This window comes from Cyclopterus lumpus, chromosome 22, assembly GCF_009769545.1.
Source record: "Cyclopterus lumpus isolate fCycLum1 chromosome 22, fCycLum1.pri, whole genome shotgun sequence".
NCBI classification, from domain to species: domain Eukaryota; kingdom Metazoa; phylum Chordata; class Actinopteri; order Perciformes; family Cyclopteridae; genus Cyclopterus; species Cyclopterus lumpus.
The window spans coordinates 11,070,885-11,192,780 of NC_046987.1; the positions used below are offsets into that span (position 1 = coordinate 11,070,885).

Below are 121,896 nucleotides of genomic sequence, written 5' to 3' on the forward strand. Positions count from 1 at the left end.
GAGGCAACATGTGTCAAGGTCTTTAAACAAAAAGCAACAGAGTATAGCAAGGGTACTTTCTTCACATTTTGTAGGTACCTATAGGAGTCCATGAGCCCACCATAGCCCATCTTGTGGAGCCATTACACTCTGTCTTGTTGTCCACCAAGCAAATGAGACTAGAGCAGAATGGAAAGAGTGTGACAAATTGTCAAGCGGTCCAGGGGCTCAGGACAGGTGTAAGGGAGGGAGAGGGGAGGTTCCTTTTGGCAGGGTACATCTATTAAGTTTAACAGTTACACTTCATTGCACACTAACCCACACCACGACCTCCACCATATCTGACTCCACTTCACCATTAGCATTCATCAAGCTGTAAAGAGGAAGTGATGGAGGTCTGCAGCTGGAGGTGGTGTCATGTCTGGCAAGGAGAGCCATCACTTGTCCGGCTGAGCCCCCTAACAAGGGTGGAGATGCATTACATCAAATTAAGGGTTGATGAGGCAAGCTCAATGAGTCGTAACCACTTATCGGTTTAACTATACGCCACGGTGAAACATCTTTATGGATACGGCCCAAAACTTCTGATTGTCCTTTTCAGCGAGCACAGTGCTTTGAGTTTAAAGTATGTTTCATGTTACCTCATTTGAATAGTTCGACAAAGCTGCAAAATACAGTTTGATTTGTTAGGTTTGATTACATCCAAGACTGTCTTGATGTGAAGTAATTTGACCATATCTTATTACCAATACCTGCAGTCATATTTCATGAAAGTTTGACTGTTATAATGATGGTTGAACGTGATATTTTTTTCACCACAATAATCGTATCTTTAAAGTCTGTCGTCATCACATGCCTACTTGAGAAAAAGCAAGTACAGAAATAGTCTATGAAGCAGATTACACATGGTTAGTTCCAGCTGAGAACAGACATGAACTGTGCAGCATTTACCACGTCCCTTACATGTACATGGATGTCTGTGTGAAGGACATGGACGTCTAGATCGGTTTAATGACTCAATGTTCTTGTAAACCAGTATCCAAAGGGTAAAAGCATAAATCCAGCGTTTTTTTATTAGATTCGGCAACGAACCACATTGAAGCTGACAATACATCCAATAGGAAACTCCGTCTAGTCTAACAGCCCTGCCTTGTACTGCGATAGGACAAGTTATTAAAATCATAAATAGAAAGGTTCTAATGAAATATCAATTAGACCGTCAGAGAAGGCCAATGCTACGTTTATGAGGACAGAGCTCATTAAGAGGACTGCTGGCAACGACATGAGATCACTTTGTAATTCTCCACTGATAATCCAATTAGTCCACAATGGATTTCTACTGGTTGAGAAATCTTTGTTATTGGAGTAAAGTTTCACTGCATAGGGGATGTATAAATCTCAGAAGCTCCTTAAAGATCAATTATGATGTGCTAATGGAGGCCGGAATCATGATTAGTACATCATAATCATATATTTTTAGTGACTAACATCAGCCCGTCCTCAGTCATGTGGATCTTTCTGATGGACTTTCATTTAGTCTAAAGCTGACTCCAGCTTCTAGTTACAATCCTGTTGCGCATGTTTATTCTTTCATGAATGATTTGATAGTGTTGACTCTATGATGATATTTTCAGCACTTGGCATGGCAGACAATAAGAAAACATCTATTTTTAATCAGCAGTGGGTTTTTTCCCCCCTCGCTCACTGACCTTCAGTCCGCGAAAATTCAAATCAATAATTCAGTGCGCTCTGCATTTCCCTTCCCCTTTGCTCCACACACATACAGTAAGGGCAGATGTGCACACACACATGATGGCTTCACCGCAGTATGATATATGGATTGTGATTGCTGCTTGTGGGGAATGTGTTTTCCTACTGACAACTGACGTGTACCTTTGCCTACATTTTGTTTTCGATTACATTTCTTTTCCTTTCTATGTTTTTCTCTTCCTTATCTCCCTCAGCTGTGGTTCTGGCCAAGCAGTGGCTTTATGCGTACAAATCCCATTTCCCTCATTTTCCAAAGCTGGGATCAAAAAGTTGATCTACTTGAATTTGGGAACATGTTTTGCATGGATGGGCAACATCTGTGTTTTATTTATATTATAAACCTTTGCCATTGGATAACATAACTTTAGAATTCACCGATGCATCATATACACACACTTGAAATGTGTTCATAAATTATACATGCAGTCGGGCTGATCCAGTTTTATATTGCACAACCCTTGCCCGTGTCGGTTTCCTGTTTAATTTCACACCTGACGGTCTCAGACCTGAACACAAGCGGTGCAGTCTACCTCCGCTTTCTATTAATCTATCGCAGGCAGCGCGATTACACACTGTCAATCCAACCTGATGCATCCACGATCTACAGCGACAGGATCCATCACTGCAACAATTTAGCCTGAGATTTAGTCTGAAAATAGGGGAGAACGTTTGAGTTTTGGTAGTAAATATCGTTTGTTCTTTTCACATGTTGACTTGTTGACAATAATCTCTCTACTCTACGGATAATAAACTTCAATCATGCAGTAACGTGAACACTGTCTGTAGATTTAAAGCCTCTTGTTTGGAACACTACTTGCAGGTTTTGTACGAACATTACATCGACACCCTACAACAAAAAATCAAGTTCACCACTTCACCATTGTCTTCTATAATCTTGATTAAAAATGTTGAATGAATTTCTCCCATTGTGGTACACACATGCTATTATGAAGAACACAGAGAAAGAAAGCTCATTAATGACATACGTTGTATCGTGCTGTCACCTTGATACAAAGTGCAGAGTGGCAGTTTGTTTCTCTGAGGTGAAAATCTACTGACTGCTCCTGTGTGTCTCTGCTCTTGTATTGAATTCCATGTTAATGCATTGTTGTAGTTGCATATAAACTTGTTACATTTGATATGATCCAGGCTTTTTTTTGCTTTTGCATTTATTGAGAATGCAAATTCACATTTGCGTGGGAAAAAAAAAACATCTTGGGAAATGCACAGCACCAAATGGAGAAGGGGATATTCATATTTAAAAGCTGCATGCTGAAATGGATGATCTGAATAATAATATTCACAAAGAGTTACACAACCACATTCACACACCCAGTTTGTATCAGGAGGCCAAATTTGTTTTGTCTAATTTCTGGTGGAGGATGAGCTTTCTGTTTGTGGAGGTGATCTCTGTTTCATGTCATTAAGAGACAGAAACCTTTGGTGGTGAGTTCACCTGACTTTCTTCAACAGCTGCACCATCAGAAGTCAACTTCTCGAAGACTCGTATCTTACCATTGAATGTCCTAATGATGACGCTTTACAGCTCTGTTTGTATTCATTCAATCAGACAATACAGCAGCAGCTGTTGCAGACACACCAGGCAGAGACCAGGCAGTGTACCGTTCTAGTTAACACGTGTTTTAGGTATTTTATAAGTTGTGTAAAAACTTGTAGCATCTCCAGTATTTGATTGTTTGGATTTGTTGATGAGCTGTGAACTCATCTAAATGTATTTTTAAAAGTGTATTGTTGTTTATTACAAAATAAATGATGAGAAGCTTAAACACTTAACAGATGAGTAGGTCTAGGTGACTTGGGAGCCCTCTGCGTTTCTATTACTTCTCTCAGATGAAGGACCTACTTTTAGTGCTAAAATGCTTTGTGAATTACTCTTAGTCTCGATTTTAGGACTCTTGGTTTATGGTCTGACAGTTTCTTAACTCAACCAGTTAGGCGCTACTGTTAACACATGTTGTGAATACTGCTCTGTGTCTTTGAAATTGGATTCGACAGCTATTTCTTTTTCTTTCTTTTTTTTTTTTTACAATCTCTTGTCAAATAAAAATCTGGGGAAGGATCTTGAACCCTGTGGGTTCATAAGACTTGAATACGACACCTGCCTCCTTTGGCCTTTTAAAGGTCTCTGAAAATAAATTGCACCTCCGAAGAAATTTACAATGCAGGTCATGATTCTAAAGTTTATAGTTAACTGCTCGTGAAAAGCATACAAAATACAGGTTGTACGTTATTTTAAAGATGTCTATTCCTAAAGGGGTAAATAAGCAGCTTTTTAATCAAATTAGTTTAAAGGCAATGTTCATTCATGGTTTATTTTAATATAGTCAGCGCCATAAGTATGGGACTTGACACAATCGTTCTTATTGTCTTCTTTACAGATTTGAAATGATGCAGTCAATATGTGGTTGAAGTGTAGACTTTCAGCTTTAATTCAAAGGATATAAGATATATCGCATTAACCGTTTAGGAATTACAGCCATTTTTACACTAAAAAGAAGGAATGTACTGGCAGGCGCACCAACACCAAAATGCCTGGAAGACCACTGAAGACATGTAAAGTAGAATTAATTCCTTGGTGAAGAAAAACCCTTCATAACATGAATACTGAGGTCAAGAATACTCTGGAGGAGGGAGCCGTGTCTTTGTCAAAGTCTACAATCAAGAGATGCCTTCATAAATTTAAATACAGAAGGTTTACAAACCACCGGGAACACTGAAGAACAGGAAGGCCAGATTAGACTTTGCCAGAAAACATCTGAATAAGCCTGATCAGTTTTAGATGAAGGTTCTTTGGATGATGAAACCAAGATTAACTTAAACCAGAATGATGGAAAGAGAAAATTGAAGAGAAGGAAAGGAACGGCGCCTGATCCAAAACAATCATCTGGTTTACATGGTGGAGGCAGTGCTACGGCATGGGCTTGTATGGCTGCCAATGGACCTGGGCCACTGGTGTTCATTGATGATGTCACAGCTGATAGAAGTAGCAGGATGAGTTTCGAGGTGTTTAGGGCTTTACCATCTGCTCAGAGTCAGTCACCTGATCTCATCCCAAGTATGCTTAGGCTTGCTTTTCATTTACTTCAGATAAAACTGAAGGCAGAGAGACCCACCACCCGACAAAGCTAAAAGTTACCAGTAATCCAGTAAGAAAAAAAGACCAGAATCTGAAATATTTATTGATGCCATAAGGTATAAAACGAAATGGCTAAAAACCACAACAGAGACAAACCAGTAAGATTACTACAGCTACTGACTGCTAAAGCTAAAGTTTACAAAAGAAGAATATGTGTAATCATTGATTTAAATTGTGTAAAATAGAAAATGTTAAGAACCCAGAAGAAATCATTTCTAGTCGTTCAGGAGGTTAGCCAATCACCAAGCACATTTATTTCCAGGTTCACTGCAATACACGTCTACAGTAAGCAAACTCCTGAATAAAATAGTGCGGACAATGTTATCTGAAATTGAACTCAGGTTTTGTGCATGAGAGTTCCTACTATCATCAGGTAGAGATGGGATTGACCCTGGGAGATAAATGGAGCTGCGTAATTATGTGTCTTTATCAGGTCCAGGCAGCCCCGGTGCTGGAAAAAGTCATCTGGGCTGTGTCCTTGTCATCTCTCCATGAATGCCACGCTGGCCATGAAGCACAATACCAGCGTGGCCCCATGGCACTGCGACAGGAAAGGTGCCTTTTCGTCTCTTTTCCTCGTATCAAATCACTGATGCTTGCAAGATGGCACAATTTAATGTTACTACAGTACAGGCGACACTGGCTTTCTTTACATCAATAAAACGAGCAGCCTTTTATGGCTTGTTGTACTACTACGCATGTTTTATTACACACAAAAAGGTATTTCACTTGCAGGAAATACATTTAGGGTCTTCACATGGTAGAGACCTTTTTAAAACAGTGATGGGAGTATTTTTTTTTTCACTCCGAGAGCTGCATTCAAGCACTCAGATGTAAACATAGACATCTAACTGTTACCCCTGCATCTTAATGGAGCCCCTGTCTGCCCTAACTGGTAATGGGTTAAATCAGCTGAAATACCACTCACTTCTAGTGCGCAGTCACACACACACACACACACACACACACACAGGAAGAAGCCATCATGTTTGATGCATGTGATGTGAGCTGACAGTGAAACACTTAGGGTTCACAGGAATATTTAGGCCAACAAGCTGCTCTTGCTGTCGGTGGGGCGGAGCCACAGTAGCAACAGAATGCTCCTTCTACGCTTTGTTAGGGCACTGTCCTGAGAAGTAAAACAACTGACTGGTTTGTTCCCAGAGTACAGCAGATTGAGGCGCTGCAACAAATGACATCATCGAGATCCCTGTGTGGTTGGGCACACACGCACACAGTTTTAGAAAGATTAAATCAATAATAGAAAAGAACAGCAAATGATGTGGAAGAGACCCTACAGTATAGCTTTGCTTAGTATTTTCAGTGTTCAAGTAGATGTAAGCTGAGAGCTGATTCACAGTGTACTGTGCATTGCATTGTGAATAGCACTTCTATTTGTTCACCTCTAATCTGTTTTGCTACAGATACATTTAGCCTCCTTTTTTCTTTGGCTTATCTGTACCTGAGTAGAGGTGACCAGCTACTTTTTTGAGCTTCAAAAACCCACTCCCTTTTTACTGTGTAAAGATGAAAACCGTTTTATTTTCCATCAAATGCTTCAAATCTCATGGGGGTTTCTCTTCTGCAAAATAGCACTCAAATTTCCAATAGATCTGGAAAAAAACATAACCATTTTCCTGGATAGATTAGCTTTGTAATAACCCTGCTTTATCCGTGAGTATCAGTTGAGTGCAAAGACACCATTGAGATCAACATAAGCATGATTAGGCTATGAGCAGCTAGTCTTTTTCATAACTCGTTTGAGGGGCCTCATTCCAGTCCAGCTTGTCTTTGAGATAATGTCCTATTTAATTAGAAATTGGAGATATCGCATTGTTTTTTAATGAGAGGAGCACTTTACTAGAGCGTATGAGGCATCAGAGAATCATACACAAGAAGGATAATGGCTGCATGTGAGGGCTTGAGGGATTCAGAGGAGATTTTACTCTTTATTCCCTTTTCTCTATTCTCAGAATGCTTTCCTCCAATATATCTTAACATGTAGAGAGGGAGCACTTCAGGTGTAAAGTCCCTGATTCACTTATTACCATATCTATTTGGATTTTTTTTTTTTGTCTTTACTTTACGCATGTGCACACACCCACACACAATAGTACTGTATTTCACCCTTGTATAATCTCTTTTGTTCTGTGATTTCTGTCTGGGGCACATCAGCAGGGTGGTATGCAAATGCTGTGTTTGCTTGGGGAGAACATGGAAGAGAGCGTTGAGCCATGAAAGCTGTGTGGGTCAGGTTTTTAGCAGGCCTCTTAATGCTGTTGCCAGCTCAGTGGCACGCTCAGAGGCTTTGACCTTTTACCGTGTCACTGTCATGGAGTGAAGGCATGCAGAAATATATGCCTCCCTCAGACCAGGGGGTCACTGAGAGCGCCAAAAATCACCTAACTGTTTTAATTTCTTTTGTTTCCAGCCCCGAGTGCAGCCGTTGAATATGACGTTCAAAGAGCTGAAGTTATATTGGGATGTGAAGGTTGGTAAATCCATAGGTTGTATCAAATATGGATGTAGTCTTAGTCACCCATTGTTTTTTTGAGGAGTTGTTGTGAAGCTCAAAGTGGGTGGCTCGACCCATCGCCATCTTGGCAGTGATGACGCAGCATAACAAGCAGAAAGGTGGATTGTTGTTGGAGCTGAGGCCGCAGAGGAGACAGCTGGCAGCTAGCATCAACCTGTCACTCAAAGCAGCCACATCCTTAATTATGCTTAGCTTTCCGCCTTAATATAATTGAAACGAGTGAGACCGAAACATTTTTTTTGTACAAGGCTGTAAAGTTAGGCTTTTAACATGGAGAGGTCTAAGGGGATTGACTTGCTTTGGGGGCCAGCTTCAAGTGGCCCTTTGAGGAAATGCATTTTGGAACATTGGTGCTGCTTCATTCATCAGCACAGGAGGTTGCCTCTTAGGTAAATGCTCCTCTGTCTGCTGATGCATCTCAGTTAAATAGGCCAGTTAATGACCTGTCAGCTCACAAAGGTTAATGTATGATGTATCAGTGGAGCAAAGGGCAATTTATAATAGATATACCTTCTTAGGGAAAAGGCATGCACATTTATATTTTAAATATGTTATTAGCAGAACAAGTCAAGTGGAAAATATTTGAGAAGCTTAGTATTTTTTAAGATGTAGCCAGGATTTAAAAAAATATCGAGGCTTATGTGTAACATCTTGAGATGTTCTGCCTTCACAGTTCACAGGGACAAATCTTGAGACAATCAAAAGTTTACTCTTTTCATTCATGTTCCCACAATCCAAAAACAGTGCATTATTTGAGGTTTCACGGCTTTCTTTCCTAGTTGTCCTCAATCATTAAATCTATTTTCAAACGTGAACAGTTGTTTTTACTCTGTAGTTTATGTACAAACTAAACAGTCAAGGCATAATATTTTGTATTAGGTGGATTTTTGGGATCGACGCAGGCTAGCTGTTTCTCTCTGAACCCATCTTTATGCTCAGCTCAGCTTTAGGCTCAGCTGGAGCCTAAAATGGAACAAATAATTATGAAGGGTATCAATCTTAATCATTTAACTCTTGGCAAGACATGACACTTTTCCTTTTTAAAATATTATCAATGTAGTCAAAAATGAACACACTCTTGGCTTTTAAAAACACATGATGTGCCAATATTTAGCAATTCATGTAAACTTTATTTCAGTGAGCTGAATCCTGACATTCTTAGTGCAGAAATACATAGAACATGGCCTTTGTATCCTCAGTAGTTCTTTCCTCAGAGTGCCAAATGTGAGCTGTGTATTGAGAATTAAAGCTTAGTGGGTATATCCTTGAAAACATATAATATTCCCACCGTGGTGTGGGAGGTTTCTCACATATGATTAGTACTTGGAGGTGTGAGATATTGATGCTGTCAACGTTCTGAATTCTGTCAGGATGTCAAAATGCTTGCCGCTAATAGGAACTGTGCTATCATCACCGTAGCAACCCACAGGCTCTAAAACGTCAATGACAGCATTGTGACTTGAATAAGAAATGTCCCTGTGAGGTGTGTGTGGCTTGGGCCATCAAACTGTGATCACTTGTAGTTGCAGGCAGAAGATAGATAAACCAGGGCAGCAGCCGCTGATAACGCGCTGACAGATACTCAGCTTTGCCCCACACCACATTCCTGTGATTTGTTCCCTCTGACACCGTTGTCACTACTTCATGGGGGAATAAAATATAATTGACATCTATCCTGGACGGAGAAAAAAAACTAATGATATTTATGTTAAAAACGAGACTATTACTTTAACCGTGGAAGACACTTAAGGAGAAACTCATAATTGAGTCCGGACAATTACATTTTTGATTTGATTTGCATTGTAGAGGTATTCGCATTGGAAACATCTTAAACAAGTTATTATCTTTTCAATAAAAAAAATGAGATTTTTGGACTCAACAAGATGGTTTACAATGTTAAGCATCCAGGAGCTCTGGATGCAGCCAACAGATGTTTTAGTGTCAGATGTCCTTGTCTCCTCTGGCCCTGCCTCCTCTCAGTGAAGGCCTTCTCCACTGGCTGACACCGTTGGCTCTGTTGAGATTAGATTTGAATTTATGAAGATTGCCTCACCTGGAGCACCGCTGTAATCTATGCCACTGTAGTAATTCACGTTTAGGCCCTCATTTCCAAAGCGGTCAAGAAGACTCATATTTCATCATGACAATGTAATCACAGTTCCACATTAAAAAGTCATTATTGTTTAAAATCGTGAGCCTGACTGAGAAAACACTGACTATACTATAGCTGTCGTTGCCATTCACACGGATGTTTACCCAAGAACAGAGGGCAGCGTGATTTAAATGCACACTTACAACCTTATTGATCACAAGGGGGTTTGAACACACACACCACACACACACCACACACACACACACACACACCACACACACACGCACACACACACACAGTAATATCATTGTCCGTTGGATCCACTTGTGCTGATTAGCAGGTAATCTCAGTATAAAGCTTTGATCCCTGCAGATTAGCAGAAGGATAAGTACACAACATGTTGGTTCTGATAGCTTAGGCAGGCTATAATCCGGCTCTGCTCTATTGCCCAAGTGGTCTTAGATGGGAAATTTTTCATGTATTTTTCTCTATTTAGCTGCAATAAACCCCAGCTTTGCTTAATGCTAGAGGTCAGGCTATGGGGATGTATGTAATAATGGATCCGATTAGGAATTGTTATCCTGAAAACCAAAACATGTTACTTATTCAAACACGCTTCTAAAGAATATTTTGCAAAAGGTTGAGACACCTGCTTATTAATGGTCCTTGTTTTCCAGTTAATAACTCTCAACAGATTGGCCTGAATCTCATTTAATAACATGCTGAAGTTGCATTGACAGGAAAGAGGGAGTCATTTCTGCATTATTAGCCAGGGTAACTCCTCAGGCAATGCGTTGTTCAGTTGACTGCTCAGCGCACAAGATCAGCTTTGATCCTGGCCCCCGTAGGTCCTTGTCTCTTGCTTTCTTTCAGCAACAAGGTAAAGTTAAAGAACTAAGAAAGTGTAGGCTCATCTTATGTGATCTTGATATTATCTTTCATCCGTTTGTCATGTCTTGGAGGCAGTAACGTATAGAGATTGTGTCTTTGTGCATGTAAAATTAATTGTGTTTCACTAACTGGTACGCAAGAAAATTGGTTGAAATCAGTGGTTGTCGTTCTTTTTCTTTCTTTGTTCACTTAAAGTGTATTGTACCTGGCCTTATCAGGATGCATTGGTGAACCATTATTGACCTCCCTCTTGGCCCAGACTTTAATCAGCATGCTTTCAGTAAGGGTCAATAAGTTCTTTTCATGTCTCACCCTTTTTCATAAATCAATACGGTGCTTGATGTGTTGTTCTGCTACCACCTCCCCATCCCTACACCAAGACAATACCAACATTGGCTGTATTCAGCTTTTACTTGTTCCTGTCAAAATGTTGCATACAAGTGGTGACATCTTCTTTCTTCTGGCCCCTGTGAAGGTTTTCTTCCAAATAAAATATTAAACACTGGCCAAATAGATTAAAATTGCATCAGAACTTTATTACAAAAAATTCTCTCAATGGATATTCTTGTACAAGGGCATTTCTTCAATGACAAACCTACTGTGTTAAGTCATCCCGCAGAGACTTTACTCAATTCAAATCCATTTAAATATAAAACCATATCTTCAGTATTACCGTTATATTATGTCTGCAATAGAAGGGCAATGTGGTTTCTATGAAATGCATATCCAACCCCAGATCAGTGGGGATTGCAGAGCCTTTGTTAGTGCTGAAGCTTTGTTTTCCTCTAGATTTATGATCGTTGTGGGGAGTTGGCAGGAGCTTGTGTGATTACTGCTTACACACTGATTTATACCTCACTTTTAATTATCTGAGGGGGTCTGCAGCTTGCTGATGCCAATACACCACTTCTTTTGGGACCAGGAGAGGGAAAAAGAGACGTCTCTTGTTTCAGTCCTTCCCATTCTCCTAAACAGGGATCCACTGCACTTCTGGCAGCATCCCAGTGCTCCCCAAAGCAGAGCAGACAGATGTCTCTGACATTCATACACAGTGTGGGATCTGAAAGGAGGCTTTATGGAAATATGAAGCCGCTGTCCACTGGACATGTAACTCTAACTAACTCTCCCCAATGGCCGATAAATTATATGGTTGTGAGACTCACACAAATCACTTCCCTAAGCCCAGCTTCTCTACTTACTCTCTACTTTCTCTTTTTTATGGATTCCTCCACTGTGAAATTACCATGGCCAGGTCTCATTTCAGCAACAAGCGACTGACTCATTTAATATTCTGTTTTCATACCTGCCGTGTAGGATTTCACAAATTTATTAGCATCTTTACTGTGCTCTTAATTTTGAAAGCTAATTGCATAAGAACACAACAAGTGAAAGGTAAAGTCCTTTCAAAAACTATTCCCATGAAGCATTGCTTCATTGTCATGTAATTTCAACGTACAGTAAGTTTTGTTTATTACAATGACTGGAAAGACACCAGGTCCATTAAACGTTTGGTAACAAGATGTTCGTTTAAGAAAACCTATGTAGTCATGATTAAAGATCCGTCTTTAATTTCATTAAATACCCTCCAGATTAAATCCACATGGAAAAGGATTATGGGAAGTACTACTGTACTTCACACTTGTTGTAGTTAGACCCTAAAGCAAATTAAAGCCTCATTAGTTCAGTAATTTAAGTAGAATAATTAATGGATATTTAAAGATAAATCCTGGTTTAAAATGGATAATGCACATGGTGATTCCGCTATTTTCTTCTTTCCATTTTTCAATCCCCAATCACATCGTTTCTTCAAAAGTCTGTAAAGCGCCAAATCCATAACAACTGATGTGGAGTAATTTGGCTTAAAAGCACAGGAATTACAAAACTAACCAATGCAAAGAGCCAACCTACCTGATAGCTGTCCATTTCAGTGTAATTTCTGAAAAAGAATATGGAACTTCCTACGATAGCCATACTGAATACTAAACGGCAAACGCCACATAATGAAAACCGATGCTTTGGAGCAACATATCTGTTATAATCATGAGGATTATAATTGAACAGCCCAAATGCTGCTCACAGAGGGACATGTCTTGGATTTAAGGAGGTTTAATTTCGAGCAGGACTGTTTTGTCTTTCCTAATTATTTTTAATGTTCGTCATTAAGCTGTCCCTTGGGGGGGGGAGTGATCCAGTCCTCTGTCTGTTTGGACCTCATATCAGCAGCCAGGCTGACTCCCCATTAATCCTCCTATTGTTCCATAAACCTGCTCTGTGCCTTCCTCTCCAATGACCGACACAAGAGAGGCGGCAGTGAGAGGGCATTAATGAGCTGGAGTTCAAGAGATACAACAAACAATGTAATACTTATCATTCCTCTCGATGCCATTATCCACAATTTAAATGTCTGCGGATCTGCAAGAGCACTTGATAAACTAAATATCCTAAAACTTAAAAAATATTCCCTCATATATGTCACGAATATATGAAAAATAGTAATACAATGGAAGTGTCTCAACGCGTCATGCAGACTTTGTCATTAGTTTTAAGAAAAAAAGTTTTCAGGCTTAGCATTAAATTAAAGGATTTGTAAAGATAAATTATTTTACGATTTCCCATGTCTGAGAGTCACTTTTCAATACTGACTGCTGCTGTCTGAGCCCTGGGGATATGCAGATGACGGCAGACGCAGTGAGTCGTGGATCTTCCATCGTCACGCGCATCATTCTCATCTTCTCGTGTTGTCTCTCCATCCCATTTCTTTTGTTCCCTGGTCGTTTCCCCTGTCTGTCTCCTCGCTTCAATTAACTTCAAACCTATTCAAAATGTTATAGCTGAAAATCAATGATGGGCATATCACCTGATTAGATCAGTGTGTGCAGGCCGCTGTTGTGTGAGCAGATGTGGTGTCCGAGGGACTCCTTTGCAGCTCCTCCACACGGGGGTCGTAATGAGATTAGTGAAGCCTGCAGGACCTCACGCTGGAGATGTGGTTATCTGATTAGGGGAAAAGGACACTGTAACTTTTAGAGGCCTGTGACTGTGAAAACTCTCAACTCCGCCACACTGAAGCTTCTCCCCATAAGAAAACACAACCTAAGCAGAAATCTTTGTCATTTTGACCCTGGGTTTACAGTTTAACATCCTGGTTTCCCTGTTCCTCCCTGTCCACACCCACTAAGAGAGACTAGGTGTGTGTGTGTGTGTGTGTGTGTGTGTGTGTGTGTGGGGGGGGGGATTGGTGGTGTCACATTGATGGATTAGTCCGCTCATTGCTAGCTCCAGCGATTAGGTCAGCAGCCCAAGAGACAGCAACACGTCTTCTGTGAAATGCTGATGCTAGACTTACTTACCGATTAGAAGTCACTGCATCACTGCCAAGCGGCCACCGCCTCAGCGAGCTGCAGTGAATAACACAGCGGTTCCCCTCGGAGAGAAGGGCAACAGACTACCATTTATTTGGTAAAATCTGCCCTCTCTGAGGAAGGCCTAAGGCTCACCTAGCCTCTCTGTTCAAAACCCACATCCTCTAAACACATGCTCGCCTCCTTTCTTTTCTCCTTCTGTAAGTGAGAGTGCACACACACACACACACACCCACACACGCACACATATTAACGCTCAGTTCTCGCTTTCACAATAATGCTATTCCCCTCTCCCCAGCAGCCCACTTTCATTTGTTCAGTAGTGAATTCTCTGGCTGTTAAACTGAAGGATTGACTGTAGTGCTTGTCAAGCTTTTATCTTTTGCCCTGATTCATTTTCATTTCCACTATGAAAGGGAGGACAGAGCGGCATCCAGTGCCATTATTTTGTCTGAGACAAGCCGATCTCGCTACAGAATCCAAAGACGTATCATCTTGTGTGAGCCATCCCATTGTTTCTCAAAGACATTGCAGCATTACTGTACTAAGAGAGATGATTGCTGTAGAATTTTATGGACTATTACAGTGAGAGCGATGGACCTGGTGACCACAAAGTAATGACGTCAATCTGCCCCTCACCACTGGGTTTTACATAACAAATATGTGATTACAAAAGGAAAACTGTTTATGTGTTATTACCGCTTCAGAAATTGAACAATTTCTTCCCCCCCCCACCCCCCCCCCCCCCCATAATAACCTAATTTTCTAGAAAAGCACAATTTTGCAAGTTAAGTAGCTGGTCTCCTTTAGTTTAAAGGACAGACATTTTCTGCTGACCATGTTATGTTTTTGCTGTTTGCAGCATGTTCTTAATCCAGAGATGTCCATTAAGCTCTTTATTATGAGCAACATCTGTTGCCTAGGAGTAGTAGATCTTTGCAGATCCTTCTGCTGTTTCCATAACATGAAAATGATCAAACTATAGATCAGATTTGATTATTCTGGACATTAAATGAACGTAATTGTGTGAAAAGGATTTGTTTCTCTGCATATTTAAAAGTCAAGTCGAGCATCCTCATATTGATGTGTCCATAAAGTAACTCCACAGTAGCATACATGAACTCTCCCGGACATAAAAGGATGTGAATGAGGGGAACTCCTGCTCTTGTAAAATCTCAGCCATGGAAAGCACCAGCACCTCAGCATCATGAAGATAAGAAGATAGGTGTTTTCTATGCTCTCCAGTCCATGTGCCACCGTGTTGGCTTTTGTCTGACAACACACACACACACTTCTTTGGATGGATGCCTTTTATGGCTCACGTCACAGAGATACACACTTCTATTTCGTCTGATTGTTGTTGCCTGCTGGGCAGTTATCACGCTATTGTCACTGTTAGATTGGTGGAACTAATGGATCTGATAGAAGTGTGTTTGTCGAGCCCAATGCATTTGAATACAATACTGTTATGTGTAGGTTTATGTGGCTTTGATGTAGAGCTGCATGCACTTCGATTTTGGTTTATAATAGTTTATGATCAATTCTATAGCTGTTGTATATAAAAACCTTGTATGACGTTAGTAGATGGATGTGATCAAGACTGCCACCTTCCAAGTTTAAAAGAAGTCTGCCCTCTTCAGGTCTGCAAAATGTAAACTTACCAGTGTACTGTACAGATGATCAGATTCTGAATGTCAGAAAATCCAATTAACCCAACAGGTGTGGCAGGTGCAGCATTGAGTGTACTCCTCCACTACCACTGCACCCCCCTTGACTTTTTTTCTTTTTTCCAAAGCCCTGAAGGTGTGTGTGTGTGTGTGTGTGTGTGTGTGTGTGTGTGTGTGTGTGTGTGTGTGTGTGTGTGTGTGTGTGTGTGTGTGTGTGTGTGTGTGTGTGTGTGTGTGTGTGTGTGTGTGTGTGTGTGTGTGTGTGTGTGTGTGTGTGTGTGTGTGTGTGTGTGTGTGTGTGTGTGTGTGTGTGTGTGTGTGTGTGTGTGTGTGTGTGTGTGTGTGTGTGTGTGTGTGTGTGTGTGTGTGTGTGTGTGTGTGTGTGTGTGTGTGTGTGTGTGTGTGTGTGTGTGTGTGTGTGTGTGTGTGTGTGTGTGTGTGTGTGTGTGTGTGTGTGTGTGTGTGTGTGTGGAGACAATTCCTATCCAGGACAGGATTCTCTGGGGCACTTCCAGGAAATTACAGCTTGCTCTCATATCATTCGATCATCTCCGAGCCTGTTGAGCTTCCTCACTGACAGTTACTCCACCAACGTATGGCACCGAAATGTTACAGCAGTCCAGTTTTTTTTTTTAAAAGCCATTTCATTTTTCACTCTTGTCTTGGACTTGCGGTAATGGGCTCCTCTCACTCCACAAGGTTCCATCTGTAATACACATTCAACCCAGTACTCGCTCACCTCAAACAGCGGATGCAATTATGACGGCCCTCATGCCCTACTCAACTGCACTGCCAGACTGCTTTTAGCAGGCAGAGCCCGGCGCTGGGCTCCATGTGCACCGTGTAGTTATTCCTCCCCAATCCCTTTAGGATTGTATTTAAAAGCTGACATCATTGTAAGCCAGAAGGCAAAAATTGACCCCTTTTAATGGTTCTCAAATCACAAAGGCAGCCTCACACATAGAAACCTTTTGTACAATAGCTCTAGGATTTCTTACAAGCACGTGAAGCAAAACTGAAAATGTATATTCTTTCATTGACAGGCATCTGCACAGAATGAGAGCAGTATTCATTCAGGATTATACACAGACTCCCTCTGTTTAGTCCAGGGCCACATACTGTCTGTCAGTGAGCTGTGTGATTCTGACAGCTACACTATCTTTACGTACATTACAGCTGGATGGTTTCAGGAGGATAGAAACTGGGGATCAGGAATAGAGTCTTACTGTAGATTGCTCTCCATCGATGGTTTTCATAAGTGTTTGTGCTGAGGTTTCCCTCCTATTGGGTCCATTCTCCTCTGACAAGAAGTTAATCAGGCAACAGGCATGGTGAACCCACATATATTGTCTGGTTAACAGGAAGGGACTTGAAAGATGTATGTTAGGCTTTAGGGATTCCCCACTGTGGTACACCAACATCACAAGACAAAGGATAAATCAAAGAAAATTGTGCACACGGTGCTTCCATGCCAATAAATATTGTGTTAAAAGCCACAGCTAGCCCCTTCAGAGGATCAGTGCATGGCTTTAAGTAGCTATTGAAAGGGTTTTCCACAAGAGACTGCATCCAACATCCTGATATAAAATTGCTTTCTTTAACTCTTGTTGTATTAAAACCTGAAGATGTTTAGCTATAGCAGCGTGGCTCAATGGATGACATCGTCCATTTTTCTTGCAGTCTGTGGGTCCAATTTATTTTATCCACTTTATTTCAAATGTGATGACATTTGTTGTTTTTAGCAAAATGTGTATTACAGGAAGGATTGTCATGAAATTTGGTTCAGACATCCACGTCCCGTAGGTTGAATTGTAATAACTGTAATGATCCACTGTTCTTTAGTTAGTTCTTGTTAGTTCTTGTTTTTGATTTTAGTGGATATTTTAAAATGTTTCACAAATGTATCTCAATTCAGTAATACGTATAAATTGGTATAGTGATAGATTACCTCCATCTTTTGTATCCATAATACATATAATAAAAACAGTGATTTAATTTTAAAACATTTAGATACATATACAGTTGGTTTTATACATGAGAGGAAATGTCAATCAAAAGGCAGATGTAAATCTGTTTTAAACCTGGAGATTAAGCTGTGCCTGGATGCACAAGGTTAACCTACATTGTTGATTTTTTTCGGGAAGTAGCAGGAAAGGAAAGTATGCCCTGCCTTGCTTAGAAACACAATACGTCATCCAAAATCAAAAAGGAGACGGAAGTTAATGTTTACATTTTTTATGTAAATGCATGCTTCTCTACAGTAGACAATACCAAAAATATAGTCTGGACAGGTCTTTTGTTGGTTTTGTTTATTTGCTTTGTGGGTACAACCCTCTCTCATGATTTGGCAGCGAAGCATTTAAATTATTACAGAAAGCAGTATGTCTATGGGATACTTCCTTCAGTAATAAAAACCAATATTGCAAGATAATTATCATGGATTTTACAATATGCCCACTGCATTTCTCCTGGAGGGGAAACTGTCAAGCATTTGGAGATGGATTTTGCTTTTTATTAGCTCACAGTAAAACACTGCCTCACTATCTTAGATGTAATACAATAGCCTAGCTTTATAGTCAAGGGAACCTGCAATAAAAAATAAAATAAACGCATCAGTGGTTGCATATGTAGTGGGCAACATAATGCATATTATACATTATGTACTTGTGTTGTTTTATGTACGATATTTGACTTCATATGTAATTAATGTCCAGATGGGCCCACAGTGTAGATGCTGCTATTTCATACTGTAAAAACAGTCTCTGTTGCAACTGAAGTTTCAGCCACATAGGACAGAGCTCTACAATGTGTTTTTGTACCAGAATTTCTGCCCATTTCTCAAAGTAGTTCTTCACAGTTTCATCTTAAAAATATTGGATATGATATATATATAACTGTCATTCTTAAAGATTAAGGCATGTTTGTTTTATCAACTAGAGAGCGATGGGGATGATGGGAGCGAACGAAGGATCGATATGTCATGGTTCCTGAGCTGAGCTGAAATTTAATTATTGGTATGTGTCATGGCTGCATTCAACTGATATGAGGGAATGGCTTACCTTTTTGTCATCCAGAATATCCCTAAAGGATGACAAAACAATGACAGGGCAGTATTTAAACCTTTATTGCAGACGCAAATCCACTACCAGCTCTTTGTAGCCATCCGTGTATTTACTGCTTGGAAGCTAATTCTGCAGTTTTAGTACATTTTACTTCAGCATCGTGTGACAGAAAAGCAGCAGTACATCCTGAGAATCACACGAGCAGCAGGTTAGTCTCTCCGACTGTCTTTTTGCAACCTGTCAGAATGAGCCATGGCAGAGCAGGTGGGCTTGTCCCACCACGGAGATGTATGCACCAGGAAGCTGTAAATCCTCCACCGCCTTGCATTGGTTTACGCCTCCTGTTTCGCACGCCAAACAAACTACTAGATTTCCCATGAGAGTTCCCGACCCACACACAACGTCCTCAGTGCACATGCTTTACAGCCAGATGAAAACCGTTAAAACACCATTTTTAAAAAGGTGTATAATATTTGTTTTTGTGCGGAGTAGTACAAGGTTTAGATTCAGCTCAATTATTAGGCCAATATGAGAGCATGTGCTAAAGATTGAAATGCCGATCATGTCTGTCATTCTTTTTAATAAATGCTCTGATTTATTTCACAGACAAGCAATTGTGCTCAAATTTTATTTTAACTTATCTTCTGATTCAGGCATCAAACACTAGGGCAGGTGGAGAAGGAGTAGGAGCTACCATAGTGTCAAACCAGTAATGCTGATATAACATGGGGCAGTGTATGCACAATGGGGCTTTTCCAATGACACATATAATGTGGAGCAGGTGGATTTTCTACTTTTGTACTTTAGGATCATCTTTCAGATTTGTTTTACTTGAATAGAATTGTTTCTTTGATGTCAATAATAACAATAATGTACACTTTTATTAATCCCACAGTGGGGAAATTCTTCTCTGCATTTGACCCATCCTTAGTTCAAAAGGAGCAGTGGGATGCAGTGAAGCGGCCGGGGAGCAACTGGGGGTTCAGTGTCTTGCTCAAGGACACTTCGACATGCAAATATAGGGAAGGGGGATCAAACCGGCTACCTTGTAGTTGCGGGACGACCACTCTCCCCATGAGCTACAGCCGACCCCCAAGGACATTATAAAGAGTATGTACACTGAGATTTCCAGCTCTTTCTCTCTTAAAGGGAAACCAAATTATGTCAAAGCTGTCATCCCAGATGGATTCTGTTAATTAAGTGTACTGAAATGTCAGCACATTTATTTTAACACAAACACTTGATTGGAGGTGGTTTAACCGGGGCGACATCTTGCCTAAACCTTGTGTGCGTGTGCGTGTGCACCTAATATTTTAGTTTTATGTCTCAGGATGTTTTATTTACACGGTGCCTCACAGACAAGTGGACATATTTCACCAGTGAAGGACGTGACCCTGGTTGTTTATTTCCCATGATGAAATTGTCCACAGGTTGATGACTCCGTAAATAAACAGTTCATGGAGCAGTAGCTCTTGGCTTCCGGTGACCAATGTACTCTTTAATGTGTAATCATCGTAGGGTCGATGTGGCTATACAGGTGTCCCGCAGCTTTTCTATTGGAACAATTCAGAGACTTAAGAACAACACATGCATCCTCTTAGGGACAGCATTGGTCTCAGGGTGTCATTTCTACGACTAGGAATACTATGTTGTAGAAGTGCGACACCTCCCCCACCACTTTCCTTGTCATTTCTGTTTAAAATGGTCTCAAATTAAAAAAAACGGCCAAACTGAAAAATGAAGTACAGGGAGCTTCTCTGCATGATTTTGTTTTTTTGTTTTTTGTGGAAAAATAATAGAGGGGACAATATTTAATTATATCATTCTAAAAAAGATACTACAATTGGACAGCTATCAAAGCAAAGGCAGCAAAGGACAGTATTCCTTTTGCAAAAATAGATTTACTGGTGAAGTATATAATCATAAGCATTTATTTTGCTTCGTATTGTTTGTTGTCTTTTGCTAAAAAATGTAAATACACCCTTAATTTCAGCCTGTTTTCTATCGATAAAACTAAATGCAATTATTGGGTTAGTGCACTGATAATATAGGAATTTAGTCCACTTTTTATTAAGATCATTATACATTTTCTCTTAGAGCCTGTGTTACGTGTCAGTGTTGTGGGTTTTCCCTTCAGGTGCAAATCAGTTGCCACCTGTACAGGCCAATCTGGCTGCACCTGGGTTCCAGAAGGCCAGCTGGCCAATCAGCTGAGTGGGCCCCGTTATAAAAGGGAGGAAGCCGGAAGAGTTCAGGGGTGTCTTTTTGTTGGATGTATGCACTGACACTGCTAGAGGTGCAGGTTTGTGGTGGCATTTGAAACCGTTACTACTACTTTTGACCTCTTTCATTTATTCTTTGACTGCCATGTGTTCGTCCCCCCACGTATCCCCTAGACCGAGAAGGGGACGTAACACCTGCTTATGGAAGGAATGAAGATGAGCGTCATTATAATGTGTTATCTGCAGTTATTTTCAATATAAATGTGGGCTATGTAAAGAAAATTGAAAACAAATCTCTCTTCACTGGCAACTTTTCCTTCTTTTGGTTCTTCGTACAACATGGCAGTTTTACATGATCCCGACGCGCCAAAACAGACAAACATCTTCTCTCGCATCAAAAATCCAACAATCTCCTTTCCATGGGGGAAACATCATTGAGGCCTCCCAAACCCAATTACACCCAGTAAGCAGACCTGCTCATACAAAATTGGATCTAATTTACTGACAATTACTGGACATCATGTGGCAGGAGTTGTCTGTTAACACCAGAACAGCTGAAACCAGGGCAACAACACAGAAACAGGAAGTTGCTGCAGTAGCTTGCATTAATGATTTTTCTTCTTGTTTTTCCTTTTGATTTAGAAAATCTATTTCTTCACAATGACCTCAAGCCATTATCCTCTGAAAATGTTGGGTTCAAGAGTACTATAGTACTGTATATGGTCATTTAGTTCCTGAGGTGCATTTAGTAAAATTACTTATTGTAATCCAATCTCATTGTGCCGTCTTAATTAAGCTATGCATGTTCTATAAGTCACCATTGATGTAGTTTTCTACCCGAGCCACCTCGCCGTGCTTTGTCAGCACAATTTACTGCTTATGGATCCACTGCATGAACAATCTATAAAGTCCTCCCTCCTCATCACGCCCACGCAGCTGTTAGAAACTGTGTTGCAGAGGGAGAAATTAAAGGGCCAAGCAAACAGGAATCTATAAACATATTATGTCCTGTTGTTAATGGAAATGTCATCAGCAGAAATTCACCAGCTCTATTGAGCGATGAGCCAATTTCCCTGACTCTTTCTAAACCACTCGCATGTAAAACGATAGGAATTTGCCAGGATTAAGTGTGTACAGTATCATCAGTTCACCACAAAACATCAAACTACCAAACTTTCCAACCAATTAAATTTAAAAGCCTCTTATCCGGGTTTTAAAAGGACCATAATAAAAAGGGATTAAAGAGTAGAAGTGGAGAGCTTGTCTTGGAGGCTGAATAATGACACATAAACATTTACTGTGTGTGTCCAGTACCTGCCGATCACTGCCCTTCTCATACCTATTGAGTTATCATAGAGTGAGGTGTGTTCCTCTGAAGCCCGTCTCAGTGGTTGATTGACCGTGACACCGACTGCCGAGGCAGCATCACAAACTCATGGTCACTCTATGGGTCACTGAATAGGGAAAGAGACCACGCTTGACCTTTTTAATTTCATCATCGGCATCCCTTCAAACCTGTTTCAGGTCCAATTCCATGGCTGGTTCAGATGAGTTGTATTCACTGCATACTGTAGACAGAAGTTAGAGAGTTCTCTCTGACCATAATTATAGAAAATATGCTAAACAAAGAGTGACGGCCGGGCTAAACTCATCTTCTCTGGAAAGAAAAGAGGCATTGAAACTATCAGCATCCAAGATATGCATTCTGTGTTGGTCTCAGAGGGACACATCGTGCATGCCTGTCTGGATGGATTTATAAAGGCTCAATACAAGTCTGTTTCACAGAGCAAAAGACCTCTCACAGGCCTGTCCAGTGCTTTTCTTCAGGTTTCACTCAATGGAAAATATTGAGCACAGAGGTTACTGTTACAGAGAACTGGAACGACAATGTGGAAGAATATTCAGAAAAGTAGAACGAAGTTGTGTAATTTCTTCTTCTACACGTGTGAGAGGTTTCATATATGAAGTCACACAGGGGGAAAAGATCACATTTAAATTTTCTCCGCGTTACTTTGAAAAGCAGGAGTTGATATCACAGGGATGTTTTGCCTGATGGTTTTGCTCGACTGACTATGCTACTCTGATCAACAGTAATATACAACAAAGTACCAGCATGTAATAAGAGCAAAGATGAAATGGGATCTGCAAAGAGCTTTAGTTTATCAGATTAGGAGCATGCAGTCCCTGCGCTGTTTTAGGAGCTCTCACCCAAAGACAAAGTGGGTTGCAAATGCTAAAACAAATGTTAACAGATTCAGTTTCAACAAATCGACATTTCAAAGGTAGCAGTTCTATGAGGCTGTGCTGTGTTTTGAGCCAAATTCTCAAATAAATCAATATTCTAAAATTGTTCACATTACCAATGCTAACATGCTGATGTTTAGTAGGTACAATATGTTCAATGTTTACCGTGTAAGTGTTAAGCACTACGGTTGAGGCCAGTAGGAATGTCAACAATCCATCTAATAGCTGTTGAGACATTTCCCTAAAAAACTACTTTGTCGTTGAGAGGAAAAAAAAGAGGATCACATCAGTAGATCCACGCAGCTAGCCTTTTAGAAATGAAAGAAATTAACTTCAGGAAGCTAATGCATGGGTTTTGAGGCTTTGTTTGTGCTGCAAGTGAAAATATAATCATTATCAGGAATTTGACTTAAACATACATTTAATCAAATTGGTGTTTAAGACACAGGGATTTCCATTATAAACACTCCCAGTGGTTTGTTTACAGTTGCTTTGACAGTTAATTTCATTGCAATCGACCTGCAGTATAATGTGCATTTCTTGATTTAGCAATTCCAAAATTGTGTCTATCTGCTCTTATTTTGGAAAACGGCATTAGTGGGATGTTATGAACATGAAGTTTTCATTGCTGACACTGCAGCATCACACATATACTGTAGATGGCTGTTATGTGGTTCTTTGTGGCTCAATTTAGACTCCTAGTGGTGAAAACTGCAAACAGCCTTCCCTTCCAGCTGACTTTCTCCCTCTCACATCAGATTCAGCTTGAGACACTTGTCTTTTCCTGTGACTGGCAGCTGAAGATATGTTTGTATCCAGCTCATAAATCACTGGGCTTTGGTGGTGTTATGAAAACCTCCCATATCTCATCATTATGTTTCCACTCAGACACCTTGAACAGGAGAAAGCAGCCAAATGTAACCACTTTGATGGAGTGTCCCACACCTGCATGATTGTGCAGGAAGAGGGGGAAACACGGGTGAGGAAAAATGATGAAATGATGATCAGCAACAGGGCCGGTGAGGGTGCAGATGTCTTGTTGACAGGTGGCATATGCCTATTTGAATTCATCACAAGCATTAACCTTGTGACCTATTGCTCAACTAGAAAAACCCTGAGGCTGATGCCAGTTGGCATGGCAACCCCCTGTGAGTTGACGCTGTGTGGACAAGACATTCACATCCTAAAAGTGTGCACTGTGAGCTGGACATTTGGTACGATATAGCTGATACAACTGTTTCCTTAGCTGATCTGCTGCGATTAGCACTTAACTTGTATTTTTGCATTAATGTGTCACTTATTTATTAGTTCAAATTCAACATTGACTATGGTGCTCTAAATGGATTTTTGCAGTCTGGCATATAGTGTGAACAAGGCCTGCCAGAGATCCTGTGACTACGCATTATGATATCCCTGTTGGTGAGCAAGCAGCTGTGTCATTGTTCCTATCTTACACTCTGACATCATGTCGCATCAGCATGTGAGGGGGCTGACAACACAGCAGCAATAGAAGAGAGAAGAATAGAAAGAGAGCTTTTGAGGAGACATACAGTATAAATAAATGTGACGGTTTGGGGAGTTTAAGAGGACGAGTATACGAGTAGGTGACAGTCTCAAACAGAAAGCAGTCACAGACATTTAAATTTAACAGTCAGAAGTAAACGATGTTGTCTCTCAGTTAAACCTCCCACACAGAAAAGAAACCCTGACTTCCTTTTTGCAGTCAGATGGCTTTGATGTCATAGCATAAGCAAAGAGGGCTATGAGACGCCAGTGATTGATGTTTTTAGGATTCAAAACATCAACCACTTCTCTCAGGTGATTACAGTCGTACCTCTACTCACATTAACAGACAATTGTTCAGTTGGTTTCTTGTGATGGGTTGTTGTCACGCATTAGTAAAGGCTCATTAATGCCTCCTTATGTGCAGTAGTGTATATTTCATGAAGTTCTGTACTTGAGCATCATTTTGAAGTACTTGTACTTTACATGAGAATTTCCATTTCATGTTAATTTATACTTCTACTTTACTACATTTCAGAGGGATAAACAACATGTATTTATTGAAAAGCTGTGGTTACCACTTGGTTTTGCTACTTTTCCTTAAAGGAGACACAGATGCTCATTGTCAGGTTCATACATGTTTACATGCATTAATGTTAAAAAAACAGTTTCTCATTCCGTCAGTATGAATATTTCTGTATTCATCCTCTATCTGAATGGCTTGTTGAATCACGGTTCATGATGTAGGCCACACAAAGATGACTTTGGGTTTCTTATTCCACAGTGTGTTGGCTGGTCAGCACTCCAGATACCCAACATTAGTTTTTCATGATACAACCTTTTTAAGTCATATATTTCTTCCTCCACTGCTTATATCAGTAGCAGCATCATAGTCTTACTACTGCAATATTCATCCTTTGCTACATATTCTCTTTTTAATTCTGTTTTAGTCTGCTACAAGCATTTGTGATAATGAACCATATAACAAAAGAATGACTCACACCAGTGATGTCTGTGATTAAAATGTTTGAAGATGAGACTTTTCTTTAAATACGGAGATGCACTGTATCCCTGTTTCGCAAAGCTTTGTTGGAAAGGAAATCCACAAGTTGTCCACTAGGGTGTGCAAGAGGGGAGCAAAAGAAAATGAGCCCAGCAAAGGTGCTGTATGATGCATTCCCTTTCATCAACAGTTCTTAATTAATTGATTTTAACATACTGTGATGAATCATTATACACCCAGTTAAGATACTGTCTTCTTTAAGTAAATAAAGCTCTTGATTCACAGTGTTAGTCAAACTGAGTGTAGTTTATACTGTGTGTGACCCTTTGACAATAAATCAGTAATGAGGATTCAAGTTATAATGCCCCCAAAGCTGTAATTGTACAAAGATCTATGATTCATACTAGTATTTTCTGCTCATAACTAAAGCACTGATGGTATGAGAGCTGACCAAAAAGAAATCATGAGTGCAAGATGATGTATAGATGTGTCACAATCTTAGCTGGGGGATTTGCGTTACTGTTTACCTGAACACTGTTTGTCAGTAAAAGTCACTGGGTCAGATAATTGAGTAAAAAGAGACAGATGGTGGCAGCATTTACTGCTGATTACATGGAGGTCATAAACTGCCTTTCAGTAGCTGGTGGTCTCAGGTCCAAGCCTATTAAACTGCCAGAGCCTGCATCTTAGAGGGATGTGGAGTGGAGGGGTTTAAACCGTTGGCCAAGACTGGAGACTCCAACATCCAGAGTACAGGCACAGAATATGTATATCATCGCAAGGATACAGGGTTTCATGTCTGTAACAATGGTGCTTTTTTTTCAACTTTTCGACTCAGAAGACTCAGTTGTGAAGGCTCTATGGTGCCTTAAATCCAAAAGAGTACTTGATCTTACATCATTGGAGTTGGCATACTGTAGCGAGGGACGTAGCTGCTGTCACTCAAACAAAGTAAAATATTCCATACCAGAGGCCTCTAGGCTCTGGAACAATGTCATAGAGTGGCTGCATGTGCACAATGTAGGAAATATAAATAGTATATGCTGATGTAGGGCCATGCGCAGTGTTGTGAAATGACACAAGGACACAAGAGATGCAATGGTCCTCTGCAAACCTGCTGGACAATGCAAAATGCATTATTCTGACAAATGGTTTATGAAATCATCTAAGATTAAGGACCTTATGGTAATTTAGAAGAGGAACGTGCAAATGTCCACAGTCAGAGATGTTCAGAACAAAATAGAATGCCACATTTTATTTATTTTATTTTAACCCTCCAGCTGAATATGTACTCATTGTAGTTTTATATTATACAAAGCATTAATACAAATTTAATATTTTGAGGTTGACTGCATTGCAATAACCTGATGACGATTTATATCTATATATGTCAGTTTCATTCTTCTCTGCACCCTGTTGCAGGGCCTGCTCACCATTCATTTGCATTAATCTGGGTTATTGGCTTCCCTGGTATTGGGTGGTGTGGAGAGTGTTTACTGATCACACTGATGTATTTGTCCACCAACTCCGTAAGACAGACAATCAATATTCCAATTACAGGTAGGTTTCCATTCTTGCGCTGTAGAGTAGCGAACATCAGTCAATATCTTTGTCAAAATGACTGTCGGTACATGTTCGAAAAGGTGTTTGGAGCACGATGTGAGCGAATGGCCTACAGCCTTGTGGTGCCACTAAATCAAATTAGCCAATCTTCCAAGAAACTATTTTATATTAACGTGTTAGAAAAACAGAGGTCGGTTGGAAAAATGTAAATCTTCACTACTGCTGAACAGTTCTCCAATCTATGATATGCAAAGTTGTAGCCAATGTATAATACTACAGGCACTTCCCAAACAGTATTAAAATAGTGTAAAATATGATATAAAATAGCTATAAATCTGAATTTGATGCAATTCAAAATTCAGTCATGTTGTAAGTCTGTGGCATATGATATAGACACTGGACAGCATTGACATTGATCTGCATGACTGGAAGTATTGTGAATGTATATGAATGCCTACATGCACAAGTGTATAGTTTTAGATTTTACATCCCCCCAAAAAAAATTGCATTTTTAGAAAGTGTTACAGGAGTAACACTGTTAAAGTCTTGAAATGGTCACCTTGTGACAGATTTCAAATCTGCTACTTAAGAATGAAGTTCTCCATCCATTTACATTTGAAGTACCAGGAACATTTTAAACGTTTAAAAATATGTGTGGATTAATTCACAGATATCCTAAAAATAATCCCATGATACATGATACTCCTATTACACAAAAGAGTATCTGCTTTGAAATATAGACAACTAATGAAGAAACTAATGTATGGACAGTGTACCACCAGTACATATGACCAAATGCATTTTGCTGCACATTTAGATGGTTTCCTCCTGCTTGTTTGCCTAATGTATTTCATTTAATGTAGTCTTTGTTTTGTGTGTCTGATGCATGTTTAAAATGAATACATACATTTAAAAATAAGGATTTCCAAAAATTCTGTACCTTCGATTTCTCTCAATGTAACTAGAACTTAACCGCTAAGCATAACGAGTACAGTGACTTCTTGAAATACGTATTGCTGTATTGTTATTGTATCAAAAATTATGCTTCATAACGCTGTTTCAGCTTGAAAGCCTGGCTGGGTCTCCTGTTGCATGGTTGTTGTCAAATGTTGTTAACGTGCAACAAGATCATCCTGTGCCGCCTCCTCTCAGCTGATGTGCTTCTGTTCAGACTGGCCTGTAATGAGGAGATGGAGCCCACTTATTTTCAATTAGGACTGAACCCTGAGTCTCAGCCAGTGGCCTTCTAACTCAATCACATCAAAAGCTTTGCTTACTTTCTCGCTGCATTCCACTTCAACTCTATTGACGGCACAGTAAAGTGAACACAATCACCTGTCTGTGTTCCTCGGTACTCCAGTCGGAAGGGATGAAGCAACCCTGAATCAGCATAATCAAGTCCCGCCGCTGCTCAAGAGGCTGTTAGTCCAAAATGAGCCCTGTTCACAGTTCCCTGTGTCTGACCTGCCAGTGCAGGTTTAATGCTCTCTGGTCCCCCCCGTCCCCCGTCCCCCCCCATTGCTATTCACAACCATTAAAATCCCATCTAGCTTAGCTAGGTGCATCGGACACTAATGGAGACTGACTCTGCCCATTTGCTTTGTGTTTCCCCCATGCATTTCCTCCAGCTATACGCTTGAGTCCAAATGGAGCGATGGTGGGGAGGAGTGCTGCTCTCAAAGTCGAGACGCATTCATGATCCTCTGGATCATCCGTTGATCATGTGCTGTGGTCGTATCTCTTCTTCTCCTTCCCCCCTCTCTCTCTCTCTCTCTCGCTCTCTCTCCAGGCAAAGATTGGCCACACATTAATGTTGATTAGCAGAGTGTGAAGGGAAGTGACCACACATCCAGAGGAGGCACTCCTTGTGAATAAATATGTGTCGTCCTTGTTTGGATAGTGAGTGCATTCTCTCTCATACAGTACAGTGGCTGTTCCTAATGACCCGGTGTTTACATCAGCTCTCTGGTGTGCTTTAGGGAATGTAGAAAAGCTTGCTTTGTCTAAAGGGAATGTGAAACACCCTCCTCACACAGCATGTATTCTAGTTTGCTTGTTGTTGCAAACTTCTTATGCACTTCTCATTTATAAAACATAAGTGGGGTAGTAAGACTTAAAATGGCTCTCTACCACACTGTACTGTTTATATACATAATGCACTGCTCTGAATGCACAGTATTTGGTTTTCATCATCAACACCTACAGCGTTGCAGTTTCCGATTTCAAGGACTGGAGAGAGATCCAGTGTGTTAAACACACGCTGGCAGAGCTACTGTACATGAGCAGAGCAGGGATTGGTCAACAGCTCTGCCACTCAAACAGCAAATACTCCCCGACTTCCTCTGTCCTACTTTCCCGGTGCAACCTGGGAGGAGGGAGGGGAATGGATCTTTTCTATGTGAGTCGCCGGAGCTCCCTCAGCCTGCTCTTTACCACCTGTCCTTGACTTACAGTGCTCAGACGAGACTGAGTGGAAGCTGTGGTGTTCACTCCGCCGTCTGGCTCCGCTCTGTCTGTGTTTATGTGAACAGCTGCATTTTTTTAAATCTTTCACTGTGTGTGTGGCTGTTTCTTTCTACCTGTGGTGCTTCAGTGGAGGGGCGAAAAAAGGAACGTCGGCCGGTGGAGCTCAGATGGGAGGCAGCGCTGGGTCTGTCTAGGACTGGGGATGCTGAACAGGGGGAGGGAGGGCCTGTTTGAGCTGGGGCAGCAGCTCCAGCAGCAGGGGGAGTATCAGGCCGCTCTCCACTGCTTCCTCAGCTGCCTGTTGGGACTGACCCATGTACAGAGCTTCACCTATTTGCCCAACTGCCTACACCAGGTGAGCCATATGCCTGAAGACTTGGCACACACACACATACATACACCATATAACATTTAATTGTCGTTCATCCACATACCAATGTGCATGTTTATTACATGCATCCACAATAATCTGTTGTATCATGTATTTGCACAGCTGTGTTGACACATTTGCATCACTTATCCTTCAGAACATCATACATTACCACAAGCCACATTCAACCTTGGTATCACCAACACCAATGTCAAATTGTATAGCACAGTCCATCATGTGTCCCCGTGTTGACACTGTAAGGCAATTTCATTTTGAGTAGGACTGATAGTGTGCCTGCTGCTAAATGAGGTATCGAAAGCATCACTGTTGTCACATTGTTAAAAATACTGTAGTATCCAGTTCATGCCTGACCCATTGTGTGTGGGCTATGTTTTGTTATTTCTGAGGTCACATGCTGTGTAGCCAGGCCAAAGTCTTAGCAGATTACATACTGGGGTCCTTTTCAAGGCTCTCCTTCAAAAGCAAGGAAACTATTTTAATTCTGGTTAGTAACTGAAGGAATGTCCCTGATGTCAAAAGCCTCTTCAGCAGAACTTTGGAACGTGTGGGACGAAGTTAACCTGACGGATGGTGCTGTGAGGAGAGGAGAATTACTTAGTATGACACACACACAACCGGGAATGATGTTGGTAATTGACTATTTCGTTATTAACCATGTCCCTTGTCTGTGATTTACAGATTGCAGAACTCTTCATCACTGAAAAGAATTGTATCCTTTACTAATTCAGGGAAAGCTTCCCAACCCACCTCAAATCCAACACTTTAACTTCTACCGTCCCTTCAGAATTGTAATTGTTAGCTCGCAGGCTAACTATAGCACTAGCATTCTCTTTCCGTGAGGTGAATATGATAATCTGTGGTTGAAGGCACGGTAAATTCCAGCACAATGAAGGACGTAGACCCTTTATAGAAACCAGTGTAAACTGAGTGCGTGGGCAGAGTGAGTGGATGTCTGTGGGCGAGTTCGTAACACATTTGTCCGAGAATGCCATACATGTTGTATGCAGTCTCTTAAGTGTCTGTCTCTTAAGAGGATTTGCACGCTCTTATCTCTGCACAACAGAGTGGAAGAGCACTAATTAACCTGTATCTGCACTGACAAGCCTGTCCATCGCCACTTCACCGCTTCTATAAACTATAGGAGTGTAGGACACAGAGATAATGGAGAGGATATATTACCTCTGTGGCTCTTCTCACCGTTACTGAGACACACCAACACTTAACTTGCCAGCTCAGGTTATCTAGCTCAGCAAGGCTGTACCCCTTACTGTCCATTTTCCAAAATAGGTAGATTTGCTGAGCTTCACTTCATCATTAGCCATCAGCAGGCCACTTCTCGCCATGTAAAGGTATCTAGTCAAGGGGGGCATTTACCATGACAGGGTTAAATCTTTTGACATACAGAACTTAATTACATAACATCATCAATATTAATGGTGTCATGTCAAACTGTGTCCTTTTATGTATAGTTACTTACCTTGGAACATTATTTTACTTTCACTGTGAGAACATGTAATTACATATCACATTGTTTAGTAGGTCAGCAAAAGAGATTCAATTCAAAATGTTAAAGTGTTTTAAGTATTCATAATTGAATCGCAAACATTATATTTGTAATAACAAAATGCAGTAAGAATTGCATCTGATGGTGCCTTAATTAATAATATAATAGAAAGTATGAGGACATTTTCCATAAGATGAGAAGAAAAAAAGAGTTGCTTCAATTCGTTCACATGAGCATTATGGCAGCTGAAAGTAGGGATGTTGTGATGTTTGCAATGGTCCTCCAGGGAGGAAGGTGAAGGGTCAATGTGCTCAAACTGGAGGAGGATATGGGAATTTTGGGGTTTCACACAAATGCTTATGACAACGGAATTTGCTGTTTCTCCTCACATTTTTTCAGTGGGGTCAAACCACAACTTGGAAACAAAGCTGAATATACATAGTCGAGGCGTGATGTATCGTTATCAGAGCTGGCAGTATCGACAAGTGACCTTTGTCCAAAACCAAAAGCTCTTTTGGCTGCTGAGTGTTTACTGATACGCATTTCGTGGAAAGCGTGCCTACCCAGACAATTTGACTTTAAACTTAAATAAACAGGGATACGAGATATAAATCTGGGCATATCCTATATTTACATTTTTAAAGTGGATATGCACTACATAAAGAGTAGTATTACATAGTCACAGTAGTGAAACATGTAGTCATATTTGATGACATGATTTATAATTCTACTAGCTAGAGTTCATAGTGTACTTTATTTGAGTGTACCCACAGCAGAGTTGTGCTCCACCACACAGACGTGCAGCACAACTCTGCTGTGGGTACACTGTAAGTTATTGTCGAGTTTGGAGAGCAGTCCAATTACGTGTGTGTGTGTGTGTGTGTGTGTGTGTGTGTGTGTGTGTGTGTGTGTGTGTGTGTGTGTGTGTGTGTGTGTGTGTGTGTGTGTGTGTGTGTGTGTGTGTGTGTGTGTGTGTGTGTGTGTGTGTGTGTGTGTGTGTGTGTGTGTGTGTGTGTGTGTGTGTGTGTGTGTGTGTGTGTGTGTGTGTGTCACATTCCCTGGAGAGGATTGTGTGAGATTCTTGTTGTGGTTCAGCCAGGCTAAAAATAGCAGGCAGAAGTAGTAGACTGACCTTTAATGATGCTATTGCATTGCCCTAATCCTCCCTCCCAGATGGTCCACCACACACTCACCTTATTGCCTGCTGCCAGGTGACTCCCAGAGGTATAATGCATATTTTATAATATGTCCAAAACACTTTATTATTAAAAGTGCTGGGTTTTCCTAACAGGACCTGCTATGTCATCTTTTATTGTATTCTACAGCAAATTATTCAGATAGTACATCCACTAATAGCTTTTCAACATCCAGCCCTCACCATTCATTATTTTTCTGGTTGCTCCTCAGAAGTAGTATCTTTTATCTTTCCGTTTACTAACTGTCCTTTACTTTTGTTGAGGAGCAAATGTACATGGGATTTTAACTGCACAGTGTCTAATCTTTTCTGCTGGATCTGTGGCTCGCCTGCAGTACTGACATTATTGTCAAAGTGACAACATGATGGAAACCAGCTGGTGTGGTTTTCAGTTCCATGCTTAACTGAAAACGTGTTGTCCATCTTTCCAACCTCATTAGAAAAGTTGGAGATATTTAGTTGTATGTGAGATATCTTAAAGAATAATTGGCAAATAAAGTGTAAAGCCTAAAATGTAATTTATATTGTTATTCACATTGGAGATCTGGTGTTAAGTAGGACGTTTAGGCAGCCGGGGCTGTGTTTATTTAAAGCATTCTTCTTCCCATTGGTCTATTCACCTGACAAGCATCAGTGGTGTCATTTTACAGTGGAACGGACTCTCAGTACCAATGCTTCCGACAAAATGAAGAGGCTCTATTTTTAGGATGCTTTTTATAGAGAGTTGTTTCATGGAAACAAAAGTGGCATTCAGCTCAATCAAAAGGATTCTGTACATGACACAAAAGGCACGAAAATAGGGAAATTAAAATGATTTGATAGAAATGTGGTGTAATCAGATGAACTACAGTACAAATGCTGAACAAACACCAAAAACTGTAGCTAACAGCTCATAAGCAATAACACCGACATCAGTAGTTGAAATCTGTATTTGCAAAACCCCGACCTCAAGATCAACAATCCCCTTTGGATTACTACACATTCTGTTTGCCTGGTGGGGTTATTCAAGAGAGGGGGGACAAAAACAAAAAGCAAGGCTGTTTTTGACTTCAATAACTTCGCTCGGCTTCTGCCAATCAGCTCGTAGCTCCGTCACTACGAGCTAAACACTCTACAAAGTCACGACTGTTTGCTGTGCTGGTTCCTCATTCCATCGCAAAAAACACATCTTTTTTTACTATAGGTAGCGCCGTAGTAGCACTTTAGTAGCACTTAAATATCTCTTACTGATAGCACTTTGTAGTTTAACTTTATTGAAGAAATTGTACTTTCTCAATTCTTGTTGTTCTGAGTTTGTACTCATGGTTGAATGCACTTATTGTAAGTCGCTTTGGATAAAAGCGTCAGCTAAATGAAATGTAATGTAATGACTAATCCTGTTGACAACTAAGACTGCTCCTTCACCTATAAACAGATGAGAAGGCCCTCCAGTTCATCCAGGCTGAGAAAATGTTCTATGAGGTGGCATTGATCGAGCTCACAACTCTTCATGGGAGCACAGGCAAGTACTTTTGACATTAAGATACGGATGAATACTTCTGGGAATATACTGTAAGTGCATTAACAGTATGCATGAACTGTGCATATATTATGCAGCCTTGGATACGCCATATACTTTGACTTTGAATGTCTTTTGGTAATACTGTATTTGGCTAATTATAGGTCATGTAGAGATGGTGTTCATTTTATTTCATTCTAATTCATTACTAAGCTACATATGGAGTATTTTAGTCAGTGACAATCAGATTGGCTGAAAGTTAGTTTTACAGGTGTTGAGCTCAAATTGTATCTTCAGAGGAATTTCCTAAAAAAAGGGGCTCTAGTTGAACTCTGTCATAAAAATTCACAATGTATTTATTTTTTTAATTCATAGTTGTCTTATATACTGAACTATAAATGTAATGTAATAGATGTACTAAGTCGCCATGGTTACACATTATCATATTCTACATTTTCTCTATTTCCCTTTTAACAATCACAAATTCCTAACTTTAAGGAAATCATTACAAAACAATAGACCTGTTAAATGTTTTTTGTTTCTTGGCTCGCATCACTGGGAATGGTGCGTGATGCAAAGTAGTATAGAATCAATTACATTTTGTATCTAATCTTGAGGCTGTTAGCAAAGCACCAGATGCACTGAAGCTGACAGTCTGAGTTTGTAGTGGGCAGCTCTCCAAAGTTATGTATCTGTAACCTGCATCTACAAACTAATTACTATTACACAATGTGTTTCTGTCACACCTGAAAAACCTAATCTGTTCACTGATTATGCCAATATGAAATGAAATCCCATTTTACCCAAGTTCATCTTTGTTTACTATATGCTTGGTGGAGCTTTAATTGGGCATTCACAGCGAGGTTGCTCATTCATCACCTGCTGCTGCTCCAGACGTCTGCCTCTTCCTCTTCCTCTTCCTCTGTGTCTGCTGATGCAGCAGTGCAGTGTAGCGTGGGCACAGTGTACAGACATGGTAGAAGACAAATGGCCACACTTTGCTCTTTCTCATTAGGAGCTGTGTGTCGCCATAGAATACTGAAGCCCCTGATTCAGCACTCACTTGGATTGAATGCTAGACTTCTCCAGCGGCAGAGCTGGCACTATAGCTGCAGCTTAGACGCTCTCATTCTCAAGTGTACCCTTCTCAGTATTTCCCCACCGACAGCTCACATCATTTTAATTGTGTGGTTTATTGTAACGCATACAAAAGACTTAGTAACTTGCAATGATTTAGTTGGATTACAAGTCAAACTAACGACCACCTCCATTATTGTATGTGTATTTGGTGTGTAGAGTACACACTGTATGTTTGTGGTGTGTCACCATGTGCCTGCGTGGGTCTCAGTGTTACAGTGTGGGCGTGGTGAGTGTGTTGTTTGACTCCCTTATCCTCTCTCCTGCCCTTATCTCTGCTCCTCAGTTGACTCCACTGTGCTGTTCAGGTTCAGGCAGTAGTGCCAGACAGGCTGATAGACAGATACCTAGGCTTGTTGGGCTTTATTGTTCAACCTCTGTGCTGTGGTAGAGACGTAAAGCGATCAGAGGACAGTGAGGACAGTGAGGACAGTGAGGACAGTGAGGACAGTGAGGACAGTGAGGACAGTGAGTGAGTGAGTGAGTGAGTGAGTGAGTGAGTGAGTGAGTGAGTGAGTGAGTGAGTGAGTGAGTGAGTGAGTGAGTGAGTGAGTGAGTGAGTGAGTGAGTGAGTGAGTGAGTGAGAGAGAGAGAACTGTCTGTGATTCCATGCCCTGTGTTTGTGTAACAGGGCCTCAGGAGGAGGCGACGCTGGGCTCTGGAGGATGGACAACCCCAGAGGAGCTTTCGGAGCAAGCCTCCCAGGCACAGCAACTCGAACGGCTGGCCCAGCTCTGCATCATGAGCAAACAGTAGGTAAAACTGTGTCCTGCAGTCGCTTCTGTTGTGGTGGAATTAATGAGACGTTTTGTGTTGTGGGAGTGTAGGGGCTCAGTGGGCTCATCAGTAGTGAATTTATATATAACGTGTATATATATCATTTCACAGAGCTGAAGTGAAAATATGTGCTGATTCAGTTGTAACAAAGCAAACAATATATTTGCATTTGTTTCTGTTATCAGTTTTAATACGACAGAAGCTTCATCTTGGACTGAAATAATCTTGAGATAAATCATTTACTACAAGATCACAGAACTGAATATTTGGCTTACTAGGGTAAAAATAGTGACAGTTTGAAAAAAACACTTTAAGTATCATTTTATTTGTCATGTTTATAAATGTTTTCAAAGTTAAACTTCTGCTTCAAGTCTTTAATTTCTCTGTAGATATGGAGAAAAGAGACACTACACTTATCGTGAGTGTTAGAGAAGGAACACCTTAACTGGATCTGGTGTCTCCTGTTGCAGTGGTACTTTGTAAGGCTGTAGCATGCACCTATTTTCTGTGCCTCTGTTGTCATTGTTGGGATAAGGCCATTTAACCTGATTGCCAGAGAGGGTGACAGATAATGGAAGGTTTGCTCAACTGAGGGCTGGTCACAGTGCTTTATTAATGCAAGGCGCCTACAGCAGTTACACTTCAATGAGATTGTACTGATTGTGCTTTGGTTTCTGGCTAAATAAGAACAGGATGCAATTTTATTCCACTCTTTGATCTTTTCTTGCAGACCTTCCCTGTTAGGACTATAAAAAGTACAAAATGTGGAACAAACAAAATAAAACCCACAAATTAGCTTTGGTTTCTCGAAGGGGGGGATAGTCTTGATGCCTCAAAGTTCTTACTACCTTAACATAAGCCTCAGTCCTAGTCTTTCCTTCATTTCGACAGGAAGTTGTAATACTTCCTGAATCTTTCGAAAGTCCTTTGGGCCCGGCGAAGGGCTTTTCTGTCTCTGCCGATCAGATGTCCCCTAAAAAGTAAGTTCTAAAGCAGTGCAAACTGACACCTGTCCATTACTAATTGAAAGGAAGTGTGGATTTGGAACAGCAAAGCTGACATATGTCACACTAAACAGAGCTTGCTCTACATCTATAGGCACATGTGAGGGTGATGAATGTCTTTGGCTGACTTTCCAGGGCCGATATGAGCAGAACAGCTGGCAGATTCTCAATGTCCCACATCATGTTCATCTAGCTTAGCACTAAGCAGAAGAGTAGTGGAAAGGCACAAGTCAGTAAACCAACCTGAAAGCGCCATGCCTTCTGTCATTCACCCTGGAGAATAGAAAAGGGGCCGTCAGTGCTGGCAGAAATAGCTTTCCACTTCCTCCATAATGCACCTGAGCATGCTCCCAATGTCTAATCACAGCGAACGCGTTTAGATTTCTCATGCTGCTAAAACAGATACGCTGACCTGGCAATGCAGCACGGGCCACTACATTAGATTAAGGTCAGGCGCTGCTGTTGTTGTCTTGTGTTTGGATGGAAAAAGAAAGTATTGTATTTGTTTAACGATGCCATTTTCCTTTTTCTTTCAGACCACATCTTGCTTTAGAATACAGCGGTAAGGTATGTACTTCATTCTCTTTGCTTTCTTTCTAGATGTTTGAACAAATGAATAAATAAAAGTGTTTATGGCACTCTTGTTTCCATTTAAAATCTCCGCCCTCTGTTAATTAATCTTTCAGGCTGCAAAGATCCACCAGAGGGCCTTTGGTAATGACCACCCCATCACAGCCAGAAGCCTGGAGCTTATGGCTACTGTCTATGCTGAGATCGGCAAGACTGAATATTCAGGTGAACCCCCACCCGGGATGATTGACGCAGTGTTGCACAGTAAACACTGATGTCATCCTGACTGATCAGCAAACATTGTTGTATATGATGGAACATTTAGTCTGACGCATGAAGGTGGAGACCTCACTGTCTCATGAGACTGTCTCACCAGAACAGTGATGTTGATCTTGAGAACAAGTTATCTCCTCTCTGCTTTGGAGACACACAGCACAGTGAGGATGTGTTTTAAAGCCATCCACTTACCCTTTAAAGTTTAAAGCATGTCAAGCCGTGACCATGTTAAGTTAATAAAGACTTGCAGTTATGTCGGACACGAGTGCTTTTATGCAAAGAGACAAAGAAAAGCAGCTCTGTGACAGTTTGAGGGCACAGTTGTGTTGTACAGTATGTATGCTTGGCTTGCATTAAGAGGGAGCAACACTCTGAACGCTGCGTTTTTGGGAAGACTGCTGTGATGTAAAAAGCAATGTTCACAAACCAGCCTTGTTGTCGAGTCAGCTTTCGGAGGCAACGGTGCTGAACTGGGCCGGCTACAGAAAGACACGAGTTTGCAGCATATAAAGACACAGATTTACAACTCTCCTCGTTGTTCACCTCAGATGGTGTTAAACATTTCTGGTGAACTGGTGAGAGTGCAGGGTCAGAGAGGGGTTGTATCTGTTGTTGCGGATCATAACACGCAGTCTCTGCGACCTTTTGTTTTGTGTTGTACACAGAAATCAGGCCCTCAGTAAGATGCTTCAACAGATGCATGTTTAACTGGTCACATTTATTATTTATCTTGTCTCTTAGACAAACTATTTGTGTTTGTTTATGAGTTTAATTGGTACGTCAAATAGAGTATGTCGTGTAGCAGTATGTTGTGCACTTTTCCCCACTAATACCTTGCATATAGTCTCTTGTGCATATAGTCTCTTGTGAAATAGGTTAAACTGTCCCTAAATAGGTGACCCATGTTTTTTATTTGATTGACTTTGGTTAAAAATCAAAACAACTGGAAAGTGAGGCATATTTGACCATCTTTTACTATCTGTTAATATAGAGTATGTAGTCCAAAGGATTGCTACAAGCAGCATATTCCTGTTGAAGTAACAAGGTAATATCTAAATAAGAAATGCTTGTTAAAATAATGGCTAACCCATTTTCTCTACAGTTTTATAATTATTAAACATGTTTTCTCACAGATTGAACAACCTTTACTCTTGTTTGTTGTACAAAGAAAGTGTACACCTACTGTGTACATCTGCTGGGCTGTGTCTCTCTCTGTCAATCAATTGTTCTCCATAGAGACCCAAAACAGTAATACATTGACTTATTAGTTGTTTAAGTCAGACAATGAGTGATTCCAGTGTTGACAGACAAAACATTAACAGTAGTTCATAAACTTTCACACAATATAAATGAAACAACAACCAGACTGACCTCATTTTACCTCCTTTTTTAACCTTTATTGGAAGTAGTTTTTGTGGAGATCAAGGAAAGTTAAACTTGGTGAGTCTGACCAGAACTTCTTTTTTTTTTTCTTTGAGCGCAAACATATTGTCAAGGGAAATGTGATCTAGATGTTGTTGACTTCCTGTTTGTAAGCTGTACTCGCCCTGGCTCTGACCGTTAACACTGGTGTCGTTTCTGAGAACCATTTGCATGTTTACTTTTGTATGTTCAACCTCGCCTCGTTCCAGGCTGTGTGAAGCTGCACTAGGTCACTACTCATGTATATGGTTCTCTTACTAGACTCCCTGGGTCAGTGTGTATCTGCACTGTCCAAACGCTTTGCTGCTGCAGAGTCCATCCGAGACACCGTCAGCTGTATTCCTCATTCCCACCGGGAGAAACACTCAGAGGTCCGCCACAGAAAGGACACCCACCACCAACAGGAGGAGGCACTGGATCCTAAGGTAGTGACAACAACACCTGCACTTATCTTGAGCAATGTTGCTCTGATAGAAGCAGTTTGTTTGTAGGAGATGTGGTTATTTCATCCTCAGCTGTATCTGATGCAGGTAACCAATGGCAAAGTCCCCTCCTCCATTCTAAAGAGACCCAGTCCCAACTCCGGGTCAGACACAGAACCAAACCACAGACGGAAAGGCAAGCGGAGGGTTCGATTCAGGGAGCCAGAGACCACAGTACATGGTGAGAAAACAGACAAGTAAAGTGTGTCACATGTCCAGCCTGCTCAGGCACAGATGTGTTTGTGCATCCGGAGAGAACTTGCCGTACAGGATCCTGAATGAGGGAATGCATTCATTCAACAAGATGAATGTAATTTGTATTGTTTATAGAAAAAGAAAAAGAAACGCTCAATGTGTGCCATCCCAGATTGCATATGTAACCGCAGTGTATGCCCTGCCCTTAGCAATAAAGAGAGCGGACAAAATGCATTACAGCATCCTGACATTGCATCGTAAACTATTGTCCTTTGGAGATTCTTTACTATTTAAAAATAATGTAATGCTGTGGGACTTCCAAACATCAAGTCATTTACTCTTTGTAATTAATTCTGTATGCAAATGAGGCTCCATGGAGTCTGTTCCAGAGAGATAGTAGAGTCTACGAGGGCTCAGCGGCTGGTTGGTAGCTGCTGTACATCAGAGGTTGACTGATTTAAAAAGTGATTTAGGTTAATTGTGAGGTCAAAGTTTTTTTTTTTTTTTTTTATGGATTTCACTGTCACTCCCTTTTTAACAATGATTGAAACACAGAGCACCAGTTTGTGTGACAAGGCCTCGACTACACTGTGTATAGTCACATTCAATTTTCCATTAAAAAAAACATGCCTTTACTTTGTTAGGTCAACAGGAAAGAGAACTATCTGTGCATGTGACAATTCAAATGCTCATTTACAAATCAAAATTGTGAAAGAAAAAAAACAACTGGTTTTGGTGTTCTGTTTGTAGCCTATGAGACGACAGCGTCCCGCCCCCACCTCGCCCTGTTCACCTGCCTCTTCCTGCTGATGTCATTCCTGGGTGTGGCCATGTACTGCACAGACCAACGGCGCCCACAGCGAGTGTGTGAGGAGCTGGAGGACGGTCTGTCTGTCTACCTGCTGCATATGAAACGGCTTGTGTGGGGCTGCTGGATATGGCTGACCATGCAGTGACTGAGACCCGCCACAGGTGGAGACATGGGGCCTCCTTTAATTTTTTCAGAGCCCTGTTTTTTTCCTGTCTCTGAAGGAGCCTACAAGAGCCTACAAACACCTCGGCCTTTTGGCAAGGCTCTGTCTGTGCTGTTCAACCACTCGCAGTGAAAAAGGGAACATGTTTATTCCCAGAAAAATGTAGCTTCCATGGCTTTATGTACAAATGTGCTAAGGTGGTGGGTACGCCACTCCTTATTTCATGTGCGATTTTGCATTTCTGCAATGTTGATGCTCACATATACCGCTCAGTGAGTCCCAACAACCATGTCACTGTCTAATGTATGTGAGTGACTGTTTTCATGGAATGTATTGAAACATGGAATGTTTCAATACTGAAACATGGAATGTTTTCGTTTTTGGAATGTATTGAAACATGGAATGTTTCAATACATGATTTGTGTACATCAGATATTACACAGAACTGAATGTGTATAAATGGTTCAATATATAATAAGGACTATCAAAATGTTCTGCCTTGTAATTGCACATAAATGAATGTAGAGAAGTTTGGAAACAGCTTTGATTGGATAACTGTTGGATAATTATCTGTGAGATAGAAAACACAGGGCTGCATCACTTCACAGCACCAGGTTGAATGTCTAGCAGATGAAAAACACCTCTTTCTTTCCAGACCGTCTGGTCCCCTGTACAATCGACTGTCTCCAGCTGATTCCTAGCTCCACTGAGGAAAAAATCTACAGCACAATGTTATGAATTTTCTCACCTTATCTAATATCGAAGAGAATATACTCGTACTGAATGAATACTAATGCTTTTGACAGTGTTCCTCTTTATAACCGCTTGAATCTCACAAAATATCCTTGATCCTAAATGTTATTTATTCTTCTATACTGTATATCTGCATCTACGAAAATATCCAACTTCAAACTATTTCCGTTTTTTTTTATTACTTTTTGTTACCTGTTATATTTCTATTTAAAAACTATAATATTCAGGTTTTAACCGTGATGACAAAGGCTCATCAAGCTTTGGACAAAAATAATATGTATCATTTGTATCAAGTTCATTGCCATTAATATGAGGCCAAACAGAAATATGACCATTGATGATGATTCTGTATATTATTTTGCGAGTCCCTTTATCAAATGAAGCAACAACAAAAAAGATAGAAATCACACAAATGGATTATAGGAATCATTGGGCACAGATCCCAAAGACCTCTCATTATTAGCAATAACACACATGACATGGTTTCCAGTAAAACATCTTTATATAACAGGTTTCAGGGAAATTGTTGGATTAGAGGTTTTGCGTTTGAATGTCAAAGCAATATCAGGCTAATACACCTGTGTAGAAGAAAGAAACACTCTCTGCTCTGTATTGTCAAACTAAATTGTCATTAGCAATAAAACAATACCCAGTGAACTCATGTCCTGCATATACACATTTATCTTAGAAGCTGCATTTCCCGGCTGTCCAAACGTTTATGGTCACTTTGTAAGAAGTGCCTTTATGGAAGGTTTTCTTAGTTCCTACCGTGTTATGATTTCAGTTGTTTTGAATAAAACTGTCATTGCCTATCAAGGTCAAGGAGCTGATTTGCTATCTTCCTGTAATCTCTGGCCATATGCGAGTGTGTGATGTGAATGTAACAAGGAGAGGTGCGTGCAGGGACATTTGTGCGTCTACTCACAGTAATACCGTATATTGGTTGTCGCCTATAAAGTGTGAAGAGAAGCCTGAGTTACTATGTGGCAAAAAATAGGATTTTTTAAAACATTTTTATCTCACACAGATTGCTAAAAGCATTTTTAGAGCATCTGCCCGATACATGAATGTTCTGAACTATAATTTGTCATTTTCATAAAACACTCTTTGTAACTGCTGATAAAAGTATGACATGCACTGCAACAGCCTTTTTTTTTTCTTTTTTACTTTGCAGCAGCATGCAAATAAGTGCACATCAGTAAGAAAGCCTTCTTTAGGAACACATTTAATGGTGTATAAAACTAAATAACATTCCTTTACATCTAAAAGCCATCACCCTATTAATTTGTCATGCATTATGTCCATGCAGAAGTTTCACAAAGATAACAGGATCCGTCAGCCAATCTGTCCACGCTATTAATGCTGTGCTTAATAGAAATTCATGAGCTGAGAAAAACTGGGTGTCCATTTCCCTTAAATGGCTTTAGTGTGTGTGTGTGTGTGTGTGTGTGTGTGTGTGTGTGTGTGTGAGGTTTGCACACAGTGGATGAATAAACTAGATTGTGCAAGGATTAACAACCACTGGGAGATTTGTTTGAGGACTTGCATTTGGAGAACATATCTAAAACCTTCTGTTTGATTGGATCCATGATCATTGGGAGCAAAAGCTAACTTGATTGTCTACAGAGGCAAACGTTGGTGTTTCTCATGGTAGGAGAGAGAGGACTGGTTGAGTGAGTGTGTGTCCTCTAGATTCTAGATCAGGCCTGCCTTGAGGTCAGAGTGGCGTCGTGAGGAGCGGCCAAGTAGAAGATCCTTCTCGTGGATCAGGCTGTCCAGCAGGTCCTCTTGTCTGTAGTTGTGATAGACCTTCAGGAAGGCCATCACTGCAATGCCAAGCCAGGTGAGCCATGCAGCCCACAGGCCAAACTGAAGGACGGAAGGCAATTATTGTACATATGATTGAGATTCAAGATTATGTCTGTCTTGAACAATATGAACCATAGTCTTACCTGAGCGATAGCAAACTGGTCGTAGAAAGCAGAGTTGTCCAGGCCGAGTTCTAGATCAGTGTCCTGCAGGTCCTCGCAGCTAACATGTGACACATAAACTGGTATGAAGAAACACCACTGTACTGTGATTAAAAATGTCAGAAAAGTTTGAGTGGTGCTCTCTCACCTGCTAGGCATTGTCCCGCCCTCTGTGACAGAGTCACACCACATGTTGAAGCCCACGCTGACGATGGTGCTGGACAGGAAGACTGTGAACACCACCAAGGAGCTGATCAGCAGGTTGAGGAAGGCGTTGAAGAGGGAGCTGCAGACCGGGAACACGGAAACGGAAAAGGATAACAACTGTGAAATCTCTGCATATTTAATAAATGTGAACTGTAAATCTTTAACACACTTATCGCACAGTAGGATTTAATTAAATACATTTTTTACATGAAAAATAGTGACAGGTTGTAAATACTGTGCATGTGAGTGACATTTATGATTTCGGTGTTTCAAAGGCAAGTGCATCCCCTCCATCTTTGTAATAGAGGACAACAGTGACGTTGTTATTCCATTCTAAGTGTTTTCTCTTCATAGTATATATATATATATATATATATATATATATATATATATATATATATATATATATAGCATGCCTCTTCCAGAGCAGCGCACATTTAAGGGCGTCGAGGAGACGCACGCAGCATTGACTTTAAGAGTGCAGGTGTCCTGCGCGGTCTGAACAGTGTGTCGCGAGCTCAGGGAGACGGTCACTCACTCGTCGTGTCCTTTGCACAGGAAGAAGAGCAGCCTCCACGCCTGGACCGCGGACAGGATGAGCGACGATATCCCGACAAAAGTGATGAAGCTGCAGGAGGACTCGGAGCCCCACTCCTCCACGATGAACCGCTGCTTCGACACCGTGATGTTCTCGTTTTGCCACATTCCGCGCGTGAACAGCAGGCATTTCCCTCGGAAATCCTCCGTGTTTTCTGACAGAGGCACCACGGCGATGAAGCCGAATACGAAGGCTAAAAAATAAAGGATGCACTGGCCGAAAATTAAATTATCGAGGGCCATTTTTGCGTCTCCCTCTTCGGCTCTGTGTCCTGGAACAACTGCGGCTGCGCAGTGGAGGCATCGATGAGCCGAGGCTCAGCATCCGATGTTATGCTGCAAATTAATGAGCAGCCTTAGGCCTTCGGGGCTCTCCATCTTATCTCCACCCAGGCCGTGGATGTCTTCACTGGTGTTCCCATTTGCAACAGTTTAAGCATTTAACTGTTCATTGTGACATTTAACCCCATAAGGACAATTCATTTGAACCATACAGCATTTCATGTTCTGTTTCAGCATGTTCAATCTCTTCATTAAAGCTTTAAGATGTTCACAATAAGAGGGATAGTCAAACATTTCACTCATGTTTGTTTTGTGCCTTATTTATTTCCCAAAATTGCTTGCCTTATTTGCTTTTTTTTAGAAACCTTGTAATCTGCACTATTTATAAATAAGGCTCTGTAGATTTTAACAAAGTCGGGCTTCACAGCCTGAGTTTGTAGAGAGGTTAATGTTAAAAGGTGTTACCTCCGGCTAGATAAGCCAGTGCACTCACAAATGAGAGTAATGGTTTGTTTATACATGGTGGGCTCCTTAAGGACGGGCAGGTAGCTGTCACAGCCATCTGACACGCTTCACTGAGCCCATCTGGTGAGTGTCTTTCAACCCCAGTGCCGCTCACAGTGGGCAAGGCATCTGCATGCTCAGACGATCCTTGCCTTTATGTACTTTACAGATGCAGGATGTTGCAAAATGTTTGGATAAAAAGACCACCGTCTAATTCTCTAAAAAACGTTGTGACACTGATTAGAATATTTAAAACCTTATTTTTAGAGGGAAAACGTGAAACGACAAAGTGAACAGCTTCTTTCGAGGCTGGCATTGAGTCATTTTGTGTCCAAAAATATTAATCTTGCAGCAGTTTCCTGTGAAATATCCAATGCAACACAAAGACAAGTATTTATACTGGAGCATTCCAGACATAAGACGGCCATTTGTATCCATCATACCAACTGCAGCATTTTGCATCCACTCCCTTGCACATGATTTATGTGTAATTTTGCTGCATCGCAGCACTCTGATTCCCATGATGTTATCAGCTCTCAGGTTAGTTTGAGTTGCTGTGTGGTTGCTTTTGTGTGTGTGTTGTCTTGGTTTGCTTTAGCATCATTGGGCTTTTTTTCTTTGCCAGATTTTTATTATCTGGCATATGACAAATTGTCCAGATGACTACTTCCTGTAATAAATGACTTTGCAGTTAAGTCCTTTCTTTTGATATATTATCACTCGAGTATTGTACTGCTTGCAGCTTTTTAACATGTTTTCTAATAGAAAAATCTAAGCACAGAACAGCAAAAAGTAGGAAAAAATGAGGAGGGGACTATAACTCTGCTGCCATGCTCATGTTGTCTCTGGCTAGACAAGATGAGCAGACATCATCTGGTATCAGAGCTGCTGTCACACCTGCAAGGTCACAATAACTCCATAAAGGCACTCCTGTCCTACACAAACAGGATATTACATGCACATCCTCATGCACAGAACTCCAAACCACACTTTTAAATAATACAGCATGTGTGGGCTTCGGAACGAGGCACCCAGTGGAGACCCAGTGCAGAAGTGTGTCAAGCTGAAATATGTGTTAAGTTATTCACCCCCAGAACAAGCCACGGGGGGAGGGAGGGATGGAAGGAGGAGAATGCTAACCCGAATGTAGTCTCTTGGTACTGTGCAAATATGGGGAGCGATGGGCAGCGGAAAGCATTGGGAGGTCATCCATTTTTCATGAGATCCAATGGCAGCAAAGCAAACATCCTTTTTTCAAGAGGAAAAAAACTGAAGAATCGTATGTGCAGAATAATTTTCAAGGACACCACTGCTTTTATAATGCAGTGCATTTATGTTTGAAATGGACCTACACGCATCATTTTGACCAGATAATACACATACACAATACAAACCAAACTATCTATTTTACTGGACTTTTAATTTGCAATATATTTAATAATTTAAGTTTATCAATAATTCCTGAGAAATTCATTATTTCTGACACGTGGTATGACAGTGGAAGACAAAGGGTGTGGCGGGACAATATCACTGTCGTATGTCAGTGAGTTTATTTGGGTGTGAGTTAATCCTTACAATATTGCTTTAGGTTAATATATCAAATTCAATATATTTCTGAATCAAAAGAAAAGACTTGGAGAATATATTACAACCGGTTCAGTTCCCCACTGTCCTGTGTCATAGATGTGCTACATCTTTATGCTCTCTTCCCTCGTTTTCCTTTTCTTAATAGTGTTCTTCCACTTCTTATGGCACCATGTGAACCCGTCCCCAAACTAGTCCAACCTGCAGGCTCCTCTTTGTCTGTCTGTAACACGAAACAACAGCAAAAAACAGACACAATTACATCCTCATATCCTGGGCAGTGATGTGGAGGGCCTGATGAAATATCCTGAACCCATTAATCTTTCCCCAGGGGGGCGCAGGAGACTGGGAGCACTGATTAAATGCTCCTAATAGAAGCCATTCGTCTCCCCTCGAATCTTGAATGTTTCAACACGCAACATCACCCAACACTACGTGGCCCTGCCTCTCTCTCTCTCTCTGAAAATATTTGTTTATTTCATACATTTCATTTTGTGACATCTTTTTAAGCAAGCATGATCTCTTTGTGATTTGCTTCGACGATTCAATTCACTTGTTTTCACCATTGTAAATATATCATTGAAAACTGTTCAACAACAATCATCAGAAACAGTCACGCTTGAGGTCATATGGGACGAGGTACAAATAAGTGGTTTGCACTAATAACTTAATATCCTGCTTTTCTTATCTTTGGCCACTCTGGCATTAAAAACATGAGGCAAGTGAGGAATTGCCTTCAACTAATTTTCACACAGTCATTAATATCTCTATCTGACAATTAAGCAAATCCTAAACAGCGTCATTTATGGCCTGGATGGACGATTAGATAACACTAACAGCACTTTTTTCAAAACAACCCCCTGGAAACAGACTCGGAGACTGCAAGTTAATGGATGTAATGCATTCACTATAAACGTGCACTATACATCCAAAATAGATTGGCCGTGATAGACACACACTGCTTGTACAGTATAAGGTTACTTAGGCCTGAAGTATAATAATCATAAATTAACATGGCCTAATTATGTTTCACCTGCCAAGCTCCATATGGTCCATAATTCTGAAGTAAATAATTAGGTGACTGCATCCCAATCAAACAATTATCCAATAAAACCTCAGTAAAACAATTGGTCATATCCATGCGATGACATAATAGTGCTAAGGAGTGTAATGTCCAGGTTGATGCCCAACACAATATAAAAAGGTGACCTCACCTAAGGTGTTGTATTTCTTACACATTAATAATAAGGTGTTGTATTTCTTACACATTAATAATAGCTACATTCTGGGGAATGTCATGCACATGTGACTCTTTGTACTTCAAGATACAATACAATTGAATCATATCTCCAGAAACACTGCCTTCATGTTTGGAAAATGACATCATTGTAGGCGGATGTCTTAAAAGCAATGGTGTTTATGCTGGAGGACAGGAGAAAGAGGGATGAAGTAGTAAAGAGGGCACCTGCTGGGTTGTGATGGAGCAAAATCTCCAGGGACAAAAAATGAGATCATCCAAAGATGAGGAAGCTGTTAAGCTTCTCTGGAACAATAGTGCCCCCCACTGGCCAGACTGGCTGTTATCTCCTTATGTTGACTATTCCACAGCTTCAATGTACATGATGTATCAATTGAAAATAAAGTACCTGTTTGCCATCTCTGCTGTCTCCTTTTTGCTTTGCAGTGAAGTCGCTAAAGTTGACCGCACTGTAGATATATGGTACAAGAGAATGCCTTTTATCATCTGTGAACAGAAACAAAACATAAATAAGAAATTGTTAACAATGTCAGAATATCTATCTATTAAAATCTCACCAGTTGTAATGATCTACTGCTGGAAACATCACTGACACTACAAACAAGGAAACAGCCTGACACTATCTTTTTTAATTGTATGCAACATTGCTCCACTGTTATGTCTTTAACCCTTGTCCCAGTTACAAGGTTGGGACACCGGCATGGGGCAATAGGCCGTAGAGCCCTAAGGCCCCGCGGTGATCAGTACAATTCAGCAGATGGAGGGAGGTCTGCTTGCAGTGGTAGACAGTACACCCCCCATAGAAAGTGTGGGGGAGGGGGTAGAAGGGATAGTTTCATGGATGACTGACTGCTGCAGCAAGGTTAAGGGAACCAATCACTGACACTTGACTTCCTCGCCAGTCTCCCCCTCCAGGCAGCAAAGACCCCACCCGCCTTTGGTACATGTGCTGGTGTCCTGCACCCTGTGGAGAACAGCAGCACCTCTGACATACATTTATGTCCAGCCCTAATACAAACACAAATTATTCATTTTTGGACCCATGCTAGCAGTGGCATAAATTGGGTTTTCGAATTAGAATATTGCTAATGACCTTTTGCAATGTTTTGGGAGCTCTAATGATAGCACACATTTCCTTATCTTCCAGGACACTGCATGGTTGCATAGGTTTGAATATATATATATTTTTTTTACAAATATAATAGAATAACTGTATCCCGGTTGTATGCCTCCAGTCAAATGACAGTTTTCATCCTTGTCGGTCCCAAATGTAATTACTTAATAATTTTATCCTATTAGACTTTTGTTCTCATATATAGCAAATTCATTCTTGAATTATGGCCCAAAAAGTGTATTGTGAGGTGACGGTGACGAATTTGCGAATCACTTCATCCTGTAAGCCAAGGGGAAGTTTCTGCCAAAATTTGAAGAAATTCCATCAAGGCGTTACTGAGATTATCATGTTCATGAGAATGGGACCGATGTGAGGTCACAGAGGTTTGACCTTAAACCACCAAAATCTAATCAGTTCTTCCTTGAGTCCAGTTAGACACGTTTGCCACATTTGAAGACATTCCCTCCAGGCGTATTGGATGTAGGGACGGACAACGCAAACATATAATGTCTCTGGCCACAGCTGTTGTCGGTATGAAGGTATAAAAATAAAAAGTGAATGTCACGAAAAAGTCACAAAACTAAGCCATACAAATTTCATAAAAAGGTCATAGTATAGGGTGCCATACCAATTGTAATGTTATAGTATGCAATAAAAGTTCAGTTTAGTATTTCAAAGGTCAGTTTAGTATTTCACAACATTGGATGTCATAAAATATCCTTAAATATTGTTATAGTATAATAAGCAATGACAATTGTCATAGTGTAGTATGTTTTAGGAATGTCATAGAATGCTATATACCCTTAGTCATAGCATATTATGCCATAATAATGGCATTAAAGAGGAATATTATAGTACAACATAAAAATATCATAACATATGTGAAAAAGTGTTTAAAGTGGCATAACATATCATGTAAAAGAAATGCCATGAAAAAGTCGCTCTAGAATGCCATTCAAATGTCACAGTATAGTATGTCATTAAAATGTCAAGAGTATGGAAAGCCATAACAAATCATAATATATTATGTGAAAATTAAGTTGTAAAAAGTCAGGATAGTATTTTGAAAAAAAGCATACAATATAATATAGCCTCATAGAATATGATGCCATAATGTCATAAAAAAGTCATAGAATAGTATGCCGTTAAAATGTCATAATATAGTATGTCAAAAAAGTCATAGTTACATTTGTTAAAAAGTCATGAAGAAAATAAAATGATAGTATGTAGAATAGGATGTCAACAAGTAATATAATAAAAGTAACTTTCATTTAAGAAAGTCTTAAAAAAGTAATATATGGGTCAAGAAAAATCCTAAATGTCCTTTTTGATCTAATTGAAAAGTAGGATTTGAAAAAAGTAATAAACAAAGTTATATTATACTATGTTGAAAAGTACAGTTTGTCAAAAAGTCATGAATGTGATAGCATACCTATTTAAAAAAAAGACATTATTATTAAAAGACATTAAAAAGTAATTATCTCAAAAAAAGTTAGGTATAGTATGTTGAAAACATTCTGTGTTGTATAGCTTGTGGGATGAAGTTAAGTTAGTTGAACCTATATAATATGACGAAAAAGTTAAGTTAGTTGATCCTATAGCATTTTATACAAATGTTTAACAATGTCAGTCATAGTATATATATAGTATGCCAGAAAAAAAGTGATGAAAGTATATCATAAACATGTCTTGAAACAGGGATGTAGTAAATATACATTTGTAGTTACAAGCAATTCAAATATATACAGAAGGGTAAATCGTTGGAAAAAGTAAGTATATTTCAATCAGGAGAGACTTCAATTAGAGTGAAACAATTTATTACACGTGCATGTTAAGATGAATAGTGAAGAGTCTTTGGCAATTATACTCTATTGTGACGTAGTCGGCTAAAGGGGTAGTGGTGCTGAAATGTTCTATCCTGGGAGTCACTGGTGGTGCTGGTGAAGATACGATGGGATGAGGAGCAGGACTGGGCACTAGATATGATGGAGACTGGAGATGAATGAAATGAGAACTCACAGCAGCAGAGAGGATATCAGTTTTCAAATTGGACAGCAATGGTGTGATTGTCTTGGGGTGATCGAGGCAAAATATGGTGGGTTAGTTCCAGTGTGAACGCCCACAATCATCTTCTGAGGGTTAGCGTTAGAAGAGAGAAAGAGGCCGAGAGAACAGATGAATGGAAGTGGAATTAAAAGGTTATGGTATAGTATTTCATAAAGATGTCATAATACAGTATGTCATAGTATAGTATGTCAAAGAAACTCTTAAAAGGGCATAGTATAATTATTTTTTTAAGTATTTTGAAAAAGTCCTAAAATTATATATATCATAGTATGTTGAAAGAAGTTATAGTTTAGTTTGCTAAATGAAATCATAAAAAAGTCATAGTATGCCAAATAAAGTCATAGAAAGAAGTATTGTATATAAAAGAAGTGTTATTGGCAGATGCAAGACAGATACTCCTGGAGGTGAAGATGGAGGAACGAGAGCTTTGCTGAGGAATGACTCACGGTCCACAATTACCAAGGCTTTAAAATAGATATTAAAAATGCCCCAGAAAAGTCAGTATATTAAGCCATTAAAATGACAGAACAACTTGTAGTAAAAAAATCGTATACCATAAATATGTGGAAAAAAATGTTTAGTATAGTATGGTCAACAAAAATGCATTGCATAGTATGCCATAAAAAAGTAATTGCATAGCATGCCATAAAAATGTCAAAATAAAATTGCAACTTATAGTATGGCATAGTCATAGTGTATCATAAAGAAGTCATAGCATATAGTCACAGTGTATGCTATAATTGTTATGGCATACTAGACTATGACAATTCTTTTTTCATACCATACGTATGGCGTTGTTATGGATGAGGTACTGTTGCAGCTGAACGTCCAAAATAAGAACCATTGTTTACAACGCTGCTAGTGCTTAACTAGAAGAACCAATACTACAAAATGGGCGCGGCATAATAAGGTAAATAGTAAAAGAATATTGTAAAACGGTGACAGTATAGAATGGCACAAAAAATGTCAAAACATTTCATAGTGTAGTACGATAAAAAAAAGTGTTATAAAAATGTAATAAAACTTCATAGCACAGTATTGCAGTAAAAAGTGTGTCATACGTCATCAAAATGTCAGTGTAGTATGTCATTTAGTAAAAATAGTCATAACATAGGAAAGACATGCAGACAACCTAAAAACATGACCTCTGCTGTCGCCAGCGCGGACGCGTTGAAACATCACAAAGCTTCACCTGACGTGATCGTTGCTCCCGGCTCTGGAGCAGGTCGAAGGCCGGGGGAAGCTCTGCAGGTCTCCAGCTCCTGTTTCCACCGTGTGGCCATTTTGCAATGATGGAGCAAGGTGCTCTGAACACAGGGTTCATCCATCTTTAGTCGGGCTTCAGGGGAGTTTTCATTGGTGGGGCCAGAAGGAGCCGAGGGGGTCATGATGTGTCCGGTTAGGCGTCTAGGGGTCAGAGAGCTGCCAGAGATCTGAAGCTGTGTGGGGAAGATAGAGCTGTGCACGGTGGTGAGAAGGGACACGTCTTGCTGACCGGCCCCTGCTGAGACCTTTGAGCTACTGGCAACAGGATCCTCTGACAGAGGGCTCAGATGAAGGTCCTGAGTGGTTTCAGACAGGGCACCGGAGAGGCCTTCACTGAAACTAGAACTGAAAATATGTGAGGGGATGCAGTCGGGTTGTTCTTCTTGGTCGAGTGACAATGCAGAGCTCCTCATATCAGTTACATCTGGGGGACCATGAACAATGTCTTCTCCTTTACAGCAGGGCATTTTCTCTGCAGATAAAAGTTCATGCGGTGACGTGAACATTCAGAAACCCACAATTCAGCGTGATATAATTAGAGTTTATAAATAGTTGAGGTGTTATCTTATGACAGCCTCTTAATGTGAATGGTTTACAAATCAAAGCAAACACAAAGCTTACCCTCTGCAGAAAGCACCAGCTCTCCCACAATGTCTTTGTTCAAGTTGCAAACTAAAATAGGGTCTGTGGCGCCATCTAGTGTCATTGTCTGCTCAGGGCAATCAGGCAAGGCGTCAATGGATGAAGGCATTCTGCTCCCTTCTTCTACCTCCTCCTCTTCCCCACATGGGTTCTCTCCATCAGTGAGGAGAGAGGAGATCCTCTGCAGAGTCCATGTATGTTCATACCCATAAGGATGGTCCTGTCTCAACAGAGGCAAGCAGGAGGCTGAGGTGAAGGAGGAGACAGGCTCAGAGCTCAGATCCCGAGAAGAAGAAATGTGCTCTGGTGGCTCAGGTTGCTGCTAGAACAACAACAGATGTAAATGACAAGGATCATTATTTCTAAAAATAAATGATCTATTCTGTTGTCGCCATTTTTCATAGGGACACTGACAATGCATACATTTATATGGACAGGCTTTTCCTCTCCTGGTTCATCTGCATGTGGCGTGTGCTCCGTTTCTTCTACCCTGTCTATCGGGGAGGGGCTAGGCGTGAGATGACGGAGAGCCTGGGATGATAGAAACATCCCTCTGCTATTCAATTTTCTCGCTCTGTACTCTGGCCACACCACCTCACTGTAATAAAGAACAGAGAGAACATATCTGTTGAGGAACATATTTTAACATTATTCAATCTCTGTTGCGAGTGCTTTGTTTGTATGCATGTAGGCTATCTGATGTCTTTTATGTACCACATGTTGTGGTGTATAATGTGTTTATGGGAGGCTCTGTACAGACTGCAGAAATACATTTATTTGAAAAAAGACAATTAAGAATCTATCTGTTGTCCACATGCCATCTACACACACAGTACCTTATCTTAGGATGTGGCTTTCTCACTTCTATGGCAGCCTTTCTGAGTAGCTGAACCAGTTCCTCTGGGGACAGTGGGTGGACTCTGTGAGTCTGATACAGTTTGGCAGACAGCGGGCAGGGTGGTCTTCCTGCTGACAGGTCTTATACAATGAAATTAAAATTAATACATATAACACACTTTAATTTGTTCTGAAACCATTTGACATCCTATTAATTTAATCTAGCCTACCTTTCTTCATCAGTGCCAACTGTGACCTTGTAGTCACATTTTCAATATCTCCTTCACCCTGATACTTTATTTTTAGGGGAAAGAAAGTCATTTTGCAGGTCAACATCTTCGGTGCATATGTTTTTGCTGTATTGCAAGATATTCACTTACATTGTATCCTACAGGGAGGCACTTTAAAGCCTCTGCACACAGACCAAATCCATTACACGCCTGGAGGAAGTACATGACCATGGTGTCACTTTGTGCATGGCTTCTCTTCAGCAGAGCCCAGGCTTCAGATACACAACTGGAGACCAGAGACATGGTCAACAACACACAATTAGACAATTAGTGATGATTTAACACATGATGAGCCAGCCATTAGTGTACCAGAGTGTACCTGTTTTGAAGTAGAACATCTGTACAGAGCTTAGCATCCTCAAGGCTCTCTAATGAGAGTCTGGTCCAGTGGAGGTACCTTAACGCAAACTGAGGCTGTTTCCTTGTTAGCAAACAGTGGATGATGCAACGATGCTGCCAGGAGAGACAGGGAGCAGCAGCCCTGGGGCTCAGCAATAACTCCATGGAGCCCTGGGTAGGATGTGACATGCAAAGAGCAGCATTAAAAGGTTGTTGTTTTCTAACTGGCATTTAAAATGTTTAATTAAAAAACATGTTACACTTCTACTACTTGTTGTTATCGATAAATAACGTGGCAATTGTTAAATCCTTCATGAAAACTTTCAAAAAATTCATCACTGAGTGGCAGTGGAGCATTATTACATTAATCATACGTGCTACTAGTGGCCCATTAGTGTCACCTGCAGACCATTATGGCTGCTGGAACAAGGACACTAATGTCATCAGCAGGATGGTTAACTGGCTCGTGTCGCACGTATTCATTTTAACGACTTCATCAAAGAAAGCAGCTGTCACTCACTTTTAGTGTATTAGATCAAGTTTGCTTCTTGGTTGTTTACCTCGATGTGTCCATGATCAAGCATCCAGAAGGCTCGGATTTGTTGGGAAAAGCGGGAAGAAAGACTGAAAGCGTGGCAGAAAGATTGGAGGAGGTCGTCTTTGCACTGCAGGAAGTTCGCCATATCCAGAACAAAGTACATGAGCTGTGATCCATAAAGGTTAAGAACTAATAACCGGACAATAGAAGAAATGGGATGTACAGTGTGTTCCACAGAATTTGCTGGTATTGTACTTTGATGGATACAAGTGCTTGAACTGATATGTTGTTAATATTAGGCACCAACACAAGCTTGAGCAGGGCCTGCAGGTTAGGAGGAGGGTAGCACCGGTCTGTGCCGTCTTCAGACGTCCAAATGCACCCATGTTGTCTGTCCAGCTGAGTCACCATACCCTGTATCAAAGACCTACATATTTCCATTTCTCCCTCCTTCAATCTAGTCAAATGTAAGAAAATGGAAAAACAGAGACAAAATAAAGAGAGAAACTTTGGCGGGAGGAAAATAAACCCAATGGCTCGGAATTCCTCCATTAAGTCAAATCTTCCGTGTTACCCAGGTGTCCTCAGACAAGCTTTCCGATGGCTGTGATCCATTTCCTTCCACATCTGAGAGATGCGTTTCACCTCGTGAACCTCTGACAACACAGCAGAGAACAGGAAATCAAGTTAGGTGTCATAGCAGCTCATCACATCAATATAATGTGCGCTGGGTCATTATATCTGTACCAGGGTACTTGGGCAGAAGTCCCATGATGCCCCCCCACTGAACGAGCCTCCCCAGCCAGATGTGTTGCTTTAGGGCCCTGTGCTCTCGGTTCCAGCAGCCACGTCTGATGTCTGAGGAGCCAAAGGTGTCCCTGCAGACCACACATGGGACCCCCATAACTAAAGAAAAACCCAAAAGACAAATTGGACCTCTGGCAGTTTGTAGTTGAGTCAAACGTTTAGGAAAACAACTGCCACGTCAAATATCAACCAATCCATCATGCTGGTCCAGCTGTATGCATTGTGTGTACCGTGCCAGAGGCGGGCTGAACCAGGCTGCCGTCTTGCCCACCGGGCCAGAATGAACAAGTTCCTCAGTCTCTGGAGCAGCATGTGCACCCTGTTGAAAGAGCCACAGTCCAGAAACATCCACAGGCCCTGGCAGCAGCTGAAACCTGGGAGAAGACACAATGTGTGTGTGTGTGTGTGTGTGTGTGTATATATATATAAATATGTAAGAAAATGTAAGAAAAGATCCTTAGTGTGTGTGCTTTGAAATTCAAACATAATTGATAAAGGAACATGTTCTTACACAGTGTTAATAACTCCTTTTTAGCAAACTCTGATGTCCTCTGTACCCAGCACATGAAAGTCATTAGGATTTCCTCCACATCAGCCTCCCCTGAAGCAATGGAGATTAAATGTTAATGAAACACACTGAATGAGTAAAAGGGGGGATTTGCAAATAGTGTACAGAATTCTAATTTCATGGTAGCACCTTCAGCTGTAAGCTCCCGCAGCGAGCGGATGATGGCTCCTATGTTGTTGCTGGCTAACGCCTCGGACCACTGGCCCTCTGAATCCAGCATGATGCCCTAAGAAAAGAGTTCACATGATGGGGGGGTAGAGGGGACCAAAAAAACAATGCAGATACCTAAAGACACCATAACATAGAATGGTCTTATGTGCTTGAATAACTTCTGCACTTAAGACTGGGAAACCTCTCTTAGTAACATGTTTACATAATTAGATCTATTGCGCAAGAACAGATTAAATTGTCATTATTTTGAGAAGCCTCCATAGAGGAAATTGTAACAATTTGTTGGATTCTCAATACTTACGTGGTTTGGTTGTCCGGTAGCTCCTTTAAGCTTCCCTCTTGGTCAGCACAGCGGTCAGTCCTTTATGTTCTGTCTGCCTTGTGGATTAGCAGACTGGCCCGGTGGCTACGCTAACGTTCTCCTCTTACACAAGCTACTTTGGTACATGTTAATCCACTAATCTCACTCTCAGTTAACATTTCATTGGCTGATTTGCAGTCTGTCTGTGAGGGAGTGTGTGTTAAAATTAAAATTGGAAACAGACTAGGTAAGATCAGCAAGAACAATAGGATAGCAGGGAGGTGGAAATGGACTTCTTAAAAGGACAGAGGGAGGAAAGGTACTCGGCTCTCTACAGTTTAAAGACATGTGGCACTGTTGGCCACACCCTCAATCTAATAGCAAAGGGGTTTTTTTGCTCACCGTCTTGCAAAGGCTAAACACCTGCTATGACATCATTCATTGTGGACAAAAAACACAGAATACCTGGAATGTAGAGCTGCAATAAATTAAACATCTGAAGACATTGACTTCAGCTGGGATTAAAAAATATATAGCGGTCGTTTTTCTGACATTTTAAAGACAAAACAATTCATTAAGAAAATGATTGGCAGATTACTTAATAATGAAAATCATTGTTTTCTGCATCAGCAGAGAAGTACAGCGGCAGTTTTTCCTTCCATTTTTCCGTCAGTGCGTATAAACCCTTCATGACCTTTACGTACTTCTCTTGCTCGTGCGTGTGTGAGGGCAGCACATGTTGACATATTGTTAGTTAAAAATAATTCATTTAGACTTCTTTCCGTGAACATAAATTAATTTGTATATGTGCCGAATTAACTATAAAATATCCCTTTTCAGAATGTGCAGAAGGACATCTACTCTTTTCCCTATACTATGAAAACACAATGGCCATCAACCATTACTTTCACAGTGCTGGGACAATCAGACTTGCGTAGGTGGCAGAAGGTGGGTCCAAATCCCTCTCGGACCCAGAGGGTTGATTAATGATTAAGGGGGATTAGGATGAGGTTCAGTACTTTGCTACTCGTCTCACTGTTGTGGCTGCCTTCATACTATCTGTATGTAACAACCACTCGCCTCGCTCAGGGATACATGTGAGCACGTCTGAAGGAAAACAAACTGAAAATGAGAGGAGAATAATGACAAATGTTCAGGGCGGCCGCTGACCTGTATAAGGTAGGTACAGTGGACTTCTTAGAGTCTGTTTCATTATGCCAGTTATGTATTCAATTGTATCCTGAGGAGCTTTGTCCAGAAACACATGCCAGGATAACTGGACTTAAAAGAAAAATATGTTTTATTAAACCAAATGACTCAGTTTCTCAGTTTTGCTCAAACATTACGCAAACTAGAAGCAATCTACATTTGCTTCCAGTTTGCGTATACAAATTATCAAATGTCACTGTTTTACGGTCAAAGAAATTGTGCTGTTGTGTGAGGATATATATTTGTTATACTCTCACAGATCTGCTGCATCTACAGTATAACCATAATGCAGCGTCCACAAGATATCGATCATGACTACCAGGCTAAGCTGCTTATGACAGGACCTTCACAGAAGTGTACAACCAATCCCCCTCCCTTGGTCCCCCGCAACCCACTGGAGGATAACCAGTTCCTCTCCCCTGCTCTACCGGTGTCCCACCATTAATCCCCCTTCGACTTAAAAGAAAGCGTCCAGGAGAGATACACGATGGCGGTCTTGAGACTGAAGTTCACCAAGAACGAGAGAGACAAGCTGGCTCAAGTGCTGTGGATCCTGAACTGGATCTCAGTGTTGACTGGGATCCTCCTGTTCAGCCTGGGGCTCTTCCTCAAGGTGGAGATCAACAAGCGAGGAGAGCTGATGGCTGAGAGGGACATCCAGTACGTGCCCAACATGCTGATTGCTGTGGGCCTCATCGCCTGTGCCATAAACTTCCTGGGTGGAAAGATCTGCTACGACTGCGTGGACACCAATAAGTTCTTACGCTGGAAGCTGATCATGCTGCCCTACATAATATGCACCTTCTTCTTCACCTTCTGCGTGCTGGTAGGGGCTCTGATGTGTTACAGCATGCGTGGGGAGCTAGAGGAGTCTCTGAACCTGGGGCTGACGGAGGCCATCAGGTTCTATAAGGACACAGACACACCAGGACGATGCTTCCTGAAGCGAACGGTGGACATGCTGCAGATGGAGTTCCACTGCTGTGGGAACAATGGCTATAAAGACTGGTTTCAGATACAGTGGATCAGCAACCGTTACCTGGATATGTCCCAAAAAGAAGTGGTGGAGTAAGTGCAAACAAGGAATGAGGACACTGATTTAAGTATACTCACACATGAAGTAAAAAAAAAGGACAGTATAAAGAAATCCCTCCCCTTAATATCTCAACGTGTGAAGGTATGACTCATCCTTGATAACTAAAAGAGGCAGAAGATTACAAAAAATATACATATTCTAATATAGTTGAAACCATAACATATATATATATATATAGAATAATAGGTGTCACAATAAAACCGGAATTAAATGTCCAAATGTATGCCGAATAGAACAAAATTATGAATATTCCAGCAATCTCTGTATTAGGAAAAATAACTTTATTTTAAATGTTCTGTTTTGATGGAGTCTAAAGTTAAGGAGGAGCAACTATCGGTGGAGATACATGGACTAATACACTTAAAGATCTATGTGTGTTACGTCCCAACATTAGGTATTTCACTGACAAATGAAGCCCTGAAACACATCGTGACCCACAGTAAAACCATAATTTTGTGACCATTACTTGCATAAATAAATTAGTAAAGGGTATAGGACACGTCACTGCTCTTCTAAAAAGTCAAATACCCTCTTTTCAGCAAAAGGAAATCCATCCATCCATCCATTTTCAATACCGCTTATCCTCATTAGGGTCACGGGGGCGCTGGAGCCTATCCCAGCTGACATCCCCTCCCAATAATTAGAGCACACACCCAAACAATGTCCAATGTTTCACACACGGACCCTGAGCTTCTTTTTCCTGCTTTTCTAGCCGACTCAGGAGTAACGTGGAGGGGAAGTACCTGATGAGCGGAGTCCCCTTCAGCTGCTGCAACCTCAACTCCCCGCGGCCCTGCATCCAGCAGCACGTCACCAACAACTCGGCTCACTTCAACTACGAGCACCAGACGGAGGCGCTCAACCTGTGGATGAGAGGCTGTCGCGAGGCGCTGCTGGAGTACTACACCCACATCATGCAGTCCATCGGCCTCACCGTCCTCCTCACCTGGCTGTTTGAGGTCAGCAGAGACACGTCGACCACAACGTAGAGGACAACTCCACTTAGTGTGGGATGCAATAACGGTGACGTCACGACGGCAGTGAGCTCATGTTGATGCTCTCCGTCGTGTAATAACACGCGCCATTAAAACTGCGGGCGAGTTGCATTGTTGGTAATGAACGCGTCGGATTGCGTACTATTCACTGGTCCCTGGTTTGGCTGCACAACTGTTTTTTGCAACACACTTAAAGTATGACGATGACATGTTCTTTATAACATACGATACTATAACTTGTTTTACACAATATGTATGGCATAAAATAGCATTGTACCATATTTTTAAAGTTTTTTTATTTCATACTTTACTATGACTTTTTTTTATTATGACACACTATACTAATACATTTTGTGAATTAAATAGTATGACTTTTAATGGCATACACTATGATGTTAATGACATTTTTGTGACAATATTGTGAAATCTTTTTACTTGAAGTGGACGCTTGTGTTGTCCTTTACTCAAGTTACATCATCAGGGTAAAGAACAGAAGTACAAATACGATGCAACAAGTCATCATTGTGTGTGATGTGTTCACTAAAACGTATCTGTGTGTCTTGTTTTAGCTGTCCGTGTTGACAGGGGTTCGTTACCTCCAGACCTCTCTGGAAAACGTGCTGAGACAGGGCGACCTCAACTCTGAGTCTGACGGCTGGCTGCTAGAAAACAGCTTTATGGAAACTGCCCGCACCAACCTGAACATCATCAAGTGCCTCGGCAAGGGCAACCAGATAGACACAGCCAACAATGGAGACCCCAACATTAACGTTCCCTCCACCTCTAAAGCACACTATGGGCCAGACAATGTGCCACTGAAGGAGATACCTGAAGCCAGTTGACCTCTCTCAGGCCTCAATGAACAGCATCCCTGCAAGCCTAATAAGTAAGGGCCTTTTCCCAGATACTTGAAAAGAGTTGTTCATTACTTGTTTTTCTTTATCCATAGGAGTCAGAAATTACAAATAAGAAATACCTATACTAAAAGGTGTGTGTGGAAACTGAGGTATATTGTGGATAATATCACATATAATACAATTTCTAGTATGATGGGGTAGATCTTTTCCAAAATGCAGACACCGCCTTGACTTTTACAACCATTATTGCATCAAACACTTTCCATACACATTTTTTTGATGATGCAAATATCCAAACACCCACTACAAATATACATTGTGTTTTGTACATCCGTACTGTAATCTGTTGTTTACAAATTATATCTTGTTGCCTGTGTGTCATGGCTTTGCCCCAAACTGTTTCATAGTGAAAATGAACTGTTTGTTTGATGAACACAATTAAGTTATTTACATCAGAAGTTTATGCCCACATTGCTTTGCACGGTTTTCTCAAAGTGCGAAAAATAGAAAAATGCAGTCAAGAGTTTAAACTATTAAACTTACTATAGCAAGAATGTAGGATATTTGAATTGAAATCCACAAATCTTGCTGCAGAGTGCTTTGGCCTCAAGTTAAATCGGTCGTACTGTATACGACCTGGAAGAGCTTGAGTTTTACATTAGTTGTTTCAATGGATGCTTTCTGCACATATTACCAGACTTCAGGAAACAAAGTAGTATCAATGTGATAAATAAATACATATGTTAAGTATATCAATGCTTTCAGATTAGTTAAAATGTTAAACATAACCAGACAAAAATCTAATAGATTACTCATTCATTTATAGAACGTTTAAGCCATCAAGACAATGACTCATGTGCCTCAGCAATGCCACCATGGTCTTATGAAAACACCTCAGCTGTGTTCGCCAGGATGACCTCCCAAAACCTGGCAATAAACCTTCTCTAGATGGTTGGCTTTTAGTTTGTGATGGTTTTTCAAACTAGGCTACTATGTATCACGTCGTTTCAATGATGATCATATTGGCTGGAGGCTGGACGTTGTCTGTGGGTCAAAGGAGCTCCGCTTTGTCCTAACTTTCTTTTTAGAAATTATAGAGCATATGGCAGCTGAGAATTTACAGTTTACGGCATTTTGGGAAAATACATAAACTTGGAGGTTGTTAAACGAAAATGTGTGGGTTAATTCAGTTGCAATTTATTAAGAGACATTAATAAGTTAAAATGCAGACTCAAACTTGCAAAATAAGATAATCCTAGTATCTATACCATAACCTCACTTGATGGATGATGAAATATTGATGATGGAAAATAGATCATTACTGTATTCTATGGGTGAGCAATGAGGTCATTAGAATGAATCATTATTATAGACACGACTGTACTCGGGTGGATTCAGGGCACAGGAGCAGTTCATCTGTATATAGGCTCATGTCTTTATTTCTTTAGCCTGGAAGTAATGTAGCACTGTCAAACACCACAAAGAGGAGGACATGTTATAGTCACACATTCCTGAAAAGGAGACATAACCCAAAAAAAGAATTCATATACTACTGTAGATTATTTTCAATAAAACGTAAATTTCCCTTTTAAATAGAATATTGAAAGTTTTTTATTTATTTCATTGGTTTTAAGTGGATTACCTCCAAATGGTGAAATATGTCTAATCTGTCTAGCAAAGGTTCCCTTGTTAAATTTGATGAATTATAAACATACATTGGATATCTGATGATCAAAAACACTTTGGCCCAATAGGTTTTTTTTAGTTACAGGGCATATCATAAATGCCTTATAGTATGGTAGCGATGTTTTATATAATTCACTAACTTTCTTAAGGTCAGTGAGGATTTCTAACCATAAATGTCAAAAAGTGGCTGATCATTATAGAATCAAGATTACTGCTTATCCTAAAAAGTATTTATATCAGGAAATCAAAAAGCAGGTTACTTTATACTTTTCTCAGACTACTAAGTTTGTTTTAATACAACTTTGAAAATAATGTATCTTCTATAAATGTTGTATCCATTACATACATGTCTATATGCGAGTAAAGGTGAAAGTATATGGTCTCCATTATTTGAACTGTCTAAATAGTTAATGGGCAAAAACCAAAATGTGAGAAATCTCCAACTATGCGTAATTTGAAAATGAATGTACCCCTCCAAAACAGCATAATAACTTATGACAAATCATAATTTATAAATCCAAAAGAGAATGCAGAAAGTTCACAGCATTACTGGAAGAAATACAAAATATAAAGTGATAACTAAAACATGTTGTGTATCTGATGTTTGTCATCATTTGAATGAGCCTCTTTGCGAATAACATTTTAGCAGAAACTCCTCACAGCAGACAATCAAATTAAAACAAGGCGACTTGGGTTAACTTATTATTCATAACCCTCCACTAATCTTCCTCTTTTGAGTGTCCCACCTCTTGTGTTTCATCAGGGAGGGATTGGCTGTGAAGGCCTCCTTTGATAGGAGGGTTGTGTGTGTGTGTGTGTGTGTGTGTGTGTGTGTGTGTGTCTGCCTAAGGAGCACTGGAGCAGATGGCGCTCTATGGCTGTGCTCTTTACTTCCCGTCCACCACAGCTGGAGCAATCATCACAACATCTGCCACTCAAAAGCAAACATAACGTTGACCACCTCTAGACTGCGGGCGATTTCTTCCAGGATGCAATGCTGCTGCCACAGCTGGTTCAGCTTCCTGTAGCGCTCTGGGCAAATGTGCAATGGATTGCCCCTTCTGTAAATTAAAAAGACAAAGACGGATTTATTCAAGGTTTGTCCACGAAACAAACAATACATATGATAGAATAAAATTAACTACTTCATGGCCATGGGCTGCATACGGAAGCAGTAATGATTCAAATAATTAGTAGTTTTTCTTTCCAGTGACAGCTTCGTTGAATGACAGTAAACTCCCCAAGACATATTGGGAGACTTTTGAAAAGAAGGACAGGGTTACTAAAATGTAACTTAATATAATGTGCGATGTAATCTCGATACCAATCTGGAAATAAAATATACCGACCAATTTCCAACAAGGACACATGATGTCACTCAAGAAAGGCACTAGGCCTAGCAATATTTTCCATATCCATGTTTGGGACACAATGAGTCTCCGAACTATAATAACTGTGCAACACTCACTGTCTGTAGGTGGTGGCGGTGTTTAAAGTAGCTATGACTTATTTGCCTGCAATGCGATATCTACATTTGAAATTCTAGGCAGAAGATTTTCTTTCAGTTGCGCACTTGGAAGAGAAGCTATGATCCTTACCCAAGGTGGGGATCAGTCTCCCCATAATCGTCCAGGTAAGGAGCAGGGTATGTGCTTCCTCGAGTCCTACTGGCCATCAGTACAATTTCACACTCTCTTATCCTGTAAACATAAAAAGATTATTAACAACAACTTAATTTATGCAGTTCAAGTAAGACAAAATACAATTCAAAGTCAAAATGCTCCAAGGCCTAGAATTCACCCACCTGAGGAACATGCCCACTCCAGCACCACAGGTAGCAGCGTGGGCAGTGCAAGCTCCCACATCTTCTCCATCCAGCTGGCTGAGACAGCAGGAGCTCTGAGAGCACAACATGGCCCCACAAAACAGGCACAAGGTTGGATGCTTCCGGTCATCATCTGTAGAGTTGGGACACCTGAGGAAAAGTAAAGCGGAACAGTGTTGTGAACATCTCTAACAGATTTTCCGCTGAAAGGACTTTAATTGACTACTTACTGAAAATGGCTAGCTTGATTGAGGAGAGCACTGTAATCCTCAGGAAGATCAATCAAACGATTCCTTCTCCTAGGGTATCTGTAGAACAAGTGTGTTGATCAATAATTAGGAGCTGGTTTATTACAAAATAAAAAAGTGGGACTGAAGTAATACAGAGACCAAAGTCTACCTGACGGTCGGATTTTTGCCTTTCAGGGCTTTAGTTACAGCTGGACTCCCACACCACCTAAGGAATAAAAAGCAGTGTCATATAACTGTCAAAATTAAGAAGAAAGAAAAGAAAAATCCCTGATCAAATACTTGGACCTTGCCTCAATGTTTATCACTTACCTTTTCAGCAGTGGAGTAACAGCTTCTCTGTGCTCCTGGAAGAGCTGGAACACATTGGAGGGCAGTGCCAAGTAGCTGCATAGCGCCTCCATCTGTCCTTGAGAGGTAACTGCAAGAGACCAACAGTGTTAAGCTTGAATTCATTAAACCATCTTATGTAGTTATAATGATATAATACTTCACCTACCAGCAGTGCTAAATAGCTCCTCTGGAGGTTGCACTCCTGTAAGGCAATTAAAAAAGAGAGCAGCACAGCGCAGGAAAGGTTCAATTCCTCTCTTCACTCTTTCTGCCACAGAGATGCCGGATACATCTGGAATCAGCCTGATGAGCAAACCACAGAACCATCTGTCAAACAAGCTGAAGACAGTTCACATTGCCGTGTACACATTACACAGCAATGTGTATTATTCTCATGTATTTTGCCTTTTAAATAATAGGACCATGAGAAACATGTGTACCTTTCCGTGTGTTGCGACACTGTAGTGTATAGCTCTGCTGCTGCTCTCGACTCCTCTGTCTCCTCTCCAGCTACTGCAGGAAAATCTATATAGAAATGACACCATGATTTAATCATCCCATATAATGTACAGCTTTCTGCGGTCCTTCAGTAAGTGAACCAGGATGTATGGTGTTGTGGTTTGTACCTGTAGAGGAAAGGAGGACCTGCAGCATCTGAGCCATGGTGACCAGGTGAAGGATGTGCAGGTGGTTGTAGGCAGAGCTGACAGCAGACGGCTGCAAGTCTACAGCCTCCTCCTGATATAGTGCAGGTATAGACAACACCAACCCCACCTGACAAAAACACACAACACGTACACCATTTAGAAGAAAAAATAGCTTGTATATAAATGCAAGTAAAAGCTTCACATTGGCAAACACTTAAATAAGAATTGAATCAAAACATAACATTTTCAAGAAGTTTAATTTTGAGAGCATCATTAATCATCAATAGTTATATTTAACAACAAGAGTCCATCATTCTCAACAGAGATGTTCTCTTTAGAGGAAACCTACCAGAAGATGGAAGAAGTCAACCTCTGGAAGAGAAGGGGTGTTCTTTCTGCCTATGACCGGTAGCAACACTAGGGAAAGACATTTCAGTTAAGACCACAAGACAAAAACTGTACAATTATATCCAATCAATAAATGTATGTACTCTTAAATTACCACATACCCCCCAGCATGTCGTTAAAGTGCCTCTGAATGACTGCCTGGGAGCTCTTAATTCTCTGAGCTGCTGAAAACTGAACAATTGCCTTCAGGCCTGCAAGCTAAGAACAGAGAAACATTTGAAAATGAGATGTTAAACCAGGTTAAAGGTTAAACCCAAACCATTATACATTACATGCATGATGTGACAGCTGTTAACTTCTTATGTGGCATCCAACCTGTCTGTTTTGTAAGGACCCGAAGAGTGACTTGCCCCCTTCCTGCAATATGTTTTCTGTGAAGACATGCAAACATATTGTGAGAATCACAAAAACATGAAAAGGGGTAGATTGACACAATAAGCCTTCAAACGCCAACTGTACCTATGGCCTGAATAGTGAAGGCACATGTGTTCCAAGCCATAAGGGGCACACGTGGGCACTGCTCATTGGGTGCCGTCTGCAGTCCCACCCTGTGAACTGTGGTGGCACAAACAACCAGCATCTCGACTATGCTGTCGGAGAACTTCCTCCTGAAAACAACCAGCCGCAGAGAATTCAAATTGCTGTATTATGGGAAACATAGAGACTTGAGAAGCAGTGAAGGAGAAGCTGACAGTTTCACTCACGGTTCTTGTACTCCATAGCTAAGAATGGATCTAAAGTCTGGCTGGCCCTCTCCACACAGCCCTGTGTCCCCATCAACACTAGTGCTCTCTGTGTTGCAATCTGCACAAGAGAGAAAATCACCATTTATCTTATGTCACAAATGTCAAGAATTAGGCATAATGACATTGCATGCTAATTGTAAGTAACTATTGAAGCAAAAGAGCTGATATCCAAATGAGGTAAGCCACCATCAGATGCTAATCTCTGCATGGACCTATTTTCTGTTTCGAAGACGGAACGCTGCTAAATAAAACTCTCTGTAGCTGCTTTACAGTAAAAGCATGTCATCAAATAAAGCTAATTATAGCTTTTTATTATGAAGCAACTGCATTGTTGAGTTCACATCAAAAAGCATGCACATGTGAGTCGACCAGGTTCAATGATGCTCCACATCTATATTTGGACACGTTTTCCATTGTTTCAATTATACAGAACTAGAGACATATAACATACCACCGCAATGCCACCTGCCTTTTCCTGCGACACAGTGCTGTTCACAGCTCGGCAATCATTGTATGTCGAGTGTCTTCTTACCATTATCCTGAGCGACTGACTTGAGTCCTTTAATCCTGGCAGAGATTATCTGGATCCAGCGAGGCAGGGTCAAATGCTGTCCAATTATCTCTGCATTTTCACTGTATACAGGAAGGAATATTCTAATAACTTCTATATATTTGTACAACCAATGATCCATTGCAGAGTGGCCTGAAGACGGTGAACTGGACTTACTAGTTAAACATTAACCTTTCAAACGGGATGAGAGGGACAACAGTGTTGCACAAAGACTTGCACAGGGGACACAAGTACTCTCCATTCTCCAGGTCGATGATCAGCTCAGCATGGAGCCGGTTCCTGGTCATATTCTGAACAGCTTCAAAATATCTGAAAAACACAATGAACATCACCTTAATGTCAACTTTACCTGCAAGTGGACCACACCCACCCACATCGAGGGAGAACTGACAGAACAATAACTACCAAACGTGTTCTTGTAATAACTCACTTTTGCCAACATGTGGCATGCATGACATGTCCACAACTGCCAGTGTGGGTTCCAACTGCCAGTTCAGGAGGCATGAAGAGAGGATATGATGTCCCAGTCCCTTTAAAGGATAAATGCAATACACATACAAGTCAGATTTTCCCCCATCAAATTACAGTTGTTAACGATTTAAGGATTAGTGAATGGAGACTGACCATCTGCTCTATTGGTTGGTATCCTCCCTCTGCACTGTGTCAGCACTGTGGACCTCTGGACACACGCAGTCAGTACCATGGCTGGAGCCTGGGCCGCAACTTCCTGTTCTTCCTGGCAAAGAATGCAGGTGAGCACCTCCCTCTCGGCTGGAGAGGACCCTCGATGGGGCCCGATGGCTACACACAGCTCCCTGTGCTCCATGGCACAGCTGGAAAAATAACCATAACCCAAACAAGAATTAGCCAAATCATTTTGGATTTGATCTTGATCGCAAGCCAGCTAAACACACTCATGGAGAGTTGATTTTATGAATAGTCACCTCTCAGTAGTCACAACAGGCTCTCCCCCCTGTGTCCCAGTCTCTGGCATGTTGTCATACAGCATCTTGTTTGACTCAATGAAGTTTTTCTGCATTGTAGACATCTGGGCCATAATCTTCTGCCGGTGGAGTTTGGCTGCCTCTGCCTTCCTTTTGCGCTCAGCTTTCTCTTTGTCTTGAACACTCTGGAACAACAACAAGTCAGTAACACTTCTCAATACAATTCCCTTTTTGTTATTTCTTATAATTTCATGACAGACAGCTGTATTGTGTCCATTGGCCCCATCCTTTAAGAAAAGCAAATGAATGATGAGTCGTCAGTGGGATGCTGTAATTTAGGGAGGTTGTGCCACGTAAAGACAGAGGTCTGGTGAGCACAAGGTGCCTTATAGTTCAAATTGTATATTTGATAAATTTTTTGTTACATATCTTGAATTGAAGACAACATTTCTATTGTTTGAGACATGAGGCTCTCTTGAATGTGTCATTTCATCTGCACCCATTAAACTCCCACATCTTATCATTAACACTGCCCGAACCCTCTTTGTAAAAACCCAGCTCTCACATTAATTGTGGCAGTATGAAACTTAATCTACAAGTACTCATCCAAAACAGCACAAGCAAAACCCAGTGTAGAATAGATTGTATAGGTAAATACTTTCTAATTATCATTTATTGATCTTTTACCTCTTCTGGCTTGGTTGTATCCACACTCATGGATGCTGTTGGACTGGACTTCTCTCTAAGGCACTTGACAATCTCAAACATCTAGCAGAAAAACATTTATATTAGATGGTGTAGTTAACTGGAAAATAAATGCATCGCACACACATATTCACATTTGTTCTCTTTTGTTGTAGTTGATAATGTATTGTTATTGTGGATATAATATATTGTATACTTTATAATCAATATTACATAGTCATATATTATGTATATACAATATTGTAAAATTGTTATGTTATATAGGTGGAGGCTTGAAATGAGCCTAGTGGGTTTTCTGCCTCTTCCTGCACTGATATCTTTTTTTGTTTGTGAATTCTTTAAATTGTGCAAAATAAACTTGTTCTACCTGTAGAACCCATTTAACCATGTCTTTTTGAGCTTCGAGGGAAGGAACAGCCTTAATCTTGGACAACAAGAGGAAGACTGACTTGCCGTGTTCTGAACCAATTCCTGGAAGAACAAAACAGACATTTATGTCACAAAATCCACAAAAACAAAACAGTTTATAGCTTTGAGAATTATGATAAATAGGTTTCACTCACTGCGGGCCTTGAGGCTGAAATCAAAGGCCACTTCCTCCATAGTGCTCTCCTCAAGCTGTGTTTTCTCTTCAAGCAATGCCTGACCTATCAAGTGCAGGGCCTGTGTGGTAAATGCATGTGTTTTGTTACTTCCAGTGGTTTGAGTAATGAAAAGGCAAAAGTCTAAAAAGGTAGACACTGAAGGAAAAAAATACCCTCTGGATCATGGCTTCTGTCCAATGAGTCGCCCGATCCTCTGCAGCTCTCTGCAGGGTGTGTCTCAGGATGTGGATGATAATGTCACAGCTGAGCAGACGCACTATGCTGGAGAAAGCTGGGCAGAAGGCTGGGGGCACCGGAGGACAAAGAGCTGAGAACAAAACAAAAAACATGGGAATGTTAGTAGAGCCGATTCATTAGCAGATGATTCAGTGCAGATTGTTACATTGATCACCTTTATCATGACCCTCATGAGTCCTCCTCTTCTTCTGAGACTCTTCTGCCTGCAAAGAGTAAAAGATAAGAATGAAAGGAGGACTATTCAACAAACATGTGTCACGTGAATGGAAAACTGGTGTTGAGACAATGCATTACCTTGCTATGCTGGGATCTTGAATAATGGTAGAAGAAAGGGTTGAAGTCTACCAGACGCTCTTTTTTTACTCCATACAATCCATGTCCTGAAACTCCTGGTTTTCTAAAAACAGAAGTAGAATAGACAGATTAAATTCTCCCTGGAAAGATCATTAAGATACAACTCAAAAGCTCTTTCACAGTGTTTACATACTTGAAGGTGGCAACTTTGGTAATAACAGTCTCCAGGCCTGTTTCATGGCTCTCCTATGAAGAAAACATGTTTAACATGTTTTCAAATCATTATTTCTACATAAAAACTAAGAAATTAACTCTGCAGTGTGTGTGTGTAGCTTACGTTCTCCGGCAGACCCTTGACCAGGCTACTATGAGCCATTGGTTCAATGCACAGCAGGTGGATAACCTCCCTCATGGTCACATCCTCTTTGGTCACATGACTGATACCGGGGACATAGCGCTCACCTGGAGACACAACACCAGTCAGACACTATGATAAGGTTCATATTCAACCAACTCAATTCCTAAAGTTTGATTAGTAAAGTGTGACACTGTACCAATGATGACGATAAGGAGGTACAGCATCTCTTCGGTCAAGCGGTTCCACTGGATCAGTTCATCCTGAAAATTGTGTTGCATTTCATCACTGAGTAGATCATTTATATGACACAACTTTTTTTCTGAATGATTATTGGGATGTTGCTTGCCTGGTCTTTGTTCATACTTCCTTTAAAATAATCAAAGAGCTCAAATCTCAACAAGACCAGCATGAGGAAGTGGTTGGGGTCCATTTTGGAAGCGGCTATCTGTAAACAATTTGTATGGAGAGCCATATATCACCACATTATGTGTATATAAAATGGTATAGATGTATTATTATAATATATATATATATATATTGTTTTCAAGGTGAATAGTAAGAGCATGAGAAAAAACAAAAACTTTCTCTATGTCCGACTGGCACAAACCTGGAGCATGAGAATGTCCTTATCATACATCTCGTCCCTGCATTTTACATCCTGATAGTAGTAGACCTGATCATATGAAAAAAAAAAAATAATTAATTAAACATGTAAATTGTTAAGAACACAGAACATAACAAAACAGAGAGCATACAGAATAAAAGCAAAGCCTTGAACAGCCAAAGAATGTAGTATACCTGGCTGACCAATGAAAGCCCGTTTCTCCGCCACATTTCAGCTGAGACCTGTGCAGCCAGCACCACACAGCGCAGAGGATGCTCTGCCAGCAAGGTGTGGTCAAAGCGCTCCTGCACCAAACAGCAAAAAAGACACAACTCTGTAATGCCTGCGGTGGAAGACTGCTCATTCAACAAACACAACACAGCTAAACTAATAAACAGCCCACGCTGAATACTTAGGCAACATTTATAACAATGTTCAGGTCACTTACAGGATCATCCAGACGTTCAACTGCCCCTGTTCTGCACAGAAGTACATACAAACCTATGGATCACAATGTACAGAGTAGTAAGTTCACACAGTAACAGAAAAATACCAATAAATCACTAAGCACCTCAAATATTAGTTCTCCTACCAGCCAGTAGCCTGGAGATGGGCAGATGTATGCTGACTGGCTCTTGAGACACTTTGTACGGACAAACGTGGAGGATGTGCTTTAACATGTAGTAGTTAGTGGCCTCTCGGTGGAAGGACTGGTTATTGCACTGCATCAGGACTTTGTGGCACTCTTCAAATGCAAGCAGCAAGATCTCGTCCTGAAGGGGCAAACAAGCAACAATTGACCACAGCTTCTGCCTATTATAAGGGGACAGACAGTAAGGCGGTTTATAGTTATACTCCCTCTGTTAATGGGATAACTAATTGTTTGACGGACAAATTGTATGACAACTCACATCAGAGGAACACCAGTCTTGAAACATAGCAAGAATGTGGCGAAGCTGGATCTGAAGAGAAAAGCCAGCCTCCCATTCGGGCTCGACCGCAATGTGTTGACCAAACTGGCGCTTCACTTCCTCCATACCCTTATATAGAAAGTCAAAGAAGATCAGGATTAATTAAATATCTGGTCACGTTACCATAAGATAATGTAATGGCCTTTGTATTATACACTATTGAAGAATGAATCAGAATTTAGATCATTATTACCTGCATGCATTTGAGAAGCCCAAGAAAGACTTTGAATCCCTCCAAGAACTCTCTCCGCAGCTCTTCAGTCCATACTGAGGGCTTACTGATCAGAATATACCTGAGAGACAGAAGTTACATCTTAGATAAACACCTAAAAGGTTAGGAACAAATAGTTAATTAAAGTTCTTGCAAGGTTAATGACCTTAGGTCGTGGAAGATGATCTGGATGCGTGAGAACTTGTCGGAGTTGTAGCCAAGGAAGAAGAAGCGATTGTTGTTATCCAGATGTTCACGCAGCAATTCCATGACGGTACCCACTATCACTTTAATGACATTGCCCTCTTCGATGAGTTGTCTGGCCTAGAAGAAGAACAGGAATGTGAGGGCAGAGATAGATGTTAAGGCACAGATATACTAGGCTCTAACAACAAACCGCCCCTTACCAATGTGGGTACAGTGAATATCTGAACAGACAGAGCAGTGATGGATATGCTCCTCTCATGGTCATCAATTATGAAGTCCTTCTGCAGCTGCTTATAGTACTGGAAACACAAAGATGGAGCATGTATTTAGTTTTAGCAGGTCAAATAATGGCAACTAATATAAAACAGTCTCTCTTTTTACCTTTGTGAACTCAATTGCAAAAAGCTTCTTGAACTCTGTCTCCATTAGCATGCTACAGAAAACCAGTTCATGGACTATCTTGCGAGCTCCTTGAGGAAATAAGAAAAACACCTTCAAGTTAGTGTCATTTGGGAGCAAGTTGAAATCAAGCGTTTACTGAATACTTGCCTTTGTACATCCTGCCATCGTTCAGCATGAGTCTGCTGATGAGGCACGGCTGGTCTCCGTCTGCATTGGTCTCTAGGGCCACCTGACAGAAGGCCTGTCTGAAGCCCACTGCACAAGACACACATAGGTTCCCAGTCACATGACATGCAACTGTGCACAGACAACCGAGGAGTAATGGTGTAAATGTGTTTTCTAATGATGGCTCACATGAAAGGTGTACAATCAATAAATAAAGCTAAGTTTGTGTGGCGCAAGTATGGTGATAAGGATTGCAGCACCTGAGTAACTGATGACCTTCTGGAACCAGGGGCCGAGGCGCAGAACAAAGGTCTGATGAGCCATTACTGCTGCGTGAAGGATCTCCACACGTAGTGGCTGCAGGGAAATGTGCTCGGAGTTGGACTGCAATTTAGAATTAGAGCTCACTTAACAATATTAGATTGAAGACTAAACGTTATTCTTAATTGCTGGTATCACACTGGTGTTTACCCTGATGAGATCTCTTGCTTGTTGACAGGAACGGAGGGTCCCTCTCTTCACTGCCCGCCGACCCTGTACAACAGTCCAGAAAAATTACAAAATGTCATATTCTGCAATGGATTTGATGACTGCAGTTATGGAACACAATTAAAATAATGACAGTATTGTAAAAGAAGCAAATACAGCCAACAAAATACCTCTTTGTCAATAAGTGCTGTGTGTGTCTGTGCTTCAGCCTGATCACAGTTAACAGAACGCTGCAGGGTGTAGATCACATGGTCGTACGAGTGGTGCTCATCATTGTACAGTACACAGTAGTATGCATTGTCTTTTGTCCTGCATGGATAGATGAATACACTGTCAAAGTTAAATAGTGTGTTTTACATATGGAGTTATGTTTCAGCATGTGATTAGAGAGTCCATACCGGGGCTGGAGCTCCGCTGATAGCTCAAGGTTCTCCTCCCACACCAAGAAATCTGTGACATAGTGCAGCAGTATCCGAAACAGCCTCTCAGCACGGCCATATATCTCTGGCTCCAGCCCACACTCATCCTGCACCAAATGGGACAATCACACAGGACTCATATTTTTGAGCGTGCAACTATAACTCTCAGGTCTCTTTCTCCAAAAGTAACAGACTGGAAACACTGTCTTCAACTTACCAGTTATAAGTGAAAATGTTGTTAGATTAAGACAACAAAACAAATATTAAAGTTTTTGGAAACTTTGACTAATTTGTTGCCATAACCTTTACTAATTCCCCATTTCCTGTGTCAGCAGCACTAACTCTGGACTAAATATTTAGCTGAATAAGAGCTTAACAAGCAGCTGGCTTTAGATCAAATCCCCTGAGAGCAAACATTCCACATAACAGCTAAGTATTTCATACAAATGTCTGACATGTAACACATAAACCAAACATACAGTGCGTCTGTGTATTTACATGAGTCTCTTGGTCTCACTGCTGTGTGAGACCAAGCACTGGAATCTACCACAATCTAACCAAAAAGAAGTCTGAAACATGATGGGTTTGCATGTTCAGGTGGAGATGCGTTCATGGTCATCTGATGCATTACTGCTCGTTAAGCACAGGTTCTAATCTGGTGTAGAAAACACAAAGCAGCCTGCCAGACGGGTGCCAGTAATGGCTCCGTTAATGGGAACACCTGCTGTTTACGGAAAAAGGCACAGAGCCGTCAAGCTGTACATCTGCTCAAAGGCCCTATGCAGGATCTTATCAGAGAAAAGCCCAAACATTGATCAGCAAAGAAAGGCCTGACAAACAACTGCTGAGCAGTATAATCAATCTCAGTTGGTGCAGGTCAAAAAAGTGCTATTCTTTCTTGTTTCTGGATCCAAAACCACAGCCAAGAGAGCGGCATCCAGGACTAAGATGGGAAAATAAGCATTCTGGGGTTCACTGACACAGAATGGGACAAGTACACCCCTCCCACGTCCCTCTTTCCACTCTATTATGTAACTCACCGTTACCATGGCAGTGGCTGCTCCAGGGTCATGTTTGGAGCAACAGGGGCCAATCTTCCAGGCTTCTATGTCCCCACAATCACAGAAGCCCCCGCCTGATGACGCGTGCATCTGGAACAAAAATGTACATATGGTTAATCACTGTGGGAGAGTAATGGATACACAAGACAGCGATTTAGTTGTTGCTGTGGGAATGCATTATTAAAGTACGAGCATGAGTTTGACCATGAAAGGCCAAAAATAATCCCCAAAAAGATTTTAATGCATCTGTTTTTCCCGCTTAAAAGAGTATAAACTGTCACGCTGTAATCAAGTTGACATGTTGGCATGTTGCCCGAAAATCATAGGAACTAGTCATTGACAAGGGCAACATAAGGATGCTTTAGTATGTGTGGGCCCATTTAGAAATATCAGAACATAAATCTAATGATGATTTTCTATTATTCACATTTGTCAAAAAGAGGAAGAAGCTGTCTGCGAGCCATCAAAATTCCCCCCAAAACATTTTGATTATATTGACACCAACCTTGTAACGATGGCCTTTGTGCACGCTATCCTGGAAGCAGTCCATGCACAGGACACAAGTGGGATCTATTGCACAATCCCTGAAATAAAATTGTACAATTGACGCAAATGAAAATAAAATGTATTAAATTATATGAGTTATAAAAAAAGTTTTTCTTTAAATCTGTAGAATGTGATTTGTAGTATCGTATTTTGACACGTTTCACATTATTATTACTTTTTTTTTTAAATGTTTAATTACTGCAGAATTAAACTATTGATGCCAAACTATTCCTTCCAAATAGCCTCCACGTATGCATTGTCTGTGAACTCCACTGGGACAGAATACAGTGGAAATACTTTTTGATACCTAAATTTCATGCCTAAATGTTAGAAACAACTAAAATAATAATTATTATTTTATGTATATTGGTATGAATCATACAGGACTTAAAATTGCTATGAAGAGCAACAAAATATATAGTATATTATCATACTATATACTATTAATATTTATGTTACAACTTATTTATTATCGAAGATCAGAGGATCTATATTCAGACCTGCAGGAGTAGACCGTCTCTCCCTCTTTGAACACACGTCCACAGAGCTGGGAGGAGGTGCTGCCCTGCTTGAGCTTCTCCAGACCCTCCTGAGGATCCTCTCCAAACAGGAAGCACTCCAGAGGGAGGAAGAGTCGGCTCTGCATGAGCTCCTCTTCCTCCTGAGGGCTGGACTCCTTCTTCAGGCAGAAGATCTGTGGCACCTGCTCCTTCAGGTAGCGGAACAGCTCCGCCCTGCTGTCTGCAGCCTCCAGCCATTCCTGCAAGATAACCGAGAAGAGCATGACTGTTTTGCAATGACTCACACCTGTCTCTGCCCAATGACTCATAACCACATTCATAGCCACTATTCTCATAGTGATCGTAGATACATATTAACTTGAGGAAATTATCACCTTTAATAAATCAATTAAAACTTGAAATATTTGTTTCCGAGGTAATTGAGTAAAATTATGATAAATTAAAAATGTTGCAATAAAAAAAAAAAGTGAAAAAGATAAAAGGTAAGAAACAAAATGACCAATTGATTTCTTTAAAAAAAACTTCTCAATAACTTGTCATCTCCAGATCTCTTGTTATCATGAAGGAATTAGTCTGCCAAACTACTGAAGCTCACTTCCACACTTACTGTACTGGCTGACAGCTGGATGAAAAGCACCATGGGTCGTATTTAATGTAATAATTGTTGCAGCAGTAAGAGATATATATATATATATATATATATATATATATATATATATATATATATATATATATATATATATATATATACACACACACACAACAATTATTATTATTATTATTATAATACATACACACATATCTATATTATTATTATACAGCATATGGTAGAGCACAAGTCACTTTGGACACAATTAATAAAATATCCAATTTGAACACCCTGAGGAAAGGATGACCTGAAACATGTCGTAGTTGTACATGATATGAAAATGTTTACATTATCCAAAGCTGTACATGAATTTGTATTTCTATGCAATGCCCCGTTTTAACACATACGTGTATTATTCCTCCAGCATTCGATTTTCAACGTTATGATGTGTTTTTTAACAGCATTCATACTGACAGATAATAACTGTAGTCGCATATCATTACACCTGCATGCTAGAGTTACACTAGATATCAAAACATTTTCAGATGTTACAGTGCTGATTCTGCGAGGTGTGTTAGGCCCCATCTTCTCCGAACCATGCAGGCCATTTCTGTGTTTTGTTTGGTGTACTCCAGCTAGACAAGTGGGATAATGTATACGTCTCACGTCAATGTAATGAAACCACATCCAGGTCGGTCAGTTTCACTGTCAGGCTACAAAAAACAATTGAACAATAGTTTATGACTGTTGAAGAACTTGAGGTTCAAACATGGTGTTCAAAATCTTTAAACTCATGGAAAACTCATGTTGAAGCGCATCGGACAAAGCGACAATCAAAAAACCACAGATTGGAAACGAACACACTCCAAACAACACTACCAGAGCCTACTTCACCGACTGTGAGAACTCGAACAAGTACTGACAACAAGACCAGCAACATACACTGGCTGTTGATGACCAGTAAATATTGCAGCCTCTGCAGGGACATTTTAAACGCCTGGGTAGCTAGCTAGCACTAGAGCTAGCCGCGCATGCTAGCCTGGGAAGGAGATGCCCTTTAACAGCTCGGTCAGACTATTTGTTCAAAGGAACTAACGCATTTTACGACAGTGTTTTGGCCCCGAGTCTCAACAACCACCGGGAGACATTTTAGTTATATGAAAATCCTACCTTGCTGAGCTCCAGTCCATCTAGGGATTTCTCACCCTCCGCCATATTCCATTTGCCGTAAAGGAGGAGGCGTCACTAGGAAACTGTTCCACTTGTAATCGAAGCCTTTTGCGACTTTATTGAGACATTAAAATGCTTCAAAATGTTTAGGTGTCGTTAAGCAATCACCAGCACTCTTATATTCAAAGTAGTTTATTAGTCAAATAGGAGACTTAGTATTATTTTTTCATTAACATATGTATCTATGCCTCCCGTCAAAACAAAACATTTTGTAAACAAATATGCTCCACTCGCCCTCTTGTGGTAAACTATAATTCATACACAATTTAATTTGACAATTCGGTTACGTTGTGTGCGAATCTATCCATCTTTTGTCAAATACGATTATATAACGGACACACGTGTATTCAATAAAGACACTCCGTGGATCAGTGTCTCTATGAAACGATATCGTAACGTCAGTTGATAGTTACATCGCTCAGTGATCGTCAGTGATTTCGATGACGTCGTTGGTATAAATCCGCCAATGCAGTTCTGACTGTTGACGCTGTTGGTGTGGGACCAGGCCGCTAGAGGGCGCTGCTCGAGATCGTCCCTTCTTACCATGGTGATGACTGGAGCGGGGCTGGAGGTCAGAGTTCAATGTTTGACAGAAAGCTGAATATGGATTCCATATTTCATGAGAAAGTAAGTTAAAACGTTCAAATTAAAACATGAAGCCCCAAGTAATTCGTCGTGCTTTTTTCGGAAAGCGTTGGATCATCCGGCGGCGACTTGTTTCCCAGCGCTATCCGGCCGGTGTTGAGAGATCTGGGGTGTTGTTTGTCAGTATTGTTGTCCAGACAGCTCAAATGCTAACTGCACCTGCTAGTCAGAGATTATGAAAAGTTTCATTTTAGCTCGTAGTAACAACGGAGAAATCTTTCCAACAGCCGCAACTATGTTATTTGTTGTCAAGCAAGAAAACGAACGAGTTACCCGGTCTTTATAAATAAATAACGTTATTAATTGTGCTGTTTGCGTAAGCTAGCTGTGTGTAGCTCTACCAGTGTATAACTCTGACCGCGAGGACAGACCTAATCCGTCAGTTTAGTATTTATTTTCACTAGTTCCATGTTTATAAAGCGGACTAAGTTGTGAAGAAAACCATTTAATTGTGCTGTCATGTTAGAATTGTAATTTGCTCTGGTGTCTTATCGATATCTAAACCTTTATTTTTCAGCAAGAGGGCTCTCTTTGCGCCCAACACTGTCTCAACAACCTCCTGCAGGGTGAGTATTTCACCCCTGTGGATCTGTCCTCCATTGCTCATCAGCTTGATGAAGAGGAAAGAATGAGGATGGCTGAAGGAGGTATGGCCAGTGAGGAGTATAGGACCTTCTTACAGGTGAGGAGACAGAGAAGGGAATGCTAGTGCAGCAGCCTATTTACACATTTTCTATATATTCAAACAGTTTCTAACTTTATGCTCTGTGAATGTGATTCTAGCAACCATCTGGGAACATGGATGACAGCGGGTTCTTTTCAATTCAAGTGAGATATTCACTTTTTATTGTTGTTAATAACAGATAAATAACCATTATAAGTTAGTGATGTAAATTCCCTTTTCTGTCGTCTAATTCTTCTAGGTAATTAGCAATGCCCTGAGAGTGTGGGGTTTGGAGTTAATCCTCTTCAACAGCCGGGAGTACCAGAGCCTGATGATTAATCCAATGTAAAGTTTTCAAGACTTTATTGTGTAATATTTTGATCTGTAATCCCATAACAACTTTACAGTTTAAGTGCATGGTGACAGATGTTCCTTCTTTCATGTTTCAGAAATGAGAAAGCCTTTATTTGCAACTACAAGGAGCACTGGTTTACTATACGGAAACTCGGACAACAGGTATGAGACACTTGTAAACAAACAATAAACCAGGTTAACACAACTTTAAATTACTAAAAATACTTCTATTGTCATTGCAGTGGTTTAATCTGAATTCACTGTTGACTGGACCAGAGTTGATATCAGACACCTATCTAGCACTTTTCCTTGCACAGTTACAACAAGAAGGTATTGTAAGATTTACTTTTGTAATACAATGTTTAGTTGCAAAGCAGTCTAAAAGTTGACTTTGTGCAGGTTATTCCATATTTGTGATCCGAGGAAACCTCCCAGAGTGTGAAGCAGAGCATATTCTTGGGATCATGAGGGTGCAGCAGCAGCAGCGACCAAGGCTTATTGGAGAGGATGAAGCCCAGACAAGTGCAGGGTATGTACACATGTAATGTGGAGACAGTACATTATGGAGAAGTGTCTTAAGTTGCTCAAAATAAGCTTTTTCTACTAACTTGTGGTAACAATTAACTCTTGTACTGTGAGCAGTATGTCAGCAGCTCTAAGCCAGACAGAGATGGTCTTTGGTGTGGAGGATGAGGTTGTTGATGAAGATGAAGAGCTGAAGAAAGCTCTGGCAATCAGCAGACAGGACATAGATGTGGAAGATGAAGAAGCTGATCTTCGCAGGGCCATACAGCTTAGCATGCAAGGTAAATTACGAGTTGGCCAAAGGTTTGAATATATGATATTGTTTATTTGTCCAGATGAATTGCAGTTTGTAAAATGTGTAACATATTTTTCAAAAAATTTATTATTATTATTATAGGTGCAGTGATGAGCAACAAGTCCTCAGAGTCTGAAATGGGAAATGTGAAATCAGGGAGCCAGGCAGCGGGGAGTGCTGCAGGAGGACAAAAAGGCGGCCAAAATGAAGCACTAACAGCTGAGGAACTGCGGAAGAGGAGACAAGCCTATTTTGATCGGTAGATTAAACCAGCTTCTATCAATACCTGTTTATGTACACATTATTGCATTCTTGTTTTATTAGGCAATGACATTTGTTATTAATTTATAGTTATAACTTGATACTGTGTCAACACCTTTTGAGTGAACGGAAAGTTAATGCATGGATTCTGATACAAATCCTCACTGTTTACGTCTCAGGCAGCAGCAACAAGCTCAGCCGAACATTCCTCAACCAGACACAAAATCATCAGATGGCTCAGGTAAGTACTTCTAATAAATGATATTATATGTATGTGTGTATATATTATATCTATACAGTATACATTATTTCATGAATTTGATCAAAAAGCCTCTCCCCTCTTTAAGGATCAGTAAACACTGGCTCTGAAGAGGACCAACAACAAAAGCCCAGCCAGTGAAGGTGTACAAGGTTTGCCCATGTTGTTTACCACCTGCCAGGATTGGCAACCCAATACGGGGGTAGCTTTGCTCCTTCCTCTAACCTTTTGCACATGCGAACATAAGGACAGTCAGAAGGCTGACTTGTTGCCCCTGATTAGTTCGCTGACGGCTTATAGAGAAGAGAAAAACGACAAAGAAAAGGCATCAGTTAGTCCAATCTAACTCAGTGAGACACTAACGCAGGGAAAAGGGTGACCACAGAACTCATGAAGCAGTTAATCCAAGTTTGCAATTGCCTTTGTACCATGTCGCCTTCTATTTCTATTGTACACTTTTTTTATTCTCGTTTTTTTTCTCTGCAAGAGATGGTAAGGTATCTTCAGCATACAAAGGGTGCGTTTACTTGTTTGGGGTGAAAACATACAGAGATGATTGTTCTGTGAAAGCCATAAGAGACCAATGTTGACCACAGATGGAAGTTTGATGGATAATGACAGAGCCCCTTACCTTTCTTTTGGACTTGTGTGTGTTGGACATAAGATTCCAACACACGCCCCAACAGAACATCGGTGTAGTTTTGAAATAATTTCTTGTAGTGAATATCTTTTAGCCAGCAGCACTAAAATATGTGGGTAATTAAATCCTAACTTAATAATGTTACTTGCAGACGAGTGAACTTCCAAGGTATTTAGACAGCAGCATATTGTTGATGTTGTGGCTTTGTTATCACCTTTAAGTGTATATGTAGGCATAAGGAAATGTAAGATTACACATCTCACAAACACTTATTAACACACACAATATTGAGGGTGTTTTGTCCATTTGTGATGGGCGCTGAATAAAATAATTCTATAGAACTATTGGCTGAATCTAAGATGCTTTTGACTGATGCAAATGTTCCATCTGTAAACAGCATGAAACTGCAGCTGATCGATAAATACATAGTTATTTTATCCAGCACAGTGTAATCACTTAAAACCAAAAAAAGTCTGGCATGTCCAACCAGAGTGTTCATCTGTTGTTTCTCTCATCAGTATTTGTCTTGAATTGTATAAGGAATTTATTATAAAGAAAAGATTGTTAAAAGGATCATTCTCTTTTCTACTTTCCTCCACAAATTTTATTGACCCCGTATTCCATAAACACTTTGAGAAATGTCGTCCACATGAGTTGTGCTGAGGTTGCCTTTACTTAAAGCTGAAAGCCATCGGCTGATTGATTGACCTTCCAAAATGACAGTCAAATAGTCCGAATGAATATAAGATGGAACAAAACATCACTTTCAAGAGTTTTTCTCTTGATTCATAATTTGATCAAAAACAAAATGTTGCAACACACATCGTTGACAAATGAACTACATTACAGCATTCAAACTGTTGAGTTTGTTTACAGTTAGGTTTTCTGGAATCAACGACTGTTCAGCATGGACATCGGTCCTGCGAAGGTTTGCGTCAAGAAAATGTCAAGATTTCCTTTTTGTCTTCATTTTCTTTGGATCTGTTAGGCTTCTTCTATTTAAAATGCACTTGCAAGAGAGTATACAATGTTGGTTGTTGGGTTTTTAAAGTTGCATTATTTTCACTCACTGCATTCTCACAATAAGTACTCATCCTTTTTCTTATATTCCATGTTACCATAGCTCATTATTTCATTTCAAGTATTAGTTATTGTTCCAGGATTAAAGTGACATTCACTCCTCCTAATGTTTCTCATGTCTGGTTTTTGTACCTCAATGTTAATATGCAATTATTGACAGTTCTTGTGTCATCACCTGCAAAAGAGACCTTGAACGTTCCAAAAACAACTCTGTCTTCATTTGGGACAGGCGGTGTGTCATATGTTAGGTTAATATGTAACGCTCAGAGCACACTTGAACTTTGTTTCCCCAAATAATAGATGGAGCTTTCAGAAACAATCTCCCACTAGCTGAAGGGTATGTATGATCATCAATCGTGGAAAAAAAGTAGTTAGTCAGAACAATCTATTGCATTTCAAAACTGAATTAATTCAAGTGCTTTTGGTGGTAATGGAAATGGGGGGAGGGTAAGTTATTCATGGGATCAATTCTGTCTTAATAATTTTGAGCAGATGGGTTAGTTATCGTGTCACTGTTCAATTTTCCTTTTTTAAAATTATCTTTTGATGTCTGCGTGTTTCAGGTTGTGCAAGGAAACCTCAAAATATGGTACACAAAATCAAGATGGGATTTATGTTCATTGTAACCTGCTTGGGCTTTCTCGCTCCTGTCCACCAAGCGCGCCTTCACAGCACTACCATCTCAGATCTTTCCTTCCGAAATATGAAATTTGCCATGAACCTATACAAACAAATATCCAACTATCATGACAAGAATATATTTTTCTCACCTCTGAGCATCTCCACCAGCTTTGCGGCTCTTTTAATGGCTTCTGATGGTGACACATACAAGGAAATACTGAAGGGACTCAACCTGGAGCAGCTGGAGCGGGCTGACAAGCCAGAGCTGATCCCAACACTCTTTCAACTCCTTCATGAGAACATCACACAGAATGGATCACTGGAACTGGACCAAAGCATGGCCCTCTTTATGCGCCAGCAGTTTGAGGTTGAGAAGTTATTTAAAGATCAACTCCAGACATTTTTTGAAGCTGACATCAAAAGTGTAGACTTTGCAGACACAAAAGGGAGTATCAGCTTCATCAATGAGTTTATCAAGAACAAGACTCGGGACAAAGTGACAGAGATGATTTCCACCCTGGATGCAGAGACCCATCTCATGTTAATCAACACAATTTTCTTCCAGGGTAAGCTGAATCACTCTTGTATGGTAAGGTCGTTATTTACTGTGCTTTGTTTGACCTTTTAGTTTCACAATTAAACTAAAAGTATCATTTCCTCTACAGGAACCTGGCAGAAGCCTTTCAACCCCAATTTTACTCAAAATGCACCATTCTATATTGACAACTATAATATTGTGCAAGTGCCAATGATGTTTTTAGAGGATAAGTTCTACTTTATGAATGATGTTCCTCTTGGTGCTAAAGTGTTGAAGCTACCATATCAGGAAGGTGTTTCCATGCTTATCCTGCTACCAAACGCAGGTGTAGACTACACTGTAGTTGATGATGGCATCACGTCTAGGAAGTTCCTCAGCTGGATCAAAATGCTGCATAAAACGTAAGTGCATAGAAAGTATTTATGTGCAAAATGTTTTACAACAACCTGAAAAGCTTTCTTTCTATAGTGTTTCTACTACTGTCTGTTGTATTTGAGCCATTAAGCCCTTTGTGGCATTTTCTCAAGAAAAATCACTTAAACAAACGTGCAAATACATAATATAAAATACCTACAGCATCAGATAACAAGTGAGTCATATCTTTATGTTCTCAGCAAACTGGAAGTCCACATGCCCAAATTCAAGATGGAAGAGTCGTATTCCCTGCAAAATATTCTTCCAGGAATGGGCATGAACAGTATCTTCAGTAATGCAGCCAATTTGACAAAGCTGACTAAGAAAGAAGGCCTCAAAGTGTCAGAGGTTAGTTTTCCATTTCACCATGATGTAAGTGCATATTTGCATGTTCCAACCTCTGCCGATGTTGAATTATTTTAAAATCTCTACTGTAAAATCACAGGTGCTGCACAAGGCTGTGATCGAGGTGGACGAGATCGGAACCACTGCAGCAGCTGCCACAGCAATTGGCATTACTCCATATTCCTTACCCAGGACCTTCACTGTCAACAGGCCGTTTTTCTTCTTCATATACCATGAAGCCACAAACTGTCTGCTGTTCATGGGCAGGGTGATTGACCCTACCAAAAACTAGCAGTCATGGGTTGTTTGAGCATGTATAACATTGTGTTTATTAAGGCTTTTAAATGGCTGTTTTGATGCATCTTTTAATCTTAGATTTAAAAAGCTTGTGCTGTTTTGTTCTGTAAGCCTGTCTAATGTGATCCCTATAATAAAGAATTAGAATTATTGTGCCTTTCTTTTGGATTTGATCAAATCATTTCAGCTCTCAAATAAAGATGTGTGCAAAACATAAACTAAATGAGCAGTGGTGTGTATAGACATGTGAGCACCAGTTTGCCGTCTCTACATCTGGAAATAAACCTTTAAATATGTATTAACATTTAAAAGCTGCAGACTCGATGGATTATTGTTTTTAAAAATCCATTGTCAATGATTTATTTACATTTAGAAATGTATACAGATGACTTAACTTTGTCTGATGGCTTGTTATTAGAAAATGAGAAACATGACCTTTTAATAAAATTATACCTGCAAACGGGAAGTGTTGAAAATTAATAGATTGTTTTAAATTATAATTTAGTCATTACTTACAATGTACAAACCATTTATTAAAGGGGCTAAAAATGAGGTAACACATCCAATCTTAACGAGCCGTGTCAGCTCAAACACGGAGTTTAGTGAGATTAGAAAAGTCTTAAAGTATTACTTTCTCTGAAATGCATCGATAACTGATTATATGATCACTATATCTAGAGAAAGCAGGCTCCTGATTAGGGTTGCAAAGGGGTGGAAAGTTTCCTCGGGAATTTTGGGAATTTTGAAAAAAATTGCTGGACCCTGAATGCAGCTGGTTGTGAACATTGTCTGCCAGAAACATAAACGTAAACATAAAACGTTCTGTTGTTTTTGAACGTCTTTGTCATCAGTGTTGAGTCTGAACGTTTCAGCCCTATGCCTGGCAAGTGTGAGAGCGCCAAGTGGCGTAGAGGCCAAGAGCGGTATTGCAGACAGATAGAGATTTCAATTGTAGCTCGCAACATATTGAAAAAAATAACTGAACTAGTTCATTTTTTGGAGCTGTGAACTTAGTTCAACATTTTTAATTATGAACTATGAACTGAACTAGTTCATTTTAAAATGTGTGAACTATGAACTGAACTAGTTCATGTAGAAAGTGAACTTTCCCAACACTGTTTGTTATTACCTAGCATATTGATTACTTGGTAAACTGAAGCCATGTTCATTTTAATACCAAGTTTATTTGTATACAGTAGACTAACTTTTTAAAGCAGTGAGGAGGACGTTGATGAGGTCCAGGAAGAAAGCATTTAGATTCAGGGAAAAACACACCAAAAAAAAGAAGTGGGTTGGTGATCATAGGGAATACACCTTTTTTATTCAACGTTCATGTTTTTGTTGTTCGATGAAAGAATAAAGTTCTACTCACAAAATGTCAAAAAAGTCAAAAATGTCATTTTTAAAAGTTGTATTATAAATGTTTGCATGCATGTCTGCTTATGACAAGGTAACTACAGTTAAATTACCCTAACATTTTCAATTTATTCCCTTATATTCCCGTTAATTCCCGTGGAAAGTTTCCAACTTTGTATATTCCCGGAATTTTGCAACCCTGCTCCTGATTCCTTCACTTCAAATAAATACCATGACTAATTGTGTGTATCAGCCGCATCCTCCTGATGGAGAGAAAACCCTGTAAGCGTTGTTGGACAAATAAAGTTTTTTCAAACCACGTGATCGACACTGTCATGGCTGCGCCCTCGTTTTCATGCGTGGTCTGTAACGGTGTGTTGACATAAAAAGAACTAAAGCCAGTCAAGGTAGTACTATTTTGTCATCGTTTTTAATTATAGTTGTTGTATTGTTGTTTATTATTTACTACGCCAATTGAGTCTGACATTTTTACGTGCATTTTCTATATAGTTGGTTAGAGTGCGTCGGCACATTGCTGCCAGCTAACTTCACACATAACGCCACGCTTTTAACAGCTCCGTTTGAGGGAGGCAATTCAACGTATTGGCTTGACTCGGTATATATTTGTAGGAAAATGAAAATAATGAAGATGAAACCCAGAAACACGCGTATGTCCTCCGGGCTGATAAAACCAGCCAAACGGAGCATCCACATGAAAGGCAAATGGAAAGCTATAGAGGTCGATCCCAGTGTCTTCTCCGAGGAGGGCATGGAGGGCCTGGTGTGTTTTGAAGAGCTGACAGATTATCGGTTGGTAGACTCTGAAAAGGCAGCAGCTAATGCAGCAAAGGAACTCGCAATGGAGAAGAAGAAGATGATAAAGAAGAAGAATAAAACGAAGAAGAGAAAAGCCAGCGAGGGAGAGGAGGCTGGAGAGAAGGTAGATGTGGAGAAGAAAGAAGAAGAGAATACAGCTGAACCAGCAAAGAAGAAAGCCAAAAAGAGGAAGAAGAAGAAACCAGCTGCACAGCAATCAGACCAAGCAGATAATACTACTGAAGAAGTGATACAGAAGGATGTAGCTGCAGCTGAGGAGAAAAGAAAAGATATTCCAGAAGATGCCTCTAAAGATACAGCAGTTAGTTCAGAACCTGATGCTCAATTAAAACTCACAAAGAAGAGTAACAAAAAGAAGCAAAAGAAACGGAAGCAGCGCATAAAAAAGGATAAAATATTAGAGGCACCGCCAAACCAGGAGTCCACATCAGAACTTCAGTCTCTGGAAAAAGAAAAACCCACTCAAGATAAAGTTACAAAGCATCCCAAAAACAAAAAGCAGATAAAGAATTGGACAAATGCAGCAATGACTGGCTCTGATGACAAACATGCTGATGTAAGTGCCTGGAAGGACCTGTTTGTCCCCTCCCCAGTGCTAAAGGCACTGAGCAGTCTTGGATTTAGCTCACCGAGTCCTATACAAGCCCTGGCTTTGCCTCCGGCCATCAGGGATCGTATGGATATAGTGGGGGCGGCTGAGACAGGTAAGATAAAATACCCTTTTGTTTTTTACCCATAGCAGTATGTCTTCATGTTTCCATATGTGAAACTAATGTGAGCACTGTCATTACAGGAAGTGGGAAGACACTGGCTTTTGGTATTCCCATGATCCACACCATCATGGAGTGGAAGAACAGTTCAGAAAAGCCAGTTGATGACGACACTGAATCAACCACAAAGGTGGAGAATTTGTATTTTCCAGCTGTAGATGAGTCCACAATAGAAGAACACGAGGAGGACAACATGGACGCTGAGGGAGAAGAGGGTGAAAGCGTCACAGAGCAGGATCAGAGTGACACAGATGAACATGACAGCGAAGAAAAAGATGATGATGAGAGGCTTGGGTGTGTTGAAGTAATCGAAAATGTCGAGTTTGACTTTGACCCCACCGCTGAAGCAGAAGAAGAACTTGCTGGTGGTCGCATTCAGCCTCTGCTTGGACTGGTGCTCACACCCACCAGGGAGCTGGCTGTTCAGGTCAAGCACCATATTGATGCTATCACAAAATTTACAGGCAAGTCATTCAAGTTTTAAGACTACCAGGTTTTAATTTGTGTTAAACACAATTCTGAATGTCAAAATACTCTGTTACTTTTGTGTAGACATCAAAACAGCAATAGTGGTGGGTGGAATGGCACAAGAGAAACAACGAAGGATGCTGAATCGAAGACCAGAAATCGTTATTGCCACTCCAGGACGTCTGTGGGACTTGATCCAGGAGAAGCATCCACATCTGCTAAATTTAAGACGGCTCAAGTAAGTCATTTTCCCAAGCCGGATGTATTTCAGTATAACATATTCGTTTTTGATATCAATACACTTTTGAGTCAATAATAAAATACTACCAGTTTTATTTATATAACAATACAATGCCATTGAAAGCTAATAAACTGGAGCACTCAATTATCATCGAGCGCTACTTCCTTATTTTTTTCATCAGATTTTGATTAGGGGCGTTATTGGTTTGGGTTCCTGAAGGGTAAATTGATCTTCATGAATGTTATCTACACGGTAATATTCTGTTTACATTTACACTGAAATATAAATATGGAGTGTGCTTTGATTTTTATAGGCTGGTAAGGAGAGACAACTGTAGCTCATTTCCAAATGCAGGGCACAGTCCAGGATTTAATATAAAGATTGAAATAAAGGGTGTACAATGCTCTGTAATGAATGAATGAATGGGCCTTAAGTACAACATCAGCAGTACAAGGCTAAATAGATTAAAGAGACCTGCCATTGACTGCATGCACACTATTGCATATACTAAAATCATTTGAAAACAAAAAGCCAGAGGTAGCAGAACAATGTGTGTTGAAGGCAGACTTTATTTTTATTGAACTTGACTTCCCAACAGAAAGCTGGATCAACATCAGGAATAGTTTAAGTGTGGTGAATATTTCTATGATGCTGAGCATTCACACAGATGATGTTTTATTTTTTTCATACCACCTTTTATTAACTTTTCTTTGTTGTGTTGTTCTACAGGTGCCTGGTCATTGATGAAGCAGATCGCATGGTAGAGCGAGGCCACTTTGCAGAGCTGCAGAGTCTGCTGGAGATGCTGAACACAGTTCAATTTAATCCCAAGAGGCAGACTTTTGTGTTCTCTGCCACACTGACCATGGATCGCAGCCTGCCCACCCGCCTTCTGCAGAAGAAGAAGAAGAAGCATCTGGACCAGAGGGGAACGCTGGAAGTTCTCATGGAGAAAGTTGGGATCAGGTCCAAACCCAAAATCATTGACCTGACCAGGAAGGAGGCAACTGTAGAGACCCTGACTGAGACCCGAATCCATTGTCAGAAGGAAGACAAGGACTTCTACCTTTATTACTTTTTGCTCCAGTATCCTGGCCGCACCATGGTGTTTGCCAACAGCATAGACTGTATCAAGAGACTGAACTCTCTGCTGGTTATCTTAGACCGGACTCCACTGCCCCTTCATGCCAACATGCACCAGAAGCAACGCCTCAAAAACCTGGAAAGGTTTGCTGAGAGGGAGAGGTGAGGTTTACACACATGCGCACTAGCAATTTGACAGTGTTTAACTCGGGTTAGGTTAGTCAGTTCTTATGATGAAATGGAGAAAAAAAAATGTCTGAACGGCAACTAAGGTCTTCAGGGTTTTGGATTATGTTCTCTTGACTTGTTCCATCGTTGAGTTTGATCATAATGCATATTTACAGAATATGCTCTGTAATTTACACTCAAAGTGGAAGGTGGTGAAACAACTCGAGTGCATTTTGTGTGTGTTGCTGTTATCTTAACAAGGTCTCCCTTCGTAAAAATTACTTATTTTGAGCTAAGAATAGTCATTTGAGTTAACATTTTTCCCCAGTTTTTGTAATTAGCTCCATCTTAAAAGTGCCACTTAAGTAGTTACTAAAAATATCTTATTCAGCATCATTTCAGTGTCACATCTCTTGACATGTAATCAACTCATTGCTGACTGAATTGACATTTGACACAATATAAAAATGTCGTCCTCAGTTGTGTTCTGCTGACTACTGATGTGGCAGCTCGGGGACTGGATATCCCAAACGTTGAGCATGTCATTCACTACCAGGTAAGCTTTGTCCACAGCATTTATTAATTTTAAAAGCCATTTACTTATATTAAACCAACATGAGTATTTTTCTGTATAAACAATGGTATGTATTAACTGTAACACTAATCACCATGTTATACTGCTTTACTGTCCAGCAAAATGTTATGTTTGATTTAAAATAATACAGCTGCATAGCTGTATTATTAACTGACATATTTTATTAGAGGCTGTTCTATAGATGTTCTACTGCAGCATGTTGGATGCATAAAGAGAGCCTCAGTGTTACTGGTAGCCGGTGTAAGTATTTTGAATCATGTCTTCCTGTGAACATCAGGTTCCCAGGACGTCTGAGACTTACGTCCATCGGAGTGGCAGAACAGCGAGAGCAGCCAAAGAGGGTCTGAGTTTGCTGCTAATTGGCCCAGATGACATGATGAACTTCAAAAAGATCTACAAAGCTCTTGGGAAGGACGAGGAGGAGCTTCCCATGTTCCCCATAGAGATCAAATGCATGGAAGCCATCAAGGTGAGATCCAACATTCAGTCAAGCCTTTATGTGACATTCAAGAGATTATATTTGATTGTTCATTGTTGAGTGCGTTTCTCCACAGGAGCGGGTAAACTTGGCCAGACGGATAGAGAAGATTGAGTTCCACAACGGCAAGGAGAAGCAGCACAACTCCTGGTTCAGAAAAGCAGCCGAGGCCCTGGACCTGGACCTGGATGATGATCTTTTAATTGGTGAGACCAACATAACACAACATGTTCTGCACCAGGTTCCCTTTATTTAAAAATGTTAAAATACAGACAACTGAATATACCATCTATGTCCACAGGTGGGGCAAAGGATGAAAACGATGACCGAGAGCAGCAGAGGGCGGTAAAGGGGATGAAAAAGCATTTGAAGCATCTGAGCTCCCAGCCGGTCTTCAAGAATGTGTTTTACAACAAGTACCCCACTCAAATGGGAAAACTCTCCCTGCCTCACATGCCTCAAGCTGGGAGGGGAAATGCCCTCAACAGGGTTTCAATACAGGAGAAGAAACAGAAGTTAAAGAAAGGTGTTGCAAAAGAGCAGCCGCAATGACGTGTAAATGGAATGTGTATTTAGAGAGGCCATCTCTAACATGGTGTAGGTAATTGTTAATTTATGTAAATGTTTTACATAAATTAATTGAAATACTTATCGCACAATGTGCAAAGAAAATGTATTTCCAAATGTTGTTGAGTCGCTGTACACTGCAAGCCTTTATAAAAATCTGTTTTCACAAGTGTCTCAAAGCCCAGTTGGGATTTTTATTCCACCAAAGTCAATGTTCCTGAGTGGAGCTGAGTCCTCGTGGGCCTCTGGTCAGTGTTGAGGACGCGGGTAGAGAATGTTATAATGTGACGTTTGGTAGAGGAGGTGCAGGGAGGGTTCAGCACCTTCTGGAATGACGTGGTGAGCCAACAGCTGTTCATCGCCCTCCATAGAGACGATGTGGATGCAAATATCCAGGGCCTGTGACAGAGCTAAGATGTCCACGTGATCACACTCCATCGCCATGGTCTCCACTTCCTGAATGAAGAGAGCGAAGACATTACCAAACCTGACAGTTATATTTTTCTTGACTAATTTTTTTTTTTGTAAAAGCTATTTTGTCCACTAAGTTGCAGCAGCACTTTGTTACAAACTTGGTGACAGTAGACAAGTAGATTAGGCGCCTCCACAAAGTTGCAGAAGAAGTCCGCCTGGTTTTGCAGGTGTGCTGAAGTGAGCAGCCGGAGATACTGCACCACGCTGTCAGACGTCATCTGCTCATTGAAGAGCCTGAGCAGCGTGTCTTCCTGCTCATCAGCCTGGCACTGCTCCACAACGTTAACAACCTGCAAGAGAACGAGGTATTAACACACATGGGTTTAAACTAGTTCTACAAGTGTGCCTCGAATACTTTTTATTTTAATTCCCTGCACCTTTTTTAAAAAGCAGAGAGATCTATGAGCAGATCAAATGAGAAACCGATGTATGAGTGCCCAAAGACTTTCGAGATGCCCAATTGGTTTTAACTTGCAATACTTTTACCAGATGAGTCATGTATAACAGAGACCCTTCATATGTAATGAAATGTTGTTAGAACGGTGACGTTCCTATCCAGAAGACAACCATAAAAACCTTCTCACTTATCCGAATGATTATAACTTGATTTATTTGTGCACTATATCTGTATGTGCCTTTGTGTGTATTATTACAAACACTCTCACTTTTGTGAGAGCACGGGTGCCCAAACAAGTAATCAAAGTGTATAATTGCTTCTATAATTTCTAAAGGGTTCGTTCCCAACAATAAGTTACCCTTGTTGTTGCTCACGTCTGAACACTTTTCTTTTCCAGGCTTTACAGAGCCACGGCTTTACTAGCCTTATAGACATGGGAAGTCAATACAATCTGACTGCAAAAGAGAAATGCATTATTTACTGTGTTCAGGTGGTGCTTGAAGGACCTCTCGTCAAATCCCGCAGAAGACAAGTCTTCATAGGTTTGAACAATTTTCTCCTTAAATCTGAAAGTCAAACCAGTAAGATATGAGCACCTTAAACTTTAGGTGACTTCAGTTTTGACAAATGGCAGTAAAGACGACAACTGACCTCTGCAAAGCCCTGGCATTGGGCAGCACTGACTCCAAGTGTGCAAAGCAAAGGGCTCTGTAGAAGCAGTTTCCATCTCCGCGCACTTGTCTGACGGTGGAAAACTGACCGCTTAGATCCTAACAAAGGACAATAGGTGTGATTATCACGCGACGGACAGTTTGAAGTCTTTAAAAGGGGCGGCTGGCCACTCGCCTTCGCCACTCCAGCCCACCCAAACTAAATGTCCTACTTTGTATTTGGCACCCGGCGTTTGCTCAGGAAACAGCGAAGAGATGTCCTCTCGGCATGAGACGAGGCTGCCTGCCTCCATCTGTCGGGAAACAAACGGCTTTACTATTTTGAGACCAACCCGCCGTTTCAGGGGTCGACTATCCGCACGACATACCTATTATTTCAACAATATGGAAACAATGTAAGAACAAACGTAATTACAGTGGAGCAATAATTTGTGCGTCAAAGCTGTGTGTCAAAACATTGTTGCAATCTTATTTCCATTTTCTGGAAACCGGATGTTTGCAGAAACCACGTGCTCCTGTTAAAGGGACAGTACAGTGTTTGTTTTAACGCCGGAGTCATGGCTTCCTATTGGGGACTAATTGCAAGCGAAGCCATTATCAAGCCTAAAAGTTATTTTAGAACTAGAAGTCGGTGTTAACTGCGTTAGCCTAAAAATGCTAACCTACAATTAACCTCTGCTGCAAGTATAAATCCTACATTGAAGATCGTACTTTTGTAAAAATAGGAGTATTATCAGTATTTCGTTCTTTTTTCAAATGATCACGGTAAAAGTAACCTGTGGTGTTGATTTGACCAACTTCATATCGCCTACAATAATACATCATATGTATCTGTTGAAAAAGTGTGGCATCTCTGACAAGTAGCCTATATGGCTGTCGTAGTGTAGTGTAATACAAAGTTTAATATTTACCTCAAGTGAAGTAGAAGCATATAAATGGAAACACTCAAGTAAAGTACAAGTATCCTTGTATACAATACGTGAGTAAATGTACGCAGCCTAACAATCAGAATCAGTACTGTTTATTGCCAAGTTCGTTACACAATACAAGGAATTTGGTGAAAGTTGCTTAAAAAATAGAAATAATAAAAAAAAACAGGTTATTACTTAATTTAACTAACTTCTTACTTAACTTAAGAAATTGTAAATGGTTGCAGCATTTGGTCCTGCACGATGTGTACTTATAACAGGAAGGTCAGGTGGTCCATAGCATTTTTCATTGAACACTCATTTTGAACACTGACACTGACAAAAAAATGAAAGTCAGACCACTTATAGATGATGACAACAATATCCTACCACAACGTGTGTTTACTTGCTTTTTCCAGAGTTTTAATCCCGGGTTCTTCATTCGCAGATGTAGTTTTCTTAGGTGTCATACTTGTCATGTTGTACTTTTTCTTGTCAAACTACAGCTTCCACTCAACACACAGCTGATTGCTTTAACAGTGCCACCATGTCTCACTCTTTCAACTGACTTTACTTGAACTTTTAATTTGTATTTTACTGCGGATGCTTTTCATTAACCCCCTCTCTCTTTTGTCTGTCGGAGCTGTTTCGACTTGTCATGGCAGACCCAGACTCCATCAGTCTCCTTGCTCTCCTCTCCGTGTCTGCCTTGTCCAGGATGTACTCCTAAAATCATACTCTTGGTTAGTTAAAAAGTAGGTAAAATAATGTAAATTACTACTATATAGCAAGCAAATATTGTCTTATTACTACCTTCACCATGTCCATCATTGTCAGCATGTTCATGTTTTCCAGCGGTCCATATGTTGATAGATAGCACTGCTCTGCAAGATTGTTGATTGCCATAAGCAAGCGACCCTCTTCTTCAACCTGAGGGCCAATGGCACATTTGACAACATTTCTATCCCTAACTCCAATCTGAAAATTAGCTCAGGGTCCCCTCCAACTCATAATCTTGAAAGCATACCTTCTGTCTGGACAGGTCTTGCTCCAGCAGCAGGTTAACCTCTGCCTGCTTGTTTGTCTCTCTAAGGGTTTCTAATTCACTCTGGAGATCAGACAGTTCTTTATTGGCCATCTGCAACACACATAAGTACTAGGTTGTTAATTTAAGCATTGACAAATGAAGGTGTGCGTGTGTGTGTGTCTGACCAATGTTTTAATACTGTGCTCCTGCTTCATGATCAGCAGTTGTGGCCTGCCCTGCTCCACCTCCTCCTCCAGACTCCTCAAACGCTGCAGCAGCTCCTGGTGGGTGATGGTCAGGGTCTCATGGCGCCGAATGATGGGCATAACCAAAGATTCAGACCCATTATCAAGGTAAGCTGAAAGACATTGTGCCATTTCGTCAATTTTACCAGTGTGTAATTAACTCATTAGGATAAGCAGAACAGATTAATGTAAAAGTTTTCTTACGGAGGCCAATACAAGTCTGTTCTACTTACTGCTTGGGAAATGATCTATTGTTTTCATCAAATAGTCTTCATAGATTTTGTATTTGGACATTCTCTCCTTTAAAACTTGCTTTCTGTGAATTAGAATATGGGAAAACTGAGATTAAATATGACTGTTGCATTAAGGCGTTGGTTGAAAGTTCTCACCTGGCTCTCAGTTGTTTCAGCTGATCTGTCAGATCTCCTATCTCTCTCTGTTTAGAAATGTCCAGCTCAAGTGTCGCCTCATACTTCTGCAGCGCTCGGCGTCGCTTCACTTCATTTTCAGCCACAAACTTCTCAAACTTCATCAACCTCTCTGTAGTCTGGGTGTAAATACAAATCCCAAGGGTATTTATATTGAACAGTCAGTGGATATAGAGCATAATCATTAATGCCTTCAAGTAGTTTCAGGCGGTTTCACCTGCTGTTGTTTTAGTTCCAGTTCAGACTTTCTCCAGGATAGAGCCTCCATGCGGTTCTTAAACTCCTGTCGTTTGAGTGTGAGTTGCTGGTCCACCTTGTCCAACTCAGCCTGTTTCTTCAGAACCAGGGTCTTTAGCAAAGTATTCACTCCTGCCTCAAGGACTCTGCTGGAAGTCTAACCATATGATAAACACTCAAACTCTGCATGTTCCAAAATATTATTAAAAATACATCACAGGCCACAAAACCTCCTTTTAATATTCTATTTCCTAAAGTGTCAGCATATAATGGCATCCTTATTTTTAATGCATGATGTATTCTGTCTTACCTCTGTCACAACAGGTAAATAGTTGACATGTTCCTCTTTTCTGTGTCTGATGAGACATTGTTTTTCAGAAGCATTCAATCGACACATTTATGAATGGGTTAGAGAAATTACGTTTCTTCCACTGTATGATGCACCGCCTACCTGGTGTCTTCCAACTGTGTGACAAAAACGTTTCGTATTCTGTTTCCCACCGTCAGTTTGAGTCGGGGGTCGCTGCCCTCGAGGACGGGAAGGGAAGACGTCGTCATGTTTTTGCCACTATATTGTAATCCTGATGAGAAAACAAGTGCTGCAATTATTCCACGTTCTTGCGACCAGAACGTCTTTTTCCGGATGTTTTTCTTGGATTTGTGTTGCGGTTGCCTGGGAACCGCCTGCAAGACGACAGGGAATGTGCCGGGGTCGTTTCTCTGTTGTCACAGCAACTGCCAGAGGGGTAGTTCTGTGTTAATGACCGAATGAGATCAACGTACCCATGGAGATGAGACCGTTCCAGGTCCGAGATGAGGTGGACGTTAAGAGCGCTCACTCCGCTCTAATTTACGAGAACCGAATCCAGAAAGGTTCTCACGTGATGCATTACTGGATCACTATTGACATTGAAGTAATAATAATAAAATAATAATTAAGAAAAAAAAGTCTGCTGCTTTGCCAACTTTTTACTAAAGATCCCATTCAGCCAAGTTTTAGACACATACTCTGTTTTAAATTATAATGTCTGTCTCATAAAGTTTGTTTGACTAATAGAACTACCTTGTTAACAATATATATTTTCTTCTCCTCCCTTATTAAAAAATCCAGATGTTGTGAATATGCAAAGGTGGATGCAAAATCAATTCAGTTTTCAATTCAGTTTATTTTGTATAGCCCAAAATCACAAATTACACATGTTCAATCTGTACACATATGACATCCCTGTCCCAGGACCTCACATCGGATCAGGAAAAACCCAGAAAAAAAACTTTTCACAGGGAAAAAAGGGAAGAAACCTTCAGGAGAGCAACAGAGGAGGATCCCTCTCCAATAGATGTCATGTGTACAGAATGAACAGCATTACAGAGTTACATAAACACATTACATGAATATGAATATGAATCACTGAAAGGTCCGTTCTAAATCGGTTTGTGCGTGGGAAGTTTCAAGTTTACACATCGCACTTGTGTAAGTTGCATGTTGAACCGCGAGTGGTTTACAAACAAACGTCACAAAATCTTGCTCATACCAATGTACGTGTCTTAAATCCAAATTTTGTCAGCAGAGAGAAAATGTCACCCTTCAGGGGATGAATATGAAAACTCGTTTGGACATCGTTCTGATCAGTAAAGGTCAAACATCAAAGTGAAGTCATAATAAGTATTTTAAGCACATATTTTTAAGTGGAGGGACTTTCTAGTTCTATAGACCTTTTTTCATAGTGGACATTTTGTCACGGGGCGGGAATTGTGGAGGAGGACTCGGACACAGAGTGGAGATTTAACTAACCGTATATTTATTCCATAACAAAAAATCACAGGGAAAAAACCTGGAAACAACTAACAAAAAATCACAGGGAAAAAAACCTGGAAATGACTAACACTAGGTTCCTGGACATGACTATAACTAGGCGTGTGTGCAGGACGAGGGATCAAGCACACTGGCACAGGACAAGGGGAGACACAGACTATAAGTACACATGAGGGAAGTGGGGAAACAGGTGGACACAATCAGGAATCAGGGAAGACAATCAGACTGGTGACACAAGAGGAAGGGCACGGAACCTGAAACGAAAGGAGAGTTAATTTCCAAAATAAAACAGGAAGTCACAAAACAAACATGGAGACAGGACAAAAACCCAACTTGACATACAGGTGTGACACATTTATATGACTAAAGCAAAGGTTACATTCTTAAAATGAATGATTGTTGCATCCCTATTATTTTTACAAATAGATTGTTTTCCTTGCAGACAATTTGACTTGAGATAGAAAGAAAACTGACGAGAATCACTGACGAGGCTTAATGACCCACTTACATGAGACAGAGGCAATGTTAACCATCTCACACCTTCTCAAACAACTGTACTAAATACTTCCTTAATGATGGTTGCTCAGAAATTTGGTTCCTCCAACTGTAAATAGACATGTTGATAGACTTGTTTGTGTTGTGTAAACCAGAGACGCATTTCCAGTTTAGTTGCAGGAAGCATTCTTCACAAACACTTCAGCAGAAATGATTGTGAAACAAAAATCTGCTGTTTTTGTTCTGTGCACATTTTCACTCTTTATCATGTGACAGTAAGAGCGGATACAACAGAAGGATACTTTTCTCTCTTGTTATAAAGGTATAGATCAACACATTTGTAACGTTAAAGCAACTTCTTTGAATAAGGAAGAGGAGCACTGACACGTGGTGAGTTGCAGTCTTTGAAAATATAGTTAAGCTTTAAAGACACATTTTATTGTTTTATACACTTGGTCTTCCAAATCACTCCTCTTTCTGTTTGTCTTTTATCTTTGTTAAAAAATAAACAGTGTTTTCTTTAACAATTAAGCCTATTGTATAACAAATGAATGCTGACTCCAACTTGATGTGTTATTCTTGAGCCAACTTTCTGCTGCATAACTCTCTGTAACACACAACCTCATCTCAGCGTTGCCTCTCGAGCTGCAGAATCAAGTGGAATCAAACTCAGTTGAACATGCCCTTAAAAGGCATCCATCCTCATTGCCTGAGCTGCTGCTCTCTGATGTCTGCAAGTGCAGATTTCAGCTCTGTAAAATGAGCTTGGTCTCTAATTCACACAATGTGACTGTAGAGTGTGTTTACGCATGTTTTTGGTTCATGGAGAAGACAGCAGCACACTGTTTGATGTCTCCGTCCTCGGACTGGACAACACATCTACTCCTGTGATGATCACAGTCAGCCGATCCAGGTCTCTTTACCAGAGACTCAACAACGATGTCAAAGACAGACTGGCTGTCGACTCCCTGAGTCTCCACACTTCAGTAAACTTGCTCAGGTGAGGAAACACAATATTACTTTATAAGTACTGTATAGTATTCACATGAGGTTTCCCTATATGCAAATGTATTATAATAAAACAATCCCTGAGTAATCATTTTCAAATCTTGAAATCCGTCATTTTATGTGGTTAAATAACAACATGCTTATTAATTCTCTATGTAAATTGAAATTTTTTAATGGCATTGTTATAAGGTGTCAATAGACAATAGATCAGGATAATTAGTCTTCAAAATAAAACAACAAAGAACACTAGTTGGTCTGTGCTGAAGTAGAAACTTTGGTTTGTTTTTTGGTTGTTTGTGAAATTGTTTAAATACATGTGGCTCATTGGCTTAGCTCAGTACAGATGACTAAAATAAATGGTGTTAAAGTTTCTGAGAATTAGCTTCATGTTATCTGTGGTTCAAGGAAAGGGAAATAACATTTGATGTTTACAACAACAACCGCTGAGTGTACAGCAGCTATAATTTTCTCAGCGCAGACATGTCAAATGTAAACATCTGCAGGTATAAACTGCTTCTGCTATTACTTTAATTGATGCCATATAGATTAGCTTGTGGTCTATCAATGAAAAAACACCTCCCTCTTGTGGAGAAACTGCAGCCCCCTCAAAGTGATATAGTATGTAAATTACAAGGCTTCACGTTTAAAAAACATGAATTATGTAACTGTGCCCAACCGTCACAAATCAGTACCTGATGTTTTTTATAGGAGTTATAGTTCTGCCTGACAAACTACTAGCCAGTGCGTATTGTGTATTGTGATCAATACCTGGGATGTTGAATTATTTCATTTTCTCTGGTGTGCAAACATTACCAAATGCTCGTATGTTTCTGAGAATTTGAGGGTTTTATGGAGTTTACATTCTACAAATACACACAAATGACATATGCTGGTGTTTAAAGGCACGATTATCATACGTATCTAGCAGTATGCAGCTGAATCATGCTTCTCAGATGGGAGACAGACAATTTGGAAGAGATACTGAGTCTTTAACTCAACTTGGAAGTTTGACCAAAACTAAATTGATTTAAACACACAATTGTAATCGCTGCTCTACTGTCAGTCGCTTCAGTACGTTAAATATACTTCAAATATAATCAATAAAATGTAAACAAAAAATTACTTGTATAAGGATCATTGTGGGAAATCCGACTCTTGGTATTTCTAAAGTCTTAATTACAACCCTGTCCATTTGATTATAGCAGCTACCTCTTCTCTTTTAAGGACATACCAGTAGGCTATAGGATTTAAATAACGTTATGGATACAGCAGGACTGCAATGTCTGTGGCATTTACAAGTGTGTGTCTCGTGAATTGTGAAGGTGAACCTTTAATCTTCTGTAGAACTCATTGTTATCCTTTGCTGTGCTTTTCCTCACACTCGACCACATTATTCCTTTGAGATTTGTGTTATCTGATTGTTTAACGTGGAAACCAGTTAGTCTCCGTGCCTAGAAAGACATCTCGGCTGCATTATCTCCAGTGCTGTTGGCCGTATCTGTGGATGTCCGAGTCCCTTGACATATATGGAGAAACCCGTCACCCTGCCGCCTGACAATACCGTCCCAAAATAATCTGAGAGCGCACAGCTGAGCCCCGCTCGGCGCTGCACGCTGCGAAAGGAAACACTGCCGTGAAATCTCTCCTCGTCAGTAATGACGAAATTCATCTACTCTGAATACTTATCTCAGTTCCGCAATGCTGGAGGTAAATGTAACAATGTTATGTCGCGACTGCGAGGAGATGCGAGGAGAGGAGACGGTCAGGGTGACGCAGCGTCAGAGCCGGAGTGAGTCTTTTGTTTGTTGAGGGCTGTTTGATTGGCACGGGGGCTGTGCGCGCGCGTGTGTGTGCGTGCGTGTGTGTTGGGGGTCCTTTAGCTCAACTAAGGTCTTCCTCTTCACTGTTGTAGAATATAAGTAGTACATGTTTAATCTGGATCAAATTAATAACATATACCAAATTCAAATTCCTTTTATGTTCAATGTACTTGGCCAATAAATGATTATGATTCTGACCAGTTGCAATGGTTTATTATTATTATTATTATTAATATTAATATTAATATTAATATTATTATTATTATTATTAATATTATTATTATTATTATAGCCTAAATATAAAGATTTGAGATGTCAGGGTTGAGTCAAAACCACAGCCCTCACACAGTGATGCTGTCTGTCTAGAATTACACTTGATTGCTTTTAGGTGGAAGTCAATTAAAGTGTTTTTTCTCTCCTTTTAAGGGACGTTGAGCCAGTGGTCTTTGCCATCAGGAGAGGGGATGTGAAGGCTGTCAATGATCTGGCAACATCCGCTCCTCTCAGCCTGCTGAAGGAGAACAAAGATGGCTGGATTCCTCTCCATGATGCTGCCATCTGTGGACAGACAGAGTGCTTGAAGATCATACTGAGGGGTATGGCCTTGAAAGCATTATTAAAGGCTGTGTATTTGTTCTGTTTAAATCGCATGGGCTCAGAGTGACAATAAGAGAAAGGAAAAAAAACAGATCTATTCAAAGAGGCGTTTTGGTGCTCTGTTTGTACAGTCTCAAAATGCTAATGAGTCACCCAACTGGTTTGTGTGATATGAATATGTTCTGCACCAGCCCATCCAGGATCGGTAGACAAACGTACCTTGCAGGAGCAGACGGCCCTGCTGCTGGCTGTGTCTTGTGAACACTTGTCATGTGTGCAGTTCCTTCTGGAGACAAGTGCCGACCCCGACATCAGCAGCAAGAACAAAGAAACCCCTTTGTACAAAGGTACAGCAGTGTTGTATACAACAGAACTATTCAGGGGGAAACAAACTGTATAGATAACTGTATAACAGCCAAATGCCTTGTCTGTTTCTGTAGCTTGTGAGTTGGACAATATGGACATGGTGAGCCTCATTCTGTCCCATGGGGCCACTGTGAACCAGCGGTGTGGTCAGGGGTGGACAGCCCTCCACGAGGCTGTGTCCAAGAACAACACTGAGATCTGTGAGATACTAATAAGAGCCGGGGCTGCAATCAACCCACCGAATACTTACAGCATCACACCACTCATAGTGGCCGCCCAGCGAGGACAGATGAGGGCGCTCTGCTACCTTATTGAAAAAGGTACTTTTCTGCAAAAGAATATGACTCCTTTTCATGTTTCTGACCCCCATTTGAAGGTTATAAAGACACCATGCTTTTGTGTAGGTGCAGATGTGAACATGCAGACATGTGATGGGGTCACAGCTCTGCATGAGGCTAGTAAAAATGGCCACAAGGAAAGTGTCGCAGTGCTGTTGACTAAAAACGCAGATGCCAACAAACCCACCAACTCCGGATTGCTGCCGCTCCATATTGCTGCCCAATTTGGACACCACGAGTAAGTAACTTGTTAATGAGGTATTATTATAACAGAAAACATTTCTGAAGATGTAATATTTGTATTCGGAAAAGTGGCTTTAATGTACAATAGAGTAGTTATTATGAATGAAGCCATAACAAGAATTTTAGAAACGGCTTTGTATTAGTTTTCTTCATGTATTTTTGTTATTTTTCCTCACTCTGTGTGCAGGATCGTGTCCCTGCTGGTCTCAGTGACCAGTCGAGCCAGGCTCCGCCACAGTTGTGTCAGCCCCCTCCACCTGGCAGCAGAGCACAACAGACACACTGTGGCAGCTGTGCTACTCAAGACAGGTGCGGATGTAAACACCACACTGGCCGACAGTCACTCCAAACAGTATGCAGATCGACGAGCAACGGCTCTCTACTTTGCAATTGCCAACGGCAGCACCAAGGCAGCAGAGGTGTTGCTGAACGCTGGCGCTGATCTTAGTCTGGACCCAGTCAGTCCTCTGCTGATGGCGGTACGGCAGGGCTGTGTCAGCACTGTGTCCTTACTGCTGGAGAGAGAGGCCAACGTCCACGCCAGAATACCCTCTTACGCCACTACGTTCCCCTCTGTTGTTGCCCTTTGCATGAATAATTTGCTTCTCCTCAAGTGTCTTTTGGACAATGGATGTGATGCCCTCTCCTGTTTTACCTGTACATACGGCTGTGCCCCTCACCCAACATCAGGGGGTTCCCACATAAGAACAGTTGGCAGCAATGGAATTGTTTTGCAGACTGGTAATATGCTTCCTTTAAACTGCAGTGAGCCATCAGAAAGAGCAACACAGGTGGGAAAAATAGGCAAAACAATGTCAGGGTTTTTACAATAACTTAAATGTTCTTTCTAAATATTTTTTTTCAACTTTTTCAGTTCTGCGAGTGGATCTCAACATCCGTGATGTGTAAATGGGCAGGACCGATCATAGACTTGCTGCTGGAGCATGTTGGTCATGTTCAGCTTTGCAGCAAGCTCACTGAACTGCTGGACAGCCGAGAAGAATGGCTCGCTGTTAAGAGGAAGTCATGTAAGCATCCAACAAAACCGTATCATCCTGACATGCAAACGTGTCTCTTTCTGTCTTTCACTTCCTCACACATGCATACAATGCAAATGTGGTCTACAATCATGCAAGCGACCATCCTCTTGATCTTTTCTCTTTGTCCTGTCCACAGCGTCACCTCGTCCACTGCTGCACCTTTGCAGATTTAGGATTCGGACCCAAATAGGGAGACACAGACTGAAATCTCTCACAAGCCTACCTCTGCCAGACAGACTGATCAGATACCTGAGCCTGGCTGACTGACTGACTTTAATCTGAACTTCAAGCAATATAGGCATCATAGATGTGACTAAATTTATCCATTTGTGTTTCTTTTTTGAGCTGCATCGAATGTCTTTTATCTGTAGATGCAATTATGTGTAAAATATCTATTTATAACAAATGTAAAACGTTACAATAAATTTCTTTAATCTGTCAGAGTGTTTTGTTGTTTCACAGAAACGCTCAATGAAAGCAGAAATAATCTAATGCCCAAAGGAGTTCTCGAAGGAAGTTGAATCATTTATTTAAAAATAAACATCACTGTTTCAAATGTCCCTATCTATCATACATTACTTTGACAAAGAAAAAAGGATTTCTATGTCCCACATTCTATTCTCATAGTTGAAAGACAAAACTAAAACAGAATGTTCTCATTCATTTACATAACTTTTTTGGTGCTGGAAAAAAAAGAGCAGTCATCCTCTGCAGAAACCTAAAAGTAGAAACCTTTCAACTTACTGTCACTTTTCAGATACTTGGAAAGGCATCGGACTGGCATGAAAGTGCACATGAAGACGCTATTCTGCAAGTGCAACTTAGTCCTTTAGATTTAAACAATAAAAATAGATTAAGCTTCCAATAAGTGCTTGAGGAAGTGTCTTGTGTACAAATGTTGAAAGATGAAGAGTTGGCTTTGTAGAATGCAACATGAACATAGTTAGTCCTATTTACACATTTGTTGTGCAACTGCTCCATTAGAAGGGTAATTAAATGAATCCAAACACACTGAAGATTGGTGACTGGATGGTGGGTTTGGTCGGTATGGGTTTGACCACAACGTGCGTGTGGAGTTTCTGTCCATAAGGATGCTCAGCTCTCTCTGTCTCTGCTGCTTTACTCCACAGTCCCAGTGGCGGATGTGGGACCACAATGTGACTGTGGAGGACCTGGTGTCCGTGGTACTGGAAGGGGCAGCAGCCGCACACATTCACACAGTGATGAGAGGTCAGGTCCAATTTCAGCGTCTCTTTATCCACAGAGCTGCGCCGACTGGACGTCGACAGAGTGGCCTTTGTATCATCCTTATCGTAACTCCTTTTCCGCTTTTCATTTTCACTGCCCTCAGAAGTGCCTGCATGGTTCCTTTTTATTCCCAAATGTGAGTGCTCCCTCTTTGTTGGGGTCAACTTAGGTTCCTCCCAAAATGAGGCTGGTAGTTGGCGTTTCCTCATAGGCACCTGTTTAACAGCGCTCCCCACATTCTCTGCACATTGCGCATCCAAACCGGGCTTCTCTGTGACCTTCACACTCTGGTGGACAGTCCCCACCGGTTTGGCGCACCCATACTCAGCAGACCTGTGCGTGTGGCACCTCGGGACTCTGGAGTACTTCTGGGAGAATCGCTTTAGTTGTTTCTGCAGATATTTCCTGTGATCCACGGAGCGTCTGCACGGAGCTGACTTGTCCAAGGCTGCTTTGATATCGCTGGATGCCAAATTTACAAAATTTAGCAACGTCTTGACTTCACTGTCTGCGTTCGCCATATTTGCAAAGACTTGGATCAAATCAGTCCATGTTGGAGCTTGCAGTCCACCATCAAAATCTAAAGGGAAATCAGGAAAAACTATTAAGGATTTGCGTAATTGTACATTTCTCTTCTGCAACTAAGCCTGAAGCTGAATGTGATGGGTCTCAGTTGATATTTTGTCTTCTTTTCTAATAAATCCCTTTACTCACCACTGCTGGATGCCTCCAGACTCACTCGAAGACACAGTCCAAGCACAGACTTCCCTCCAGGCTGAGCACTTCAACAAGTTGAATGAATATAAACTCCTTGTAGTTGTGTTGCTTTCCTTGAACCAATCAGCGACCCCAGGCCCCTCACAATGCACCCAATCAGCCTCCAAGCACCCTGGTATCAAATTCTTCACCATTGCAAATTGTTGTCATGGAGACCTGGAAAAAGGCGCTATGGGGATGCGATATTTCTCCTGCACGGTGATTTCCGCGGGTTGGCCAAACATCTCTTAAAAGCCACAGTGTGCATGAACGAAAATGAGCGCAAGTTTAGCTGAAATAGACATGCATTCTAACTTTATTCTGGAGCAGGTAAAGTGGAGTCTTAAACATATACCCCTCATACCCTCCCCAAGAGTGATGTCAGCTGTAGGATTTGGTGAGGGGGGATCTAAAGAGTGAATAACCATGGAAAGGGGCTTGAACGCTCAAGAATCTTGTCTTTCTGTTTGCCCCCTCAATCGAGCGACACAAAGGCTGAATTACTCATTCAAACCTCGCGGGACAAAGGGAAAGGAGCTGGATAGCACTCCTGCATTTGTAGTCAAACATTTAGAGACTTAAATCGAGTCGTCATGAAGGAGAAAGAGTCGGACAAAGCCCATAGAATTGCCATCAGCAAACATTTTCCTGTGTCATATTATGGGGTCTCCATGGCTCCCTCTGGCCCGTGGACAATAGCACAAGTTTGCACACTCGAATACTGTCACCCTGCCAACGGCAACAAGGGCCCAAAACAGGACAATCCCCAGAGAAAGCATGGGCTCCGCGGGGAAGGTTGCAATGGAGGAGGAAAAGGGGACTTGGAAATGCTAATTGAGCTTCATCCCCTTATTGAAGTGAAAAAAGAGTACCCATCGTTCCATTAAACCGCAGCAGCAGTGGAATGAGATGTGAGGAAACAGTTTGTCTGGTAAGTAACACCTCATGTGTGTGCACTATACTACCCTGGAAGCATTATCTGAACCACTTCAGCACCAGGACAGATCATTTTTGAAAACGTGCTGCAGTCGACATCGAGGCTACAGGCCATTTATTCCGAGGGAGCTGCAGCCAGAATGATTGATTGCCTCATTCACTCAGTTTGGGGTTGTCTGAGGAGAGCTCTGCAGGTCTATATGTGCTCTGACTGGTCTATCTTTTTAGGCAGTGCATCCCTCTTGTTCTGGAGAGGCAATGGGACCCTATTGTCCTCCTCTCTTCTTCTTCCCTTCACCTCTCTGTTCATCTGAAAAGGCCAATTAACAATGGGGCTCCCCTCCCATGGCCTGTCACCCCACTCCTGGGCTTTTGAAGTGAGGGAGAAAGAGAAAGAGGAAGCATAGTGGCATCCACAAATACCACAATGTGACACTGTCCTTGTGCCAAGACAGGTGGACGAAATGTTTGTATTTTAAATATAAATAGGATTGAGATGATTTATGAGACTTCTGAAAAACACTGAGCCATTGACAATATTCAGTCATTTATGTATTTACCTTTACACTTTAATCCAACTGTAGGGTCATGTGAGTCTGAAACCAACATAACATACAAGTTAAAGTGTTACTTTAACTGATCCATGTGCACCCAAGATATGCTCTTTACTTACATATCTTTGGAGCACATGCAAACTGCCACTGAGAAAAGCTTGCGCTCAAGGAGTGTTTGGGGTCTCCAATGATGCACTTGTGTTTTCTCTTTTACTTTTGTAAATACATATTTGAAAAGTGAGAAATCTATATCTGCAGATACAAAATAAGTACAGATGAATTTACAATAAATAGAAAACTTGACAATAACAAAAATCCAGCAATGAAAAATGCACTTTTTGTCCTTTTTACTACTTATTGTATCCACTTGCTCCAATGAGCTGTTAATATATTTACAAAGCGCCGAAATCGCATGTGTTACCAGATTCCCCCACTAGATGGCAAACTACCTCCACAATGATACAGCCAAGCTGGGCTGATACAATAAAGCAGAAACACACATAGTAAAGATAAATGCAGTGGAGTTAATTTGCTCTGAACATTATTATTCCTTAAATGACAAAGGGTATTCAAATCTATTTTTGTCTGCTGCAAGTACTATTTATGTGCTCTGTTTGTCTTGCAGAGATGCTGATAAAGTATCACAGCAAGAATAATAACACTGGAAGACCACAGTAATTGTATTAAGAGGTTTTCTTATCTGAGTTTAAAAGGGCAGTGGTGTATGTTGGAGCCGATTGCTGCGAGTTGGAAGGAGTTGAAGCAGCAGGAAGGAACCAGGAGGATGTAGTGCTTTCCTCTTGTCAGATAATCGATACTGGGACAGACTAGGATGGACGAGCTGAACCGCCAGGCACACTATATGCCAAATCCAGGCTTGCTCTATACTTCAAACATTCTGAAGAATACCTACATTGTCCGCACAAATGCAATTCAGCAGCAGATGTGGATTTTCCACTCTAAAAGTCATCTCCAGCTCTTGTGCATTAGCTCACCCCATTACTGTCGGTGAAGAGCTTTTTGATAGGCAAGAGATGTGATGAATGTTCATCTGACCAAAAGGATGTAAGGCTAGATGCTGAATCCATTGATCTCAATCCAAAATTGTTTGAATAGTTGGCTTAGATAATGTTGGCGTTATTTGGAATAAGCAGACTGTGACACAATTGGCTGTCACTTCTGTTATTTAAAACGCAAGCAATGCTTTCCAACAGAAGTAATTTGGGTAAAGCAAAAGGATGTGGATTCATGAAACATAGGCAATTTTAATGGCAGCATGTTGGTGTACTGAGCAGAGAAACCTGCAAACAACGCCTGTAAGCATGGCCGTGGATTTTTAACAGTTTAAGGGACAAAGCTCTCTGTAGTGAATACTGAAGGAAAAGTGTTTCAACGCTGTGGGGATGCAACTAACCATTCTTTTCAGAATTGATGAAAGTCTATAAAATGTCAGGGAGTAGTGGAAAAAAAGCACTATTTCCTTAATCCTTAAGTAAAATATACAAATGTCTTGGTTTGTACAATTAACAGTCCAAAACCCAAATATATTCAAACTACAATCATATAAGACCTATTAAGAGCAATTCTCACATTTGAACAATTATTTAAAAAATGGTTACTGATTAATTTTCTGTAATCCCCTAATCAACGATTGCTCTAGAATTGTGATCAATAAAGTAACCCATTGTCAGCAGTATAGTAGTTAGTGCTCTTTGAGCAGCACGGTTTAATTCCCACTGTCCATTATCTGTTAAAGTAAATTCAGTAAACTGTGAATGTCACGTTGACTCTCTGGTACCATGTACGTGGCTAGGGGCTGTGGGGTAATTTCATAACTGTGCCTTGTGAAGACCACTAACAATATTATGCAACTCTGCTCAAAAACTAGCTACTTTGCACTCTGGCCTGTAGCATCACCGTCTTATAAAATATATCAAGATGGTGTATGTGTGAGTGTGTGTGTTTGGGGGGGGGGTTAAAAAAATAAACATCTAATACATATCTTAAAGATGTCTTTGCAGTTGCGCTTAAGCAGTAAATGCCAGCTTACATCAGTATTGTTTAGCCGATCTCAGCCTTCTTTGGGGAACTGGACCACAGAGTGCTCTAGCAGGCACACAGCACATCAAACATGGGTACGGTAGGGTTTTCAGTAGGTAGGCGTCTCTCTCTCTCTCTCTCTCTCTCTCTCTCTCTCCACTTCACTTTAATTCGGTCTAGTACGCGTCATCCTTACACGGACTCGCCTCCACACATTGAGGGCTATACTTTCTGCCTGGACCACAACCACAAATATAAACAAGCAAACCAAAACACAAACAAACAACCGCTGACATTAACGACGCCTACGTTACCACCTTCCCTCACTCTCTCTCTCTCTCTCTCGCTCGCTCTGTTCGTGTGTGTGTGTGTGTGTGTGTGTGTGTGTGTGTGTGTGCGCGTGTGTTTTTAAGCGGTGGGGGGTGGAGGAGGGGGACTTTTGAGAAGCGGAGGGTGAATTTGTTTGAGCACACGCTGTCAGGATGAGCTGATGTGAGCTCTGCATCAAGTGCGCGGTGGTGATGCTCCCGTATAAAACAGCCCGCTGTATTTTGGCACAGAGGGGGATGCATCAGTTTAACCCTCGGCTCTGCCCTCCGGACTCGCCCATTCAGTATTCAGCCTAGATAACTTGAAGGGATGTGTGATCCTATTGTGAGGAATCCTGCCGCACGATATTACTGAGGATCTCTCTCTGTTCGTTTATTTTTTTTTCTTCAACTTCGATGGCTTGAGTGGCCCATTTGCACTCATGCTTGCAGCCGAGGAGGGATGTAAGGTACGGGCCATCCACCGCCCTCACATTGCACGGAGTAGCGGCGTGATTCAGGTCGCTATCTGAGTGCCAATAAGAAAAAAACTACTTTCGAGATGTGAATGATCGAGATTTGCTACTCATTCCACCGGCTCGCCTGTCCTATGCTATCGATAACGGGATTTCAAGAGGAACATGATTGTGGCATAAACTATTTCTGGAGACGCTTGTCACAGATATCGCCGCTGAACTGGACAGGGTGGATGGTTATTTCCCAAACAGTTCAAGCTTATGTATACTGCATTCGTTTGTTGGAATCGCTGCCTAGTATCTTCGAGAACAGCGCAAGAGGAATGCTGGTCCAAGATCTAATGCCATTTACTTTAAGTTTTTGGCCTTTTTTCTGCGGTCATTGCCTTCTCTCACTGTTTTTACTCTCATGCCAGGTAAGGATCGTGTCCATGCGCGCCACTTGTCCATTTACGCATGAGAAGATGTTACACTATTGTCAGAGGAGTTTGATCTACTGAAAGATAAACACTGTGCAACTGTTTTCAAGTAACTTGTGCACTTCTCATGTTACAATTAATATGCAAAGCATTGCGTGTGTGTTTACACAAGATGTTGTCCAGGGTACAGCTGTGTTTAAGAAATACTGACTGACATGCATATGTAGAGTTTTTAGTAAGGCTTGAGAAATATAGCTACACGCACACGCACACGCACACACACACACACACGCGCGCACACACATACACACAGCCACTCGGCTCTAGTGGTAACATGGAGTGGCCAACTGTGTTTTTTATGATAACAAAATTCAGTTATCCCACCAGGATCCCTGCAGCAGGCATATGTTAGTGATGAGTATGCTAACCTCTGCCCCGTGCTGCTGCCTACAGATAGTGGTGAGCTGATGTTCACACGCACGCAGTGTTGCCAGGGTTCATGTGTAATGTGATCTGCTTGAGTTTCCAAGTCCACCCACGCACACTCCTCGGGGCAGCCTGCTGCCCACTCTGTTGGTGGGTGGCTTCTTACAGGGAGCGGGCTGCAGCCATAGACGTGATACTATTCTGCATGTACTACATACAAAGCAGCCCCGGTGACAACAACACTGTAGCTGTGATTACGAAAAGAATACTAAGAGGATATCCACAGGGCTGCTAACTAAGAGGCTGCTGAGTGTTCAAGCATGTCCATTTGTGCTGCATAGTGTTGTGCTGATGGCACCCATGAGTAATGCACTGAAGGACAGTGCTCCAGTCATTTCAATGTCTCTCTCTCGCCCTCTCTCCTTTACCATAAGGGAGAACTCCAGAGGTCATGCTCACAGACTGTGGCAGAGAAAGTTAGTGAACAGTGCCAGCTGGCATGCCACTGTAGAAGATACCCTCCCCTTCCTCCTCCACCGCCTCCACCGCCTCCCCCACGGCTACTGGGCACCACAGGTAAGACTCACAGTTCACACTCACAGTTTTCTCACCTGTCTCGCTACAAGTCTGTCTGTCTGACTCTCTCAGTTTGCTCTCGCTCCACAGTTGGATCAAACGCAGGTGTCAAGCAACTGGCTAGTCTGAAGAAACTGTTTTGACGTGGAGTGTTTATTTTTATGCTCAAAAGAAAATGTACTATCAACGCCCTGAGATTACTGTGTCAGCGGACTTGAATGGGCACTGTTTTTTAAGTGTGCGTCTGTGCGTGTGATAGAGCCAGCAGGATGTTGACAGCTGAACACAGGACAAATTTATGCCGGGTCTGACCTTGGGGAGTACCCAGCTGCTTGTGAAATCCATGCCTTCTGGGCTGCCAAGCTCAATGGTTCAGTGGTAGGGTTTCCCCCGGAGGACCCTTGATTAAAACACAGATGAGTTCATTAAATTAGCTTTAATTTGAGAGAGATAAGACGCTAATGAACCAGCACAGTAGTTTTAGCTTCGTTTTGAAGTCAAGCTGGCAGCAATTAGGGTGTGTGTGTAAGTGTTTTGTGTGTTAGTGCTTGTCCACAACAAGCGTGTCTATCTGTGTGGACCTGCTTTCTGTTGTAGGAGTTCTTCCTCCGACACTCCCTCTGAGATGGTAAATCCATTGACGTATTTCACCAGCCTGCTCACTGAAAGTTGATATGATTTGTATGTAGTCTCATGCACCTTAATGAACAGTGCACTGAAATATAGGACAGGCGTTTCTGATGACGCAGACGCTCTGAGCTATTACTGAGACTCTTTAGAATCACTCACCCTCAGCCCTTAATATTATGAGTGGGAAGGAACACTAAATCATCATCACAGTCTCAACAGGCAGCAGTGTAAAGGTTTTAATCAATCACTTCCAATGATTTCTTTCTGTCTGGTCAATTTAAATGGACTTTATTACCCCCCTAACACACTGTGTGAGCTACCTATCAAGAGTTATTCTGTCAATGTTGGGCACTGCATGAATGCTGTCAGGACCATCTGACTGTAAGCTATTTTTTTTGGTTTGAATGCCCAATTACAGCCAACGCATGAGTGGAGTTTTGAACTCATCCATAAACAGTAGTGTGTCACGATAAACTTGATAAGCAGGCCAATTTTTATTCCTTTTCAACTTTACACAGAAATGTTTGCAGAGGGTGGAGACACCATGAATAATTCATTTCAAGGAAGATTTTTTTCTTCAGTTCCCAATTGAATCCATACAGGCGCATAATTATCTTCATATTCCGTCAGTAGCCCAATTTGCAAAAACGATTAGAGCTGAAATTTTTCTTTAAACTGTAGTCAACTGTATAAAATGCAATGAATATGCATAGCTAACATGAAAAACTGGGACAATGACTGAGACCTTATCTATCTGCTAAAAGTACATAAAAAAGGGGGGAAATTGGCACTGTTAAGCTAAAAATGGTTTTGGAAGTCTTTCAAAGGAGTATGCTTTATCACAATGAAGTAGATCCTTACCACTGACTGAATTAAATCCTATAGCCGATGACAAAACGCAGGATTAAAATGGAAGTTTAACTGAGAGGAGCTTTTAAATTCATAGTGACTTATGACGTGGTCTGCTGTGCCGGGGAGAGCCGTGTCTTGTTATTTGCTCCGTAGAAATGTGCTGTGTTGGAAAATAGTCCACAGCATTACTAAGGAGTATTTGTTGCTACGGTGTAAACCCTTCCTCTCATTCATAACAGAATAAATGTAAATGCAGGAGATTTGAGTTTGCTATGATATATACAGCCCAGTGTATTTTCTCAGGCACACTAAAACTGGAACACACTGGCATTCATAGATAGATAGATATATATGCACATGCCTAAACTCATTAATACAGTACAGTATCAAATGCTGCAGAAAGAGAAGAGCAAAGTTTTGTTTTACAGACACAAAGTTGCTGATACACACAATGTTATACAACATTCCTGGCGAGTGGTCTTACACCACAAATCTAATGTGGAAGGAGCAGGAGGTTCCTGCAACAGTGATTGGTGTGGACAAGAGTTCTGGTGTAAGGAAGGCTGACGGGACCTGAAATGATTCATTGTGTCGGGTTGGATATCTTTGAACGTTGAACCTAAGACCTACAGAACAGGCGAGGACAGCTACTTACCAACTCAGAACAGGGAAGAAAATAACTTTCACGTTGATGTATTATCATGTCGTATGATACAATCACTAAGGAACTAATAACTCAAGTTAGTTCTGTGTCCAAAGAGATGAGCATTCTCTACTTCTGTATCCAAATCTCTTTCCTCCTGTCCCCTCTTCTTCTCTTTTTTTCCCTAAGTGGCAGAGCCCATGGTGCCCTTGCTGAGGCCCTGGTGGATGGAGATGGACATTGTAGTGCTTGGAACGGTGGGCTGTGCCTCAGTTGTCTTCCTGCTCTCAGCCATCATCATCTGCTACAAGGCCATCAAGAGGTTGGATGTCACTTTCCTCTTTTTTGTTCTTGTAGTATTCCAGTTAGATCTTATTCGCACGTATCTGAAATATTCTTAAGTGATGACAAATTGAAATAGGAACTGTCACAGACAGGCTGCTCAACGTGTCGTGTGTAATTTGACCCATGTACTATCTCTCCTGCCTTTGTGTGTGAAGCATCGATGACCATGTCATCACCCTGCTGGGTCATACTGAGGTCAGAGGTTATATAATGAGGTTAGATTATGGGAGTCACCAAGAAACATCCTATAATTCATTTATTAAAGTGCATGATGAACCCAACTACACCAATGCTGTGTTGATTTTAATTTGCATAAGTGTCTAAAGCTTCCTAAAACGGCAGCTGGATTCATGAAAGTGAAAGCAAGAGGCAAGCAGAGGAATCCCAAGACGCCGCCGTTGCAGTGGGAACTGTTTCCCCATTTGGCTTATTAGAGAAAAGGCTGCGTGAGGTTTTAGCCTGCAGCACAACCCGGACCCAATTCTCTGTGTGACATTCAGGCAGCGCGATGTCACACATGCACTCTGACGTCCATGTTAATGTTCGTAGACATTTAACAAACGCACACATGCACATCGTGCAAAGCAGCACACATGCACGGAGAGGCGTGCAGAGGAGACGACTTGTGTGCACCCATCCATATACTCACAACATCTTTACATACATAGATACATCATCTTTGCGTATTTACACACTTTATGGCATAAACATTGACTCTCACACACCCATGTGAGACCAGCCACAGTTCTTCTTGCTTTTATTTATCTGTATTTAAATTGATTTAGTATCATACCTTATCATATTTATGGAATTACATTAAACCTGCATGCCAGACATGGCTTTCCTCAGCAGAACTCTATTTCCCCTTTCTTTAAACCACAAATAGGCAAAGTCAGGCAGCGGAAGTAATGAATGGGTGGTTGGCTCAGGAATTCATTAAGGCAATTTTCCTTCTTGTAGCCAAGGGGCACCTTTTTTAATGCAGCAGTGGTAAGAAAGTGTTGTTGCAATATGGGCTCTAGCCTCAAACCCAAGTCATTATTTATGAATTAATTTGCGCAGTCATTCAGTCGCAGGCCACATCTTTTATACATGCAAGCGGGTCGTGTCCTGAAACTCTGTGGGCTCTAGACTACAGACGTTGTGCCACGCCAAGCTGCCCTCTACACTGAATGAGCAGGGAAAAATACACAGGTCCAGCCATACTGGCCTCATTAGACATTCATCAGTCACAAGCCAATAGGAGAGCCGTCCAGGCAAATAATTTGATTCCTTTGCATTTATCACAGCTGCGCTATTCATCCATTGCTCTTGAGTAGAAGGTTGAGGAAACAAATGACAGAAAAAATGTTGTCTACGAAAGCAAGCAAAGGCGTCTTAGTCAATAACAGTGTGAGACAGGGTTTGTCAGTGAAAATAACACAGCCAGTTATATATAGCCCTTCCAGCCCCTCACTGCTCCGGGCTTTCCCAATGAAAATCAGCTGGCTGAGGGCCAAGGCCTGAGCACCACAGACAGCAGAGGAGCTTGCTCTGCGGGTCCCAGCCCTCCTGGCTTTTTGTTATGTTTTATAATCTTTGTCTGCCAGTCATGTGTCAGAAGCAAAGGGGCTGAAAAGAAAAAAACACTTCCATACAATTCTATTCAGAGTCCACAGCACCAGGGAGGCTGGTGTGTGCAAGCATAGAGAAGAGGATTCAGACACATGCTGCGTTTCAGTGTTGCTGTGCCATCAGAAGCAAAAGACATGATGCTGCAGTCCAGGCTGTCAGCCATCCAAGAAGCCAAAACAAACAAAACTCCAACCAACTGACTAATGAAGCTAGATGCTTTTCCCAATCACTTACCGCTCTGGGAGGCTTGTCCAAAGACAGATAATACATCACAGCTGCTCCTGTCCAAGGACAATAAAGTATATCCAAAATGCTCAACCAGAGATACAATAATAAAAGTAAACTACTTGTCAGGCAAAGTGGTTTAATATCCAATATTTACTAATACATAATTAGTCTCTGTTTTATTTTCAAAATGACAATACCAGCACCATCAAAACCATTGACAGCTTTTTACAGTCTGTTTTTTAATGTGTTTTCTTTGAACCATAGCATGTTACTCTAATTTCCAGATGGCTGGAGTAATTGTAAACAGCTCAACACATGTCCCAATTTCACCATGATCCATTCCCCAAACTTCAAACAGGAATGTGTGCTGTGATTGCACAGCTTTGATATGAAATATTCATCTAACCTGTGAAATGTTGTGTTGCCACCTGCCATGTGTCAACAGCATGGCATCTATTATTGAAGGCCTGGATAGAGGTCGGTTTGAGTCCCTATTGCTCTGCCCTGTGTGGTGGCCCCAAGCGACATGGTCAGTCTGAGCAGAGATTACGTCCTGGGAGAAATAAACAGGGCTGAAGTACCTTCCAGCAGGCTGTGTCGACGTGTGTGTGACAGCCTTTTTACAGATGATTTACTGATCCGTCAAAAATATCCAAAATTAAAATAATTAGTTAGCTGCAAGATTGTTGCATAACGATAAACAAAATCAACCCCGCTGACTTTTTGTTCCAAGTAGAAGAATTCCCAGACTGTCTGTAGAGCCTGCCGTCTGTCTCTTGGTCTATCCCATCTCCCCGAGCTGCAGCTGAAACAGCCAATCCTCTCCCCCGCGGCACAATGTGTTTCCACCCTGGGGCTGGACAGTTTCTATTCTGAGGCTTTCCCTGCGTCCCACAAGGGACACAGCCAGCAGAATCTGTCCTACATGGCCAGCATGGATCCCTGGTGTCCTGAGACGTATGACCCCTCCCAGCTTACAGAGTCCCACAGGAAGTCTTAGTCATTGCCTCACGTTTTGTTTACAAATGTGTTTAAGAGCCACAAGCTTGCATCCCCCAAACAACCCCAACAACTATAGACTAAATGCAGTGTATGGTGTTCACATGGTGTGTATGGTGTTGTCGTTGTTTGTTGTTCAACAGTTATTCATAATCAGCTTATAAATATAATAAAACAAATATCATAATCAATCGGAGACTTTATAATAATAATAAAAAGCTCAATGTTCAAAGTTAAGCATTAGATAAAAGTTAGAGGAAGAGGTTTTATTATTTATATAAATTGTATTCTTTTTGAGAACTTTATAACAAGAGTCTACAGATATGCTAGCAGCTCTGTGAGTTCTTACTTAAACACAACAGCGGTTTGGGCTAAAGCTAATGTCGCTATGCTTGCATGCTCACTGTGACAAGGCTAACTCTGACGTCTTCTTAGATAATGTCTTTGCTCTGATGGAGTGATGTTAACCACTATCACCATCTCTGTTCAGTGTGGGAGCATGCTAACATTTGCTAATCAGCAAAGTCCAGCTTGGGCTGGTGGCAATGCCCTTAGATTTGCAGGTATTTTATTTGTCACTGGTAATAAACCAACGTTATTGCATTTCATCCTGAGGAGAACATGAAGGTCGGCGCCAAATTCCTTGGCAATACATCCAATTGTATTTCATTAAAAACAACACATTTAAAACAAATGGTGGCAGAAGAGGAAATGTCAGGGGATCAGTCAGTTGGAGTCATCCTCTGGGGATCATGAATGTGTGCAAAGTTTTCATCCGTTGTTGATATATTTCGGTCTGGACCAAAGTTGTCGACTGACAGACAGTTGAAAAATGCCATCCTTAGAGCCACGTTGCTGCCATAACAAAAAAAAATGACATAGGAGGCATATTGAGAGTGTTTATTATGTAGACCTCATTGTGATGTCTTTTTTATTCGAAAGCTGAAGAGTGAATTTTTGACAGATGAAAGTATCTTGAACCCGGGAGGTTGAGGGGTGGAGGTGGTTCACAGCGCTGAAATGACAGCTGAAAAACAGCCAAGACAGGAACGGTTTTAATACCTGACAGCAACAAGATGGTAGAATAACAGGTGTGGCAGAATCAGATTGGCTAATGTTTAATGGAAAAAGAAAGTAAGAGAAATGAGCAAATTGAGCATATGCAGGAAAAATACACATTTACTAGACTATCAATCGTATTATATCCTTGAGGAAATGTAACCGAAACACATTTTACATAACAGAAATCGAAAGACTTGAGCTGCCTTTTTTTATTCTCGTGTGTGAGACGGTTTGTGAATACAATCCAAAGTGTGAAGCACAATAAATGCTACAATTATGAAGCTCACGATGCATGGTGCATTTTTACTGAGGTCTTGTCAAAGGTATTGACTCAACCCAGAGGTAAAGTTTTGAGTCCATGGATATAATAACAGAACGAACATAACTTAATATCCTACTACAGCAGCACAACATGCTGTCTTAAAGCAAGTCTATGTATTTCTTTCATAGTATAAGGGCATAATGGCATATGTTAAAATGTAGTGTACAGAAGCACAAGTGGTAAAGACTACTAACTCACTAATACATTTTGATTTTGATTTTTTTAAACTTATTTTTTATCTGTAGTCCCGAGAGGCAGATGTCACAAAACAAAAACAGAGATAATATTAAATATACAAGGTTTATACAATATTGACGCTTTACAATGGGTGCACAAACAATGAATAGAGTGAGAATATTAATATACGTAATATAGGAGACTCTTAGACATTGTCAAGTACTAACAAGACATGCAACACAGAGGCTCACAAATTCAACATATGTCCAAAGTTAGCGGACATAAGCTGCCATAAGCTGGTCATATCAGACCAGAAATGGTTGAAGCAGCAACACCTGTGAGTTTATTGAATTGAGTGACAATTAATTGGATTGTTTTCTGTTTATTTAACCTTTCATTTGAAAGAGAATTGAGATTGTTTTTTTTGTTTTTTTAAGTAACAAAGAAAAAAGATTATCTTCATCTCTCTAAATGTTTTGAACTTAACAAACCTAGTTTTTCTTGCAGGGTTGTTAGATAGCATGAAGTCGAATATGAGCTCATTTCACCCTGTAAGGATTCCCCCGCTGCACGATGCCCGACAAGGGAAAAAGACTGGACTGGGAATGACTGTTTGTCAAAGTTGGACTGGCCAGCCAGGGCTTTCCGAGGAGAGAACAGGAGAGTCTCGCTGAGCTAAGATGTCGCTCAAGGGTCCTCTGTGGCAATGAAGGCATAGTACAGTGTTGAGAGGAACAATGACTGTACTAACTGTATTCAGATCTGTCTCTAAGTTACATAAGCCCAAGCAGGAGAGAGCAGCTGAGGGGGTCGATGCAGAAGCCACAGTACACTGGACAAATATAATAACCACAAAGGCACCGAGGAGTGCATGAAAAGGGCTGCATTGAATGATACTGCTCTTCACAGGCCAGTAGCAGCAAGGGGATCATGTCGTTCAGCTTTATTTTGCACCAGAAGGTCCTCATAGAAAGGACAGAGTACCACAGTAGTGTTGAGAGGAGGTTATATATTGATGGTCTTTCAACGTTTTTTTGACAGCCACACACATACTCATTACTTAGAGGAAAGATTGTGTTTGCCAGTCAGAGTAGGTAATTGTCTTATCCCCTGTGTTGCAATGTATCTTTTCCCCGTCTCCTTGCAAAAGTGATCTTTGAACGTTGAACTTATTGGAAAGAATCACTGAGACCAGCGTGTAAAATAGGTTTAATGAAGACAAATGTAACTATCTTGACAAGAAATTTGACTTTATTTTATGAAAATGTTTATTTGCAGGAAACCACTACGAAAAGAAGAAAACGGGACAAGTCGTGGGGAATATGCCATGAGCATCCGTAACAAGAAGGCCATGGGTACGAACAACACTGTGGTATAGACTGTCTCCTGGTGGACGCAGGAAGTGGCATCATCATTACCATCTCTCACCGTAACCCCAAATACAACAATCCATTCTCACCCAGAATGCAACAGGGTTTTATCCAAGGTTTACGAATAGGTAAACCGTCCCTTTTTGCTTGGCATGTTGCCTGGACTGAAGACACCATTCAGCTCAAGAGAAGCTGCAAAAGATGGAAGGTAAAAAAAAAGAAAGCCAGAAAGCACGGAGAAAGAAATCCACAAACCCCCATGGTGTTCAAAGTGGCACAGCAGGCTGAACATTATGCTCTTAGTAACAGCAAGTGTTGCTGACAGGCTGGTTGGCTGCTGGCTGGAGAGGGACCGTCTGCCAGTCTGCCGCAGATCCAGACCTCACACACTGTTGACATCTGCAACGGAACAACAGACAATACAGCAGACCGGACAAGCCCATCACACAAAATAAGTAACGTGCATGCAGTTTTTACAGAGAATGCAAAATTTTTTATATTCCAATCCCCACACTGTCCATCTTTTGTTCTGCATTTTTGAGACAGATGCTTTGTGAGAGGCATGATGTTCCTGTCGGCTCTGAGATGTGGATTCATCTGACTATGCAATTTAAAGAAATCCATATAAAAAAAGGAGGAGCAGCGACATCAACATGGGACATACTGGTTATTTTACCATGCCAAAAATGCCACAGAAGACTTAGGCTAAATGTAATATACTTCAGTCATTCATTGAATTATTTGCTCAATTTATTTACTTATTTATCTACCTTTGAATTTATTTTTCTACTTAAAAGAAAAAAAACTGTCTTGTAAGTTACTCACATCTTTACAAATCTTGAACTTCTTGATGAACTCATTTTATTTCTCAATAGCTACGTTTTTTAAGTGAATCATTTATAAACCATATAATCCATTTGTGATGCTCCGATGCTTTAAGCCTGCTGTCAGTTTGTTGAGACACTGATGCAGAAAACACGCTTGAGTTTTGGTATCAGTTGTTTTGTCTCTGGCTGTTTGATATGCTTTTCTCTGTTTCCTTGAGATTTCTGCTAAAAAGTCAGGGGTCTCTAATGTGCTATGTGAATGTGTGTTTTCCAAACATTATTAATGTGCTGCATCAAATGCCAGTCTCCCTTTTGATTTGTTATCTCAAGACAAGCCTCCCCTCCCTACAAGTTAAACCTGTTACCACAAGTATTTTAGTTCAATCTTGTTGTTTCAGAGTCTTGGGGTCAGTTAGATGCCTTCAATCATGCTTTGTTTGGATTTGACAATCTTCATTTTTCGATCTGTCAAGAGGGGTTTAGCCCATCGCTATAGAAACTGGGGACATGAGCCCAGGCCTGACCTTGTGACTGGTGAGAGACAGGAGACTTAGCCAATAGCTAGAGATCAGGTTGCACAGAGGATGGCCGCAGCAGAGATGTGTGTGTCTGTGCTGTTACAGGCATCCTCCACATCCCCGCTGGAAAAACACAACTGAGCTGAACTGGAGCATCACTCAACGCTGCTCTGCTTTTATACATTAAAGCTGTGTGTGTCTGCGCATGAGTGCATTCATGTGTGTGTGTGTGTGTGTGTGTGTGTGTGTGTGTGTGTGTGTGTGTGTGTCTGTGTCTGTGTGTGTGTGTGTGTGTGTGTGTGAGAGAGAGAGAGAGAGAGAGAGAGAGAGAGAGAGAGTGTGTGTGTGTGTGTCTGTGTGTGTGTGAGTAAGTGAAAGAGAGAGAGCGAGAGTGTGTGTGTGAGTGACTGACTGACTGACTGAGTGGGTCTATCTGTCTGTCTGTCTGTCTGTCTGTCTGTCTGTCTGTGAGTGTGCATGCAGATGAGTGTACTCAGTGAGAGTGGGCTGTACTCTGTGGCTGTCAGTTAAGTATAGATATTGGCTAAACTGTGGAAATTTGGTAAAACACATGCTTGCATCTAAACATGCACAGATATTAGCTAACAGTATACCCCACCATGTACCTATACGAGAGAAATGAAGGATGCATGAATGTAAATATTGATATTTAAATATCTGCCTTCTGGACTGTTAATTAATGTACAGTGTAACAGAACATATGTTTATACATAGTAAAACTTAAA

General features: G+C 40.9%; 12 protein-coding genes across 21 annotated transcripts; 7 read left to right on the forward strand and 5 right to left on the reverse strand.

The window, feature by feature from the left end:
* The first annotated feature begins 29,418 nt into the window (after positions 1 to 29,418).
* c22h14orf180 (chromosome 22 C14orf180 homolog) lies at positions 29,419 to 42,652 on the forward strand. 2 transcript variants are annotated; one of them, XM_034563473.1, is made up of 9 exons: positions 29,419 to 29,872; positions 30,587 to 30,617; positions 34,022 to 34,108; positions 35,874 to 35,994; positions 37,560 to 37,590; positions 37,710 to 37,818; positions 39,553 to 39,716; positions 39,807 to 39,954; positions 40,719 to 42,652. In XM_034563473.1, the coding sequence occupies exons 1-9, from the start codon at positions 29,720 to 29,722 to the stop codon at positions 40,922 to 40,924; spliced, it is 1,050 nt and encodes a 349-aa protein (XP_034419364.1). In that variant the 5' UTR covers positions 29,419 to 29,719; the 3' UTR covers positions 40,925 to 42,652. The 2 variants fall into 2 exon arrangements, with proteins under 2 accessions (XP_034419364.1, XP_034419365.1); XM_034563474.1 differs by having other exon boundaries at positions 39,822 to 39,954.
* Positions 42,653 to 43,390: 738 nt separating this feature from the next.
* On the reverse strand, positions 43,391 to 44,712 carry LOC117751555 (transmembrane protein 179-like). Its single transcript, XM_034563475.1, has 4 exons — positions 44,411 to 44,712; positions 43,814 to 43,951; positions 43,648 to 43,726; positions 43,391 to 43,564 (listed from the first exon to the last, which is right to left on the reverse strand). The coding sequence occupies exons 1-4, from the start codon at positions 44,710 to 44,712 to the stop codon at positions 43,391 to 43,393; spliced, it is 693 nt and encodes a 230-aa protein (XP_034419366.1).
* A 14,021-nt stretch (positions 44,713 to 58,733) lies between these two features.
* Positions 58,734 to 61,179, forward strand: LOC117751582 (photoreceptor outer segment membrane glycoprotein 2-like). Its single transcript, XM_034563510.1, has 3 exons — positions 58,734 to 59,314; positions 60,055 to 60,301; positions 60,907 to 61,179. Exons 1-3 carry the CDS (start codon positions 58,734 to 58,736, stop codon positions 61,177 to 61,179), a joined length of 1,101 nt encoding a protein of 366 aa, XP_034419401.1.
* Positions 61,180 to 62,605: 1,426 nt separating this feature from the next.
* ubr1 (ubiquitin protein ligase E3 component n-recognin 1) lies at positions 62,606 to 78,660 on the reverse strand. Of its 2 annotated transcripts, none has more exons than XM_034563167.1 (47): positions 78,157 to 78,660; positions 76,377 to 76,636; positions 75,836 to 75,914; positions 75,310 to 75,420; positions 74,249 to 74,376; positions 74,021 to 74,159; positions 73,833 to 73,895; positions 73,622 to 73,745; positions 73,344 to 73,451; positions 73,176 to 73,264; positions 72,995 to 73,093; positions 72,754 to 72,911; positions 72,570 to 72,669; positions 72,317 to 72,445; positions 71,998 to 72,178; positions 71,854 to 71,906; positions 71,600 to 71,710; positions 71,409 to 71,474; positions 71,148 to 71,246; positions 70,998 to 71,061; positions 70,781 to 70,905; positions 70,637 to 70,689; positions 70,444 to 70,546; positions 70,304 to 70,352; positions 70,065 to 70,219; positions 69,871 to 69,970; positions 69,675 to 69,778; positions 69,290 to 69,370; positions 68,603 to 68,787; positions 68,283 to 68,491; positions 68,089 to 68,188; positions 67,830 to 67,967; positions 67,620 to 67,720; positions 67,046 to 67,145; positions 66,801 to 66,949; positions 66,657 to 66,712; positions 66,443 to 66,539; positions 66,283 to 66,350; positions 65,913 to 66,060; positions 65,727 to 65,811; positions 65,453 to 65,589; positions 65,266 to 65,374; positions 65,105 to 65,161; positions 64,936 to 65,013; positions 64,685 to 64,855; positions 64,479 to 64,580; positions 62,606 to 63,941 (listed from the first exon to the last, which is right to left on the reverse strand). In XM_034563167.1, the coding sequence occupies exons 1-47, from the start codon at positions 78,199 to 78,201 to the stop codon at positions 63,800 to 63,802; spliced, it is 5,208 nt and encodes a 1,735-aa protein (XP_034419058.1). In that variant the 5' UTR covers positions 78,202 to 78,660; the 3' UTR covers positions 62,606 to 63,799. The 2 variants fall into 2 exon arrangements, with proteins under 2 accessions (XP_034419058.1, XP_034419056.1); XM_034563165.1 differs by having other exon boundaries at positions 67,815 to 67,967; positions 78,157 to 78,659.
* Positions 78,661 to 78,704: 44 nt separating this feature from the next.
* atxn3 (ataxin 3) lies at positions 78,705 to 82,430 on the forward strand. Its single transcript, XM_034563171.1, has 11 exons — positions 78,705 to 78,843; positions 79,379 to 79,543; positions 79,645 to 79,689; positions 79,785 to 79,870; positions 79,975 to 80,041; positions 80,122 to 80,209; positions 80,279 to 80,408; positions 80,522 to 80,685; positions 80,802 to 80,958; positions 81,140 to 81,201; positions 81,308 to 82,430. Exons 1-11 carry the CDS (start codon positions 78,799 to 78,801, stop codon positions 81,358 to 81,360), a joined length of 1,062 nt encoding a protein of 353 aa, XP_034419062.1. The 5' UTR covers positions 78,705 to 78,798; the 3' UTR covers positions 81,361 to 82,430.
* A 118-nt stretch (positions 82,431 to 82,548) lies between these two features.
* Positions 82,549 to 85,626, forward strand: si:ch1073-416d2.3 (protein Z-dependent protease inhibitor). Its single transcript, XM_034563172.1, has 4 exons — positions 82,549 to 84,126; positions 84,226 to 84,499; positions 84,713 to 84,860; positions 84,958 to 85,626. The coding sequence occupies exons 1-4, from the start codon at positions 83,526 to 83,528 to the stop codon at positions 85,147 to 85,149; spliced, it is 1,215 nt and encodes a 404-aa protein (XP_034419063.1). The 5' UTR covers positions 82,549 to 83,525; the 3' UTR covers positions 85,150 to 85,626.
* Positions 85,627 to 86,834: 1,208 nt separating this feature from the next.
* On the forward strand, positions 86,835 to 92,778 carry ddx24 (DEAD (Asp-Glu-Ala-Asp) box helicase 24). 2 transcript variants are annotated; one of them, XM_034563169.1, is made up of 9 exons: positions 86,835 to 86,917; positions 87,141 to 88,051; positions 88,141 to 88,581; positions 88,670 to 88,823; positions 89,556 to 90,071; positions 90,558 to 90,633; positions 90,950 to 91,141; positions 91,227 to 91,356; positions 91,452 to 92,778. In XM_034563169.1, the coding sequence occupies exons 2-9, from the start codon at positions 87,145 to 87,147 to the stop codon at positions 91,700 to 91,702; spliced, it is 2,667 nt and encodes an 888-aa protein (XP_034419060.1). In that variant the 5' UTR covers positions 86,835 to 86,917; positions 87,141 to 87,144; the 3' UTR covers positions 91,703 to 92,778. The 2 variants fall into 2 exon arrangements, with proteins under 2 accessions (XP_034419060.1, XP_034419059.1); XM_034563168.1 differs by having other exon boundaries at positions 86,842 to 88,051.
* Positions 91,381 to 94,279, reverse strand: LOC117751362 (ubiquitin thioesterase OTUB2-like). Of its 2 annotated transcripts, none has more exons than XM_034563174.1 (6): positions 94,171 to 94,279; positions 93,472 to 93,552; positions 93,240 to 93,358; positions 93,070 to 93,154; positions 92,290 to 92,481; positions 91,381 to 92,173 (listed from the first exon to the last, which is right to left on the reverse strand). In XM_034563174.1, exons 2-6 carry the CDS (start codon positions 93,550 to 93,552, stop codon positions 91,967 to 91,969), a joined length of 684 nt encoding a protein of 227 aa, XP_034419065.1. In that variant the 5' UTR covers positions 94,171 to 94,279; the 3' UTR covers positions 91,381 to 91,966. The 2 variants fall into 2 exon arrangements, with proteins under 2 accessions (XP_034419065.1, XP_034419064.1); XM_034563173.1 differs by lacking the exon at positions 94,171 to 94,279 and adding an exon at positions 93,675 to 93,770.
* Positions 94,265 to 96,984, reverse strand: si:ch1073-416d2.4 (coiled-coil domain-containing protein 42 homolog). Its single transcript, XM_034563170.1, has 10 exons — positions 96,888 to 96,984; positions 96,556 to 96,685; positions 96,415 to 96,460; positions 96,085 to 96,261; positions 95,829 to 95,986; positions 95,673 to 95,755; positions 95,380 to 95,552; positions 95,195 to 95,305; positions 94,981 to 95,097; positions 94,265 to 94,893 (listed from the first exon to the last, which is right to left on the reverse strand). Exons 1-10 carry the CDS (start codon positions 96,889 to 96,891, stop codon positions 94,762 to 94,764), a joined length of 1,131 nt encoding a protein of 376 aa, XP_034419061.1. The 5' UTR covers positions 96,892 to 96,984; the 3' UTR covers positions 94,265 to 94,761.
* A 1,578-nt stretch (positions 96,985 to 98,562) lies between these two features.
* On the forward strand, positions 98,563 to 104,265 carry LOC117751461 (ankyrin repeat and SOCS box protein 2-like). Of its 4 annotated transcripts, none has more exons than XM_034563338.1 (9): positions 98,563 to 98,802; positions 99,241 to 99,412; positions 101,667 to 101,836; positions 102,029 to 102,184; positions 102,278 to 102,523; positions 102,608 to 102,779; positions 102,972 to 103,575; positions 103,659 to 103,812; positions 103,961 to 104,265. In XM_034563338.1, the coding sequence occupies exons 2-9, from the start codon at positions 99,303 to 99,305 to the stop codon at positions 104,089 to 104,091; spliced, it is 1,743 nt and encodes a 580-aa protein (XP_034419229.1). In that variant the 5' UTR covers positions 98,563 to 98,802; positions 99,241 to 99,302; the 3' UTR covers positions 104,092 to 104,265. The 4 variants fall into 4 exon arrangements, with proteins under 4 accessions (XP_034419229.1, XP_034419230.1, XP_034419227.1 ...); XM_034563339.1 differs by having other exon boundaries at positions 98,564 to 98,802; positions 99,244 to 99,412; XM_034563336.1 differs by lacking the exon at positions 98,563 to 98,802 and having other exon boundaries at positions 98,821 to 99,412.
* A 427-nt stretch (positions 104,266 to 104,692) lies between these two features.
* LOC117751462 (protein FAM181A-like) lies at positions 104,693 to 105,849 on the reverse strand. The gene is made up of 2 exons (XM_034563340.1): positions 105,787 to 105,849; positions 104,693 to 105,652 (listed from the first exon to the last, which is right to left on the reverse strand). Exon 2 carries the CDS (start codon positions 105,591 to 105,593, stop codon positions 104,817 to 104,819), a length of 777 nt encoding a protein of 258 aa, XP_034419231.1. The 5' UTR covers positions 105,594 to 105,652; positions 105,787 to 105,849; the 3' UTR covers positions 104,693 to 104,816.
* A 3,786-nt stretch (positions 105,850 to 109,635) lies between these two features.
* Positions 109,636 to 121,419, forward strand: prima1 (proline rich membrane anchor 1). Of its 3 annotated transcripts, none has more exons than XM_034563341.1 (4): positions 109,639 to 110,558; positions 111,422 to 111,563; positions 113,878 to 114,010; positions 119,714 to 121,419. In XM_034563341.1, the coding sequence occupies exons 1-4, from the start codon at positions 110,235 to 110,237 to the stop codon at positions 119,811 to 119,813; spliced, it is 699 nt and encodes a 232-aa protein (XP_034419232.1). In that variant the 5' UTR covers positions 109,639 to 110,234; the 3' UTR covers positions 119,814 to 121,419. The 3 variants fall into 3 exon arrangements, with proteins under 3 accessions (XP_034419233.1, XP_034419232.1, XP_034419234.1); XM_034563343.1 differs by having other exon boundaries at positions 109,639 to 110,136; XM_034563342.1 differs by lacking the exon at positions 113,878 to 114,010 and having other exon boundaries at positions 109,636 to 110,558; positions 119,714 to 119,824.
* The last annotated feature ends 477 nt before the right edge of the window (positions 121,420 to 121,896 follow it).

Excerpts from the sequence above, each read along its gene's own strand:
- c22h14orf180 (XM_034563473.1), top strand. The coding sequence starts at position 29,720 with ATGCTGAACAGGGGGAGGGAGGGCCTGTTTGAGCTGGGGCAGCAGCTC. Across the intron at positions 30,618-34,021 it reads CTTCATCACTGAAAAGAATT|ATGAGAAGGCCCTCCAGTTC; the intron begins GTATCCTTTACT and ends ACCTATAAACAG. Across the intron at positions 39,717-39,806 it reads AGGAGGCACTGGATCCTAAG|CTGTATCTGATGCAGGTAAC; the intron begins GTAGTGACAACA and ends TTTCATCCTCAG.
- LOC117751555 (XM_034563475.1), bottom strand. The coding sequence starts at position 44,712 with ATGGCCCTCGATAATTTAATTTTCGGCCAGTGCATCCTTTATTTTTTA. Across the intron at positions 43,952-44,410 it reads CTGTGCAAAGGACACGACGA|CTCCCTCTTCAACGCCTTCC; the intron begins GTGAGTGACCGT and ends CCCGGTCTGCAG. Across the intron at positions 43,565-43,647 it reads ACCAGTTTGCTATCGCTCAG|TTTGGCCTGTGGGCTGCATG; the intron begins GTAAGACTATGG and ends TCCGTCCTTCAG.
- LOC117751582 (XM_034563510.1), top strand. The coding sequence starts at position 58,734 with ATGGCGGTCTTGAGACTGAAGTTCACCAAGAACGAGAGAGACAAGCTG. Across the intron at positions 59,315-60,054 it reads TCCCAAAAAGAAGTGGTGGA|CCGACTCAGGAGTAACGTGG; the intron begins GTAAGTGCAAAC and ends CTGCTTTTCTAG. Across the intron at positions 60,302-60,906 it reads TCCTCACCTGGCTGTTTGAG|CTGTCCGTGTTGACAGGGGT; the intron begins GTCAGCAGAGAC and ends GTCTTGTTTTAG.
- ubr1 (XM_034563165.1), bottom strand. The coding sequence starts at position 78,201 with ATGGCGGAGGGTGAGAAATCCCTAGATGGACTGGAGCTCAGCAAG. Across the intron at positions 71,062-71,147 it reads GAAGTATGAACAAAGACCAG|GATGAACTGATCCAGTGGAA; the intron begins GCAAGCAACATC and ends CACAATTTTCAG. Across the intron at positions 69,971-70,064 it reads CAGAAGCCATGATCCAGAGG|GCCCTGCACTTGATAGGTCA; the intron begins GTATTTTTTTCC and ends TTTACCACACAG.
- atxn3 (XM_034563171.1), top strand. The coding sequence starts at position 78,799 with ATGTTTGACAGAAAGCTGAATATGGATTCCATATTTCATGAGAAA. Across the intron at positions 78,844-79,378 it reads ATTCCATATTTCATGAGAAA|CAAGAGGGCTCTCTTTGCGC; the intron begins GTAAGTTAAAAC and ends TTTATTTTTCAG. Across the intron at positions 79,690-79,784 it reads GCGGGTTCTTTTCAATTCAA|GTAATTAGCAATGCCCTGAG; the intron begins GTGAGATATTCA and ends TAATTCTTCTAG.
- si:ch1073-416d2.3 (XM_034563172.1), top strand. The coding sequence starts at position 83,526 with ATGGTACACAAAATCAAGATGGGATTTATGTTCATTGTAACCTGCTTG. Across the intron at positions 84,127-84,225 it reads CAACACAATTTTCTTCCAGG|GAACCTGGCAGAAGCCTTTC; the intron begins GTAAGCTGAATC and ends TTTCCTCTACAG. Across the intron at positions 84,861-84,957 it reads AAGGCCTCAAAGTGTCAGAG|GTGCTGCACAAGGCTGTGAT; the intron begins GTTAGTTTTCCA and ends GTAAAATCACAG.
- ddx24 (XM_034563169.1), top strand. The coding sequence starts at position 87,145 with ATGAAAATAATGAAGATGAAACCCAGAAACACGCGTATGTCCTCCGGG. Across the intron at positions 88,052-88,140 it reads AGTGGGGGCGGCTGAGACAG|GAAGTGGGAAGACACTGGCT; the intron begins GTAAGATAAAAT and ends CTGTCATTACAG. Across the intron at positions 88,824-89,555 it reads CTAAATTTAAGACGGCTCAA|GTGCCTGGTCATTGATGAAG; the intron begins GTAAGTCATTTT and ends GTTGTTCTACAG.
- LOC117751362 (XM_034563174.1), bottom strand. The coding sequence starts at position 93,552 with ATGGAGGCAGGCAGCCTCGTCTCATGCCGAGAGGACATCTCTTCGCTG. Across the intron at positions 93,155-93,239 it reads AATGCCAGGGCTTTGCAGAG|ATTTAAGGAGAAAATTGTTC; the intron begins GTCAGTTGTCGT and ends TTTGACTTTCAG. Across the intron at positions 92,482-93,069 it reads TCAAGCACCACCTGAACACA|GTTGTTAACGTTGTGGAGCA; the intron begins GTAAATAATGCA and ends GTTCTCTTGCAG.
- si:ch1073-416d2.4 (XM_034563170.1), bottom strand. Across the intron at positions 95,306-95,379 it reads AGCACAGTATTAAAACATTG|ATGGCCAATAAAGAACTGTC; the intron begins GTCAGACACACA and ends TGTGTGTTGCAG. Across the intron at positions 94,894-94,980 it reads CAATGATGGACATGGTGAAG|GAGTACATCCTGGACAAGGC; the intron begins GTAGTAATAAGA and ends GTATGATTTTAG.
- LOC117751461 (XM_034563336.1), top strand. The coding sequence starts at position 99,222 with ATGTTTTTGGTTCATGGAGAAGACAGCAGCACACTGTTTGATGTCTCC. Across the intron at positions 99,413-101,666 it reads ACTTCAGTAAACTTGCTCAG|GGACGTTGAGCCAGTGGTCT; the intron begins GTGAGGAAACAC and ends TCTCCTTTTAAG. Across the intron at positions 102,524-102,607 it reads CTGCTACCTTATTGAAAAAG|GTGCAGATGTGAACATGCAG; the intron begins GTACTTTTCTGC and ends GCTTTTGTGTAG.
- LOC117751462 (XM_034563340.1), bottom strand. The coding sequence starts at position 105,593 with ATGGCGAACGCAGACAGTGAAGTCAAGACGTTGCTAAATTTTGTAAAT.
- prima1 (XM_034563341.1), top strand. The coding sequence starts at position 110,235 with ATGATCGAGATTTGCTACTCATTCCACCGGCTCGCCTGTCCTATGCTA. Across the intron at positions 111,564-113,877 it reads ACGGCTACTGGGCACCACAG|TGGCAGAGCCCATGGTGCCC; the intron begins GTAAGACTCACA and ends TTTTTCCCTAAG. Across the intron at positions 114,011-119,713 it reads TGCTACAAGGCCATCAAGAG|GAAACCACTACGAAAAGAAG; the intron begins GTTGGATGTCAC and ends GTTTATTTGCAG.